Genomic DNA, 139,850 nt, shown 5'->3' on the forward strand with positions numbered 1-139,850 from the left:
GGAATATTTATTATTGGTAGAGACCCCCTGTTACTATTTGGCCAGGTTCCCGTATCTCATAATACGACACACCTCCTGGTTTCATCACATATAGATCATCACTTTTGTTGCGTAGTGGCGTGGATGTTGATGGTTGTACTGGAGCCCAAATAGTTTTTGGGAGGTCCACTATCATCTCTAATCACAATTCAATGAAAAAAACCCTATTATCTTTTGTCAGGCAAACAGAATTTCGAAGATGAGTTTTTCTTCTTCAATATCTTCCTTCGGTTTATGGGGTGCCAACTTCCTTTCTCGTATATTTTTCTCTTAGCTTTTAAACTTTTGGAATTGGCAACTTAGATAATTTCGAAGTTTCGCCGGGTGACAAGACCGGCAGCAGTTTACTTAAAATTAAGTCAGGACAGCAAAGATTCGTCCGTATGATGTTCATTTGGTTGAGGTGCTGACTATTTTTTTGAGGTTAAAGTCTATCTTAGTAAATAACAAGCTTTTATTTAAATACCGAATATTACTGGCAAAACGTTAAATTTTAAAAATAATGTCCATTTCATAATTTTTAGTTGAATATTCACAAAGCTAAATAACTTTTCGCTAGACGTCGGGTTTTAAGATATATATCTAAGTATATTGACCACTTCAATAGATCCTCCAGCGACTACTTTTAAAGATCAATTAGCTCCTTTTTAATGTACTATGTAGACGGTTTAGTCTTAGTCCGTAGTTAAGTTTTTGCAGGTACGGGTCTACCAACCTACGGCGTTAAGTCGCAAGTGGTCGTGGTGGTAGCATTGGAGGTTGCTCTGCGCGCTGAAAGGGTAAGGAATGTTATTAGTAGCGATTTATAATTTTTTTACGCGAAATACGTTTATTTCTACCTACAAGTTGCCTTGCAATATAAAAAATAACGTTTTAAATTTAACACATTTTTTGTTAATAGTATAGTAAAACAATATACGCTTCACTTATAATCATCATAATCGTCTTTATGTAATGATGGCTTAATGCAAACCTATCCGTGACATAAGCTAAGTAAATTGTTAGATTTCTTTTCAAATTAGCGTTTCATTTAAAAATTGTAGTATGCAAAAGGGGCCCGATGAAAAGTTACTTGTAGATATTAATAAAGATAAATCAAGCCTTATAACCGCATCAGGATACGGTGTAAAGGGGAGCGGTGGTTACATATAGTACTAGGAGTTAAATGAGAGTTAAGCCTAATTTTATTGAAGCTACAAATTTTTATGAAGATATTAATTCTATACTCCTTAGGCCCTAATATGCGAAGATTAACGGCGCGGTCCCTCATAGCTTTGTTTATCAAGAAGACCCCTGCTTCACTTGCGTTTACCGCGATGATTAAGGACATTTAAAAAAAAGGGAGTTGTAATACAGGAGTATTAAAAGAAAATTGCAGACTTAAGCAAAACCAATGGCACGGCAAAATGTAAAACCTTATATTGACTCTTACTTAGGAAGTGAGTAAGAAGAGAAAAACTTATACAAACTTAATAATAAAAAAAAAGGTGCTATCCAGGCAAGTTGAGGAAATTGATACCTACTTAAAATTTTTTATGTTTAATAGAGATGTGAAGACCTCTTAATTCATTTTTTAAATAAATATAAAAGCCTCAATTCTGCACATTACTTCTAGTTAATGTCTAGCTAATTATATTATTAATAAATAATACGCGGGGCACTACTTACTTACGACTTAAAAAGTTAACTCGCCATTTTCCTTTTGCCTCAATAATTAAAGTTAGGGGTTCTAATAGTGTAACAAAAAAAATATAGTAAAAGAGAGTGTTAGGGTTAGAATTAGGGTTTAGGAAATATATGAAAAAAATGAAAATTTCAAATAAATCTTTGAGTATAACGTGAACCAGAGGGCGCTCAACATCATTCCCTTTCGGGTGGGTATCCTTCAGCAGTGGTTATCCTCTGTTATACTCGAAAGAGTCTGAATGTTTTTTTGGTGATTAAATCTTTCAACCTAACCAATTAAAAGTCACTGTTTTTGATACTTTTTATAAGGAACTAAGTGTCAACAAGTTTTACTAAGATTTATGGTCAAAAAACAAACCTTTTAAGGTAGCAGACTTTTTGTAAGGTAATATTATTCTGGATTATGATATCCTTTCTAACTCTTTTACTCAAAGAATATAACGTAGAACTCTCTTTTTAACTCCGCTCGGACATAAACGGACTTAAAAATAACAGCACTTTTATCAGAGACGTTGGTACTCTTGAGATCATTGTAATTATCTGAGGAGGTATTTTTTAAGCTTTCTAAAACAGCTTTAACGGTGCGGGTCATTAAAAGTTTAGATACTTACTAAAATAACCTCTTTTCAGAAATCTGTCATAGGGATTCTCTTTGAGATCCCAGAAACCCTCGTTGCGTACACAGGTCCTTAAACCTATAGGATTTTTCCGTAATAAGTCATTTAAATGTACTAGAAGGAGGAGCACTGTTGCAGACTGTGTGAAGATATAAACAAAGTATTTTCGTGCACCCCCCAGACCATTTTATTGATTTCCTTTTTTAAAATCAATTTTAAAAAGAGATTAGAATTGTCTTTGTTTATGCCAAAGTCCAGGTAGTTCAAAGCATCATGTTTCGCAAACTCCATCAATTGAATGTTAATGTTATTTCCCATATGGGCAGGGTGTCGGCCACCTCTCTTTATAAAATTTGCTATGGGGTGTAAATTTATGAAATTCACCATTTTCAAAGCTAAATAAAGTGTGGCTAGAACTGGAGAACCTAATTACCCATAAGTACCCCGTTTAATTGTTAATATACTATATCATTAAAGGTAAAAAAAAATATTATATCATTTTAAAGATAGTGATATATTATGGGAAAAGAAGAGATTTATGTTCGACACGAATTTCAATACTCTATCGTATACCATAAATCTCTAATTAGTATGCTTGTGTATAAAGCTACTGTCTGGGGAACAAATCAAATTATATCGATCTCATCAAGAACAAGACTATCCAGCATAGGTTTCAGGCTTTCTGAATCTTTTATAAAGGAACGAACAGACTTTGTTAGAGCCTAAAGTTTAAAGTGTAACCATTTGGCAAGACCAGCATTGGGATTGTTACCCTATGCCTCAAAGTCTGAGAGCAGGAGACGTTCTTTCTTGACCTTGTTTATATATTTTTAAATAGCATAAAATAGCTCAGTGATATTTCAAGTCGTATTAAGGAGGACTTGAGAGAACTTATGGGCATACTGATCATAAGCATAAAACTTCATAAGCATTAGATGATAGACACGCTTAACTTTTGACTTTGAGTAGCCCAGTAACGATTTGCCTTTACCCCTTTTGTAACTAAATGGAAGATTTAAATGGTTTAAGACCAATGCGTATACTTTTCCTTAATATCATAACTGCATGGTCTTGAATATTGTCTGTAATTAAGAATTCAGGGTACTGGTCTTTTTGATATCTTTAATTACAATTGGTGATAAATAACTTTTTAACTCTTTTTCTTTAAAATATATTTTTCATAGGATAATTTTTATGAGTATTTTTTTACTATTATAACGTTATTCTAAAATTAATTTTTTGAGGTTTCTTTTATATTTTTTTTTGGGAAATTTTAAATTTTTAAATCGTTAAATATTATTTTATATTTTTCATATTAGTATAATTTAAAAATTATTTAGTTATTAAATTAAATTTATATATAATTCTATTTTCTTTTGATTTTTGGTATTTGAATTTTTAAATAAATTTTCTAGGAAGCTTTAGATATAAATATGTAATTATAAATTTCAAAGTAAATTGAATTACAGCTAATTAATTACTATAGTTATATAAAATAAATCAAATCTAAATTTATTGATAATATATATTTTTTTACTATAAAGTAGAAAAAGAAACTTTTATTATTTTGATATTTTTATTGAAAAAAATTATTTAGTAATTTTTTTTATTTTTTTCTTAACTCTTAACTTTTTATTAAATTTTTAATAAAAATATAAATATATATATATATAATCTTTTTAAAACTAATATTTTCTGGTACTCGATCAAAAAAAAAACACCGGACTTACGAGCTCAGATTGTAGTGTTATTTCTTTTTTTATGTGTTAAAAATGTATAATAAGTGAATTGTATAAGTATACTAAATATTATTTAACACTAAGAAATTAAATATTTTATTTATTAAACTATCCCGTATATACTGCTACACACAACATAGACCTAGTCCGTACACAGCCAGTAAGCTAAAGCAACAGACGGAGAGAAAAGAGAAGGCCATCAAAAACTTATTCTTCCATGTGACTTTTATATATCTATCCTAACCCTTAACCCTTACTTTCTGTAGTTACACATGTGCCAAAGCAGTCTCACCTTTATATACTAATATATATCAACTTTTATTTATAAATTTTGACTCTTCCGTAATTTATATTGAATTCTTCAAGTTATTATGTTTTAAAAATTTATTAAATTCTATATATATATATATATATATATATTTATATCATGTTACCTTCGCTTTCCTTTACGATAAATAAAACAAAGTTCTAGGCGCCCAATGTGTGCTGGGCGATAACGTGCACCTTGCAGTGATGTTAAACTCTCTAGCTTGGAAAGTTAAAGAGATAAAAGATTAATAACTCAAATTATCAATTTTTAACTTCTGATATATTAAGAACTTTACTGCAGCCTTGACAAAAATAAACTACCGTTTTTATCAGGTAATAACCTACAATTCTTCCACATCTGCGGAGACTATCGCTTGAAAAGCTTATTAAATCGCACCCTGATAGCTCCCTTTTAGATTTTAGTCATAGTTAAAAAATTAGTTGAATTTTATTAAAAATGACCTGTGCAGGCATAAATAGGTCAATATTTAGTTAGCAATAGTTTTTAAACTTAGGATTTCTCATGAGTTTCATTAAAGGAAAGTTTAAAAACATAAAATATGGGACATGAAAAATTGTGAGCTATACTGAGGCTCAAGCAATTATTACGAAACGAAATCAATAGCCTTCGTTTAGTACAAAGCAGTCAAAGTGTACTCACAAAACGACGAAGTATATCGTTAATTCTTGACAACCTGGAGGGAAGAGCTTTGGGAGAAAATGTGCGAAAATTAGTAGAATCATCCAAGGAAACATGATTGCGAACAATGAATAAGGTAAAACAGTTATAATCCGCTAAAAATACTTTACCTATACTCATAGTTTTTTAAAATTTTTAATGTTATGATAACGATATAGGAGTTCTGTGGTTTTTCTTAGTTTAAGATGTTACATTTAAGTTTAAGTTTAAAAATTTTGGTAAAAAGTTACTTTTTTTTTTACTCACATTTTAAAGGGTTTTTTTTCATATAATTTATTCTCCCACTGCTTAGATTTTACTTAAATAATTACCACTCGGTCAAACGACCATTTCTCTTTTTTTACTAATAACGATTAATACCAGCTACTTTTACAATCATCTAATCTCGGCATTTGAGCATTCTTTTTTACAGATAATAGAAATTTTTAATAGAATTCTAAGTTTGTAGTAAGTTAAGTATATGCACTTTTTCTAATTTATATTGATCTAATCATCAATTTATATTATATGTTCATAAAGAGATTTAAAACGAAAACCAACTAACTCTTATAGGATAAGAATACTTTTAATGTCTCAAGCATTTGATTTGGATGTAAGCGTACATGAATGCTTGTTTTTCTCTTAGTCTTAACTATTCACTTTAACTTTTGACTTTTTTTAAGACAAATCTCTTATTCATTCTTGTATAGCATCAGCAGAGGATGGCTCAGTTGCCAACTAAGCGCTATGTGTGATTTATAAAGCCTTTATATTTAAATTTATTCTTTATTAATATGAATATATGCTAGATGTTGTATACCTGGAAGAAAGTCAACCTACTCTTATTGAAATAATAAAGTTCCCACCCTAAGAAAATTTATATTTTTTGTAAGTAACCTTATTAGGACAATTGGTTAAATCTTAAAAGGATCCGTTTATTTCTTAGAATCCCCCTTTTATGAAATTGTATCAGCTTTATGAGGTTCCCGTCAAATATTAGTAACCTCTGCACTATTGAGTGGTGTTTAAATATAGATTTTTGCACACCATTAATTAACCAAATAATTTCGTTAATGAATATAAAAATAAAAATCGGTCTTAGAAAAGAAAATTAAAATAGGTTCTCTATAACTCAGTACTAATTAAAGATTAGAACAAGTTGAATGTTTCTTTAAAAGTAGTCATTCACGTCATCGGGCTTTGATGAACTTTGCTAATTTGGTCAGAATGCTTTTCTTATACTCATTAAAAAAAAAAAAATAGTTATATATTGATATTAACTCTTAAACTTTAACTTTTGCGTATTACATAAAACAAGTAACAAGTAAATAATATTTGGCTGTTAGGAAAGAGGTTCTATAATAATTTTATGCGAGAAAATTTTTTTTTAAAAGAGGGTCCAAGTTTATTTTAGAATCATTATACTTAGAAGTATCGACTTATAGGTGTTTAAATTTTAGCTTTGTTAAATATATTATAAACATACTTAATTTATTTTTACCTTATTTTATAGAAAAACTATTTCACTAATCTATATGGTACCTTATGCCAGCATTACAGTCACTACAAGTGTTCAAAAAAAAGAAGTTCTACACAGAAAGCAGTTTTACATAATTTTTAATACAATTAATTTTAAAAAAAATTTAATAAAGATGCACCAGAAAAAAGTTTTTGAGATTAGACAGTTTTGATCTGGGTTATATAAGGGTCTTGTTTCTACTTATCTACCCAAACAAATTTTACTATAAAGGTACAATAATAGAGTGTAAATATACTAACACCGAAGCGATGAAAGTATTTAGGCCTGTTGCTGAGGCTATTTTCCGACTAAAAAATCTATAAATTTTTTAGATGGTTGAATGTCAATCGTTAAAGGCCACAAAAAAGATTAAAAAAAAATTTATATAATATTAGACTTTAAAAAGCTTAACGAATACAAAATTTTCATAACTCGAAACTATTGTATTTTGATAGTTAAGAGTTAAACTAAAGTAGTTAAGTGAAAATTGGAGCAATGCTTCATTAAAAAATCTTTTTTTAATTAAGTTCGAGCCCGATGAATTATTAGACAGAAAAAATAATAATCTTGAGCAACCCAGCAATCCGAGCTTTCACTGCATTTTTCTAAATTATCCGAAAGAGATCCCTCAGGTCTACTTTTAACAGACAATGTAAGCAACTAATATGGAAACGAAATAGCACTCTTTGTGTTATGTCAGGCGCTTACATGCACGGAGCATCGATTTAACTGGTTAAAAACGATGAGAACGAGATGTAATATATGTTTGTTTAAAACTCCCTATCTTCTCGCGTAGTGTTTAAACTATAGCGCCCTATAAAAGGTAGCGAAGAATAACAAGAACCGTAGATATACAGCTTTATTGCGTTGCTCGCCAGATATACAAACAAACGCACTGAATCGACTATTACTCAAAAATGCACCCTCGTGGCACCTTTAACACGCAAGAAAAAGCTCCGTGCCTAATCTCTCCAGCTATTTATACCCTTAAATTAAGGCACATGCTAGGATTAACCATGAACATTCAAAAACATTCTACTAACATACATTAATAGAATAAGGAAAAGATTAATTTTTGTGTTTTTGAGAATCGTTAAAATTGGTTTCAACATTAAACAGGTCTCTAATATATTTGTCGAGTTCGTTAAGACCTTGGATCTTTCAAACATCAATTTTTTTTTTCCTGTCATTTCTGTGGACAACACGCAACTTTTCAAGGTATTAAATATTACTAATAAAACTTAGGTCCTTTTTTTAAAATATTATTTGTAAATAAATTAATTAGTTTATTTACAAAAAAAAAATTTCCAAGTAAAGATGGGTGAGAAATTAATTCTTGAAAGCAGTTGGTATAACAACCTTCCGTGGGACTCGGCGAACTTTTTGCAATGTATTTTTTATAAATTAGAGTCTTATTTTTTCTTTTTCAAGCTCATCACAATCTTTAATAATGAAATTAGCGCAATCTTTAAGGTTCTTTTACGGTTAAATATTCATTTTTACATTTTACTTTAAAAGTTTTTTTTACAACTACACGCGGATGTCGCTTTGGAATAATTTGATATTATTATAAAATTAAATTAATAATAGCAATATCTATTAATACTTTAAAATACGTTCACAAACAGAGTTTTGCGAAAAACTTTGGGATTCTACGTGATCCTTAACATAAACTTTAGAAAATGCAAGTTATTTACTCATACAACAATTTATAAAAAGTATTATTTAAACTTTTTTAAGTTGAATATATGAACATTTATATTTGTATAGAGGAGGGCTAATTGTTATATATATGATGAAGTGGCCCCAGCACGACATTCTTTTGTATTTACATGTGGCCTGTGCACCTCGACTTATAACCTCAGCTTTACGTTAAATTTTTAACCTATTGATATAGCGCTTTATTTAATATATATTTATATATTTAAAAACTCAAACTTCTTAAAACTAATTACTGACTATTTATAACATAAACTTTGCTATCATGGAGTCGCCACTCTGCAGCCACTGCTAGTTCGCGAGAAAATATTACTAAACTGTTGGCTGAGAATGTTAATCTTAAAAAAGAACTAGAGACTCCAAACACAAAATTGGCTCGCATGGAGAAAGCAAGTTGCGACAAAGTAATGTCTAAAAGACGTAAGGAATTTTTTGGGCCAACCATTATAAAAAATGAAAATAATAACAATCATTATGTACCCCCCAACTTCTTGAAAAACCTTGCTTTTATAAAAAGGAGGTTATCGAAGACAGTGTTATGGTAGAGACCACATTAGACTTAATAGATAGTAGTATTAACCATACCAACAGCACTAATTATACAAATAATAAAAGCTGTAACTACAGTAAAAAAAAGAGTTTAAAAATTACAATAACAGTAGTGCTGAGTATAGTAACTTTACTAATAGTAAAGATAGCAAATGCATAACTATTAATTCTAATAATAACAGACCTAATCATATCTTTAACATCTTTTCTAAGGACAAATTAAGTGCTAGAGATAACTATGCTAGTCGTGGTAATAATACCAATAATAATAGTAATACTACTAATAGTGATTAATAATACAAAAACTAAGAATGAAAACAGTATTAATTACAATAACATTTATAATAGTAACTCCCCTGTGAGCAATTAGCCTATAATTAATAGAATCCCTCCGATTATTATTCGTAACAAACTAGCTTGGGAATTTGTTAAACAACCAATTATCGACAACAAACTAAACTGGACCCGCATATTCCTTACGTCGTTTCTAAAATCAGATAATAGCCGTTTGTATCCCTTACTATGCAGGAAAAGCGAACTGTATATAAAAAACTAGTTTCTGTTATACAAATTGGTTATGCGCCCGTTGATGGTTCATGTCTTTATGGCCTGAGCCTACTCCTCAAGCAGACATCTATATCGACTACGAATACTACAAAAAGCGCCTTCTGAGAATGCTAGTGACGTCTCTTAGGTTTGTGCGCAACAATCAACTACATAGAGAGTGTCACCTCGAGCCTACTTAAGAATATCTTTATAATATTTCCCGGAACTGGTTTATTAGAGCCAGTATTCACCACAATGTACTAATTAGGCAGGCACTTGATTACTTCTCTCGTTGGTACACCAACTATCCGCGGCCAAAACATTTCCTAGATTTATTAGAGGAATATGGATGATTATAGTTTATTTTATTAACCTATTAATTTATGTTAAAAAAAATATATATTTTTTTAATATAAAGGTATTAAAACTTAACCATTTTATTATATAATATTGTTATTACGTCTTCTTTGGTAATGTAGCTAAAGCGCATCCGTTCTTTTCGTTGATGGCGCAATGTAGCGTTAGGGAAGTTGTGGCTTCCGCACCCTCAAGTAGTAGAGGGAAAGTATATTAAGCAGCGATTGATTATAAATCACACCTGTAGCAAGCTAGTGCCATAAATAAATAAATAAACGACATTTTTTTTTCTTTATTTGGTGGTTTTGGTTCCCCAGGAGTCTTTAAATTTATTAAAAAATTAATTCCATGTTGAATCTATAATAACTCTATATTATAATATTTTACTGTCTATAATACACCATTATATAACTAATAGTTTATAAATATACCATTGTCAAAGAACTAATACCGGTGAAGTCAGCAATTTGATTAATTACTACTTGGATGCACTTAATATAATAATTTGTAAAAAACTGTATTAAAAGTTAAAGATGAATTGAAAAAGAAGTTATTGGAAACCAACAAAGATTTTAATCGGAAATTAAGAGTTGTAGTTTAACGATTATAAATGGGCTTATGAATTATTAATAACTTAGAATCTAATCTTAAAGTAGAAATTAAACGAAGTAGTTATAATAACAAAAGATATTGTCCACAAAGACACCCATGCAGTTATAAAAGTTCGAATGAAGTTTCCTTTGTAAATTATTTAAATTTGCAAAAAATTAAAGAAGACTTTATCATTGAAGGCTTATGAAACCAAAGGAACTATATTTTTGGAGATTCCATGGCAGATGGTAGTTATATTAGTTATAATAATGCCCTGGAGTATTTTTTATCAATAGTTGATAAAAAGCTAAATTACCTCGTATTTGGAGGAAATAAGTACTCCACACTTGGAACGGCACAGGTCTCAGTTTTCATTAACGGGATAAGGAATAATGTGTGCCTAAACTTGGTTAGACATTAGCCTCCCCATGGAATCGACTTATTGTTAAGGAGAGTATTTACGAAAATTTTAGTTATAAATTGGTAAAATGCTATACAAAGAAAACTAAATTGTAAGGAAAAAGTTTTTAAGGATATAACTGAAGTAAAAAGGAAGTCAGAAGATATCGAGAAAAATAACGAATATAAGACAGATATATACAAAAAATTAAATTTCAAAGAACAGAGATGAATGTTATCTACAGGATTTTGACGGCACAGAACGAGTCACTAGTAGGATTACAGTGAAGGACTTGGGATCACGATTAAGTGGTTTAACAAGAAAAGAATATAGGGTGGATGGTGAGAAATTTAGCTAAGCGTATTTTTAAAGTAAACTGGAAATCCAGAAGAGAGGTCGATCACGAGATTGAAGCCTATAAAAGTGGAATTAAAAGAAGGTAACAACTCGGTTTGGGATACTTAAGTGATTAAAGATAAGCTAAAGCTCAAAGTGCTTCAAAGATATTGTTAAACTTCTGAAAATAGGGTTGCTAAAACTAGCACATGATTAAGGAAAAATGGACTAATGGGCAAGTGGTAGCAGCGAAACTTGAACTAAAGTATGCCTCTGAGCAAGATCTAAATCGCGGAGAGGAGGCCTTTATGAGATCTGTGATGACTTAAGGGACCTGCGTTTAAACGCTAAACGGTCCCATTGAAAAATTGATAATATGAAGGCTAGAATAGAAAATTTTTTACTACGTTAAATAATGCTGAAGACTTCTACGTTAGAGAACTTCACAAAGAGAATAAAATATATTTTGCTTTTACTATGCCTGATGAATGCAGAGTACAGTTTTGCCTTTTGGTTATGTAAACGCTTTGTTTGAAATTAAAAAAAGAATGGATATTGTTACTGTCAGTTTGAAGAATACGTATGTTTATGTAGATGATTGCGTGTTTGTAGTGAAACTAAATTCCATCACTATAAAGCGTTATATAACCTGCTTTTAAACATAAACGAAAAGTATAATGTTAAACTGTAAAAAAAAAAATTATTTAGTAAAATCATCCGTTAAGTGGCTAGGAAAGGTGATTAGTAAAGAAGGATTTTTCGTCGCATGAACATAACCTAAGGCACAAAGGAGACAGGTGTTTTACTAGTTACAGGTAACCTCAAATCCTTCTCACTGTCTTAACGGTTTTCAGAACGTAGAAAACATAATATTATATATGAGATTAGATTGAAGTGTGTCAAATATAGATTTGGATAAAATAATTAAGCACAAAAACGGGGAGGCATAGCTAGGTTTATGACTGGTAGGTATCATGAGGATCTTCACCTCTTCCATTTGCAGTTTTCAGCGTTTTTTCTCCGCGCTTGGGCCAAGTATCGGAAGCATAAGCTCGACATTACTCTGTAGATCTCGTTCCTTCGGAAGAGTCATAGTTCTCCTTAAGGAGAATATGCACCTATGGGGCCCCTCTAAATGTAAAAGGGGTATATTAAAAGATTTTAAGTGTCTTTAATTACTAACCGTAGTATGCCGGTGTTAATAAAAAAAGAAGAAGAAAACTTGGCATTTCTTTGTTTTCTTTTACTATCAATTTTTATTGTATATATATATATCTAACTTGTCACTTATCGTTACGTCATCAGCACCACGACCATGAAGTATTTAATTCAAACGAAAAAGTCACCTTAAACTTAAAAAAATTGGCTGAAACAACTTAAATTATGGCTGAACTAACACAAATACAAGATTTATTTTTACATAAACCAACAAATAAAGAAGAGATATCGCCTTGAAAAAATTATTAAACTCGCTTTGGGGTTGCAAATTAATTATTTAATTGAAACGGTAGTTCAAGTAATATTTAGAAAACGCTCTCCGCTAACTTTTACAAATAATATTAAACAAGTTTGTGCCACACCTCGGAACTAGGCAAATAATATACAAATTTAAGGTGATTCCATTACCCAGCAAACTGATATTCTTAAAAAAATTAGCTGTCAGTTAATATATTAAGGAGATGGTTCTACTATAAATTTTAGTAAGAGTAAGGTTACACTATGTAAAGCTCATTCAATAAAAAGGAAGTAGCCAAGAGAAAAAGATTATACGAACTCTCTAATATCATTTTTCCAGATTTAAGGCAACTCCAAAAGAGGATGCAACCTGTTGGGTGCGATTTATCTGTTATATGGGCGGTGTACCCCCCCACCTTTATGACGGTTGAGTTGTTTAAAACCTTATATTGCTCACAGAACTAGGATTCCTCGGAGGTTTAAGGGCGAGCCCTTTTTTTTGGAACGCTCTTTTGATCCCAGAATCCTTTTAGACTTGTCTCCCAGGCAAGCTCAAAGGTTCAGGAGAATATCTATTTTTTTTTATGACTACCTTAACCCTGAAAACACCATAAAATTCTCTTCCTCTGGAATCGACCCCTTGCTCTCAAAGAGCGTTGTACTCTTAAGCTGTCGAAATTACCGCAACTCATAAAAAGACGCCCTTTATAAGAGTACACAGGCTCGTCAAGATTTACAATGGTATTGTATTTAACACCTAAATATTAATAAAAATTAAAGAACAAATTTCTATGCAAACATACTAGCTATAAGTTCATAAATTGAACTGGTGTATATATAAAACCATACTTCCATAAATCTGAAGTTTGTCAGGAATGTAAGTTAACAAAAAGTTGTCCCACCAAAAAATTAGAACACGTTACACTAAAAACGCTGCTCAGTTGCTCTATTAAATTTAGTAGAATTCGTGAGAGCATTGTAAGGACGCAACCCATCAAAGACCTAAAAAGAAAGGCACGCTGGTGGGAATCGAACTCAAGACCTTCCGTTTGCACGTCTATGCCCTTAACCGCTGACCTTCGATGGCAACTCTCAACCTCGGTATGATGGATTTACATATTTAACCTTTAAAGATATAGTACAATTGGTTCCAACGTTTTATATTTAATACAATTATGTGGGAATAGTAACGGGCGTGAAATAGGAGCGTTTTAGCTGCAATCTTTGTTAAATAATTACTTCTTTCTCATGGTATGAGAGAAGCACTAAATAAGTATACAATGAACAGGAATCTTAGATGGGGTGCAGTGGCTGCTTTTGATCTCAACTCGATGTATTGCTTAAAAATACTAGAGTTTAGAGGGAAAATTAAGTCCACCTTTTTAATATCTGTCACTTTGTTTTATGTAAGAATATAATTTGAAAGATAAGAATTTAAGGAGCAAATAATTTTTACCAGCTTGATTAGCCGCTGTATGGCGTATAATGTTTTTACAAAAAGCTAAAAATTATAAACATTTTTCTAAAATTATTTTTAATTATTTGTCACAATATTTCTGTTTTAATTCTTGAACGGGAGGTTAATATTATTTATACTTTACTTTTGTAGGAAAACAAATGAAATTTCCTTCTATGATTGCCCAATATTAATTTTGTTTTCATAAAAATTTTTCTTGTTTATTGATTTTATCAGGTATGTGTTTAATAACTTTGCTTCTAAATGTTTTGTGTGTTCTATAGCCGATGTATTAAGTTATCTTCAAAAGATATTTTTCTTTATTTTCCAGATGTAAAGATGGTGATGTATTCTTATTTTGTATAATTGTGTTTAAAGTGTAAATATTGTTTTTTTCTCATGTTAGAGGAGCATTTAAAAGTAAGTAATATACCGCGGTGTGTTCCTAAATAGTATGAATTATTCAGCTATTACTGGTGCGATGCGCACCCACTGCCATACTACTAAAACAAATGGCTAGTTATGTAACCAACTGACCGTAACTGCAACAGAGAAGCCGACTTTTTTTGGTTACTTCGTCCTTGGGGTTAAGGTACAAAGCCTACTAGTATTACCCTCTCAAAAGGATGGCATATCCTTCTCGGTGGTCCAGGGGTAGCAGTGACATTTGTCCCGGCTCTTGCTTTTTGGTTTAGGGGTAGAAAATCTTTAAAAACACCAAGAAAGGTGCCCCGAGCATAGACCCGAGGTTTTTTGGAGATAACAAATAGTATTGCTGCGAACAGGCATTTCTCGGCTTCAGCAATATGGTAACTTAACTGTGAAAGTTGTACCAAATAATAAAAATAAGTTTTCAAGTCATAAGGGCCAATAAAAATGCGTAAAGTGTAACATGTAACTGCATGATTCATTTTAACACGGAGTGCGTACCTTCACCTCAGCCCCAGATTTCAAATTTTAATAGTTCTTTTCAGGCTTATATGTATTTCGGTTTTATTGGCAATTGTTATTAATTTTCGTCTGTTAAAGAAAGCCGGAAATAGCGTAGGATCATCAAGAATAATGAGACTTGCACCACAATCAATGATAACTTGACTTTTATTCACTCTATGAGGCCCATCCAAACATTAGAAAATCATAAAGGACAAGATGACAGTTTCATCTAACCTGGCGCTAGTACATTATCGGTCTTTTTTTTTTCTGGCAAGAATCGCAGAGTCGGCCATCCGTGAGAGCGTGTCAAGTGGTAATACCAAGTTATTTTTTTTATTTGTACTCAAACCCTCCAGTATACACAAGTTTATTTTAAAAAAAAAAAAAAAAGAAGGGTTACACTTCTATTTCTTTAGTGAAAGTGAAAAATTTGGCTAAAATAAGTTTTGGAACTGGTTAATTTTTTATTTAGGCAGGTAAAAGTTTATAAGGTATACTATGTAAAATTTATTGTTTCGAGTCGAATGCAAAGACTTACATAAATTTCGAAAAGTGAATTTTAGGAGTAATAAGTAAAACTAAAAACTTTTTTTGACTTTCTTAAAGTTAACTAATTGATAAATCAATTGTGTAATACCTTTAAGGCTAAGTTAAAATTTTTAAATGAAGTATCAAAAAAGCTTATTTAAGTATAATAAAATTGTTTACTTAAAGTTCTTTTGAGGCCGAAGGCAAAGCCTGAAGGTTAAAAGTTTTTTTACTCACTACTTATAAATTATTTTTTTTATCGCACAATACTGTTTTGTATTTACGTTAGAAAATTATTAGTATGTTAATTTCGTTTAAATAGTCTACTAGGCACAATTTTTTATACAATTACTAAACTTTTTATTATTTAGATTGTTAATATTATTATTATACAGATGTAAGAATCATTAAAGTTTATAAACTTTAAGGCTCTTACCTTTATTGGACTTGAGATTCCCGTTGAAACTTCCGATGCATCCAGTTTGAAGCATTTATATAACTTTCGCTTTGACCCAAGGTATTTTTTTATTATTATCAATTTATTAATAATTACTATTAAAACTTTAAGTTTTGGTGAAAATGACTTGATTTTCTATTATAATTACACTGTTAGAAACTTCCAAGAAACATTGGGTATTAATTCTTGTCTTATTAATTTTTATTACTATTATTATTACTTTTAGACTACTATTGAGAGAGTGCTTTGCTTTTCTGAAAATTTTTTAGTTGAACGGGATTCCATCTACTTATAATATTATACCTATAAAGTTTACTATCAAAAACTTTTCTTTGTTGTGATGCCAAAAAAACCTTTGCCTCTATTTTTATAATGAAGTTAGTAAAAAATATTCATTGGAACTTGCATTTTATTTTTGATATGATTGGTCAATAATGCAACAGTTAACCTGTAGAACTAGAATAAACTATTTAACTGTACAAGTAACAATCCGTACATATCTATCTCAAGGCTTAACCCAATTGGTTAGACATTAACAATTTACAATTATTACTAAATATATATATATTTTTATTTTTATTCATCTAATTTTTAACCAATGACTTTACTGTCACCGAAAATTAACAAATTCACGTAAACATATATATTTTATCCATTTTTATAAGCAACTAACATATTATAGTACACACAAAAATATAAACTATAAAGATTTATCATACATTTGTTTGCTTGAACTGTTTTTTTGCAAATTTTTATTGGTAAATAAATATTTTTTATGTTAACATTAATTCACGCTTTTAAGAATTATTAATATACAGTTTTTATTGGATTTTAATTGGTTATAAACGTTTGATAAACTACTTAATTGTTTGTCAATTTAATTTTAAATAATTTTTATTGGTTGTTATAAGCTAATTAAATTTTTATCACTAGACTATTATCGGTATTAGCTCTCCTCCAATCGCTGCTCAGTACCAAGCAAGGTAGTCTGTTTTTCTTGCGGATGTTTTGTTGTCCTTTGCATAGTTATGCTTCTTGCGCTCAGCATGAACTATACTATTTCACAATTTTCACAAATATTTATATGTTTATCTTACTTTCATACGAATTTATAATTTACATAATTATAAAACTCTTCTAAAACATGTCTTGCAGCGTTTTACTTTTTTAAAAAGTATATATTATTATAACTTAATATTTGTATATTTATTAGAATATGTTATTTTTATGTTTTTGTATTTCATTATTTTCTAAAACTAATATTTTTAAAATTTTATAAGTTCTTTATATATATAGCTATAGCTAATAATTTTCTATTCTTCATAATTATTGTATATCATTGTTTGTAAGAACTTTTATTATTTATATAATAAAGATGTTAATACTATAATATATTGTAGTTATTTTTTATGGTTTATATACTTTTATTATATTTCCTCTCTAATATTTACCTGTACATTATTATTTTTATATAATATTATCAATATGAATTCTTTAATATAAATTTTTTAATTTTATTAAAGTTTCGACAATTTTTTATATATAAATTTATAATTTTATTATCTAAATATAATAATATTTTTTTATTATTTTTATCTAATATTTATAATTATTATTATATTACGTAAATAAATCTCTTATTATATATTTCTATTTATATGTAACCAATACAACAAAACAATTATATTTATTCTGCTTATAATAATTATTCCTTGCGCTTTTGTTATTTAAACGCTATTGATAAAATAAATCAACACATTTATGCAATACTATTTATTTCTGTATTGCCTCCTATTAATTATATGTAAATTATTATCAGTATTTTCTTATACTTTTATTAAGTTTATAATTTTTTTTGTTTTAAATATAAACTTATTTGAATAATAATATTTTCTCTTTAGCCACAATATATTATTTACAATAAAGTTATATATATTTATTGTTTTCATATATTTTTTCAAAAACATTATAGCAATTATTATTTTACTTTACTTTTTTTTAATTTTATATTGTTTATAAATTACTATATATATATATATTTATATTATATTGTTTACTTTAGCGCTTCTTTTGTTAAGTTCAATAAAAAATAAAGTTTATGACCAGAAGTTATAATAATTGTAGAAAAGCTCATTCCTTTAATTTTTATAGAAGTCTGGAAAGGAAATATCGAGTATCGTTGTTTATCGAATTTAGATATTATTATTATTATTATTATTATTATTATTATTATTATTATTATTATTATTATTATTATTATTATTATTATTATTATTATTATTATTATTATTATTATTATTATTATTATATCTTTTCGCTGTTATTATTACTATATAACGGAATTGTATGAAACTTTCCAATTTCTTTTATTTTAAAACTTTTATAAAACTTATTTCTCTTTTTTTCTATTATTTTAGTGATATATCTATTTTTACTGGTATACTTTTTATTATATTAAAAGTTCTTTGATCGTCAGGCCGATAGAACTCATGGAATCCAGAATCAATATGGAATGATAAAATTCGTCAAAAAGTATTATTATAATTATTATTATTATTACTACTATTATTATATAATAAAGGTTAAAACACTTTATTAACTTCGAAAGAAGAGATTTATAGAAGTCCTACATCGAAGGGATAACAGCTCTACTTGGAGCCCCCCGTAAACCTTCAGAAGTTTATTGGAGTAACGTACATAATTGGCCAATAAAAATAAAATAAAACGCATTATGAAAGACAGTACAGACGAGCTAGTGTTTAGTGGCGTATACATCCGTCTTCGTTCCTCTGAGAGTTTTTAATTGGTTCTTGGAAATTTTTCTGGAACTATGAGGCCAAACGTATCTGTTTAACTTTTTAAAAATAGTATATTAATATTATAGGCACTTTTTACAATTAAGAAAGCCAATCAAATCAATCTCCAATCGTTGAGTCAAGGAATTACTAAAGAGTTGTTACTCTGTCGAGCAGCCTATTGGATGCCATAGGGACCCTGGGGCATATCAGCCGCCTCGTTGGCGCTACTGGATAGTAAGGCTCCTTATCAAGAAAGGTAATTTTCATTGGTCACTACTATGCATTTCGTTTGTCCATTGGATACTGTTGACTTTGCTTCCTTCTCTGTTGCCTTAATAAAAGAAACAATTTAGTTTATCTATTATCATTATCAAAGAGAAGTAAACACAAACATTATTGTTATATTCTTTACTACTCAACGTTTTTTCTAGCATTTTTCTGTTTTTTTTATAATACTTTATTAAAAATTTATCAATAAATATTATTTTGTGGTAACTTTTTTCACCACAAAATTTATTGGCTTATCTTTGAGAACTCTGGTTTATTGGCCAATAGGAATGTCATTTAATACTGAGCCAACTTTCCAGAACCAGCCTTGTGTTGACAACATGACGGAAGTCACTACTATTTATCTCCTCGCTGCGCACAGGCATGCAGTCCGATATCGATTTTTTCTATATACTTAGAATAACAATAAATAATAATACTACAAGCAAATAACGAACCGGCAACAAAAACTTTATACAATATAGCGCTTAGAAACAACATTACTAAACCGCTTGGAGTATATTTAAGAGCTTAAGAATATGATATATATTTCATGTAATACTCTTATATGTATTATTTATTACTTTTCTTTATTACTAATTTTTAATGAGTAAGTAAATCAAATCTATAATAGCGTGAAGCAGGCATTCTTAACCTATGTTTTATTTTTATCGCTATTATCTTTATAATAGAAACATGACACCCATTGAATACTATATATTATATAATAATATTAAGTATTATAATTCGTTTCTCTATTTTTAAGGCTTCGAAAGAAAACTTTATTCTATTTCTACTCAACGTGTTAAATATGAGCCTCGTGTCCTCCTCAAGTAAAGTGCTTATTGTTAACACAATTAAAGAATTGCTCAAGGATGGTTCGTATATATATACGTTATGGTAATAATTATTTAAAAAATACGTATTTTTAATAATAATAAAGATTAATAATACTCAAAACATAGAATAATTCTTACTACAAATATTGTGAAGATAACTTGATTCTAAAAAATAATGAACGTAATAATGATTAATAATTTACTTATAATGACGTATTCATCACAACTTTGTTGCAAAAACTTTTGGGGAGCTTGAAAAAATCGTGTAACCGAAGCTTATTTGGGCCCAAAGTAAAGATCAGCTGCACGATTTATTTATTAGCAACCTCAAAGAACCGCTGACTTTTATTTTTCATTGGTTATTAATTTTTCTTTTTCAGCGCTGCCTGATTGGCCCCTCCCTTTCTTTCTTATTAATATCACTGGACTTTTTTATGTTAAAACCTATTTCTACTATATAAAAGAATTGCTTATTATAATTTTTTTAAAATATTTTGCGGGTGTACAGATTCATATATATATAATATGTATTATGCACTATTTATAAGATCTCTATTAGACGGAAACAATCATGATAGTCAATATTTAATGGACTTCACTACAATCACCTCTTCATGGAGACTTCCGCCGTTAGACCTCCAATAGCTTGCTTTAATTACACCGCTGTTCTATTGATAAACTCATTTATAATATAATAGTAAAACTATTATTACACTTATATATCTAAAAGTATAGAATATATTTGTTTAATATTAATTACCTTAAAGAAACAATAAAGAGAACTATATAAAAAAACTTAATAAAATTAAGCGACGAGCATATTTCGAGCAAAAACCTCCAGACGTACTTAGCAGCTAGAAGCCGAAGTACTTATGTAACTTAGCTGTTTCCTCAACATGTTAATAGTGATAATATTGACTTTCGCATCTCTTCCTAGGCAACACGAAGGACCACTTTAGAAGGCAACGTTAGTATATCTCGCGCAAGAAGATAAAGTAAAATGGGTCAAATAGATTCACCAGGAGAGGCCTGCCCCCGATTGATCCAGTTTCGATACCAGACCGGTCTATGCATTCTGATACAAGTAAGATAAAACCTGCTTCAAGAGCCTATCCGCTGCGCTATTTTACCATTTTTAAGAGCATGTTTTTCAACACGCGTCAATTCTACGACTCTCCGAAGCAAAGTGCTAGCCTCAACTTCTTGACACCAAGCAGGGCAACCATAATCAGAATAGAAGGTTCATCCATGAATGGAGTATTAGTCCAGGGCGAATAGCTAAAGTTTACTAAATTTGTTCAACTTAAGTCACGAAAGCCATCTATACTAGAGGATTACTAAACATCACAAGATGTTGTAGAGTTTACACCGACACATAAGACCCATTTTCGGATGGCACCCCCAAGTCTACCATGGTTGTTCTCAATTACCGGTAGACTAAAGGAATAACAAGCGCGGCAGGCTCGTCTAGAATGGGTCCGATATTGTTCGGACGCTGTACGGCTTGCACCTAGGGACAAAAAGCAAACCTCGCTTGCAGTAGTACTGCGAATAAAGTTTCTGCAGTAAAATTAAAACAAATTTACAATTATTATAATAAAAGTAAGCTGTAAAACTTCAATAAAAGTAAACATTTTAATAAAAGAAACAATTCTGTTCAGTAAACTTTGGTAAATTCGACAGCATAACTCTAATTTAGTATTACAAGTATTCAGTCATTTAAAAGGTATTTAGTTAGCTTTATATTTTCCAAAACAGTGTAAAGTAGCTATAAATCATCGCACAGCCTTCTGTTCTTGTAAAGTCAAATTATTAGCTAAGCGGCCAAGTGCGCTCTTTAATAAACACCAACAAGTTCTCCAACCACATACACATATACATAAGTAAACAAGGAATCACTAAAATTATTATATAAAGGTAAATCAATCGAGAGCATAGTTAACTAATTTTTTCAAAGAAAAGCAATCTTTAACATTAGCAGGAGATAATTTTCACAAAATATTATAAACAAATATACCGCTTACCCACTTTAACATGTCTTTTATAGAAACTAAAATAAATATGTTTATTAAAATAAATACAAAATTAAATCTAAACTTAAAGGGAAATGAATTTAAATATTTATTTTGCGATAAGAAAACCCACTCCCGTTCTTCTGTTCTCTCTTTTCGGTGCAATGATTGGATCCCTCCAGGCTACTACTAGCTATCTTAATTTATATTAATATGCTACCTTTGGTGGCTTGTATAACTAGCTAATTATTATACGAACTTAAAAAATTCATATACTTATGCGTTCCACAAATACTATATATCTTGTTAATATGTACCTAGTCAACAGAAAAAATCTTAAATAAATCATACACCCAATAAATGTATTGCACACTGCAAATACTGTCTTACTATACTATGAGAATGTGTTGGGTTCTTATACAAAGTTATGTAAAACTATTAAAACACAAGTATGAGCAAAGCAAACTTTATTTTTTTTGTGCCTTGTTAATTTTAAACTCCGCTTCGCGTACTTCTTACTAATTAACTATAGCGCCTAAATTAAATAATAAAGAGAAGGGTAGAACTAAAATCTTATATTAATCTGCTTCGCCCCACACCCGCCAGATTTTAATCCCTCGAGTGAGTACGTTGTTTTAAGGTTAGTTAGAAAACATGTAGTTAGAGACTTTCAGTTACCATATATACCTTTATATTAGACTTAGTAAATAGCTGAATTTAAATCTGCCTTTTTCTTTCGTGTAGTTACAAAGGTGATTTTGCTATCTTTTAGCAGTGAACAGAATGCACACAGATGAAAACCTCCTTCCCCATCATTAGTTTTTGGCACTAGCCGACAAGCTTCTCTGTTTTTGTAAATATTTTCATATGATAATTTTTGGGTTTTATAAATTTTTTATTTTAATCCTTTAATAAATATATTTCCTGCCCTTTTCAGGTGTAGGACCACTTGTTGGCGTGGTGAGAAGTGTAACTCTGTAAAGAGCAGAGCAATCCTCGTGACCACGATGTTATATCTACTCCGAAACCTTTCGTTACCTCGACTCTCTCTCACGCTTTCGTGAGGACAAAATCTTGCCTATAATCCTCCAAATCACTTTTAAATGCTACAACTATGTATTAAGAGCGACAACCCCCTTAGCTACCTTTAGCTGCTTGCAATGGTTTTTAATTTACACAAGCATTATCAAGAAGTGTGAATACAGTTGCCCTTTTGCCTAGCTTCAATTTGCAGATGACTTAAAAAGATAACAACGATGCATAGGCTTCTAATTATAATATATTTAACAAAGTTGTATACGTAATTTGTCAACAGAAAAGATGAGTTGTCACCGTGAATCAGTGGTTAGAGCATTGTCGCGCAATCTCAAGTCACAGTTCGATTTTTTCGTTGCCAACTCACCTTTATTTGGTTTGGTAGTTACGTGTACAACTCTTCCCTATATACAAAATTCGCCAGTTGCAAGAAAGTCGCGCATTATAGCAACCTTTAGCTCCCTTCTTATAGCCGTGAAGGGCTTAAAATCTGTCTCGAGGGGTTTTATATTACAGACGCATCGTAATTTTGTGTATGTTTACATAATAACCAATTTTACGAAAATTTTACTTCTAACCAATACAGAAGTATTGTAAGATTTCATATGATAAAGCTCAATACACATCAGAAGTTAGCTTTTATTTCATTATATGGCCATTTCTCTATTTTTGCTAGTAACTATCACTACCAGCAACCTTAAAAACTATCTTATCCCGGCATTTGAGGGCATTCTTTGTAACAAGTTAGAGAGCTTATCAGAAGTGAAAGTAATATGTAAAATAAGTGAATGCGCTTTTTAAAGTAATATTGGTTTTATTGCCATCAGATTCATGATAATTATTTACAATTCTATATAAAACGAGAACCAACTTGCTCTCGCTGAAAAGTTATATTTAACTGACCTAAGCATTAGACTTGGAAGTAAGCATACTTTTTATTTAAGTTATGTTTTAGTAAAATTGAAGGGTAGTATCATATATTTGAATGTTTATCTTTTCTCTATGCCTTGAGTTTTCATTTAACTTATTACACTTTTCAAATAAGATCTTTTATAGGATGGCTCAATTGCCGAACTAAGCGCTTCAGGTTATTTTTAAAACTTTTATATAAAAATTTATTTTATTATGGATAACCGCAAGTATGTAGTATACGAAATAAACCTTAGAAGAAAACCAACCTATTACTATTAGTCAATAATGTTCCCACCCATAAACTTTTAAATTTTTATAAGTTTGCTCTAAGTAGAGCAACTGATTAGATGTTTTTCAAAGGCAACCATTTATTTTTTAACTTTCGTCTTTCATATTTGGGAGAATTAAGTAATAACATTATTTATTCGATAGAAGACGATTCATTCTCTAAGTTAAAGCGTTTATTACACTATTTATTGTTATATTAATGATAAAAAGCAATAGTTATAAATGATACCAGAAAGACACTTTCAATAACAAATTTTTACATGTCTTAGGTACGACCTTCATTAAGTACCCCAGCAATTTTTACCCCGAATCGTTGGAGCGCAAAGGAATCGGACCTTACTAGAATCTCAAGCGAACCATCGGTTTTACTACCAAATTTAAGTGAGCCGTTCGATCCATTCGACTTTCATATATACCACTGACCAAATAATAAAGATAGGTCACTCTAATAGGAAAATAAAAGGATTGATAAATTAATATAAACATATGAAAGTGTAGAAATAAAGACTGTATTAAGAATATAGCCAAAAAAAAATCTAGTTTTGACTTTAAATTGTACTAGTGGTTGATTACTTATAATAAAATGTATAAAAGTCGGATTGAAAGTCTAATCTTACTATATCGTTATTAAAAATCGGGAAACCTTACGCAATAACTTAGTATACACAATATTTAAGACACAATTTAAAACACAAAACACAAACAGAAAACAAAAAAAAAACGTGTATAATACATTAAGTATGAAGTACCCAACCGTAAAACGCACACACAAAAGACTAAATTTTCACAGGAAAATGGTCCGCGGTTAATCCAATCAGAAACCCGAGAAATAACCAATAAAAATACAAGAAAAGAGAAATTTAATTTGACCTACCTTATCAATTGGATACGGACTACAAAAGTAAAACAAAGTGAGTAAATGAACAAAACATTTCCCAAGTTCCCCATTTGCAGTAAAACCCACTAAGTAATTCTATTCGCTCCTAATATACACAATACATTAAAGTTTAGCCCCCCTTGCGTAAATTTAATAAAAACCAAAGCTTGCAATTTAATTTAAAAACTCCGTAAGGTAATTGGGAAAGTACGTATGTAAAACTATTCACTAATCTCGTAAAACTTACTATTTTAGAGATAACCACATGCATTAAAAAGAATCTGTATAATTAAGAGTTTACATATACAAAAAGTCGATCTAAATTTGTTATGTATCAAAAAATTTGAGAAAATAATATTTTTATTAAAAGGCTTTCTTGGCTTTATCAACACTTATATCACCTGCGCCGTGACTCACTATGAAAAGCAGCCCACCTTTTTATATTGAAGTAATAAAACGTGGATAAATTTAAAACAAAAATAAAGTTATAAAAATGAGTTACAATTAAAGTTAAGTACTATTTAAAAGTTTATTTAGACTTTTTCTGCCCCCAATATTTTTTACTTTAAACTGATAATTTAAAGCTCTTTCTGTTTATCTTATATCAAAGACAAACATATAAACCTTTAATAAAAACCCAACTAAAAAAATGCACAGGTGTTCTAATAGATCAAAAATTTCACTCTCAAATTTAAGGTTGCATTTTGGATAACAAAATATAAAAGAATATTTTTTTATTACAGTTCAGCTTCGTAGTTTATAAGATATCACAAAAACTCCAACCATTTTATAAAATAAAGACGTCCTTTATTTGTTGGGAAATATATATTATTGCTTTTGAACAAAAAAAAATTGGCTCCAACGCTAACTTTACATAAAATAGATAATACTGAACGCTTAAAAAAAAATTAGGTTCGCCAAGCTATTGTTCCACTAACAATAATTTTGCCGTACTATACGCAGTTAAGTAAACTGGTTAACTCTCCTTACACTGAATGGTATGAATTTACCGTCTTAAATTTACAAGGTAACTTTTTAACATGAGGGAGTTTTATAATAATAATTTTCGCTTAATGTCATAATTGCCTAATAATACTAGTTTTTTAAGAATTGACACACTCCTACTACATCAGTGAGAAATTAATTTATAGGCTTCTAGTTTAATATTTTGTTAGGGAGCTAAGATAAAGTGCAAATATTGCTTAAGACTACCAATTTTAAAATAATTTCCAAATGCTAACGCATTTTTTAGATATAAAAAGGATTTGAACTGAAACTCGAGTTATAATATAGGAGTAGTTGAAATATAAAAAAACTAAGTCAGCAGGTTTTTAAAAGTTATAAAAGTCTATGGGTTATTCTAAGCAGATCCGTCAGCAGGTTAAGTTTTTACCCAACGTCAAAAATAGTAATTCTCCTTTGAATAAATCTTAAACGTTTTTACTGCAAATAATATTTATAAAGAAAGCTTAAAATTGCTATAATACTGTTTACACGCTTGTCCTAACAATACTAAAACTTGGAAAAGTAAGTAGAAAACAAAAAAAATTACCAATAACCGATAATGTAAGGAAGAAATCGTAACGCACATAATCAGACATCCACTCCTTAAAGAATATAAAAAGCTTAATATCAAGACAATAGGCGCAAAGAGCTTAAAAACGTACAGGAACAGACCAGAAATTATTCATGCTTACATTTTCAATCGATAAAATCAAAACCTTTAAAAGCCTAATAAAAAAGTCTATTCGATAAATGAATTTTATAAATAAACCAAAATAAAAGCCGAAAGTTTTGCAGAGATACCAGCGGCTACAGAGAGTATTAACGCAAAGTTAATAGTAGTGAGGAACCATTTAAAGTAACTCATATTAGAATGCAATAATGTAAAAAATATAAAAATAGTCATAATCCTCCCAACGAGAAGCATAAGGCTTTTAGGCTTATCCTATACAACCTCAATTAAAATCTCATCTAAAATTTAAAAATAGAAATCAATACGAATCCCATGTCAGGAAGACCGGCGAATTCGTCTTTATTACTTGTAGTTACACGAGCGTCTACTAAAAGAAGAATCAGACAACCACATAGCGCAGCGCTTTTCCCAAAAAACCTCCAGCTATACAAAGGGCTGTACATAATACACTTTGAACAAAAAAATGAAGCGTTAAAAATGTAAGAAATATAAAATAAAGCTAAATAAACATATTTTACCTGTAAAAAGATTACAACAAACAAAGAAGAAATAGCGAATAAACGTTTTTTTTTTATTAAGATCAATAAAACTGCTCCCATCTGGACAATGAGGTTGAAAACGATGTAAAAGGTACTAAACCATCCATAGAAGCGTCTTGCGAAAAAGTAATACTTAACAGCATGAGTAAAGAATAAGCTTATAAAAAAGGAAATATAGAGAATAAGTTACACCTGCGCTGAGAAGTATATATACATCCTTAAGCTATCTTCAATAAAAGTTGAGAGCAAACAAATCTTCGCAATGGTGGGAATAAAAACTTTTATCCTCCGGTAATAGTATTCAACTAACTTATAAGTAAAAGATTGTAATCCCATACAGAAGTCACTCATTATTTAAAAATTATTAACCTCTTCTGCATCATCAAGAGTTCTCTGGGTAGAAGTTAACATTTTAAAGGACATAATTTAAGTAAAAAGAAAGGCGGGTAATCCTTTATGGTATACAAAGTTGATAATTATAAGGGAAATATTATACACGAGGCAGATAATATATCTCTTTCTGGTGCCTGGAGATAGGAGAACTTGCTTTCTTTTCACTATTCTATTAAAATATATACTTAAAAAACACACATAATTACAAAATTAATTTTTTTGTCCTTTTTTTTGGTATTTTAAGGGTGTTAAAAGAGTTAAAAGCATATGTCACATATAAAAGTTCTTACGCAATAGATCTAAAATATTAACTACTTTTTACATATTAAATGCAACAGCAATTGTACCTCTATTCTCACAATTAATACAACAAGCCTTCAAAATATATATTTTGAAATTTATTTTTGAGAATCTAAATATTTCTACGCACCAGATAAGTGGTGAAAGTAGACCCTAAAGCATTGCATTATAAAAATATAATTCGTGTGTGTGCACGTACTAATGATCAATTATTTATAGTGATAGTAAATTAAAGAAATTATTTCATCTTTATTGCAAAAGTATCTGAAGGTAACGATTAATGTAAAAAAATAAAAAATAATAGCCTTTAAGAATATAATATGTAGTGTTAATAAATATTGTATATAGGACTTAATTTTTTTATTGTATTTAGTAAGGCTTAAGCTTTATTACCTTAATAAAAGTTTGAATTTTTAAAGTAAAATAATTTTTAAAATTTTTTAGCTAGCAAATTGGTTCGTAATCCTAACTGAGCGTGAAGGCCCCGTTAAATGCAGGACAAGTTAAAAAAAATAATTTCTACATTGCTGTTGGTTTTAATGGAAATCTTTATATTGACTTAACCATATAAATAATTAAAATTTTGTATAAAAAATAATTTTTTTTTTTCAGGAAAGTATAAGTTATGGTTAATAAAGAGTCATTTAAAAGATTTATTAAGTTAATATACTTGGCAATTAAATTGAATTTTGTATAAATCTAATACAACAAATATACCCCTGATAGCGCATTACAGCTCGTAACATGGTTTAGGCAGCGCAAAAGTAACAGAATAGGAGTAAAATTGGGAATTTTAAATGTTGACGAATTTGATTCTGAAGTCAAAATATTAGGATAATTAGGTTTCATAATATTTTATTCAAAAAGTACATTTTTTAATAAGATCATTTAAATTCCGGGCTAAAAATATAACTATAACATATTCTTTTTTAGAATATTCCTAAACCTTTTATTTTTATGTGTAAAGTTTTATCCTTTTGTTACGATCAGAAATTAGACTTTTCAAGGCTTATATTTGGCGGTGGTGTAGCTAACAATTATTAAATTAGGCGTTTATACTATTGACACTAAAGAAGCACAAGAATTCCCTGCTTTAATTTAAAAATTCTCAAACTAGTATTATTATGAGATTCCCTGAGTAATACTGATAGATCATCCAATTTTATTTGCTAATAATTTTTTAGTAACTGTCTTTACTTATTAGTTCCGTTTCTCTATAGGTATTCGTGATATATGAATTTCTTCTATCCCGTTGAATATTCAGGTTTATACTTAAAAGATTTAAAAAAACAGTTAAAAGTCAATTTTTTGTTATTTATTAGTGCTAAACTTATCCAGTAGTTAAACAATGTATGTTTGTAATTTTGTATGAAGTAAATGGTTCGTTATCCACCAAAAACTAATATAAATAATATTAAATCACTTTGAAACTTTTCTTCTCTAAGCATTTCACCAAAAATTAATTATAATTAGAAGGTCTCTACTTTTATACAAAAAGATTCGTACATTCATTTATTATTACTAAAAAAGCTAGACAGTTACTTGGGAACGATATATTCTAAATTACATTATTCATTCCTGAATAGCGGTTTAACTTTTTAATATCGTGTCTTTGCACAAGCACAGCAAGCACATGCCTTCTATGGCGTTCTACTTTTACTGGTCATTTGTTACTTTCTCTATCGACAATTAATATATATATTAGCTGCTTAATTGTATATGACTTTTCCTAGTGTCTGGTCGAGCCAAGAAAGCTCTAATCCAGTCTCTTTACAACCATCCGAATTTTCCAAAAGTTGAGCGCCTTGTAGGGAATCACTGATGTACCAATAAGCGTTTAGAGATTTGAGTTCTCAGAGAGGAAGGGATCGAGCGCTTTTCGGTAGCTATATCCCTCGCTGCTATGAGGCATTAAGGTTTTCGCTTTCCGCTAAAGTTTTTTATTATTAATCGCACAATAATTTTCGTTTGCAATTAAGCACAGCTTGCTGCGGGGCGGCCCTTATTCTGCACTTTTCTCCATTATAATGCAGCCTTTTAAATGAGAGTTAGTGCTTATAAAAACTACAAATATCATCTTCACACATCAAGGCTGCGTTGGAATAATATACTCTCTTGCGTTGATTTTGAAGGCTGTAAGCCTCGAGAACTTTTACATTATAGACAGTAAGTAATATAATTATAAAATAAGGTATATGACAATATAAGTAAGTAAAGTACTAGAAAGCACTGTATATTAATTTATTTGTTAAAGACAACTTATCCGCAGCAAAAAACTGTACGAACTAAAGAAGAGAGAAAAGGAACTGCAAAAGGTGCGCGAACCAAATTTATATAACTACATGTAAACTAGTCTTGAAGGTACCCCTCATATTATAAACAAACAAAAAGAAGCTGTTATACTATCTAGACAAAAAAAAATTAATCGACCATCTTGTAAATGAGTTTTTTAAAGAAACATTCCACTACATAACAAATTTTTAAAAGTTTTTGAAGACGTTATTAAAAAGTTTAACATCGAAAAAACGACAGTCAAGAAATTTTTAGACAGAAACATTAATTTTGATTTTAAAAACTTAAAAAAAATTTTAAAGCAGATTAAGAACTGAATTTAGCAACTTATAATTTATAAAAAAACTACGAATAAACTTTTTAATTTTTAAACTGAGAAATCATCAACCAATTGTAGCATTGTGACAGGTGTTTCCTTGTCCTTTAATGGTACAACAGTGATGTGCCATTGATTATGAAATTTAGGTTATTTTATTTAGTGACGTTCTTTTACTGGGTTATGACACTATTTTAGCCTAATTTATGGCCACTTTTGTTATTAACGCCTTCAAAAACCCGTTATATGAGATTGGAATCTTTTCCTTTCTCGTTGCTTACGCATGTTCCTGCAGGTTGTCTACACCTTTTCTTACACTTTTGATTCAAAATTTTTTTGCGGAAATATGCTTAGGCAACCTTCATGAATACTTTGAGAGCCGCCAGGTACGCGTTATTTTTTGTGAGGCTTTAAAGAAACGTACTTGTCAACAGCGAGAGGTTGGGCTATTAATGGTAGTCTTTGGCATCTTCGAGTGCCTTAGACTGTTGGCTTAAATCTTGTGAGCCTTCGTATTTCTGACGTGCATTCTTTAGCAATGTAACCATTGCTTTGTGCCGCCAGGCTATTATCGTAAAGCTACCTAAAAAGATAACTCCTATATATAAAATTTTGCATTTCTGCTACAAGTTCTTCACCGAGCTGCAAGGAGATGTCATGTACTGACTGACTAGTTAATCGGTTATGGGCATGATGTTGATCCTCAGGGTGAGTCACCATCCTAGTTTAGATTGAAGGTCAACTCTAGTATTATGATCTGAGTTGCTGGTTAACTACCCTCTGTTATTCTTGTCATCTTTGACTCTAGCTGAAACACTAGTAGTAGGCTATTGATCCTTAACTTTTAACTTTAACTTAAATTCAAAGGAATTATTACCAAACAAGGATCGTGATTATGCATGTCGTACTTTGGCTAAGTAGTATAAAGTTTAGCTTTTGGCTAGAAGAGTTCTAAATTTGGCTTTTACGCACGGCTGGAACAGCTGCTCTTAAAGGTAAAAACTCGAACAGATGGCAGGCCTTTGGGAGAGGCTATATTCCCTTTTATCAGTAAAAGTTCCGTTACCCTGCTGATGTTAATTTGCCTTGATCATACAAGATTCTAGTAGAGTTGTTTGTTTGAGACTTACGCTGCTAAAAGATCTTATGGTGCAACTGAACTAAAATTTGGATAATTAACCTTGTTTTAGTGACTTGCTGCTATCGATCTACTCCTATACTGCCTGTCTTTTGTTTCTTGCGCTTTTCTACTTGAGGCCGACAGACCCTGTGCTTTTGTGGAAGCATTGGCTAAGTTTATAGCATATAATAACTTAACAGAGGCAATAGTTGCGTACGAAAGCTATGGTTACCCTCTGTGCTATAAAAAGTAGTATGTAAACAGCACTCTGTGTCTAATCTATCACTATTGGAGCTGAGTAAAAGTCCTCGCTTTATGCTTTACCAGTTAGTTGTGGTTAATGAAAGATGCCTGCTTTTCACTTAGCATACAAAAAGATATACAGTGTTATTATGCCATTATATTATCGTTGTATTTGTATATTGGATACAGCTATTCTTTGGTTGACCAATATTGGCTCATGTTAACAGTGCTGTCCTTCAGAATATAGTGGAGTAGTAGTATAGTAGTATGGTAATAATACTATATGAAGAGTACTATTTACTAGAATACAATTATATTTGTGTGTCGGGCTTCCATCACTTAAAAACTAAAGTATTAAGATCTATAACGTTCAAAAAGTTTATTTATAATTTGGGTGTTTTGCTGTAATATAATATAATATACAATTAATTTTTTTAAAACTTTAAAAATCAATATTAAATGCTTCTCCTACTTTTAAGAAATTTCTAGGGTGTCGTTCTTTGATGTTGAACTCTCTTATATTATCTGAAACTGACACTCCCCTTAAAAATACGGTCACCTTATATTCATTTAAATGGACTTTAAGCTATTTATGGAAACTCATTAGAATGATTGCTGACGTACTCTATTTTGTGCCACGCACAGCTGCTGAGGGACTTCTAAATATATTTTAGAAAACATATTTTTAAAGTTTGCCTAACGCTGGCTATATAATAAAAAAAGATAGAAGAGCAAGAATGAAAACTAAATATTAGTTAACGGATGTATCATAAACTAGAAGCCAAGCAACAGAAAGTAGTTGCTTTACAAACAGCAGTAGCTGATTATTTTACTTATGCAATTGTTGCAAAATCTACTAAGCATTATAGAAAAAAAAAGGAAAACTAATGAAAGAGCGATTAAATATCAGAGATTACTCTATTTAGTTACAACCATTTTTGTATCATAAATTTTCTTTGGTAATTTGAAACGAAATATTGTTTTATATATTTTTATAACTTTTAAAAAAGAAGTTTAAATTATTCTATATACGTACCTTCGACCCAAAAGTTGATTGCATAGAAAAGAAAATGGCGCTGGTTTAATCTCGTTCAGACTAATTTAAATTAGTTGATTTTTGTTAAAACAATTGTTAGTTGAAATTCTGCTTTTTAGTTGGCCACTTTAGGATATTGACAAATTTGCAACGTAAATTTGTATGGCGTAAAGAATTATTTTACACTTTATTTTCAAAATATCTTAATGCTAGTGTATTAGATGGTTCTTCTGTAATTGTGTTAAAAGTTTGAATATTTTTCGTATTCTTGCGTTAAGAAGGGCTTAGTATATCTTTAATGTCAGTATTTTTAGGATATAAACTTGTAGTTTCTTGCCCGGCGATGGCCACCTTATTTTTAGGCATACCGAATTTTAATGATTAATTGCACCACAATTTAACTTTACACCAACAAGCTTACTTGCAGAAAAGAGATACAAACAGTGTCTTGTTAAATTCTCTAATACAAAGGAAGCCCCTGGTTGTAATGGGATAATCAGCTTTCTGTTTAAAAAACCTACTTAAGTCAGCACTTCAGTATTTAGAAGTTTTGGTTAACAATATTTCTCCGATTTTAGCATTAATCTGAGGCAGTAAAATGGTATAGTCTGTATAACGAATTTACGCAAATCTTTACCTAACACTAAATATTTTTCTTTATTATCCTGATTATGTGGAGTGAAAAGATCGCTGAGTCGCTAATACTAAAGAAGCTACAAAACTTTGTAAATAAGAGCCATTTTATTCCCATGTTTTAGTTCAATTTTATATTAAAAAAAAAAGTCTTCTGTTAGACAAAAAGCTTTTAAATTTTGTGGAAGACACTAATAAGATTTTTAACAACAAAAAAAATTAACAGACCTTGTGTTCTTAAGTGTTGAAAGAAAAAAATTTAACGGGTCTGAAAAGACAAAATGGCTTATTGGAGACTAATATTATATGTAAACAATTATACACAAAATAATTTAAATTTAAGCACGTTTGCCTTAATGAATGCAACTTGTTATTGCCTATTCTGTTGTTAGAGTTATTACATTCCACAGTAATAGTCGCACTTGGGAAAAATATAAAACCAGGAAAAGAGATTTTCTTATTAGTAAGCCATTTCGGCTATATTTAGGTTTTTTAAAAATTTTTTACTCTAATTTTATTTTTATTGCAATAAATAATAAAGTTATTTAGTACATTAACGTAGTAAGCAGCTTTGTTTATTTAATATTTATCTGATGTAAATTTTATTATTAAGTTTTATTAAAGGTAAAAGCCTTAATTTCGTTACTTTCCACCTATTTTTATATTCGTTTCTTACAGTAATATAATTTAGGTTAAGTACGCTAGTGATTATTAATAACAATAAATAATCCTATATATATCTAAAGAAGTAAACTTCTATAGTAGGTTAGCAAAGTACTTACAGGAAGTATAGGGAAAGTATTAATTTTTAAAAAATATATATAAAGAAAGTTGAGATATTTGACATCCAGAGTATTAAAATACTAGGCCTCTTTTGTACGAATTATATGGCGTACATAGTGGATGAGTGTTCTTTGTCAAGAAGTATTTTTTTTATTAAACTGTTTAATTTCGTTTTTGTTGGCGTTGAAAGTATTAATAATAAGTCGTTTCTTGCTTATTAATGTTCAACTTTATAAAGAAACTATTTTATAAAGTATAGAAAATCGATTTTACAGCTCTTTATGTGATAAACTTAGCGAAAATACTTTCGTTGCTATTAATATCTAAACGTGCTTTGCTTTAATATGTACAAGAAAACTGATAGGATCTGTAGCACTTACTTTGAAATTAATAAAATGTATAATTTTTTTTAATGAAAAGTTTACATAACTTTTACCTGAAATCTTAAAAAATTAGTTGTTTTGTATAGAAGATATTTTTTAATAATATTAGTATTAATTTATTAAAAATAAATTTGATCAAAAACTTAGTTAATAAGCCTTCTTCATATATACGGTGAAGCAAATTTAATTAGTATTGCGGGCACTAGAATTTTATTATACAAAAAGAAGAAAAAGTATTAAAGTTATTCCAACAAATTTAAAAGAACCTTTTAGTCTAGGAATAAAAATACTTGTTACGCTTTAAAACTCGAATAAATTTTCCATGGTTAAATCATTATTACAAATTAGAATTTATAGTACCTTAGTAAATAATACCATTTGGCCGCTAGACCTAATTTTGACGTTTAACTTTGTTGAAGTGAAACCCATTTTTTTTATGTAATAGCTTTTGTAAAATCAAAGAGCGCCAAAAGTTTTCTAGAAATGGGTAGCGGAAGTTAAACATTCTCCTTTATACTTTAATATTTTTTAAGTTTTTATCAAAATATGGTCTTTTGTAACGAATTACTTATGACATTTTTCTCTTTAAACTAATTTTATCTTTAAAGTTTAAGTGATACTATTTTTTTAAATAAGTCCTGCAAGAAGCGCTACTATATTTATAAATTCGTTACTAAACCGGGGTTTTTTTTACGGTTTAATTCAAATGCTTGCTCTTTATACTACTAAAGGTTAATCAAAAAAAATATATAAGTACAATTAATAAAAATTTATTAAAGTTTAAAGCTGTATATATAGAATTCATCGAAGTGTTCACTCTCATCCTGGGTATAATTAAATCTTAGTGATTAATAGCAAGAAGTAAAGTGGGGGAGCGGTGTTCTATTCGGCGATATAAAAACTTATTATAATTTTATTGTCAATTTATTGCTATAATCTTGACAAATGCAGCATCGTAGAAGCTAATATAATATTAAATTTTTTTTTACCGAAGGTATCAGTGGAGTTTATTTAAGCTCCTGGGTTTAAATAAATCCCATCCTACGTTGAGGCCGTCACTCCTCCCAATTAAACTTATCACGTTTACTATTATAAACTATAAGCATCCCTAACTTTACTTCAGTTTTTAAATCTTTTTAATTAGATAATTTAGTCAATAAACAACTTATTACTAAGCTTTCTAAATTTCTATAGTTGTTGAATTTAATATTAAATAAACCAATATTTATAACCTCTTCGACCCAAACTAATTTTTCACTTAACTTATTTCGTTTTTTAGGGCTTTCCTTATAAATAATTTCACCTACTCGTAGGGTTTTTGCTTTTTTTACTTCTTACTCTACGCCAACCTCATCCTTTTCTCGTGCCACGTGAATATAGTATATGCTAGGTAACAATACTCTTCTATACAATGCAATTACTATACTAGCACCCCAGCACATCCTACACCACTAGGAATAAGTACTATACTATGGTCAATTTCATACAACTTTAGCCAACTTTCTTCCACTTTAGCTGAACTTAAGCCAATCAATACAGCACATATTGCTAGAGTCTAGCACAATACTAGAATAGCAGGCAGTATTGGCACTGCATACTACTGTTTACTTTTTACGAAAGTACCAACACTCATGATAAAAGTAGCACGTAACCTTTTAATTTTTCAACAGCAGACACCGCAATTAGTGCAAAAGATATTGTTAGCGTACGACAAATGCTAGTGATCCACTTAGTTTTTTTACCAACGTCGTTCTGTATGGAGTTTAAGTTCGTTACTTAGCCGAACCTATGCCACAAATTTCCAGAATACCTCAGAATCTTTTACCAGTTTTAAAAGCTTACCTTACGATACGCAGGCCTTGCCTACAGCTGTCCTTGGTTAATGTACAACCCATCTTGTTCTTCCCCTCGCAGGGCAACCATAATGAAAATCTTTGGTAGATCTTCTATGAATAAACTTTACACTTTAGAGCGAATCGCTTTAGTTTACTATGTCTTTTCAACTAAAAAGTCACAAAAGTCTTGGATCCTGGAGGTTTACTAAAAACCACCAGATTATTTTCAGTTTACACTACACGTTGACCGAGGGATGGCTATCTGACCCGTACACTGAAGATATGTTCGAATTTGGATGCCATTATCAGAGAGTACAAAGTGAGTCCAAGAGCAAATTGTAACAATAGGATCTATCTTTTTTTTAGGCTACTTCACAAAATTGTCCAGGGGATCTTATCATGAACCCTTGCTTCAGTCAAGAGAGTACATTAGTGGACGAAAGCGCCAAGATAGTACTAAAGGTCGAGTTAGATGCTTCCACTAAAAGCAACCTCTGGCAGTCACCTGGTAAGTTACAACGAGTACTAAACAGGACTTAGTCACTGCGGTCAAAGTCCACTAAAGGTTTTATTAGATTATATTTTATTATATTTAATTCAACTATATTATATTTTCTTTGATTTTTATTTCTTTGATTTGATTTCGTTGATTTTATCCACCTAATTTATTCTTTATAATGTTTATTTATTTGCTAGAATGCAAATTATTTTATCTTCCTTTTTCATAAAAATATGTACTAATGTCGACTAGAATTGAACTAGTTTGAGTGCCTTTCCTCCAACATTTGACGTACTAACCTTCCTGCTCCCGCCAAAAAGTCAAAAGAGAGATAAAACAGGTAGGTGCCTACAAGAAGCTGCGCAAACGAGACGGTAGGTTATCATTTCTAATAACGAGTGATTCACAGCTCTTTATAATGTGTTCTTGACTAGTAGAAAATCAAATACATGCATCGTGTTTTAAAGAGTATGTAATTCAAGTATTATTTCATTTATTTGTTTTATTGAATTGTTACTTTAATTTAAATCAACCAGCGAGGGTTTATATATGGGACAAGCTTAGGGCGCCCTCCAGAAAACGCTGAAGTGATCATGGTACTATCCAAGACCAATCTCTGAATAGTCAAGAACGTAGATTACAGTAAGCTTCAAAAAAACTGAGGAGAGCTCTAAAGAGCGCTATAATTAATTCAAGGCTACAGAGGTAATCCAGCAAGCTGTTATTTATTTACTTTTAAATTTTCTTCCTGCAATATAGCATAACCTTCAAGCTTCAGGTTCAGTTTATTTACTTAGTCAATTGGCGGAGCTTATAGTGTTAAAAGGTTTTCTCAGGGTTTTGAGTTATTTTGGTAAACTTTTTATAAATTTAAAAGCTTTTACTAACTCTCTAGCAAGACTTGTTAATTGTTCAGGAGCTTGGAATCTTTCTCTGAATTCTTGCGTAAGGTTTTTTATAAAGTTCTAGGCTAGGGTTAAAGTAATTCTTCTAATCGCGTTTAATGATCGGTCTTTTTGTTAACTATTTTATGATTGTTTTTTTGATACTAGAACAGGAGGATATGAATTGGTGAGGCCGAAGTAAGAGTAAATAAGTGGTAAAGTAGGTCAATGTTTTTGTACCTCGAATCCTGGTTGGATTATTAAAGAGTAATCCTAGCGGACACTTACTGACGAGTTTACATAAATTATTTAAAGAAACCCCTGTATCGACTACTTCTTTGTCATATTTTTTTAGTGGTAAATGATACTTTATTACGTCATAAGGGCTACGAATGTTAGGTAAATTAGACAAGTAAAATATTCCCGTAATAAGCTACATTAAGATAACTATCATATAAGAACCAATCAGAATAAGGACCAGATTCTAGCTTTAGTCAACCAACATTATACTAACTTATTTAAGTATCCAGCAGAGTTTTTCCAGTTCGTTTTTTTTTTTTCTTCAATTATTTTACCGATTTTCTCATAATTTTTTGATTCTTGACTTAAATCAGACGTGAATAGCTATTTTTATATTCTAGAAGCACCTACATGTTACTAACTTTAAATAAGTTTATAACTTTGTAATATGCATAAGTGCATTAAACTATAACGGGTAGCCATTAAATATCTTTTTCATAAAACACTTTAGCGGTAGCTATTATTAAAGCTTGTTATTGCACGCTCACAGAAGAGGGAAAGGTGGTTAAGGTTTCTTATAGGAAAACCGGACTGCCTAAAAAGAAAATTAAATAAAAGAAGTCCCTCATATATATGTTTTCTTGGGCAGATAATACTTCCTTTAAAAATTAACTAGGGTCATTAGATCCATTGTGGCTAGGGACATAATACCACTCATTCATGGTGCGCCGCTAAGCTAAAACGCCCCGCGCCATAGTAGAGTCATATGCCAACTCACTGAAATCAATGTTAGAACCCGTCGAAATGAACATTCCCTCAAGCCTGTGTTTGCCATAGTGTACTGCTACCTTTAAAAACACTTACGTAACAAAGTTAAGCTTACCACCAGTAGGTAATTTAAAATTATTACCAATTCCTTAGTACAAAGACAGCTTCAATTCACGACGGTATTTCTAATTTAATGCTTTAAAACTTAACTTTACGGGCTATTTCTCTGATTAAAAAAATAATTAAACAAATACTTAACCGTGCCTACTTCCCCAAACGGTGGAAATTAGCAGAAGTAAATTTTTTTCTTAAAACTAGACCCCCTAGCCCTTGTTTTAAAAAATTATTACCCAATGGGCTTGTTATCCTTTCTAGGTTACAAGAATTTCTGGATAACATGTCGTCTTACCCAATTTCTCCTTTGGATTTCGAAAGGAAAGTAACAGGTGTTGTCTTTTTGGATAACGGAAAGGCTTTGGCACGATGAGCTAGTCTTCAAAATGATTACCGCCGGCTTTCCTTACTTAACTGCGGTGGTAAGCTCAAACCTAACAGATAGAGCCTTTAATGCTAAAGCTCGAGAAAGTCCTCTATTAGACAATTAAAGATGGGTGTCCCATATACTCCCTAATATCCCCTTTCCTTTATTCCATCTACATGTCCGATAGACCCCACGCTGGTGACACAGTCTTATACAATGGTTCAAAATCTGCCTGACTGGTGTTTAAAAACGTACAATTTTATTTGATAGTACTTGAGGCATTGTTTCCAACACGGAGGTTAAAAATTAACGCGTCAAAAAGTAGCTTTGTAATTATATAAAAAAGAAGGTTACTTCCCAACCTCTAGTCTCCTATTAAACTAACTGTCATTCCTCGAAGTAGGAAGATTAAATATCTCGGGGTTAGCTTAACGACGGAGCTGAACTTTACATCTTCCCTACGTCGTTTCTGAAACCAGACAAGCTATAGCCTTTTTATATCCCTTACAATGCAGGAAAAGCAAATTTTATCAAGAAAACTATCATTTGTTATATAAACCGGTCATAGGCCCATGTCTATGTCTCCTGCCTGGTTCTGTCCCTAAGCAAACATATTCATCGGCTACATATACTACATAATCGCGTTCTGAGAGGGATGGTGCACGCCCCTTGGTTTGTGCGCAAATCCAACTAAATAGAGCGTGTAAACTCAAGTCTATTCAATAATATCCTTAAAAAATTTCCAGTAATTACCTTAACATATTTAATAGGCTCTTGATTATGACTCTCGGGATAACACAAGTACTCGCAACGAAAACATTTCATAGATCTATTAGATATAAAGATATTAAAACTTTATTATTCTTTTACATGTAATATTATTATTACTTTTCTATTACTTCTTTATTGATATGCGCTACTTAGTTGGGATGATAAAGCGCATCGGTACTTCGTTGTTGACGCAATGATGGGATTGGCTTCCACACCCTCAATAGTAGAGTAAAGGGCGTTGAGCGTAATTAATTATATATCACGCCTCTAGCAAGCTAATACTATAAATGAATAGATATCGTTACTTTAGTTTATACCCTAAGTATTTTTTATTCTTATTGCTCATTTACGAGCTTAGCTGTCCTGAAATAGACTTAAAGAAGCTTTTTTTAGTACTCTTTTTTTATATCTTTTTACTTTTAAAAAAAGACGAAGTATTAAAGTATAGAATTTAGTTAAATTTTTATGTATTTATAGGCAAAAGTTTATCATATAATTTTCGTATAAAGAAAAAAATTAAGAATAAAACTTATATTAATGATTGTAAGTTTTAATTTTTAAATTTTATCAACTAAAGGCTTTCAATGCGTTGTTTTGTAGCACCAAAGATTAGTTTAAAGAGAAATTTGCCTTCTCAAAAAAGATCAAGTTCTAGAGCAAAGTAATAATTTAATCTTACTAAATTTATGGACAACTATATATAATAACATAACAGCTACTAAATTTCTTCTTTAATTTAAATTTTTTTAACTGTCTTCCCTGTATAACAAATTAAATTTTTATAACATTTTTCACAGTAAACTATGGATGCTGTACACAACTTTAGAAACAAATCGTAATTTTAAAAATTACACTCGTTAGTGTGCAAAATTTTTTATTATATGAAATATTTTGTAAGGCAAAATATTGCACTACACTTTAATAGGTGTAACAAAGTAGTCAAGCCAATCATTTCTTACGTTCAAGCCGAAGAGTGGAAAATTTAAAATTTATAAATCTTAAATCGAATAAAAAGTTATTATAGAAAATAATAAGAAATTATACTCTAACCTTTTTCCTGGGCGGCGATGTCCGAAATCCAAAAGCGCATAATTTTCAAATAAATATTATTTAACTATAACTTTAATAATATATATATGTAAAGGCTTACGCTTATTTTTAATTTCTAAATTCAAAATATTTACCTTTAAAAATTATATATGATTAAAAAGATCGTAAATGTTTAGGTAAGTAATAGATTACTTCATCTGAACTGGTTTCTTTAAATTGGCTTGAGCATTCACTTTTTGGGCGACTTAAATTGTCACTGGATTGAGTATAAGAAAAAACTTCCTTATTCATATTTTCTGAGGATATAATAACGTCTAGCCCTAGCCGACTTTTTAACTTGCCCATAGATTTCTCCATTTTTTTTAGAGCAACTCTTTGATATTTTTAAAAAAATTATTTAATTTTAATATGCTTCTAACAGACCTATGACTTTCAGACTGAAGCTTCGTTTCCATTAGTTTACCATCGAGTTCTTCTAAAGTTTTCTTATGCTTCTTATGCTTTATTTCAAGAAGCTTTGGGTACAAAACTAAACAGTTATTATATTAAAATCATATAGAAACATGCTTATAGTTTCCCTACATAACATTATACGCTGAGCTGCTATCTCTTTTTTAGTTTTATGGTAGACTAGGAGTTTCTCCTTTAACTTAGTAGTTAGCCTTAAATTGGTTTCCATGACCTTTTTATATCAAGTTTTTTAGGTAATTTTTTTAATCAATTTACAAGGAGCACTACTTTTTTAGCGTAATTGTGGTTAACGTCAAGAACATTTTGCAGTTCCTCACATTGATGTTTAGTTAATATGTATTTTCTATGTAAAAGAACAAGCTCAGTTTCGGTTGTTTCGTTCTTTTCATGTCCAAGGAGATCCATTGTCACTTATAACGGAAATTATAGATAACATAGAGAGCCTTTTACTCCACTACTCTGCTAAAACCGTTAATACACTTCACCAGAAGGCGGTGGGAGTTGCGAAGGGTACACCCTAGGAGGTATTTCTATAAAGATATATTTCTTTTAAATATCTAAATGTTTATTAAAAATATTCTACGTATCTAAAAAAAACAATATATTAAAGAAAAGTGAGCTATGTTTATTAACATTATTGTATTTAAAGGGTAGGAAAAGCTTAATTTTATATGATTCTTTAAACGTTAAACAGAACAGAAACCAAAATTTAATTAAAATATCTCAAAGTTAAACTAAAGTTGTATGAAAAGGCTCAACGTAGACCAGAAGCTGAAGTTTGAATAATAAAAAATCACTATATATTTTATTTATTATTGTCATAATTGTGTGCCGGCTACCCAGATGTAAACATCTAAAAACAAAGGAAATGGAATGGTGTAATTTATAGAGAAGGCGGAAATAATAACAGAAGTAAACTTAATTTGTGTTATGGGGTTTCTGTTCTCATAGCCTATATTTATACTTTACAAAAATGTTTAAACAAGGAGTAAATGTAGTAACAGGTACTTTTTGCTCCTTCTCCGGATAAGAGATTTCAATATGGAGCTACAGAAAATCACTAATTTTAAAAAGCAAGCTTCTATTCTTTTAAAAAAATTTAAACTTTCTCCTTTTAGTTCTCTTTTATATTCAAGCTGAGCGGTTTATTATGATACTTTCATCTTCTTTAGTTTTATTTAAACTTGAAGAAGAAATCTATTGATTTTCCAAGTAAAATAATACGGCTTATTCTAACACTATGAAGCTCCATTAGTGGGTAACACAATCAAAGTTTAAACTTAATTTATTTGTAGATGGTATAAAATACTATTTTCTAGTTTATAAAAATTATGTGTGGGGAGGTGGAAGGTTATTGGTTTGGTTAATACTAGTTGAAACTTAAAACTTTACTAAATAACTTAATTTCTTTTAAATAAGTACCCTTCTTTTAACGAAATGTTAAATTTATCATTAATCAAATATAAGGCTTTCTTACCTTTCGACTGTATAATACAGCGCTTTACACGAATGTTTACTTTAAGCAAAGATAAAACGCTTTTTAAAAAAACAGATTATTTTCTGATAGAAAAATAATTTAATACTGTTTAAGTACTGCAAACAGAGATGTATAAAACAATTTAAAAATATTAGATATACTTTATATTTTAATTAGCTACAGGCACAGATAATTAAATAGTTTAAGTTTCTTAATACAGACATTAACGCAAGAAAGTAAGGGATCTTTTATAGTCCTTGTGAGAGTTAATATAAACCATATTACTTTATTACAAGATTACAACTTAGAAATTATTATAAATTTCCGTAATTAAAGCAGTGCTTTATCATTAAAACCTTTTAGTAGATTAGTAAATAAGTTAGTTTTTAAAAGGGCGATAGTCAGCAAATGGCATGGTAAAGATATTAAATAGATCAAAATCACTTTGCGAACAAAAAAAATAAAGAATTTAACGATTTTATAGACTGCCGAAACTAATACATACAATATTCTGATGGAACACTTAAATTATTTTTGTAAACAAAAGACGCCCCAAAATAAGATTTAACAGTACCACTATGGTATAGAAATGACTCATACTTATAAATTCGGATCATAAAGGATTATTACTAAGTCTGACAAGAAAGGGTTTGGAAATTGTTTGAAAGAGAAACGCCTAATAGAGGAAGCCTATAAACATTCTTTTAGTTTAACTTTACGTTTTATTCTAAACAAATAATTAAGAATTTTTTAAATTAGTTAGTTGGCCTTCTTATTGCGAGCCGATTAAGTGTGTATTAAGTCAAATAATTAAATTTTAACAGCTGTGGTTAAGAAGTAAATTTCAAGCAAAACTCAGTTGTTTGTCCCTTGCCGGAAAAGAGTAGGTTAGAGAAACTCAATATTAAAATAAAAGCAAACACTTTAAATACCGAACTAATCAGTTTTTGTAACATTAAGAAATTTTTTTCAATAAACCTGATTTAGAAAAAAAAACTCACGCATATTATTAGTATACTTAGAATTTCTTTTTAAAGTTTGTCTATAAGTCTACTTCGTCATTGTGTTAATTTTTTTTAATGTTTTTTGCGATTTTTAGATAACTGCTTGCAATAGGAGAAACCCCCTAGGATGTGCAAAGAGCGTTAAAGATGTAATGATTCTACCATAGCAACAAACTAGTTTAAAGGGGAAACGCTTTAAAAATTTTGTTAGATTAGACGAGGTCATTGCTGATTGCTTTTATCCGTTTGCAAATGACTTTTGGGGCCTAAGTTTTAGAGTCCTCTAATTTAATCCAATTTATCAATTTGTAAAAGATAATTAAAAGGTTATGAAAACTGTTTTTTGATAACAGAATTTTGTTATGAATATGAGTGAATAAAGGAAATGAGTAAGAACTTCAAAGTTCAGAAAGACAATATATTAAGCTGAATTACTATAGGCACACTTTTTTTTAAACATTTATAAAAATTAAAAATATATTCTGATTTTATAAATTGTAGAGAAAAGCAAATTTTTGGTAAAAACATTGTTGCTGACGAAATTGTCAAATATATGCGCAAGTCTAAAGAGTTGTACGGTAGCTTTATAAGTTAGGTTTTACTTTAAAAATTCAAAATTAATATGGTAACAAACAAAAGTTCTGCAGCAAGTGAGAGATGATAGTAGTTGAAAATTCAAACCATTTTGTAAATAAAGTAAAAGAAAATTTTTAACCTTGCAACAAACTTTATAACCAAATGACTAGCGCTTTGACGCTTTTAGACTGCAGAAAACCACGAAATTTAGTGGCATGAAAACTTCTATATAGTTTTATTCAAAATTTAATTACTTCCCTTTATATCATTATAAAAAAGTAACAAATAAACTTCGTAATATAACTTTTTAAAATATAAACTTTTGCCATAGTTGCGCAAAATTTATCGTTAATGAAAGTACATATAAAGTTACGTTTTCTTTTAAGGTGTTTTCGTATAATAGCCAGTGAACTAACACGACCAGAATTTAATATAGTCCCGAGAAGGTAGATTTTTGTAAAAGACAGATTTTTAACTGTCACTTTTAGCTTAGGAATAGCGAAGCTCTAAATAATTCCTCTCTAACAAAGCCTTAACCTTTAAATACGAAATCTAAAAATACAATTCCTTTATGTTTTAAAAATAGAGCCCTTATAAGCTATTGTTCAGGCCTAATATATTTTATAATATTATCAGGTTACAGCATTCCCCCTTAAGTTTTTTTGTACGGGACTCAAAAATAATTTCTGTTGTAGCTTATTCTCTTTTCTGCTCGCCTTAACTGGAACAGAATTCTTATCTCTTTATTATAAGAAATCTAGAGCTTTTTATTTACCTTATGCTTAAAGTTTTACAGGATGAAAAACTTTATTGATTAGAAATCTTTGAAGATTCAATGAATTTCAAAGCGGAATTAGCACTGTCCCACAAATTTATGTTAACAGGTATTTTTTTTTGTTAAATAAATAAAAGAAAAGAACGTGTATACGTATTTAAGTGAGATGACTGCTCAAGTTTAAGTATACTCGTCATAGTCATGTTTTCGCGCCCTGGTCAGTCGAATATTTACTTTGTACTTTAAAATGATATAACAACTCGTAAGCTAAAGTAAATAGAAGGGAGTGGGAAAAAAATAAGTTTTCTTCTATTCACCTTAAAATACAATTATAACTTTATATTTTTATAGTTTTCTTTGCATTCGAAATACGTCAGCCATCTCTACTAGTTTACTTAACTAATAGCTCAACGATAGAGCTCTAGCCTTTTAAGTTAGAGATAGAAGCTTGATTTCTCTTTAGTTTAGAGTTCTACTTTAGCAGGATGAACTAATTAGCAATTCTAAAATTGTAGTTAGTTTGATTCTACTTAAATTGAACAAGTTCTTAACCGTATATGACTATTTAACATGCTATGTCTTCTAACAATACAAAAACTTTATCAAAGTCGAAAGCACAATAACTATAATTTGTAAGGATACCTTAAGCTAATTATCATAAAGGTGTCGAACTGTAGCATATTGTAAAAGGAAGCAGGCTAAAATTAGTCATCTGTCTCGATATAAATATTTATTTGAACAAAGTTTAGATAACTGGTTATAGCTCTCTTTATATGTAAAATTTAAGATGCTTAATTATTGTATATTACAGCTCTGTTTTTAATAAACGAAATAGTTCAATAAAGTTGCATATATTATTATAGTTACGTGCACTAAATCAGAACGTTTACGAAACAATGTCTACCAAATGGTTAAAATAGTGTATAGACCCAGTCATTTTAATTACTTAAATGGGTTATTTACTTGATTTATTGATTAGGTTTAGCCACTTTAATTAGTATACAAGGATTCCAAAATGCCCAAAAGAATATTTAGGCCGAGTAAAATTGTAGGCATTTTTAATGTTTTAATTTTTTAAGCACATTATGCTTTTAGTATTAGAATTGGTTGCCAAATAAGTTAGTCGTTATAGGCCTTACAACTAGCTTTGGAGCGGGTTACTCTGAAAAATATATAGAAGTGGGGATACACTTTTAAAAATTATTATATCTAACTAATACGTCGTACAGATCACTTGGGTTGCTTAGGTTATTTTTAACTTTGCTAAGACCTTGTGCTTTAGAGAAAAGGGAAGTCGAGCACCACTTAACTTTGGTTACAAATTATTATTCAGTTTAAAAAACGGTAAGCCTTAAAAAATTACTTTTTCCCCTTCACCATCTGTAATTTGTTTTATTTATGCTTAAATTATAAAATTTTGCGAATAACTTTAAGACTCTTTTTTAACATTGCAGAAGGGTTCACAAAAAATTTTTATTTGCTGTCTTCTACTGTTTCTTTTTAAATATATAAACCTTCTTTAGGGAAGTACAAATATTTACAATAAAATTTATTCACGAAATATATCAATATCGAGCTTGTGTAGATGCGAAATACTTAACTTAATTATAAACTCTTCATTGGTAAACATTCCTACAATAACTTTCGGGCTAGGAAGCAAAACTTTTTTGGTTCATTAAAGCCATAGCAAAAACGCTAGTAAGCTTTACAACTCATTTTAGCTCATCTTTAGCAATTAATAAACAAGAAGTAGTTTACATTTTACAAGTACTTTAGTAATTCCGTCTAACAGATTATCACGTAAATTCAGGGATAAAATTGTTTATTAGTGCAATTAAACAAATAAACATTACTAACATAAGTTCTTCACAAATCGCAGCTTTAATTGGTAAACCCTCAGAAACTAAGAGAGATAAATGTACCAGCAAGTCATAAAGAAAATTATAAAACGCTGATAAAATAGTTTATGGCCTAGCAAGTACAGCAAGCACTTATAACAATAATTAGTGATTTACAAGCGTAAAGTTCCCATTTTCTCACTGTGAAAGCTTTAGTACTTAAACATTTTTTCAAAGCCGACTAAAGAGCTTACTGCACTTTACTTTTAATTATCTACATTTATTATAAACTAAATATGATTACTTTGAATAAATACAACTAAAATAATTATTTATAACAAGAGCGCAGATGAAAGCGGAAGGCCAATTTTATCAGTGAATCTTGAACAGTGTAAAAATTAATTGGTTGGTTGTATTCCCGTATATTTGCATTATTATAAGCGCTTTTCCTCAATAACAAAAACGACGCATAATGCGGTATAAATAAATTAGTAATCGGACCTGTTTGAGTCCACTACAATTTATAAGGTGTAATTTTCAAAATGTCGCATTAATAAAATTAATAGTAAGTAGCCTTGAGTATGTTTACCAAAAACGTACACTTTTAGTTTAAATTATTGAAAAAAAAATATAGTACGAGAACAAAAAAAACTTAAAGAATGCTAGGACTTTAATAATATTGTTTGACAACTATTTTAACCTGTTTATTCTCTAAAAAATATTACTAATAACTAAAAATTTTGATTAATACTTTTACGTCAGATGCTATATAACTTTAAAAATAAAATTATCGGCAAACCTCGTAATAGCAGTCTTTATGACGTAAGTCACAAAAAAATTTTTTATTAATAGTTTAGATTAATTTTATTTTTTGTAATAATACCCTGTGTAAGTTTGCGTTTCATGTTTTCACAAAGTTTATGAATGGCTTTATTGCTAAGTTATTATATCTTTTAATAACCTTTGTCTACTAAAAAGCTAACTATGAAGAAGCACGAAACTTAAGCTGTAAGTTAATTAGTGGTGTGCATTTTTAAATCTAACAAGTTAGCAATTATATATTGCGAATCAAAATTTTAAGTTAAGAAAATACCAATTATCAGCGGTATAAATGTTCTACTGATAAAGCCTTACACAAATTATGTTAACGTGCACAAAAGCGTAATATGTTTAAAAAATACTGTTGATATATCTTTATTAACAAGTTTCAATTGTCATGTTTTAAAATAAATTGAGTTATAAAAATTAACTGTGAATGCCTCAAAAGAAGTGATATTGGCGCAGTTAAAGTTTTAATAGTTTTTGCCCTCATACTAAATATTTCACTGGAAGTCATACAGTCATCTAAATCACAATCTCCAGCTCCACAAGAAGGTTTGAGTAAACTACAAAGTACGTTTGTGGTATTCTAAGAAACCTTACTTTACAAAAGTTGCTAACCCCATTTTTGTAAAACTTACTCAGCTAAAGAATTTTTGGAAACTATTTAATAAAATTATAATGGTTTTGTAAAAAATTAATTAAATTTTATTTAAAACCTCTTTAAGTGGTTTACATTATTTTAAAAAAATGTAATTTACTATTTGGTTTCTTTTTTAACGCTAGTGTTGGCTATTGTTTCCTTAGTCTTCACTTATAGAAACGATGCAATAAGAATATTTGTTTATTCTAAAAGAAAGCGTTCTAGGTACTTTAAAAATTTTTAGAGAGTGGTTCCCTATATCACAAAAATCTTCAACATCTAAACGATATAAATACTCTGTTTCAACGAGATAAGATATATTACTTTGAGACTCTACTTAGCGATAGCGTGCGTTACTTTTATGCAAAGCGTCAGTTATTATTTATTAGTCCAATAACGTTGTGGGCTAGGGCCTCTTTAGTTTTTTTGAAACGGAAATACCAGCTTTATGGTTTGCGGTTAACGATTTGAAAAACTCCTAGATTATGAGTGGAGAGTATAATAATAGCTATAATCCCGACTATGGATACCCCTTTATTTTTCGTCGTGAGGCTCCCAGGCCGAGAATGCCGCAGCTTCTCCCCCTTTTAAATAAAGGTGATGTTCGCGATTCCTGTTGTTGCAAACTTAATACTTCCACCGTTCTAGTTCCTAAAAAAAAGAGACACAGAAGAACTTTTCTAGAACTTAAAAGGGATTTTGTTTGTTCTGAATGCGATCGAAGGTATGCTTCAGAGCATTCACTTCTTCAACACATGAAAATTAAACATACCCAGGCTAATAAGGAGCAAGAAAAAATTCGTGAAACTCGTGAACAGCCATCGGTTAAGACTCCTCCGCTTCGTGAGAAGCCCGAAGTTTCTACCTATGTTTACACTCAAAATGAAGTAGGGAAACTGGGTGAGGGACCTCTGTCAACCGCACAAAACTGCATAAATTCAGAACCTAATGAGTCTGAATACCGTTCGATTTACACATACCATAACAACTATCCTGTTACTCACTCTCGAAGTTTGAGTAAGGACTTCATGGAACATCGTTATAGCCCCTTTTACCCGAAATATTCGGGAGTCAGCGCGACACCCGTTAATGTAAGTTTTAATTTCCTTTCTTACTTTAATTCTTTCTTATATTTTACAATAATAATTCAGAAAATTTGCACAACCAGGAAACACTAGCCAACCTGCTTGCCTTGGAAGAGGGAAGGAGACGCGAGATATCAAGCTACTACGCAACACCTAGAGGGCCTACACCTTCCATCTATAAAAATTTTTTGTCTCAACCTCAATCTTCACATTTTGCACAACATCGGCACTTAGCAATCCCTCGTCTTCCTGGAGTTAATATTCAACCAAATACTTATAGTCTCCCGTATACTTTTTCTCCTCATCATTTTCCTTCTTTTGAAGGAGGAAGTCTTATTGCTGCTTTAGACCTTGTTTCTGATACTAAAGTACCCGAAAAAAAGTTAATTTCCTCTTCCTGTTTTCCTTATGAACTTTATCCTTCATCGATTGATTCTAATGGTTTTGCTGGTGTTTTAATCAATAGAAGAAGACCATCTTTAAATATGCACCCCTCTAACCAAGTACCTGTGGTGGGTAATAAAGTAGAGCCAAATCCTGGTTACTCCTTTAGAAATACTGGCGTAATTAGTGACTCTATTTTTGACATTTACCTCAAAGATCGAGTTTTTTTAAAAAGTGATGACGATAGCACCTTTTCCAATAGAATCGTTAACGACGTGAATATTAAAAGTGATGGCGGAAATGTTAATATATGCAAAGATTACCATAATACCATTAATGCTGGGTTTAACACTGTAAAAAACGAGACTAGTGGTAATATAATTAGTAATTGTAAGAAAGTTAATTATAACAAGGGCGTCAACAACGACTTAAACTGCTCTCCCCATTTATCAAGAAATATAGATTTGAATTGTGAAATAAGTGATAAGGATGGTCAATTGACCGTGAAAGCTGCTCCGCTTGTTACTGCCGATGTAGTGAGCTCCGCCGTGCCTTCCTTTCAAAAAGATTTATACGAAATGCTACCTTCTAACTTGCCAGTTTTGGGACTTCATCAAGATTCAGTTACAATAGGGGATAGTGAAGGCTCTGAAGGATTAGCAAAGGCTTCAGAAAAAGAAGCAGGAAAAGAAAAAAATGAAATTTGCGACTATTTGACAGATGAATTTTTAGATAAGCTTATCGGAGATCTCTCTAACGATCTCTTGCAGGTGGATTTGGAAGGGAATACTTGTCAGGAACAGTCTACAATTAAACGTCACACGACTGATAGAAGTGATGATTTTCTTGCTAGTGGTTTCTCAGAACCGAAGTCCTTGTTAAGTTCGGGCTCTTTGGAGGGTATCGTAAAGTCCTTTTTTTAGTATCCTTTGTTAAAAAAGTGAGACGAAGAAAAAGATCTTAATTAAAACATCGCTTGTTTTTTTTATTCAACTTTTTGACTTCTAGCTTTTGACTTCATTTTCATTATATTTAAGTTTAACTAGCACATTGGAGTTGTATACCTTTTACAACTTCTAGCTGTTGCATTGGAAATAAAATTATTGCTGGCTAGCTTAGGAGTTATAATCAAATGGTCAAGAGATATGTGCGAGGTAAGAATTGTAAGGGGAGAGATAAGGATGACTCTAGCTTCGAAAGGCGATTTATGATAGCTTGATTCATTAAAATATATAGAAACTTTAAAAGAAAGATTAATTAAGCCGTCCAGGAAAATAATTTCAATCTTGATTAACGAAAGTTGTTTTATTAATAACATCAGTTGTTTAGCTATTAGAATGTTAGGTGATATTTATTTTATAGAAGACACTCGGAAGTTCTTATTAGATATCTACGTTGACTAAATTATTTAAAATTATTTTTCGCAATAAGAATTGAAGTTTTCCTTAACCTTTATATACACTTCGCTGCTAACATATGCTTAATTTTAGCCAAGTACTCAATTGTAGGTTTCTTTATACATACAAAAAACTTTAATATAGAAAACACTCTTAACAAATAGAAGCGCAACTATACTGAAATAGCAAACACCGAAGTGCTCTGGTTAATTAGTAAGCCCACTACCTTTACTCGTTTCTCAATCAAGTAAATCTTTATTTAGTTGGTTATATTAAAGCTGAATAAATTTGTAAATAGATGAAGGTTTTTTGTTTGCAACTTTATTTTTGTAACATCCTTGCATCGCTAAGAACTAGTATTATTTTCGTGTGTATCAACAGCCTTCCTTTTGAGCATTTCCTCCATATTTTGAAAAGTCTCAAGCCCAACCTCCTCATATTTTTCTTTTACTTGTTCTACACGTTTAACCTTAAACATGAAAAAAAAAAAAAATTTTTTTTTGGAGAGAACACTAATCAATTTACCTCAGGAACATAAAAAGTAAACATATTTTCAATGCCATCCTTTAAGGTAACGGTTGAAGACGGACAATCCCCGCAAGCGCCCTAAAAAAGTTCGAATAGTTATAAAAATGTTTTACATAAAAAATATAAAGGCTCGAGCTTCCTAACTCAAAAGAAGTCCCAGTCAAAGCAAATATATTGATAAATAAATTACTTTATGACAAATTTTATGAGTGGATTATGCGCTGAGCAAAAAAAGAGAAATGAACTTTATTTTTAACTACTAATCTTTAAGTATAAAGTTAAAGCTTATGGGCAAAAATTTTCTAAGTTTTTAAAAAAATAGTAACAATAGTTATTAGACAAAAACGCGACACTACTTTTTACTTAAGAGCAGTTGTATAGTAAAAGTATTTTCGCAAAACATCCGTTAAGATAGTTAATTTATTAAATTTTCAAATATTTAAGTGAATAAGCATTTAGAAAAATTATAAAACAAAACAGAAACTTTAAAATAAGTTCTAAAAGATTAAATTATATAAAATTAAACAAAGGCAGAATAAAATAAACTTTAAAAACAAATTTTTAATTTCTGCCTAAAAAAATTTCAAATTAATATTTTTACAATAATACAAATACTTTCATATTTTAGTAAAAACATTTCATATATTATTTGCTTTTTTTAATTGAGTAGAAAGATAACTAAAAGACCTAACTATTTGCAGCATAGTAAATTTAAAAATAAAACCTGCAAACGTTTAATCAAAATTAAACAGAGTTCATAACTCGAACCATAATTAATTTTTTAATATTCTGAAATTCTTTAAATATCGAAAAAAATGTTTAATTATTCCTGCCTTTTTCAAGGATAAAACGCGTTTTTAACACTTAACGATATTATGCGGATATGTTATCCATTATTAAATTAAAGGAACTATAAAATATGTATAAATATTTTAATATGAAAACTAAAAATTACTCAAAAATATAGAGGAGCCCCCAATTTTGTATGTTATACTGTTAACGAAAGAAGCAAGAAACGAAGTCGAAACTTTTTGAAAAAAAAAAATTGAGCTCAATTTAAAAATTTTTTAAATATTTTGTTAAAATAACTTTTTAATATATATGGTTATTCTATTAAACACTACTAAAAGCGGTCACTAAAGCTAATGAACGTAAATTTTTAATAAAGTTTTAGTAACTTTCTATAAACTTTGCCGATCTTTTTATTAACACCAAAAAAAAGTTTTAATCAGTCTTGGAAAATTTTTCCCTATAACCCTCGAACAATTATTAAATTGAATGGCTGCTTGTGGTATACAAGTTTCCTTAACAAAATGATGAAAGTAAATTTCAAAATAAGCTTTTAAAAAAAAGGGTACGGAAATTTTTTTTTTTATGTACAGCACATAAAAGTAATAGCTTCCAAATATTGTTAATTTTTAATTGAAAGTATCACTGTTCTACGTTTTACGTATTATATAATTAAGTAATCTATTAGGTTTTCATATTCATATATATTAATATTTGACAGGTAATTCCTTTACTTAAATAATTTTTTTTCAATCAATGCTTTTCATACAGAAATTTTAAGTAAAATAATATTATTGTGGTCTTTACTTCTGTGTGAATCCAAGTAAAATTGTTTTTTGCCTCAAATATAAAATCCTAAAAGCGTTTTCGTGATCAAGTAACTTTTTGAAAAAAAGGGGGATTTTGTCTCTATACTCCACCAACTCTAATACATTTTTTTTAAGCTTGAAGTATATTTTTTATTAAATCACTTTAAAAAGTTGTTGATGTCCCCCGAAATAAAGGAATACTATTGTTAATAATAACCTTAACAGCATAAATTGGATGATGTATATAAAAAGTAAAACATTCTTATTCTAATAACGTCTTTAGTTAAATTAAATAAATTCTACCACATAATTTTTTTACTTCTGTGGAAATCAGAAATCTGAGGGCGCCACTCCAAACTTTCTTTAATAATATGAGCAGATTTAAAAATAATAATAATACTTTATATGTAAGCGTGAAGGATTTATTATACCCTAACCAAACTTTCAGCTAAGGAATTTTATTGATTAGCAAAAAGGTGAACTTTAATAAATTCTTAGTATGTCTTGCGAAGTCATTAAAGACCAATAGTCTTATATATATTAGCAAAAATTTAAATTGTTCGAAATAAAAATATTTATAGAATTGACTTCAGAATTCTTATCTTAATAACAATTATAAAATTTATAAATAACTGACTGATGGTTAAAATAAAAACCACAACTACTTTTTATTAGAAATTACAAAAAGTTTTATTTTCAAAATGAAAATAACTTTTTTTAATAGTTGATGGTTAAAATATAATAAACACAACAAACTACTTATTATAATAAAAGTAAATAATGAAAGTAAAAACAAGAGACCTAAAGAAAAATACTAAATAAAAGTTTTAAATAATAAAGTTCTATCCTATCTATACTCTAGAACAAAAATTGTTGGTAAGAGGTACGTTGCTCAAAAAATTAAAATATGTCAACAACAATATTAGTGTATGCTTAAGGAAGGGTAAAAAGTTTACTTTTCCATAAAAATATTCAAGAAATGTAATGAATATAACGAATAATAAAAATTGCTACAAAAAAAATGTCTTTAAAATTTTAAAATTTAACATCAGTTAAACTTGCTTACTCCAATGTTATTTTTCTTTTTAGTCGCTGTATAGTATACTCGCGTTGTATTCGTATTAATCGCAATATAAATTAATAATATATTGCAATTATTTATCATAGAATTATAGTAGACATAAAATATACTGTAATTTTAAAAGATAATTTACTATAATAATAAAGCTGTACCTATTTTTAGCATCCTTTGATAACTTAACAATTAATAAATATAAAGTAAAAATATGAAATTATTTTTTTAAATAAATTTTTAAGAAAAAGAATGAGCAGACTTTATAATAAATTTGAAAGAACGGTCGCTATTATTAACTAATGATTAACGTTATTTACCTCAAGCTTTAAATACAAAACTCCTTTTTTAAAATCCACAAAAGTAACATCTCCGCCATCTTCCTGAAGAAATGGACGAATTTTGTGATCCAAAATTTCTTTTATTAGTAAAACTATAAAATCCTTTAGTAACTGGAAATAAACTACTATAAAATTTAAATTCAAACTAACTCGTTTCATTATCCAACTGATCAACAGGCGTTTCTTCATTTGGTAGTGAACCTACGAAGACGGATATTCCGGAAGAATAGAACTCTTTAATAGTGTCTTCAATTTTCTATATAAACAGTTATAAAGATTTGACAAGAAAAAATAACGTCATAACTTTCTCTAAAAGATTCCACTTATACTCTTCAAATTTAGAAACGGTAATCCAGTTTTTGCCGTATAAAATACTCTTCACGCCTGAAATTTTTAAAGATTAAACCAAAAAGTTTTTAAACTTTAATTAATAGGTAACCTTTTATCTCTAATAAAGATTTAGCCAGCGGCGACGTTTTAGCATCTTCTACAGTGTTAAAAATTACAGTTCCTGAATTTATAATATCTTTTCCAGGAAAAAACTTAATAGAATTTGGATTGGGAGTAATTTCACGTGTAATTGAAATGAATCTTTGTGCTAAAAAAAAAAAGTTAAATATTCTATAAACGAATGTCCTAACTAAATAAGACCAAAAACTTGATAATGGTTAAAATCGAAAGAGCCAAATCTTAAAGTATAACGTTTATTAAACTGATTACGAACTACACGTTCCACTCTTAGAAAGGATAAAAAATTCATGACTAAGTTTGTAAATTAGCAGTAGTTGGGCGGGCCCGAGGATAAAGAAGAAGAAAAAATATTAAGTGAATTTAATTGTTCAAGAAAGTTTAAAGCCAGTTGTTTACAAAAGAGAAAATAAAAGTCGAAGGAAAATTCAAGAACTTGAAAAAATTGTTTTCAAGCCGGGTTTATGAAAATACCGAGGCGCCCCGCCAAGGCCTAAAAGGTCTGGCAAAAGTGTTCTACCTTCTCTCTCTTATTAATTCCATAAGGGAACTCAGCAACTTATTGCAGACTTACTGTGGATGTAATACTTCTCTACATAGAAATTTTTTTTTTGATGTTGTTTAATTTCGCAATAAAACTGTTTTTCAAGATTAACTTTCTTGTTTCAAACAATTTGTATAATTTAAGAAACAACTCATATACACGAAATAAAAATATTAATATATTTATATATTTATGGTATTTAGCATTTAAAAGAAAAGAAAAATTGTCTTGTGTGCATTTGTATTTCACTAATACTTCTTAACGAAAATAATATTAAAAAGAAACAATTCACTGCTAACAGTTCTAATTTTTAATTGAAACTGAAAATAACTTTTTTGCGTTTATTTTTTATTTATTATATTATTATATAAAATAATAATTGTATAGAGCATACTAGTAATTTTATACTTCCTTTATGATATAATAAGTAGCATAACTTTGTTGAGTATATTAAATTAGTATAGCAGATTTATCTTGTTATCGAGTAAGTAAATTCCAAAATACTTTGTCATAAACAATATAATGAAGCATAGATTCAAATTAAATTTAAAAAATATTTTTTTATGCTTACAATTTTTTGATTTGTTAAAGCAACTCGTATATATATTTTACTTTAATTTTTTAAATGTTGGATTTGCCTGCAATTACTAACATTTCGTATTTTAATTTTTCTATTATCTTTTATTACTGCTACTAACAAGCCAAAAGAATACCTTTTATAATATAAAATAAAAAAAAAGATTATTTTATAAATGTTTATTAAAGTTTATAATTCAAAGTAGAAAAGAATAAAAATCCTAAGAAGAGCATCTTTAAAGGCGTTTTTTTCTGAGCTGCTCAAGTGCTAAAGCAGAAGTCCAGTGCTCCGTCTAAACAATATACGATAATTTTAAAAAAATAATCTTAATTTTTATATAAAAAATTTAATTGTAAAGTAAAATTCAAAGCGACTCAATATTCAAATAATAAAATATAAAATCTTTTAGAAGCCAAAAATTTTAGTGTCAAAATTTAAATTAAAATTTAATAAAACTTTAACGTCATAAGAAAAGTACATATATCGTTTGTTTAGTAAAACATAGTTATAATATTTTTTTAAAATTAAAGTAAACTTTAAAAAACAGTATAAACGTAGATGAGATGACTTTCAATATATTTTATTAATTATGTTCATTTCTTTTAAAATTTTTTTATAATAATTATGTTGAATTTTAACTATATAAGAAGTTTAATTAGTAAATTTAATAATTTTGTCATTTCCTAAAGTTTTTAAAAATTATGAATGTTATAGTTCATATTTAAAGTGAATATTAATATATTTTTATATAAAGTTTATTTTTTTAATCTTAACTAAAAGTTTTAAAAAAAATAAAAAAATTTAAAACTTCGTAAAGTTGTATTAAAAATCTCTTTTAAAAAATTAAAATTAATTTAATAAAAATATTTAAATTGTTTAAGTAAATAATTTAATGGCTTTTGTTATTAAGAAAAGTCTTTATTTATTTGTATTAAAAGTTATATAATAAATTTAAATTTTAAAAAGAAAAATTAGTTATTAAAATTAGTTGTTGTTTAAGTAAATTGGGAGAATTTTGTTATTGCACAAATAAAATCGTAAAGTTGTATAATTTTTTTATAATAAAATAAAGAGCTCAACTAAAAAATTCATTTAGTGTAAACGTAAACTAAATTACTTTCGTTATTAAAATTAAAATTTGGTAAAGTCCTTAAATAAATTAAATAGTGTCAAGTTCTAAATTATTGTAAAAGTAAAATAGATGACTTTCGTTACTTAATATATAATAATCTTCGTAAAATTGAACTAATAATTATTTTAATAAAACCAAATTTTAATTAATAAATGAAAAATGTTAAAAATTAAAAAAGAATAATTTAAATTTTAGGCAAAACTATAATTGGTGTCCATTGTCAAACGATGATTGACTTATAAACAACAAATAAGAAGAGTTACACTAATAAAGTAATATTGATCGGCTACATATTATTTTACTTAATAACGCGTTTACTCTCAAATTACTCTGATTTGGATCGGGTAAACCCTTATTGGACTCATTAGCGCTTTTTAAAATACGTGAATTTCATCCACGTGCTTTAAAGTATGTATTATATACGCGTTAATATATTTTTCAATCATAATATAAAGTGATAAAATATCTTATCTATATAATTTAATAGGAAAAGGAGTTTTTGAGTGTAAATTTATTAAAGCAATACTCGTTTTGTATAGCTTTTACTATAACATTTTAAAAAAAGTCCAATATTTGTATGCTTGTATTTTCACTAATGGATAAAAAATTTTTAAAATAAATTCAAAATATTACTAAATACCTTCAGCTCGCTGGCGCCATCGCTCAAGCACATATATCTCGCTACGCATAAAACCTTATCAAGATCGTTTGAAGTAAACTCAACGCCCATTTGTCGCATAGTAGCAAAGTCACGTGATATGATCTGATTTACCAATCATAATTTTTTTTAAAGTTTTATAAGAGAGCTTATTGGGAAAAGTATAATTCAGTATAACTTAAAAAAGATGATGGCTAAGCAATACAAACTGCATAGTTATGGGCAGCTACTAATTTACGGGTACCTGATGAATTACATGCGCTATTTAGCAAAAAGCGCCAAGAACAATAAAAAGAGAGGCAAAACATTTTACATTAAACTAAGATTTCGGTAGCTTTAATAATAATTAAGTTCCGCATAATTGGTGGCAACAGTATGGTAGGTAAAGACTGCTTTGAATTTCCAAATTTTCAGAAAAGGCAAAAAGATTAACCAAAATATTATAATTGGTTGGTTAATCTAAAAAAGAGACAATCGGGCAGGCAAAAATACCATCTTCGTTTAAATTAACCAAATAAATAATATTCAGCGCAATTAATGGGTTGCAATTATAATGAAATGCGTCTACTAACCAAACAAAAAAACTGCCACGAGCAAAAATCATAATGTGCCCGTAAAATATAAAAGAAATCAAAAAACGCGAAATGAGCAATTTAAAAATACAGAAATATACATATGGAATAACCTCATTCAATTGGCTGCTGATAGAAAAGTTTGAGTGGGACATCGAAGCCAAATAGACCCTCGCGCAGTGAAGTTGTTCTTCAGATAAACTCTTTAAGTTGATAATCAATAATAATAATCATAACAATTATAAAAATAAGAAATAATAATTAGAATAATAACTTTTACTGGGCGCACAGCAGGTGGACGGACTTTACAAACTGGCACGATATAGTCGCACTAAAATTAATATATTAATATATAAAAACTTTGTAAAAAATAATTAATAGCTGTAATTACTAAATCGGCTGGTTATTCATTGCTTATCAATACTTTTCCAATATTATTAGAGATTAATAAAAAAAACATAAGCAGCAATAATAATTACCAATAATAAAAATAAATAAAGAGGAAGAAAAAGTTTACATACTTTTAAAATGGATTTCCCTTCAGAACAAACAATGAACCTTAAGTCGGTATTAAAAGGCTAAATAAGTACAAAATTAAAAATAAAAAGAACCAAAAAACATAAAAAGTAAGCGTATCATAATAAGCAAGAACGCGTGATCAAAGAAAACCTTTTCATAATAAGGAAACTTGTAGTTCAAAAGTTGTTGCTTTACTGCTTTCTGCAAGCACAATAAATTTTCGCAGCCTTTTAATGTTATTATTATTATTGTTATTGTTATTATTATTATTATTACTATTATTATAAATTTGCCTAGATTATTAAGTTTTCCGTTTTCCAAAAGCGTTTCGTTTATAATAACAGTAGTATTCGGAGAAAGTTGCAAGCCACTTTTTAAAAGTTCCAAGCTTTCTTCATCTTTAAAAATATAAAAAAAAATTAATATGAAAGACATACAAAATATACATAAAAAATTATCCCAAGTAAAACTACAAAGAAAATTTTTTTTAATATTCAAGAGTAAAATTAAAGAGGTTATGTTATAAAAAAGTTTAACAATAGTAATAACGAAAACATATCTCTCGTTATTATTTTCTTAATATATAATAATAACGATTGTAGTAAAAATACTATTATGTTAACTTATTCAAAGTAAATATTTAGGGTTTACATTATAATATATAATTATATTATATATATTATATATTTTTATATTAAATATTATTAACTTTAGTTTTCTAGACTTGATATATTTTTATAATAAAAAAAAATAAATATTCTTTCTATACATATTTATATTATTTTTATATATATTTATTTAGTTTTTAACAATATTTCGTAAAGTTAACTTTTATTGTATTTATATAAATGTATATTCTATGATATTTTTTTAAATTTTTTATTTAATATTATAGATTTACGATATTTTTATATTTTTTTTACTTTTTTCATATATATTTTTATATAAACTTCCATATTTTTTAAAACTGTAGTTACCTATATTCATTATATTGATATGAATTTATATAAATAATATATTTTTATATATTCTTTATTATTTTATTTTTATTAATATTTTTATATATTTTATAAAGTTTTTTTTATATATATAAATAATAAAAGCGCCTTGAAAAGGCTGAAGTCGTTCGCTGTTAAGATATTCCACAGATAAAGGAAGCTTGAAAAGTTTTGGAAGAAAATATTCTAGTGTTTCCTGAAGAACTTCCACTAAACAGAAATAAATAATAATAAAAATATTTAATAAAAAAAAGTTAATATATAATAAATTTATATACAAAAAATGGTAAAATAAAATAATTTATTAAAAAAGTTAAAAAGTTTACTAATAAAAAGTAAAGTAAACAAAAAAAAGAAAAGTTTTTTTTTGTATATAATAAATTTATTAAGAAAAAAAAATTTATACATTAAAGAAAAAACCAAAGAGAAGTAAATAATGTAATAAGGAAAAAGAATAATAAGGGAAAGGCCAATAAAAAGTAAGTAAAAGTTAATAATATTAAGAAGTAAAACAAAAAAATAATGAAATAATATAAAAAAATTTAAAAAATATCAATAAAAGTAAAAAAAGGCGATAAATAAGAAAACAATAAAATAATAATAATATGATAAAAAAAATTATTAATAAAAAGTAAGAAAAGTTATTACGTAAATAATAATAATAAGTAAATAATACGATTGAAAAGAAAAAAAGGCACCCGTTTTGGAGTCGATATTAATAAAGTTAAGTGAAAAGTTTCCTACTAAAGCAGGTTCTCTGCAATGTCTTGAAAAATGAAAGTAAATAATAATAATAAAAATAAGAATAGATATTTAGAAAAAATAGTTAATAATAATATATTAATAATAATTGATAACAAGAATGATAATATATAAAAAATAGCAATAATAACAGAATGTATATATATAAATAATAATAATTAATATTCGTAAATAATAGATAATTCGAGTATATAAATTATATTTAATAATAATAAAATAATAAATAAATATATAGTTAGCAGTAATAATAACAATGGATAAGTAAATAATAAAAATAATAAATTTAAATAAGTTGTGATAATTAGTAATAAATAAATATATTAAAAATATATAAAGTAACAATAAATAATAAGAATAGTAATGGAGATAACTATATAAATAATAAATAAATTAATAAAAAATAATAAAATATGGAAAATAGTAACAACAAGAAATAAGATATAATAATAGTTATTGAACAAATAATAATAAATATATAAATAATAATACTAAAAATAAAAAAGTAGTAATAATAATAATAATAATAAAACCTTGTTTCTAAATAAATATTTACAAATATATGACAAAACTTATTTATTGATGTATAAAAAAATATTTTTCTATATAAAAGTTGAATAAAATAATAATAACTATAAATTATTTTTAGAAAACATATTTATATTTATTATAATAATAAATAATAAAAGTACTAATAATAAAACTTTATTAAAAAAAACCAAACGCATAAATATATTTATAATATAAACAAAATAATAATAACTTTTATATTTATATTTATATTAAAAGATTAATAAAACTTTCTTTATATATGGAATAATTATAAATAATATAATAATTATAAAAGTTTTTTAAAAAAAAGGTTTAAATATATATTTAAAATATTAAAATAATAATAAGTAAAATGCACAAATACATTTATAACATTTATATAAATATATAAAACTTTATTTAAATAAATAACTTAAAAAATATATATAAAAATAATAAAAATATAGTAAAAAGTTTTTCTATTACTTAAAAATTAACAAATAAATAATAATTATAAAAAATTAATAGTATTATACACTTGGGAAGTAAAAAAATAAAATTGGTAGTACTTTATATTTCCTTATAAATATTATTATGGCAGTAAAATATACAATTATAAACAAAACTTTTCTTTTTATTTTAAATCAAAATAATAAAACTTTATTTCTTAAAAAAAGTTCAAAAATATATATAAATATAAAAAATTCTATTAATTACTTTTAATAATAACAAGTAAATAATATAAAAATAATGACAAAAAACTTTTTTTATTATTACTTATGAAAAAAAATTATTATTATAAAATTTCATGATAATCAATATAACAAAGCTTTATTACATATAAAAGAATGTTTATTGCTAACTATACAAATTTATTTTTATTATAATAATTATTGTTACAACTATTATTATACTTAATATAATTCATTATTATTTTTAATATAACTATTATTTATTTTTGTTTTAATACAATTATAATTATAAAAGTTTTACATTCTCGATAAATTATTTAGTAACAAAAAGGTAGCAGCCTCTTTGTCTCCTCCTAAAGCTTCCGAAAAGTGTTCTAATAAAAGATCCCTATAATGAGTAACGTTTTCCTCCACTTTACTTAAAACTAATAAATAATAAACAGTCAATAAATAATGTAATAATAAAAAAGTATATAAAAAAAGTTCGTAATAATATAAAAAGTACTGAAAATAACTAAATAAGAATCAAGATATAAAAAATATAATAATAAGTAATAGGAATATTAGTTGGAGAATGATGAATAATAATAGTAATAAACAATAAAAAAAATAATATTAATGTACCTATAATCGTAATTTAAAAAAATTTATAAAAAATAAATAATAACTAATAAAATAATAATAAAATCAAATATTATATTTATTAATAATTAAAATAAAAGTCTATAAATAATCGTAATAATAAGTATTATATAATACATATATAATTAATAATAATTAAATAATATCAAGTAAACAAATAATAATAATAAACATATGATCATTATAAATAATAAATAAATAAAATGTAAAAATGCGGAGACCAAAAAAAAATTGAAAGAGCGTTAAATAATAACAAATAATGGTTCAGAATTTGTCAAAGAATTTCCTTTTAAGGGTTCAGTAAAATTATGAATCTTCAAAATGCGACTCCAAAAATATAAAAGATTCAGTTTTTAATGAAAAATAATAAAATTTATTATATAAAAATATCATAAAAACTCAAAAACTATAGAAAAACGTAAAAAATAGGAAAGAAAATGAGTGAAAATATAACTTTCATTATAAAAATATTAAAACAAAAAATATTTATATATAAAATAATAGTCAATAGAAAAAGGATAGAAAATAAATATAACTATTTTCAATTATAATACTGTTTAGTGCTATTTCTAATTTTTAATTATAAATTCTATTTTTCTAATAAATATTTATATAAAAAGTGTAAAATATTAAAAAAACGTTTAGAAAACTTATATTTATATTTAAAAAATATATACTAATAAATATAGCAAAAAAAATAAAATATACATTAAATAAATAGATAACTACTATTTAAAAATAAATATAAAGTATATAAAAACTATAAAATAATAAATACGTTAAAAAAATAAATACCACAATTATATAAAAGTATAAATTTTTATAGTAAATATGAGAATAAATAATAATAGTAGTAAAAGTATAAAAAAGCTATTAAACCTTTTTATAAAAATAAATAAATTATATAAAAAATAACAAAAAAATATAAGAGAAGTCTAAAAATATATAAATATAAATATTATGTCTGTAAAAAATAAATAAAATATAAAGATAAATATAGAAGAGTTTTATTATAGACAAAAAAAAATAAATAATTATAACTATAAAAGTAACATAAAAACAATGAATATTTAGTAAATGTGTATATAATAATAATATATAAGCGTGGAATCATAAATAATATATATAACTTTGAATATAGAAAAGTAACTTTAAATAAATATAAATATAAAAAGTAAAAATTTATAGAAGAATATTTAAATAAATATATATATAATAAATATACAACTTTAGATGTAAAAATTTAAAAATAAAAATATTTATATAGACAGAAGTTAAATTTATATATAAAATATATAAATAAAATAAAAAAGTTTAAGTATATATAATATATATATCACTTTACATAAAGTGATAATTAAATATAAAAATTAGTTAAAAATATAACTTCCTATATATATAAATAGATAAAAAAATTTAAATATGTTTAATATGTATATTGATATAACTTTAAATATCGAGAAATATAAATATTTAAAGAATTAAAAAGGTTAGATATATATATAAATATAACTTTACTTATAATTAAATATACGAATTTAGATTATATGTAGAGAAGGTATACAAAAATTTTAATATAAGTAATAATGTATATATAATAAGTAAAATTACATAAAATTTATCAATAGAAATAAAATATATTATTAAATACTAAAAGTTCTTTGAAGCTGCGATAAGTCCGCCAAAACAAGCGCAGTGGAATCAGCCGGATACGCAGCGATGCAATGAAGCACCGGAAGCGCACGTGCGTCGTCCGTTTCATATAAAACTCCGTAAAACTCAAAAGTTCCACATAAAAAAAAGTCGCTATACACTTCGTTGTATGTTTTTATAAGACATTCTATTATAAAAATAATCATAAGTATATATATATAATAATTATGTTTAAATATGATAAATATAATAATAATAAGTAAAAAAAGATATTACCTACAGAAACATAATAACATATAATTAAAAAGTATTTATGAATAAAAAAATAACAAATAAAAGGGATAACTACAAATAAACTTTTTATTATATGATAAATAAATAATGCAAGTAAATATAAAAGAGGTAATAATAAGATAATGATAAGTAAAAAATTATATATTTGTTATAATAATAAAAAAATTAGATTAAAATTCTTTATTTTATAAAATAGTTCAAGTAAATGTTTTTTTTAATCAGTTTGAATAAAAAAAAATTGATAATATACAAAAAATAATAATTAAAATAATACAAGTAATATATATATATTATAATAATAAAATATGAAGGGAAAATATATATAAAGAGTGATTATAATCATATAATATTCAAGGAATATTAAAATAATAATAAGTAAAAAATATATTATAAATATTAAAATAGTAGTATAAATAAACAAAGTAAATATATAAAGGGGATTATAATATGATATAATACTTAGTAAAATAATATATAAAAAACAATAATTGTAAGTTTAATATATATACGAATAAGGAATAAAGTAGTATAAATAAATATTTAATCAAATAATAATTATAAGGAAATGAAAATATATAATAATATAAAAAATAAAGTAATAAGGGAAATATAATATCAATAAATTAAAATAATAATTATAAGTAAAAGAATTCTTTATATTAATAAAGTAAATATATATAAAGTGATTATAATATTAATATAATAAGTTAAAAAAATTATAGTATAATAATATAAAAATATATACAATAGAAATATAGAGAAATAATAAGGAATAAATAACTGTATACTATAATAATAACATTAATAATATTAAATAAATTATAATAAATGATAATACATAATAAAAAACGGAGTAAAGAAAATAGTAACAAAGATATAAACACATGAAAAGTATACAATAATATTAATAATATATTATAATATACAAAAAATTATATATAAATATGATAAATCAGAATATTATGTTACTCATAATTTTCTAATAACAATAATAAATATAAATATATATATAAATATAAAGATATCATGAAAATATAATAAAGATGTAAGGTTCATATAATAAAAATAAAATAATAACATTTATTTTTAAAATAATATTAACTCAAATAAAATATATAAGGATAAAAATTTTTTAAATATATAAAAAGTATAATAGTAACAATAGAAATAATATAAACAAAAAAAAAATTCTTCTGAACTAAAATATATAATAATAAAAAGTTTTACAATATATAAAGAAGTATAGTAAATATAAATTTCCATAAAATTTAGGAATATTATTATATTAAAATTCTAAAAATATATAAAACCTGTGCAATAGTCTTGTTTCTCTTCGAAACTATTAACCTAAAAGTAGTAAAAATTTTATTAGACTATACTGTTGTGTTTGTCCTTACACGTGGTATTACTTAGACCCTCGTGATCGATAAAGGTGATAAAACAAGATGCCCCTTTGAAGGTGGAACAGCGACCCACACGCCCACCCTGGGAACCAAATTATAAAGGCTGTTCCTTACCCTTAAGAGAGGCTTATATACATTTACAAAACAATATTATCTAATTTCGAACACACACGTGCCTTTACCTGGTACCTGCCGTTTATAACCCGTAACCAAAACCCACCCTAACTGCACAAGTTACAAAAAAAACTTTTACTATTACTCTATAAATCTCCGTTAAAAAAATAATTAACTTGACTGCAAATAGTTAATAAATTATCAATATTCAAAAATAATCTCCTCCATAATAAAAAAAATTCAAAATTCCGAATAAAAGTATTAATAACCTATTATCCCGCCGAAATTCTTAACAAATATTAAAATTTTTGTAAAAATTTAATATAAAATAATTTTATTTAAAATTAATTATAAAAAAATAAAAAAATAACTTAAACACTTTTAAGTTATATAAATAAACTTAATACATATAAAAGGTATAAATAATAATTTTAAAATAACCAAAAAAAAGTTATTATAATAATTTGTAAGTAAAAAAAAATTATAAATAATATTCTTTAATTACCCCCAAAAACTATTTACAAGAAACTGTTAAAAAAATCTATAAAACTTAACCCCGCGAACCCAAGTGGAAATAGAATCTTCAAATTTACAAAAGTAAACAGATCGACAAGCTAATCGTTGATGAGAAAAGTTAATAGTTTCAAGATTCACGTCCTAATTTAAAATTATTAAAAAAAATTAAAGGCAAAAAAAATTGAAAATATAGTTTATAGTAAAAAGATAAAAAAAATTGGTCTTCTAGTTAACATAAATTTAACTTCTTTATAGAATCAAAAATATTTTCTACAACTTTTTTATTGTAAACTTAAAAACAATCATTAATAAAAATTAAAAAACTAAATTTTATAAATAAAATAAAATTTTTAAAAAGTATATTCAGCCTGCAAGGATTTGATCTCCCGAAAAATTAAAGTATTCTTCTTCTAAGTAATAATAAAATCCAATAAAATTTTATTATGTCTTATAACTATTAATGGTATATATATACTTGCAAATTAGTGCGCGAGCAAGAATACTCAAATTCGGGAAAATAGTAATCAGGATCTCGCATATCATAAATCATTCCTGTATACTTCACTAGTTTACCAATATATCTTTCTCGCTTAGAATTTGTTATTCTGTTTAGAACAGGGACCTCCGTGCAAGGTTAATAAAATAATAGTTAAAATAGAACAAAATTATTAATAAAAGTAATAAAAACTTTTAGGCGAATGTTAATATCCGAAAGTAAACTTTCATAGCTATCAAGGGTAGATCGGATAACATCTTGTCCAGTACCTAATTTTTATTTTGTTTTTGAGCAAGCTATAAAAAAATTGTATGTACTTAACTAAACAAGTAGTCTACTATATTAATAGGGTTATCAAGCCAGTATTCGGTAAATATTTCTGAAAAATCTGAAAAACTCATCGAACGGATATAGAAATTTGTAAATATAAAAAATAGTTTTTTTATTTCATATCATGTAGCATTAGGTTTAATCGCCCGAGGGCGTATTACATAAGCGAGTTGACAATTTTTTGTTCGGTATTGTATTTACTCGCCCTTGGTTTGAAGTGGCAAAGCACTTAAGAGAATTTAATCTCGTCAAAATAAACTAACAGCTTCTTTTAGTCAATCGACTTTCTTATATTATACTTTTTTTTTAAACCTATATTATTTTAGTTCTTCAAACTATCTCCCTGGGGATCAACAACAAAATTATAAACGAAGGAAAGAGCACGTGCCCTAGAAATTGGAAGCGAACTGTAATAGAATTTATGAGGGCGAGGTTCAGTGCGCGACCATCAAAGACCGAAAAAGAGAGTCACGTCGATGGAAAGCGGACCCACGTACCTTGAGTTTGCGGTCAATGCACTTAACCGCTGAGCTACGACGACAACTCCCTACCCGGTTTAATGATTTTACGTATTTAACCTTTTAAGTTGCTTTTTAAAAGGGCAGAAAACTATTATTACCAAATTATAAGGGTTCGTCCTGGATGATTAAACGAAATTTCTAATACTGATTTCTAATATTGATTTTTTTTTATTCTTTGGTAACTATAAAGTTTTGTAATATTATTAATTTTTCTTCAATTTATAATCAATTTTTTTTTGTTTCCTGTTTGTAAGGAAGTAGAGTTCATGAGTTGGCGTTTCATACTTTGCCATTATGCACGTCGTAATAAAATATATTTACGATAACTCTGAAGCAGTTGATCTATGGAAGCCGTAATCTTATCGTGTCATCAAAGAACAGCGCTTCTCAGTGCTGTAGTGCTTCTTGATAAAAGTATCTTAGTGTTCGTTGTATTGATAGAAACCCTCCATCAGCGGCAAGAATTTAGAAATCCGTCCAGCTAGACTGCAAATGCTTGCGAAGAAGGGCGGGTAGCATTAACGACGAGTACATTAGTGTATCCTCTGCATTTAGAGAAGACTTGGGTGTACGAGGGAAGAGAACCTCACGAATGGTTAGATTAAGGTTAAGGGTTTTAAAAAAAAAAGCGATGCTTTTGTTTATAGCAAACACTTTGGGGGTAGAGGGCTAAAGCGTGTAACTTCAAAGAGCAAGCCCACACGGTCAATGTAACTATATTTGTACGTGAACAGCGTTGAATGACCCTTCCTAACAGTTCACACAGCTATGTAATGATGACGACATAAAAACATTATTAACTGACCGAGTTAAGTCGACAACATTCAATCTTTTTATATGACAATTCGCTTAACATGGTAATACCATTTGCTGGGAGTCAAACGCGCCTCGAAATCTGCCAACACAATGCAGTCTACACGTTGGCGAAAAGTCCGAAAATAATAAACATCCGCGAAGTTAGTTTTAAACAACCGGTAACTGGTGTGGACATCAGGGAACGAAAAGAAACAAGATAAAGAGTAAAGCGCTCTTTATTTCATTAAATGCAGTGTGTGTTATGACCTTAAAGGAAGTTACTGTAATGAAGATTGAAGGGCGTTGTGCAACCAAATATAAGTGTAAATAATTAGTAAAATTATTTTTATTTAGATATATGGTTAGGTCCGGTATGGAACCAAAAGTGGAAGAACACGAACAATAACAAGGATAAATATAAGAATAAGGATAAAACTACAAGAGCATGAAAGTCAAAGGACGACAACCTGCCTGAGGAAGAGTAAACGAAACTCAAGTTTTCCTGCTGATCAATTTTATATATACATGTGAGTAATGTAAAAAATAATTAAACCGACTAATCATAAAGAAGGGTGTTAAAATTTATATAAAAAAGGTATATATAAAAAAAGTATGTTAAAGTAAACTAGTTTATTGGCCGGTTTCTGTCTGTATTTATACTTTTGCAAAAGGCCGAATTATGCTTCGAATGTATACAGTAAAATTAATTGGATCAGATAAAATTTTACTTTGTTTAGTTTGTATTCAATTTTTTGTGTTGAACTTTTAATTTCTGTTTGCATTTTTATTGGTTGCTTTTCAGGTTTCTGATTCATTTAATCACGGAGCTTTTCCTGTGAAATTTAGGTTAGTGTTTCGTGTTTTTAATTTTCCGTATGTTTAAGGTCGTGTACTTTATACTTAATGTATTACACAATATTTTTTTTTTAATATGTTTATTTTGTTTTTCTATTTGTGTTTTGTGTTTTCCGTATATTGTGTTTTTGTATCGAGTATCAAATTGTCTTAGGTGTTGTGTATACTGTATTATTGGGTTAAAGGGATTAGAATTCGAAGGGTCTAGCACCGAGAAAAGTAACTCAAATGTTTTATCTGCTGTTTATTTCGCAGTAGTGTTAGCTTATGTAAGTCGGCAACAATATTATAAACCTCGAGAAACTTTGTAAGCAGGCCATGAGTAACAAGAGTTAAAATAAATGAAAACTCAATACATTTATCATTAACACTTATTCAATTCCCAAATTAACAATGATATATGAACTAGATATTTTAAATTATTTAATGATACATTAAACTTAAAAAAAAGGCAATTTACAATCCCATTTTCAGATATAACTTAATATAAGTAAAAAATTAGATGTATATGGGTATACCACCAAATTTGGAGATAGAAAAGTAATTTTTAAAGGGAATAAAACCCCTGTTGCCCATGGCTTATAAAAAAAGGGAATATATTAACAGGGTAAATACATAAAGCAACCATACCGGGATCGAGGGTTGTCGTCCTAACTCAGAAGTTATGAGCATTGACGCGCGTACTCAAAGACGTGGGCGCGATTCCTACCGACGCGACGCTCTTTTTCGGTCTGTGATGGTCGCTTATATAACCTTACCCTCATAAATTCTAATATCTATAAACTAAACATGATTCACAAATTTAATACATTGCTATAAAATACTTTGCAATCTAAAGTGGGTAGCTAAACTCCTGAAGAACACTTCAAATATGAGCGCATAAGTTATAAGTATTTGAAAATAACGATACGTAACGTAAAACCTTTTACTACTAATATTTGTGATATATGCATAAAATGAAAATTTAAAAAGGAAGTAAATCTATTAATCCAAATGTATCTCGGGAATGCAAAATGGTATCCCCGCTTTGCGGGATTGAAAATAAAGTTGTAAAATTATTTTATTAATCAATTTTTGCAGAAATCCAAAACAATTTAAGCCCCTTCATTTGTGTTTCAAATGATTTTTCCCCTTATCACGTGCTTATGCCTCATGACTCCAAGATGTTCTGTTCAGTATCATCGGTCACGTGTTTTTTAGTAATAGCCTACCATGCGAAATGAACTCGCACCCCTTTTAATTTTCGACTTAAAATTAAGCTTGTAGCCCATATTCGTATACTTTGTTTCTTTTTTTTTTTTTTTTTTTATTATGAGTGAAAAAAAAGAAGGTAGATACCTCGAATTAAGGGGTTTCGGGTTTGGTGTTCCCCTGGAATTTTTTTCCATAAGTAGGGATAAAAAATCAGCATAGTGCAAAGGATATTTAGGAGTTATAAACTTGAGTGCTAGATCGACAAAAGGATTACATGCTCACTTTGAAAACCGTTCATAAGATCGATTTAAAATTTACAAAGGAATTAGCATTTTCCAGTAGTATTAAAAAGGGGTCTAATCTGGAAATAAATCCGGATGCAGATTTTTATGAGTCGACATGATTCGTTCAACCAAAAAAAAAGAATTGGAGGATTGTTTTCCATCGTATAAAAACGAAAGAACTGAGATAATGATACCGCGAATGGCGGCATTAGATGGGTTTCCAATTAAATCTTATATTGCTTCGGCGGATTTAAGAATAAGTTATCCGTTAAATCGGGGCGGAGTTTACTGGGTTCATACCATACTTTTAGAACTATAGTAATGAAATAGGGAAATTCCGTTCAAAATGCAATGTATGAGGAATTCTTGCATCACCAGAATCATAAGTAGTTTTTTCTTTGTTTTTTATTTAAATTGTATTTATAACATCTTTTTTATCGTAGATTTTCACTAACTTTGGACAAAAAGAAATTGACGCTACTTAAATGTTCTGTGCTCTTTAAAAAATTCAGGTTATATTTACAACTTAGGGCTGCTCGTGTTAAAGGAAAAATGCCTGCCGAGAATATCATTGAAATTCAATTTATTATTCGAAAAAGATATAGTAGTCGTTTGTAATGATGGTTGCTAGTGTAATGCTAAGAAAGGGGAAACTGCGCAATGCAGAGCTAGGTGTTGTTGAGTTAAAAATTTAACAGTCGTTTAAAAATTTACTTTGCTTTAATAAATGATTTTGTCTCTTTCTGTAGAACAGCAGCTGTGTTACCTTGATGACCTTCAGTTAGCGGTCTTCAAAGTTCTTTCCAAAAAAAATAGGAAACGATAAAGTGGAAGAAGTTATTGTAACTGGGGCTGAAAGCGAAAAGAAGGATTCTTCCTCGGGTGAATCGGCGACGAAGCATTCATCGAAGTTGAAATGAAGAAGTTTTTTTTAACGAAATTACTAGATTATGAAGAAATAACAAAGGCCGAAAAGTTTGTAAAGTCGATCAGAAATTCATTAAAAATGGGATTTATTTGCAAAATAACGGGAAACGTTGTGTTAGAAGCATATAACAGAAAACACATTTATAATGTAAATACTTTATCTCTAGCTTTAACTTCATTTTACAACAAAAATAAAGCACATCCATAGAGTCAAACAAAAAACTCTTTTCTATTAGATGTTCAGGGCCAAAGCTTACTGCTAATGGTCCATCTTTAATTATATATGCCTGTTGTTACACAAAAGAACATAATGAGCGCGAGCAGTCGAAAAAAAATTATGAACATTCAATTACCATATGTAAAATCTGCTAATTGAAGAAAAAAGTCAGTAATCGATCAAACTACTGCTAATACTCGGGATCTACGCGCTCTATTTTTATGACGAAAGTCTACTTATATAGAACACGAAAAAAGGTACCAATACCAAAAATTTGTTTTTCCTCTTATAACTTCAAAATTCAAAAGCTCATATATAAAATACTACCAACTACCAGTCTAGCTATAAGTGTACGTACATATAAACTGTTTTAAACTAAAACTAATCCGCGAAGAGTACAAAATGTTAATAAATAGTAAAATAATAAAGAATAACAAGGACTTAAGTTATGTGCGCCTAAACAGAAAACTGAGACAGTTGGTCTACAACCACAAACTTGGACGAAGGTTACAATTACACTATCCTCGGCACAGATCCTTTATCTAAAATTTTTTTATAAAATTTAACAAAAATAACTATATTATAAGAGAACTTAAATAAGAGGTTAAAGAACAATAATACCTAAATAAAAATTTACGCAAACCGCAATTAATTTTTAAAATATGGAATAAGTATGTGAGTTTTTTAACGAAAGACCTATTACTTAGCGTAGTTCCCAAAGCTATACCACAATACGCGCTGAAGAAAGAAGCACTTGAACTTTTAGCAACCTAAATTCGTAGCGTACTAAAACATTATTAACTACCACCTAAACTTTGGCGTGAACTTTATGCGTGACGCCGTGGTTATAATAAAAAATCTTCCAAAATAAGTTATATGGATTAAATATAAAAATTGTCATACCAATCACTAGGTTGCAAAGTCAATGTACACATTAAAAATTACAAAGGAAAATCGGAGGAAAAAAAATACTTGAAGGTATATTACTTTATAAATCTGAACTCTCCGACGACGACGATTACATAGTACTAAACAGTCATACAAAACAGATAATAAATTAAGGGGCTTAGCCTACTCTTATCTTTCTCTACCATCCGAACACACTTGAAGTTTTAAATAAGATTACTACCCAATATTTATATACCCGAACGAGCACAATATTAAAACTTACAAAAATAGACTATTCAAGGAAACATGCAAACCAACACTTACTTGGTCACGTCCCCTCAACTCTACATAAAGAGGAAAAGAAAAACTGTTAACATTATAATATCGATATAATACCTTTACAAAGCTGAGGAACACCAAGAGACAATACAATAAATAATACACAACCTGATTCAATAAAACATAGTCCAAATTATTATAGAAACCGACCACAACAGAAAATCATTACATTAAGTTAGAAGAGCATTTCGCTTTTAATATAACGGCACAAAGAATCTACAAAGTTTTAGAAAGGTAATTGTAACTGTAATTTAATTGACTCGAAAGTAAGCCGACCGTATAATGAAGAATCCCAACAGTGAAGAACAGTGGAATTAGTTAAAAAAATTGCGGAAAACTACAAAAAAAAAATTTTTTACACAAAAGATGAGAGAAGAATGCAAAGACTCAGAGAGATGCGATGGCCGTATGCATTTATAGCCTTCTCAAGCTTCAAATTTAATTTAGCACAAAAAAAAGATGGCGTTTACTGACAAGGGAAACTCTAGAAGCGTCTTGCTGTACTAACAAACTGATAGATTACGGGCACAGACAAGCAAGTCAATAACTAAGAAACACTTCTTAACAATCTACTGCTATTTTCTTAGTGAACATAACGCTGTAGCTGTTAAAAGCAACAGCTTACATCGAATAATATAAGTAATGAGCAATATAAGGTTCTAAAGTATATTTTAAAAAAAAGTAATATAATTGAAGAGTTAGTTTCACGATTTTTCTCGGGAGAAAGCAAACAAGCTGATAACATGGTTGGCAGTTAATGATATAAATTATAGCAGCTGCTAATACTTAACGGAAATTTATTCAAATAGAAAAATGAAGCTAAAACAGCTGTTAAAAGTTTATAAGATAGAGAAATGCGTAGATAAAGTGTTAGATAGCCGTGATACCTGTCAATCTTTAATGCATATAGCACACTTAGAGGGATGAAAACATAAACAAACTAAAGTGGTCATGAGAAGGCAATGGGATAAAAGATATTTAGAGTTGGCGACTACGTTTACATCGATGTTTCGAAAAGTAAGCGATAAGGCGAGAATTGGAGAAGGTCTGCTAAAATAATAAAGCTTAACAAAGCTGTATACATAATTTATCGATCAAAAAGTAAAATGTGAGTTGCCCCCGTAGCTCAGAGGTTGGAGCATTGTCGCGCCATATCAAGTCGTGGGCCCGATACCGTCGGTGTCGACTGGTATTTTTCTGGTTTGGTGGTTACGTGTACAACTTTTCTATAAACAAAATTTTTACAGTTAAAAACACACTCGCCTAGAGTCAAAGACGGGAAGACCTTAAGAAGATAAGGGTATAGCAAAGCTGTATACGTAATTTATCGATTGACAATGCTCTCATTACTGAGCTTCGGTGACAACTCACATTTTCGGGCGATAAATTACGTATACAGCTTTCTAAGAGCTGAACAAATTTCAGATTCCCCGTGTGGAATTCGCAGGAAAGAAACCGAAATGACAATATAACAAGTATAGCAGTTCGTAGTTACGGAATTTGATATTTTTAAAGTTGCGTCGGTTAAGTTATTCATTAACGAGGTTGATATAATTGCTAGCATGAAAAGGATTATGAAAGACTTGTTTTTAGAATAAAAGGAAAAATATAGTTAAGGGGAGTAGTGGCCGCTATGAACGGAGCTCCACACACACAAGAAGGAAATTTTAATTCCGACCCCTTTAAGATGAACTCGATTTATTACGATAATAAGAGCATTTGGAAGATAAGAAAACACGTTTGGACCAAATAAGTTTAGCATATTACTGCCCGAGAGCAAGCTTTTTCAAAATCAGTGGTGGCAAAAATTTTGCAGGTCTAGTTTTACATGTATTTCCTCGATTCATAAACATAACGCCAATAAACACCAATCAGTGTAGTCAGTATCGTCTTCGGTTTTAAAAAAATAATTGTGTTAAGCAGGCGAAAAACCAAGCGGAGAACGGGGCGGTAAAAATACAGGGCATATGTTCTAATGTTAGGTGAGTTATATTTAATCCACAAAACTTATAAATAGGTGGCTTTAAAAAACTTAAAAAAAAAAAGCAGGAAAACTTGAAGCTCGTTTGTAGTAAGAAGAGAGGCTCGACTATTTACGCGGTGGTCAAATAAATGATGGACAACTACTAGCGCAGTGAGTGCTGTGGATGGGCGTAGCTAGTGCGGAGCCTCCAGGCTTTCATAAATTTCTACGGGGATGTGCCCACTTTAGCTCGCTTGCCTCTAGGTATGAACATCAGTTTTTCTTAAATTTATTATTATTATTTTATGCATGCGAAGTACTTATAGCTACTTATTTTAGTATGCAAAAAAATTGTTTGAGTCATTGCCTAAAACAATTATCATATAGAGAAGAAGAATTATCTAAAGGTTTTTTAAACATATTATACCTTTATTTGGGTAATAAGTTATATGTCTAGGTGAATCGAAATGTTTGGAGCGTTGCGTTAAAAAATTTATTAAAACTTCCGAAATTTCAAGGAATTTATTACTAAATCAGAGAGATTAACACTTAATAAATATTATTTTTTTTAAACCTTTTAGTACAAAAACTAGTTTTTACTATATTTTTATTAGATATTTACTTATTTATACTATACTATTTTATTAATTTTTCACTTCTAAATGATTTCTTATTAAATTCTTAAAATAATAAGTTAGTAATCAACTTTAAAGGGGCCCGCTCAGCTAAAGTGCTGAGTTTAGCCCTACTTTTATAAATACTTTCATCTAATAATTCTATGTGCTATATTTCTGGCTTCTCCCTTAATATAATTTTACGGCTTACCTAAATAATTTTTTTGTATTCTTTTCTATACACCTTTCTCAAGAGTTCACAGGTATTACTTTGAAGTAGGGCTTTAGAGTAGTACGAAGGTTGCGGATAACTTTTAGTAAATTTTTTGTCATAGCTTTCTTTAAGGGTGGTATAGTGACAGAGTACGCAAACTTTTTTGAACTTTTAATTTATATAATTTTAAATAAAGAGTCTTCAAAGTAAATTTTTTATGAAAGATAACTTTGTTCGTACTATAATAATGTTAATTTTTAAGACGTTTATTGCCTGGGCTAGAAGTTGTGCCAGGCTCTTTTACCCTGTTACCGCCCTCTTTTTTTTTTGGGTTCTAATTGTCATCGAAACACAGTTTGGTTTTCCCACTACTCAGATTCAGTAAAAGCTGAAAAAACCGTATTCAGCTTTTCTTACAATAAGGTATTTTTTGGGGCAGAGTCAATACTTAATCACTACTAAATATTCCAAAGTTTTAGTGACAGGAATCTAAACTTATTATCTTCCCGCTGCTTCAAGTCTTCCACGATTTTCAAAAGGCCTTCACGCTCTGCCTTTTTAACGTAATAGTACACGCATTTTTTTTAGTTTATAAACTATTAATACAAACCAATTAATACCATAAATAACATTTATAATAACTATATATTTACCCAAGGTAGAATAAATGTATAAATATTTAGTAATTAGGTTGTCCCTTTACACTACAACACGTTCCGCGTAGGAAACCAAAGGCAAAAAATGTTATTATCCTACGAGGTGTGCTATCTCTGTTTATAACCACGGGCTTGCTAAACTAATAGACTCATACGGCTACTCCTGCGGGCCAGTCGCGTCTCTTTCTCTTCCTGAATGTAATTAATAGCTCTTCTTTCTTTTAAAGATAATTGTCCCGATTTAAAAAGTTGGGAACAAATACTTTGTTTCCTACCCTGCCAAGGGTTTGACATTTATGAAATTAGTTTTCATGATACACTTCGTCCTTGTTGAAATGACCCGCTATGCAGCACACAGAATAGACCATTACTGGAGTACGTTGGGAACACAAGCTTCCTCAAAAGTTTTGTCAAGTCATTTTATTGTTTGAGGCAACATAACTTAAGATCCAGCCAGGTTAAAAAAAAAGACCCAAGATTGTTCTCGAACATTATCGTATTTATATTATATATATCTGTACATTATTATTAATAAAGCCAACTAGCTCGGTTTTTGCATTGCTTTTTTATCATTGTTAGATTTTGAAGACCCCAGCCTAGGGCTGCAAAGGTCATAGAGTAAAAATATCAATTGCTTTGATCAATAGGGTTAAAGCTGTATGGAGTTACAAGTTATATTTACAGTCTTCACCCTCCTAGCTTACTACATACTTGCTATTCCCTGACACCTAAAGTGTGCTCGGGCCATCCCAATCTTCAGTATTTGATTTTAGACATTTATTTGTAGTTATATACACGTTGTCCCTTCTCAACATTCGTCTTTCTGTTATAAGAAGACTTTATTTTTTCTTTAACTGTTGCTGTTTAACCCTTATAATACTTTCTGAGGTAGTAATTTCAGGATTTATCCCTACTATTTTCAAATCGTTTATAGTGGAGCCGTCTAACTCCGTTTTACATATCGAGTCTATTTTCATCAGGTTCTTACAGCTGACCTAGGCCCTCCGAACATTATTTAAGGGGCTCTCACCCCCAAAACATTTATTAAGAAGTAGATATAATCCTCTAACAACTCAGTCCATTTTGAATCCTTTCTATATAGGCTCCTTTAATTAACCCTTTACTAAATTCTGAATGGTTTTTAGCGCCATTCCGTTCGCTTAGTGGTGGTTGGTGGTTATAATAATACACAGGTATTACATTTCTCCAAGAATTTTGTTGAAATCTTGCTCGTGAAGGTCACTCCTTAGACCATTTACTATAATATGACGGTTTCTTCCTCAAGAAATTCTTTTCCGTTTTCACCATCTCAGTATTTATCCTTTTTAAAAGCCTAGGCCTAAAAGTACTTTGAGTAACGATTTATAACTAAAGTACGGTTTCTTACCCATCCTTTGTTTTGGGCATTATAACATCTACCGCAAATTGTCCAACGGTGTCCCGGGGAGTTTTCTAAGGTTTAACTTTCCTCTGGGTTTGTACCTATTTTTATATTTTATACATACAACGCTTTCTTGCGCCACTCTGTCGATAAGGCCAGTTATTGTATGTAGAATTTTCATAAAATCGATCTTTATAAAGCTGACTTGAAGTATTAAATTACAGTATCACTACTAGGTATGTATCTTAACTCCCATTTTAATTGTTACACGTCCTCTCCCCTAACAATTTCACTATCAGACTCGTTTTTATATAATCCTAAGGGACCTTTGTAAATAGTTTCTGACCAGAAAACAGCCAAAGCTTCTCTATCTATGCTATATCGTTTTTGGGCTTCTTTAAGTTTTGCGCTCACAAATGCGACATAATATGCCAGAGCAACTCTCTTCTTCAACTTCGCTTGCACGAGTTGTAATATGAAGGGGCAAGTAGTAAGTACAAACTCCACTCATAAATTCCCCTTTACAAGCTGGAAAAAATCTTGCTTAAGATAACCTCCTGTTCCCTCACTCAAACTATTTACCGTTTTTTGACATACTACTTAAAGGCTCAATTATAATCAATTCAATGGGAAAGCAGGCTCTCCAGTAGTTCAAAGATTGTAAGAAACTTGTTAATTCTTCTTTGTTTTCTTTTTTTTTTATCTTTTTCTTTTCTCAAACGTATGCGTAGTTTCTTGGCAAACCACCTTACATTACTTTTGACAAAGTTACATTTTCTACTCAAAAAATTGGACCATATACCTCATCTTTCTACTAAAGCTAACAAATCTTTATAGTGACCCTCTTCATCTCTACTGCTGGTTAGACAATCGTTTGCAAACACAAAAGTTTCCCTATTCCAGAAATCACTTCGTCCATACCCTTTTGGTATTTAAAAAGTGCATCTACGTAATAGCATGGTATTACAGTCTATTGGAACCTCCTTCCATTTGGCAAGTTAACAGCGAAGTATTTTCGAGAAGTTTTGTGAAATTCTCGTTGATAAATCCCTTTGCAAAGTCAAGAGTAGTAAAAATTTTATACCTTCTCGCCTTAAAGTTTATAAATCTTTCTTTGAAAACACCATACCTTTTTACGTTGCAATGCTTATTAAGTTTTGTTAAGCTTCACTCAACCATATGAACTTTTCGGGCCCCTTCTCAATCTTTCTCTTAGTTGCCGTCTTTAATTCAGGTTTTACCACCACAGCCAAGCAATGTTTCTAATCATATTATAAGGAAGGTTCAGGTAGACTTACTATAAGAAGCTGTTCGCATTCTTTAATGAAGGCTTTTCTCTTGAATCTATCTTTTGTATTACACTTGCGCCATACAAGAGTAACTTCTATGGGTTTAAGTTCATGGTACTTTTTTATGTTGTTCTCATCGTAGTCTATAGATTCTTGGTACCAAACTTCGAACCATAGATTTCGTTACCTTATTACAAATCAAACGTAAAATTTTTCTCTATATATCTGATGAATTCTTTAATGCCGTTTCCACCTCGTTTTTTTCCTAGATTTTCGGTTCTTTTTCTATTCGGTCAAATATAAGGGTATTTACATATACTCTTCCTTCTCGTTATCTGAAAAATCTACAAGTTTCTTCTCGAGCTTTTTCGAGTTACCTGTTACTCGTAGCTAACTCAGATCTTCTTCTCTAAGTATCATATAGAAGCCATCTGGTAGTTTATGATTTACAACATAAACTTTTATTTTCTCTAAACTATAATTAAGGTCCAAACACCGACGAAAATTCATTCAGTGCCTCAATAACCTTTGGAAGGTATACATTTATAACACGGCTAGATCCGGCACGTCCATTGTGGCCGTCTTCCTCGCCCTAGAACCTCTCAACCGCATTTCTCAGCTTAAGCCTCAAGGATGTAGCCGTTCCGATGCAATCCAGCTGTTCCACGCAGAATGTTTACAGTGAAGATCACCGGCTAGAAGGGTTGGGGAGTCACTAAAGGAGCGTCAATATCGAACAACATAAATGGTTGGCTGAGTGGTTGACAGATTGCAATCCAGTCATGGGTCCCTCTCTAGCCAGGTTGAGAGTAATTCCAACTACCTCGATTACCTGCAGAGCTGGCAATGCTATTTAATTTTGTTAGATATTTCGTTTGATCAGGATAGCTACTCCTCCCCACTGGCGCACGACCGAGCCTGGGGATTTCGTCGCAAAGTTTCAAATATTAGATGGTACATTTGGGGAGAGCTATATCTCGCAGACGGCACAGACATCTATTCTTTCACCTTGCATTTTTTCTTCTTGGTGCTCTCTGCGTTCCAAAAAAGTGATCGTATGTCATTAAGAGTTTAAAATTATAAAGCTATTGCAAACAAATTATAAGCTTTTCGCAGTCTTGGGCAGGGTCGAGAAATTTATCGTCATAATAGTTAAAAGTTGTCATAAAGTCGGTTGCTGTTGCTGTACTATCTGTTTGAGTAGCTAAGTCTGCATTATCAATGTTAAATCTTTTGCAGGGGGTGCTTGGTGCGGTCTCGCTCTCTGGTGGAAAGCACAGGGCACAGTTGGGGTGATGGTAGAATTCGGAGTGGAATCGGATGTCGTGGTCGCGTACTGGTCGACTGATAAAGGCCTCTGCGGGTAACCTTTGCAGTTTCGAGAAGTTGGCGGCGCGAACCTCGCCGTAATTCGCACATCTAGCAGACGAGTACCATGTTTTGGGTGACACTCCGCGGTCAAATGACCCACACCGAGGTACCGCAGCGTAAAAGCTTGCAGCGGGACCAAGCATCTGGCAACGATGGTACTGGCCATTGCGATTGCTTTTTCGAAGTTCTTTACTTTAATTTAATGATGAAAAATAGTTTTCAGTTTTAATAGCTTTTGTCTTTCGGTTCTGGGTATGTGCACCAGCACTATTGGTAACGTACGCTTCCTTTAACTATTAACAGCGTCCACCGTTTGCATCCGAGCCGGTCGGAGTCATGTGGTGCTTTGTGTGCGCAGGCCCCCCTCGAGGATGGAAATGTCGAGTTCACTTTTAATTCCACAGGCATCAAATTTAGTGACTTGTCTTCTATTTGTTGATAAGTTAAGTTTGTAGTTCTTGAAAGAGACTTCCCTGAGTCTTTAATACCTTTCAAGTTGTCGTTACCCTCATTAGAGCTAGTATTATATTTATTGTGATTATACTCATTGCTATTATTTCTACTATTAATATTTCTATTTTTACTACTTTATATATTATTTTACTATTACTGTTGTTGCTAACAGTTATATTATTAATGACGCTATTATGGGAACTATTAGTAATAAGATTAAAGCTACTACTACTATCATTATTAATATTATCTATTCACCGTGGTTGGACTCGTCTTTTGTAATCTTTAAAGTCTCGCTATCATAAAGTATCACTCCGAAAACATTTGCTTGATCTAGAATTTGTAAGGCCAAATATACATTATCATAATTAGCTATTTTATCAAAAAGTTCCTTTCACCTTTTAGGCTTATTTTTATCCTAAGTGGTTTTCAGTAACTTCAGGAAGGGTGTAAGTGGGTAATTCCAAAGTTTCCACACATCTTTTAAAAATTACTGTCGCAACTTCTATTCTCAAAGTGAGCTATTTTCGTTCTCAAGGCCTCTAGCTTTTTCTTAGCTCGTTAATCCTGGTTATTAATTCATAATATTTGCTAATTAGTAGCCTGCAGAGTGGGGCTCATAGCAGCAGAGTTTATACAGAAGTCGTTAATATATGCATCATAAAGGTAAGTAGTTAAAGTTAATATTATTATATAATACTATGTAAACAGATATAATATATAGTGTAAATCTTAATTAAAAGGCCGAGGAGCACAGAGCCACATCCAAAAAAGGCACGTATACTGCTCAAGCAAAAAACAATTTCACACTTAGCTAATAAGCGCATTTTTAAATATATACATTGAGCCACGGCAAGTTCGAGTTGGATAAAGTTCTATGTTTAGAGCTATATCTAAAGGGTAAAAGTACTACTATCACAAAGTTATAATCCTATCACATAATTTAGTAAGAAAGTTTATCCCACTGGCATACTACAGTCGTTGCTAATAAATTGGCCTTGCAGAGATGCCTGTAAGTGCCATGAGTAACTTATGCCGATATTATGAAGTTCCTTTGAGCATTGATTATAAAATTTTGTAGAGAGTGTACTTTCACTGGCTTTGTAGATAAAATTTAAAAGATTATTAGTAAAACTCCATCATTTCTACAGTAGTTAAAAATATTTTATAATATCTGTAATTTACTCTATGGTTATTTAACTATTACTATTGATTATAGATATTGATTTACTACCACTAGTAATTATTTATTAGTTATTACTCTTTTGTTTACCATTTTTTTAAAAGTTATAGTTAAATTATTATTTAACATAGTAAAAAGTTCTTCCGGGCCTTCCATACATGAGAAGCTGGGAAGAATATTTATTTTTTGGCTGGGTTGCATATTCACAATTTTTTAAAGTAATATTACTTAACTTACAAAGGTTTGGAGGGGGTTGGGCCTATTTTTTAAAATGATGAGGGTACATGTTAAAAATATACATGTCAAAAAATTAGTGCACCCAAAAAAAAATCACGAGGGTAAAAGGGAGGAAAAATAAGTAGTAGTGAGCAAGTTTTATTAGGCTGTACTTCGTGTGTATTTAGATTCCTTTAAAATAAATTAGATGGGTATAGTTAAATTTAACAGAAAATAATAGTGTGATGGTTCCTCACTAGTTAGATTTCACCGACACTATTCTCTATTACGCCTTTAACATTTTTTAAATAAACTCGCCCTCATAAGAGTTGATAAAGGAATGGTAGCTCGCTTATCAGAATTTTCAGTCTATATAAATTCACCTAAATATAATCTAAGCTTATGATAGGCAAATGTTCTGACCGCTTGTATTTAGCGTACCAATAGAGGTAGTACATTTGTACATCGCTCAGAATTATTAAAAAATTTGCTGTTATACCTCGACTTATCATTAGAGTTATTGTAGGTTTTAACTGACCTCTAAGTAGCTGGCTCTTACTTAAAAGCAACAAAAGATTAAAATTTATTGCTAAATTTAATTTTAGCAATTTTTTTTTTTGAAACAACGAACAAACAACAAAGAAGTGAGAGGACCTCTCACAATAAAAGTTAATTTGCTATCTGAAGAGTATGCAGTATATATATATTTATTTAAAAAATAAATGTGCCGTCGTAATAATTTGGTTAATTTCTTATGTATGTAATTTCTTATTTCATCGAGAACTTATAAAAGGTTAAAAAGATTATTTTTATAGTACTTAAAATTTGAATAATTGTTTATAAATTGCATAATGAAATATTACAGCGGAAAAAAAATATATTCAAAAAATAAAGACCACTCGGCACCTAAGTCCATTATAAACTCCATGTTAAGGGTGTAAGAAAACCGTTTTCTAGTAAAATCACGCGTTTAGTACCTGTTTACTTAGCAGACAATTTCATAAAGAAATTAACTAAAAACTAGAAATGTAGTAACATAAAAATATACTTCTACAGAGAAGGCTGTCGCATGCCTTGTTAGAATTAACTTTTCTTTTTTTTTTAATAAAAGTTGAAATAATATCATATCACAAATGTATAGGTTTACATATCACGTGGAACCAAATACTAACGGAAAGATTTTTAGTAAGATACAAAGTAGCGGTAAGGTCTTAACCGAGAGCGTAATTAATTAGCTGAAAAAGACCGCGATGTAGTAAGCCAGTCTTATAAATAAAAAAGTGACTCGCTCGCTGTCTGCTTGTGTTTGTTCGACTTGTATTTTGTTCGATTTTGATCTCCAGTTTATAATTTAATTGGTCCATATTGTAGCTAATAGTAAATGTTATAGGTTCCGATCTACAGCGCTAAAACGTAAGGGGTTTTGATCTATAAAGTGATTATTTTATTATTTAGTTGTTTAGAAGTAATTAGGAATTACAAAGTTAGTAGAAAATATTTATTTTAGTAAGGCTTTATATTAACAAAAAAAAGCTTTTATTACTGATAGTCAAATAAATTTAAACAAAGTAATATAATTTGTAAATTGAAGGAACTTATATAATAAATGAAATCCAATTAAAAATAATTGTTGACTATTTAAATTAACTACTTACGAGATACTAATTATTATTTATAATTGTAAAAGAAATTATACATTATGCGGAACGAAAAAAATTGATAAAAAGGTTAATTTAATTAATAAACTTACTAAGGGGCAAACAAATTTTAAAAGTTCCTAACATTTTTTCATAGTGATATAAAACTTTAACTTGAAAAATCTAGTCCAAGTAACTATACTTGAACCGTTAACTACCCAAGACTTCAAAATTACAAGTTGCTTCTCTAAACTAATAGAAAACATTGCTGGTAAATTCTTTTCTACTCTAATAGCTTTACCCTTACCCTCTAAAGGTTTCGGCATTTAAACTAGCTTGTACTCTACTTCTTTATTATCTCTTTCTTAAAATACTATATTAAAAAATCCTGACAGTGAACTAGAAATAATGTGCGTATAAAAGTTGTAGTCTATTAATTCTTTAATAAGAAAAAACGAAAATTTTGCTCACTACCTTTATCAGATATCCACCAATTTAAAAAGTGATGCCTACCTAAAAGAAACAAGAAATCAACCACTAAGGTGTGATGTCCTAACGACCTGGTACGACATTGGCAACAAAGAAATTCGCAATATCTTAAATTTAATTATAAATTACTCTAAATTACAAAATTTTACTAAAGAGGAACTTTAATTCGGACATACCCTATTCTTTAATGTACTTTAGCTTATTTGAGGAGCCTTAAAGTTTTAGATTAAATGCAGTTATACGGTCTCTTTTGTTTTGTTATTTCTAATTTGCCCTTCAGCTTTAGTCCTTTCGTATATAACATAGCGCCTCTTAACTAAAGAGCGAAAAAAGCCTAGGTAGAACTAATATTAATTGTTAAGTTGCTTTGCATTACACACGAGAAATCTTTGTTTCGGACAAGTAAGTCCGGATACTTTATGCATGTATTTGCATTTTAACTTCCGGCATACATTCCTTTGAAGTCCCTACGTTTGAGTTAATTGGCCTTTATAATCTTGTTAAAAATTATTTTAAACTTTTCATTGCATTTTTAAAAAGATTGCATTATAAATACCTTGTACGTACGGGTGTTAGCTTGTTGAATAGAGAGAAAAGGTCAACTGAAATTCTTAATTTAGCTTCTTGGCTAACTTAATCCCAAGATTTACCTTAGATGTACAACCATTGGAACTACTTTAAAAGGCAACGATTATATCGATGCTTGCCGAAACTTTGCTGAGCTTAAAAAGATCACAGAAATGTAACCTTACAAGGACTGGGAAACAAGAATTCGCCAAATTAAAAACATTTTCGGCCTTTTCAAAGCCATAAATTTACCAGAAGATCTTTTTTTTTTAATTTTTAAGAAAAATAATAGCTAGTGCATGAAATTCTCTAGGATTTGGATCGATTATTTATAGCAGAAAGCTTTCAAGATTAACCTAGAAAACTATGGAAGCTGTAGGCCTGGAAGTACTTTAAATAATAAATTTTTTTTAAAAAAAATTAATTATAAAGAGAAAGCTATATACAACTTTTTTCGTGGCAGAAAAGTAATAACGATGAATACATCTGGTCGCTGTAACATGGCCCAACCTTTAATAAATTGTATAAAAACTTAAGGAAATTTAATTATCTTTTCCTGACCTCTTTATCCTCTTGATTACCAAAATGCATATACATCTTGGGTATATGTTATTTATATATTAAAAAATTAAAGGAAAACTAGAAAATGTATATTCAGTTGACCTCAGGTTATGAAGCTATTAACGGCGATTAAATCTTCACCAAATTGTGATGATATTAACTTTTACTTTGTTGTATTAGTCGTTAAGATGAGTGTAAATTCTCAAGATGATCCTTCCTGAATAAAAAATTATATGAAGTGGAAAAAAAAAAAATTTCTGCTTAAACTTCACTAAATGTATTAAAAAAAAATTTGATACGGAAATAATAGCTAGAGTATTTGTATTGCGAAGTCACAAAGTTGCTAAAGTTTTTTTTTTTCCTAGAAATTACTTCATGTCTTATTGTTTTTTTTACTTGAAGGAAATAGTAAATAACTTAAGAGTTGAATTATATCCATTGTAAAGAGGGCCTAAAGAAACAACCTTGAAAATAAATGTATTTACACGTATATAGAGACATTTTCGGTATTGTTTTTAAAGTGTTGGGTGAATACCTACAATAATGTACAGAATGATAACATAAGTAAAAACATAAAATTATAATATGTTATCATATTAGACAAATCTTTATATTTTAGAGCATGCCCTAAAGATGTTGGAGCCCACCTTTATAAGTAGGCCTCTCAACTTTTTAAGTATATGACTGTCTTAAATGATATATATCAACTTATAAGCCAAGTCGTGAACCGTAGTTTATTTGGATAAGAAAAGCATAATTATCAAAAAAAAATCAAAATAGAAAATAACAGAAGGCTAGATTCATTTTCCTATTACTTTTACATAATAATTTTTAAATTATAAAATTGCTTTCTCTCATAATTAAAATAAACTTAAGTTACGAAACTGTCGGTTTTCATATTTTATTTTAAAGAAACAGTATTGCGCTCTAATCCTCTTAGCGTTGACATCAAATATTAATTTTGGACAAGGTAAATGAGTTGCCGCAGCCCCGATAAAATTATTTAGTTGGCTTAATAGAGAGGGAAAGTGATGAGTATTTGTTCTGTTGCGTAGCAGATTTCATAGGTCTCTTTGATATACCTTTACAAAGTCTATCAACCAGTTCTACTTGCCAAATGTTATCAAACGCTTTTTGGCGTCGTACGACGGCCCCTGTTTTTTTTGTGGTATCAAATTATTAGTCTGTCTAACAACACATTGGATTAATAAGTCGTGGAATATTTTTTAAACTTAGTGAGGTGCTTAGGGTTTATCACTTCTCCCATCTCATTAAGACTTTATGACTTACTGAAAAACATTTTAAGGCATAAAGAGTGAACCCTTTGGAGAATACCTTATTTACTGCCTTCATACTTCTTTTGAAAAATTCATTGTTAAAGCGCCAGTTTTTATTTGATATTAGAGAATTTTTAATAACTGTAAAATATTGTTTAAAGTATGAAGTAACTGAGGTGTTAGAAAGTGTAAGAAGCGCTATGGCGCGTGACTAATTACGTAATTAAAGTTAATCCCTATATATAACGAAGTAGCGGCGTTGTAGCGTTAAACGTTATGTTTCTTTCATTAGCTGCCTTTTAAAACTAAATATTCAATTTTCGGAAATACGTTATAGGTTATTTTACAGTGACGACTAAGAAGTTTTCAGGAATCATATCTTGCTGAACCGATAAAATTAAAAATATATTTTTTTTCATAGTGTGACTAAAAGAAATTTTTTTTAGTACGATTATATTTAAAATTTTTTGGGTGTTTTGAGGAAAAGTATTGGCGGGTTTTAATGGATCACCCGCTGACAGTTTATTATTTGATCTTCTTTGCCATGGCATATAATTAAAGCCTTCAGCAGTTTTAGCAGATTTGATATCAATAAGTAGGAAAGTCAAGTGGTCCTAAAAAGGTATCTGCCCGAAGGGGGCCTTAATATTTTTAAAATAATATATCATATATAGAACAGCAGTGCGCATCGATATCATAATTATCTTTTAAAGAGTTTCTTTTTAAGAAAAAAATTAATGATTTTTCTAAACCTTTAAATAGCAACAATGACGTTTAAAACGCAAATAATTTAATTAAAGTGCACTGTGCGGTGCTAGCATGTTCGGCGTATAGCAAGTTTATGATTAAGAATATACCTTTTCCTGGTTTTTGATCGTGTCGTAAAAGAAAACACCTGATTTACAAGTTCTCAATAGAAAGTGATAGTGTACACATTAGCTTTAAGCTTGGGTTAGAGCAATCTCATACATATTAAAAATAATTCTACCCCCAACCCATATTATGTATGAAGAGTCTATCGCGTGGTCGGCGATAGCATGCGCCGTCCCAGACTTCGTAATTTACATTCACTGCCGGTATTTGATTAGTGTACTGCCTCGCAATATAGTTTTCGTGCGCTTTTTCGTGATAAAAAGGCCCTCACTCTTTTCCGCATTAATAGTACTTTTCAACTAACCGGTTAGCAAGCGTCAGTAGGTAGTACTGCGGATGCTGGCGCAACAAAGAGGATGACTTTGACGAGGAGAAGATAACCATGTCATCCGCATAAAAGGCAATCAACGCGTAGGGGTCGTCAGGCTGTGGGACTCCGCGCACCTAAAGTGCAAAGAGTAGGGGTGATAAAAGAAATCCTTGTGATGCTCCGGTGGTTGAGCGCGCATCGCCCGCACTTATATCCAAGGCGCAGCCCTCAAGGAAAGATGTAATCACGTTAAAAAGAACAGTGGGAAGAGCTACGGCGAACAGTTGGTGAAAGAAACCCTTGTACCAAAGTCGGTTGAAGATAGTGCTCGTTGCCTTCTCAACATTGAATGCATCGATTTTCCACTCTGACGGGGAAAGGAGTTTTTGAGTCGTCAAGTTCCTTGTCGAAATCCAAACAGGAGCTCTGACAAGGAGCCTCAGTACCTTTGCCATCGGCTGATAATAGGCTGATAGGCCTGTATTTGCTTAGCGTAAATGCTGGTCGTGGTGTCTTTGGGAGCATTATAATAGTTGACGTCTTCCAGCGCAATGAAGATGAGGCAGCATAGACCTCCTACTGCAACCATTAGTAATTGCTTTAACATCACGTTGGCGATAACGTCGAGGTCATGTTTCTTTCATCTCGGTAAAGCATCAGTAATCTCAATGTTCGAGTATGATTCTCGACTTTATCTGTTCCTCGACCTCGGCGGGAAGTTGGACCCCAAAGCACTTCATTAGCAGCTATACAAGCAGGTGGCGCATACTGGGTAGCACGGTGGGCAACAAAAAGTGTCCCTCTGTCAGCATTATTTTCAGCTACAAAGTCACCGTCTCCATAGTAGTTAATGGTAAACGCGCTGAGTTTTTGTATTACCTAATAAACTTTTAGAAAAAAAACGCGACGTTACGGTTGTGTTCCGTATATTACTCAAATTTGTCTCCTACATGGTGCGCCAATAGCTTTTTACTTAACGCCCTGATTAGTCCATTAAGTGTTAATTCATCTTTGGGGCGTTCTGACACCGTAGCTACTCGAATAAGGCGTCCTCGCTCGCAGGTAAGGGCCTTCAATCCATCAGGAAAGCGGTTAAGTCAAAAATCAACTTTACGTGCTGTAGTGGCGGTGAGTTGACCTTTATTTAATGGAATTTAATGTACATATGTTATCAATAAAAATAAAATCTAGTAAAAAATTTTTCAAGACAAAATTGTTTACGCTAGTAAAGCTTACTTTTACTGGATGTAATTTTTTTATATAAAATATATTTAAATTTCCGAAATAGTATTAATCGGTAAGATTAACTTTCTTGGATATGAAGATTAATTTATAAAAAAAATTTATATGGAATTAATGCGTTAATATTTATTAATTTTATCTTGAATATGGCTTGATACAACACTACCACCGACGTTATTGCTTAATCTAAATTTGGTAAAAATGTTAAAAAATTTAAACAGATGAACTTTAAAAATATGAGGATCAATTAAACCTAAGTTTTTGTGGTTATGTGCTATTTCTAAAAACTCATTATAAATATTATAGCAGTTCATTTTAAAGTTATTATGATAAGTATTAAGTGTAAACTTAATAAATATAAAGATATGGTTCTATCTTTGTATAACATTAAAGTCTGCTTTTATTGTGAGAAGATCGAGAAGACTAGGCAGTTCATCAACTTCACTTTGAGCGAATTAAGCGGACTTAATAAATGTTCATATGTATGGCATTTTCTCATGATCATTACCGTGCTATTGTCCAGTGTATGTCTCGTATTAGGTAAACTACATTCACAACTTTACAGCTTTCAGTCGCTCTCTTGCCTTTTGTTTTATCTTTTTAGAATCTTCCTGGAACTTAATCAAATGGAGTTTAAGAAATAACAATTTTTTTTTAAAAGCCGAGATTTTTTTTTTCTCCATATTTGTTGTGGATTATTTCGGTCGTTTTATGACCTCAAGTCAACCATTAATTTTTTTTTTCGATCTATATAATTTATCTGATTTCCTCTCGTTCGTACCTTTTATTATTTCCTTCAAATATAAGAGAGCTGGGGAGCTCGGTCCTAAAGGTAAACAAAGCTTTTATTTTAATTAAAAAGGGCTTGCTTCCCTGTGAAGATCTACTTTAATATATTATTTACTACTGCTATATTAGAACTGAGATATGTAAACTTATTACGACTTTTGCGGCTTTTTGACCTCTTTAAATATGCAAAGCATTCCAACATACTTCGGATTCTTTTAAAGTCCCTAAAAATTGCTTTAAAAGGTATATCTATCACTTATCTTTTTAGTGCGATCCCTGATCCTATACTCACCCAAGATCCCCTCATTAACATAACGTAGGTGTTTTGTTTTTACTGATATTTATAGCAATATACACGGTGTTTTTCTCTACACTTATTTATTATGCTGAGACGGTCTCCTGCACTAGAGGTTTTCAAATGCTAATAAATATTAAGTGATCGTGAGTTACGCGAATACAGACCCTATTACTGGCCTTTACATCCACTCTGAAGGGAAGCTAAAAGGTCAACCTACCGACTTTCAAGATATTCCAGCTTCGCTTTGGTGGTGCATCGTTACGCTTACAACGGTAGGATACGGTACTCGCCCTTTAAAAAGTTAATATACTCTGCCTTGATAACTGTTGTTAAACACTTCTGTAAAACAGGGGATCTCACGCCTAGAACGACTCTAGGAAAGATAATAGCTTCCATCACCATGGTCACAGCGTTGGTAGCCGTTGCCCTACCCGTGACCATCCTTTCTGCAGGTATTTGTTTCCTATGAAATAGCGGTCAATTTTCCTTCTAAAACTTGCTTAGTCTTTTCGCAGGAGTCTGAAGAATATTTGGAGGTACGCACTCGAAAGTTACTTTCAGAGGCGTCTGGAGATCTACTGTTCTCAAACGTTTGTCTGAGCCCTCAGTTAAAAAGGGCAAAAGGTAGAATCGTTCTTTTGAAATGCTCCCGCTATTATATTACTTCATATCAGTTATGTTCAATAGAAAAGCAGAAAAAACTAGTGAGGGCGGCTTAAGTTGTATACTGTCGCCAGAAAGCTCCTTGAATATAAGAGAAGAGTTCTTTTCTTGCTACACCAAGGCCAATAGAGAGTAGAATATACAATTTTTAGATTGAACTCGAAGATTAATGCCTTAGAGAGGGAATTAGAATTTTTAAGAAAGCTCAAGTTCGTATTGGAAACTGAAGTCTTATGAATCTTATAAATAAAAAAAGGGAGTTTCACCGTACTTCAAAGCTGTTTTATGTTATAAAATAGCGCTTATAGACCTTTATTATAATAAAACCGAGTGACGGGCTTATCTAAAATTTTTAAGCCTTGAAATTCTTTTTCAAGTTTTCTAGCCTCAATAGAGCCCTCCTTTTATATGAAAAGTAGGTAAAACCTCAGGATGCCTTACAACTTTAGGCTATCGAAACCTGCGGAAACAAAGCTATTGCAAACGGAAGACCCACGAGAAACGATACTGCGCACACTATATTCTGCACGGGGATCTATTGCCAACACCATCCTCAACAAGACATTTGAGAGAAGGGACAGCAACAGTAGACCTGCCAGTGGGGGCGCCGCTTCAGCACTCCTTTTTCTAAGGCCAGCATAACGACAGGAGGGACCAACAGAGTTGGCAGGCACAAGGCGACTCTCGTAAGCGCAGTGGCCCAGAGCCCCTCCGCAGCAGCAACTCGGGAATTCCCGTAAAGCTATATGATCTCAACCAGTAAACTGTTTTGTTATACGCTGCACATCCAGCGAAGCACCTTTCCACTTTCATCGTAGAGGTCGATCCCCGTCTTCAGTTCAGCTTTTCTCTTTTAAAAAATTAATAGAAAATTTTTACCTTCACTACACAAATATACCATGAGAACGAGGTTACAGACAGCAGCAACAGAAACAGCAGGAAACGGGATGAACCTGCTTAGCACATTCTAAAATAAAACTATATCATATTTATGGCTTTAGTATTTGCATATAAGCAACTATTCTGTTAAAGAGTTATAGGGAGAAGGCTATAAAATTGTTAGAAACTTTAAGTGACGAAAATCACGCGTCATACTCGTATTTTTAAACTTACTTTCGTTTTTGCTGAGAATTTCAACCGCTTTACTGTTTCGCCTAGGCCAACTACTATACTCACAGAACTAATAAGGGCGCCTGTAAGGGGGTGGCTTAGATAAGAGCTTAAAACTATTGTACTCGAAGTACTTCAATTGCCATAATAATACAATCTAAGCTTTTAACAATACAACAGCTGGTATCTAGAAGACGGACACTTTAGAGTATTATATACATTAAATGTAGGCCATAAAACTATTTTTTCAACCTAAGTAGCCCTGAAGAACCGTGGCCATGGACGTCTCTTGAGATGCGTTACGATTAGAGTAGTTAATAGCCGCGTTATGAGTCTGATTGAGAGCTTGCCAAAAAATACGCTTTAATAAGGATTGCCCTGGAATAAGCATTCCTGCAAAAAAAGTAAATAATTAAATAATTTAATTTTATATTATAATGATTATTATTAATATAATAACGAATTTACCACAAGTAATGGGAGCGTTAAATAACGCGTAACCGCACATCCTGAAAGCTGGGAAGATTATTTGGTTGGTGTCAGGATGAACGTTAGCAGCTCTTATTTTCTTTGCAGCAAGGAGAATCTCTTTACTTTAAAACGTCAAAATAGATTTTATTAAATAGAGTTAAAGTTATTAGTTATTACGAAACGTCTGAACGCTCAGGATTCAAAGCAAGATCAACAGCTTCCTTAGTTGATATACCAAAAAATACTTTAGGAAGAAGGCAACGAGGATCCGAAATATCAAACATCTACTATTTAAGTATAAAACTACAAAGTTTAAATAACAAAACCAGACCAAGGACCTTCCGTAACCGATCAACAAATGTTTGATCAAGAAGACGCGATGAACCATCACCCATTTCTGTAAGTGAAACTCTAACTCGGAACTGGTTTAAAAGGTCTTAAAGCGACAAAACTTTTAAAAATGTATACAGAGGACCCCGTAAACCACAGTATTGGTTACAAAGTAAATTTAATTAATTCGATCTAAATTATTTTTAAATGCACACCAATACTTAAGAATAGCTTGCCATAAAGAGAATACTTTTTAAAAATAAAGAAACGATCTTATCATTCTGCTTGGGTAAGAAAGTAATTACAGCTTGCATTTTCAGGTAATAATGGTTTTATTAAAAGACCATTAACAGCTATACATATAAGTTTGAGCTAAAGAACCGAAACAATAATTTAATGTTTACTTAGCAATTTGCACAACGTTAGAATAGAATTTTTAATATAAAGTTGTAACTTTAAAGTTACAAAGTTGTGGGGTAAAAACTTTTAAGAAAAGTAATATATGTATATACTTACGAAATAAAGAAACCTTGAATTTAAATTGTTAAGTTTTTAAAGCATTAATCTTATAACTACCTCCATTTTCGTCTGTTGGCAACAATAAAATAATTTTATTACGCTTCTAGATATTAGACGAAACCACCCTTACATAGCGACGCCTTTATGCATTTATTGGAGACAATTAATGTTGTGGTTAACTTTTATTTTGACTTCTTCTAATGCTCGGTAAGTCGAGCGCAGACTACTTAGTACTTGATTATAGTTATATAATTTTTAATGTATACTCTGACATAGTTTCATATAAATTTCCCTCTCTAGTATCTATTCAATTTGTTTCTTTTTTCTCATGAACGTGTAACCTGCACTTTTTTCTTCACAAATACATTTTAGTTGCCTCCTAAATTATTTACTTTGGTGGTTAGACCACTAGGATGCTGAAGCTACTTTTAATATTTGTTCAAATTTAAATTTATAAAATCCAAAAAGATATGTTTCAAATGAGCATTTAACTTCAGTTAAGAAGTTAGACTTGTGTACTCAGTAAAACCCAGATCTTATGTAATGCACTTACGCCGCTAGATCGGTGTACTAATTATAATGTTTTTTTAAAGCGCTTTAGTTCTATAATATTGTTAGGATACACTCTTAATATATAGCATATTTACTAACTAGAATTTTGGGTCCCATGAAATAAAATCTTTAGGAGTTTTAATTAGTAATTGAACTTTAAAATTTTTTGCCAGTTTTAGATTTGACACAAGGTCCAAAGTTAGAGTTGGATAATATTCACCAATAGGGAAATGTTATATCTTTAACTTTTTTCGAAAACCGTAATTTATCAGACAAACTCTTTAAATTATTGCCACCAATGAGTATCAGGGATTAACCTACAGAGGATGTTTGGACAATGAAAGTTCACGGGGGGCTAATAAGTTACCATATATAGGAGTGGAGTAGGAATTAGGAAGTTTACCTGAAACCCATATGCATATGTCTATAATACGCACTCCAAGACAGCTTTAATTTTTAAAAAAGAGAGCGAGGCAATCTAATAATACCTGTTTTCCTTTTTTTCCTGTTACTTTTATACAGCGCTATAAATTAAATGTAAGTTCTACGAGATAGGAGACGTCGAATTGATACAGGAAAATCGTCAAACCTAGCATGGTAAATTAATAAAATGTAATTTTTTCGAAATTTTCTTCTGAGGTATAAGAAAAAATAATCTTATAAATAGTTAAATTCTGTTAAGAGCGAGCTATTAGATGCAACTATTATTAATCGTATTTTATGAATTTTTTTATGACATTTATATTATTTCAAGATATAAAAAATTCGCATAATGGGTTCCTTAGGACAGCTATTATGATTCCTTTAAGAGAGTGTGCTAGTGGACACTTAAGTTTTAACTCTGCGTGTGATGAGGAAGGGAAATAGGGTAAGCGGTAAGGATTCATTTAAAAATCGGCTAGTACCGAAATAAGTTAAAATATATATATAAACTTGATCCATAACACAGAAAAAGCAAGTCAGGTTTTTAATAAAAGCGAAAAGCTCTACACTGCCGACACTGTTAATCTTCAATGGTATTTAATTTTCAGTGTTGCCCTCAGTCGAAACGTCTTAGGGTCATTATATTTTAAGCTCTAACGCCTTTCGAACGTGAATTAAGTGGTGACTAAGGTCAAGGCAGCGACCCAAACGCGAAAGTAAGATTTCGTTATGAATATTAATGTAAGCTGTTTGTGCTGGGTATTCGACACCTCTCATAACCTACGCTTTGCTGCCTAGGCTATCGCTGTTAGCGTCCTCGATTAAAGAGCGACAAAATAAAATGAAACACTAAACCGCGAACTACAAGTTGAGCTACTTCCATATTCATTTAAGCAGTGGTCGACCTTAAGGAGAGAATTAGCTGGACACGCTGATGACCTAGTAACAGTGAACTTACGCACTCTTAGCGTGATGATTGGAGGCTAAGAACATATTTTATTTGTATTAAAATTACCGTTATTGGCTACTTACACATTTTTCCCAAGGGAATTTGAAGTTTTAGCAAATTACGAAATCAAATGGCAGTTTAAATCAAGTGCGCGAAAAGCAATTTGAAGAGGGACGAGTGGAGGTAAATTAGTGTCAACCCTTATCAACGATAACCAGAACAAAGGTTTTACGTAGACACACTTGAGTGGGATATCTACCACATGAAGGATACAAGTACATAGTAATGGGAACTAATGCACGTTTCAAACATACAATTATTACTTTTACTAAAAAATTATAAAAAATAAAAAAACCATGTTAAATCAATAATCACAACTACATCAAAAAACGTAAGACATAATAGGAACAATAAAACGACATTATACGAAGGAATAAGTAGATAAAGGAGTAATTTTATCTGAGAAATTTAAAAACAGGATAAATGAAGATAGAAATTTATTAGTTCCGTACTTAAGGGTACAGTTCATGTTTGTTCAGTGAAAGAAGACTAAAACCATTTCATCCATGATACAATGCATACTTAAGCAAGCTAAATTATAGTCAGAACACTGTAGTGAGGCTGTATGTGACTAGGTATTTAGTAGTAAAAAAGCTCTCAAGATGCTATAACCGTTTAACACCAAACATAAAATAGGATTTTACTTGATAAAATTTATAACTCAAAAACCACTGGACGGCAAAGTTTCAGTATATAAGTACAGTAAGTCTAATGGGCGAGGTTCGAAGATATACTTTTATTTAAATCTCTCGACTCCTTTGTTGATGAGTAATTTTACAATACATATAAACCGAATAATCCTAGGCACATCACATGCTATATTATGTATTTCCATATAACACTGCATTCCAGATTTAACATAACTAATACTTCACTGCACGGAGAAATCAAGTAATTTTGTGCTATAACACAGACCAATTGACGTTAATTTAAACACCTACAACAAAAACAAATAATATGTATACACCTTAAAGGAATAAAACAAAAAGAATTGACACAATAATGAACGGACAATGAAAATGGATAAGAATTATATGAATCAAAACTTTTATCGTATTAAAAACAAAAATAATTACTTCAACGAGCGATTCGCGTAGGGGACTTAAAAACTTTTATTCCAACTACAAAAGGTTTGGTACTATTTTAATAATTAGTTGTCATCTCTGATTAAAGTAATATGTACGTAACAATATTATAAGTTAACTTAAAAAAGTATTATGATAAAGGTATTTTATGATTACAATAATATTTTATAATAGGAATCTGAATACTAAATTAATGGTTGAACACAATAAATAAACATTTTTAATAAGAAAAATAGAAAACCTTGCTAATCATAGTATATAAAAAATTAAAATAAATTGCTTTGTAATCTTTATATTTAGTTTGATATATAATTTTTATGGCTAATATAACAAACTTTTAAAACAGTTTTTTTAGCGTGATACAATATTTGTAAAATATCATTGAAATTGTCAAACTTATTAAAAAACAAAGGTTAAATCAAGAAAATAAACTTATTTTATAATAAATATTTAGAATAAAGATTGTAAGTAATTATATTATTATTATGTTGTCAAAAATTAAGTGATTAAGCTTTCAATTTTTTTTAAGAAGTTTCGCAAAATGGTTTCCCGAAAATTTTTTAGTTGATCTGAAAAAATTGGGGAATGATGGATAGTATTAGTGCTGTAATTTGGGAAATACTTTTAAGTTCATAAAAAAATTTACTTTTTACGATTAACTAAAAAAAAGTTACACAAAAAAATTGTTTACGAATTTTTAAGTGGTTTGATATGCCTGCACATATTTAGTAAGTTAACTATACTTTTTTAATTAATAATAATTAAAGATTATGTTCGATGCTCGCTAAAAGAATTCTTTTTCTTTTCAGAAAATAATTTCTTTACGTTAAGTAAGCTCTTCTATCTAGCACTTTCACTTTGGACTTTATATATTAAGTTTAGCTCAAAATAATTACCTTAATTTTATTTGTCATAAAGTAGTCATAAATTCAGCACAAGCCCACTTCTTTAACCAAAAGGAACTTCTGCAATAAGTAATAATAACAAATCTCGTGTGTTTTCTGAAATTAAACCTTTTTTTTTACTCAGAAAATAGCTTTTTTCACTACGAAAAGCCCTTTTTACACAAAAAATGGGATAGTTGATAAGTTGTCCCTTACTTTATATTTAAACAAGTAGAGTTATCTTTTTACCAATGTTTAATTTTTGTTAACTTTTTTTAAAAGATGGGAGAAATAATTTTTTTGCCTGCGAAAAACTAATACCAGAGGATTTTTAAAACATCATAGTATAAAATATCTGGTCACAAAGAGGCCCCTTTAGTCTAAAACTAGGTGCAAATCTATAATTACAATTAAATAAGTGATTAAATGAGTAAATAGTATATATTTTTTTAACTTTATATCGAAAGAAAAATTTATTTTTTATAATTTCGTAATGCATAGTTATTAAAAACTGTTGGTAGAAAACCTTTTACGTAATTATACCTCAAGTAAAAAAATGTGTTTGTTACGAACACGTATTAAATTAATTACTAGACATCCGTTCCGTTTCCACGGACGCCATGTTTGTGCAACAAACTTTGAGCAATTCCTCAGAGACAGTTTTTGAAAGGAAACGAGATTACATTATTCAAATCTTACTAAAAGGTATCTCAGCTTAGTGCCCGATTAAATGGAAAGTAGTAATAAACTATCAAAACCCCCAATATTTAAATACAATTTAAGTTATAACAATAACAAGTATGCTAAATTACAGTCTAGAGTTTTACCTATATTTATAACACTAAAAACGTATACTTGAGCAGATTATTATGTAAAACTTACTTTTGCCACGACTCTCATATAATTACGGTCTTAGTTTTAATAGTAAATGAAATAAATACAAATACAGTATATCACTAAACAAAAATATTGGTTCTAATGGGCGAGCACGTTAAAGATTGAAAGAAAGCTAAACATTTCTAAGAGCAAGATGGCTTGCACTTCTAAGAATAGCAAAATTTTAAGCTAATCAGTATGAAGCATGCTTTTAAAAATAATCGAATCGCCGTTCCCTTGGCTAAACTGTGAATCAACTGGTAATATCCCTTCGAGTTGCTAGTAAACTGTATTTGGCGCACAGACTTATGTTCGGTGGTGGTGGAGGTTTTGGTACTACTCCTATTTTTAGTGCTTCATCTTATAATACTTGTAAATTTTCTTTGGTTTAATTTCTTCTTTCGTTTTATTGGTATTATAAATATATTATCTGGACATACCGCTAATTTCCTATCGTTTCCTTAATAGCAAATGCTAACTCTTTTACTGGAAATAATCTTAACCAAGGAAAAGGAGGTTTTTTTATAGAGATATTCCACATATATATTTTTTTAAGTGGCTAGGAGGTAGCCGTTTAACACTGTCGACAATTTTTTTAATAATTAGTGTTTGGGAGTGCTACTCCTTTTACTTCAGGAACTGGTAATTTTCAGGGTTCAGGGCTTAACACTGTTTCTACAGGAATTTTTGGTTTTTTTACTTATCTAACTTTGAGTTACTGGGAGTCAGTTACTTGCATTTCTTATATAGGCGGAGGAAGTGGAAGCGGGGCTTCTTCCAATTTTACTCAAACACAAAATTTATATGGTTTGAGCTGCTTTTTTAAAGTAATAGTAAATTTATTATGGTACATTTAGGAGGCACTACCGGGCAGTTTAGCACTGCCCAAAGTCATAACTTTGGGGGCGGTTTTAATAGCGGTAACTCTAGTATGAGTGGTAGTCAAGGTATTTTTTATAATTTAAGGGAGTTTTATTACTTTTAATATATTTATATAAACAGATACTTGACTTAAAATTATTAATTTTTAAAACAGAAAATTCTTTATAAACTTATCTTCATTATAGTAAACGTATGAAAAAAGTATAAAAATAATTAGTGCTTTATACATATAAATAGAAAAAAAATTTAATAAATTATAAATCAAAAGAATTCCCTGTCTGTTTTATGATTTTAAATTTTATTAAATAATTAATTTTGTTATTCTTTATTATATTACTTATACTTTTTTACTTTGATGTTGACTTTCAAAAATTTTATTTAACCATTATATATCCTAAAGGAAAAAAATATATAAATATATATCATTATATTATACTATTATTTATTATATTAATTATTATATTGATAAACTAAATATTATATTGAATTGATTTACAATAGTAGTTGTACGTTTAAACGTTAGTTACGTATAGGTACTACTACGTTTGCTCCCTCTGCCTCCGGTGGTTTGTTCGGTTCATCTTTTGGGGTAAATTCTAGTGCAGGTTTTAAGTTATCTCCTTTTAAATAGTTATTTTTAATGACGGCTTTGTACTATTCTAGCTGGGAGCACCCACGTTTCGGCCTCTCCTTTCAGTGGCAACAAAAATGGTTTTAGTAGCAACTTTGGAGGTTGTGGCTCTTATTTGTTTATCAACTTCCAAACTTGCATACTTGCGTATCAGGTTTTTCTGGTGGTTCTCAAGATACTTTTAATAAGTCTTTTCTTTCGACGCCTGTGAGCTCCAGCGTAGGAAGTTCTGGATTTATCGCAGGCCCTACTAGTGCACACACTTTTGGCGGTACCGGACTTTTTGGAAGCAACGCAGGAACTTCTTCTCAAGGTGATAAGTGTCCTCTGCCTCATACCAAAAGTTTAGCTAATTATAATAAGGTGTCGGGAGCCTCATGGGTAGCGCCTTCAAAAGTAGCTTTGGCGGCGGTCCCACAAACACAGTGCCCTCTGCTTTTGGTGCAACGCCTGCAGGAGGCATTTATTAATATGTAATGTCTGGTCGCATCTACTTATATTGCGCTACAGGGACAGCTAATACACCCTACCAAGCAACTTTCGAGCAAGAACTCGATTCGCAAAAAAAAATGGTGCGGCAACAAATCGAGTCGATCTGTGCTATGAATTGTTATGGCGATAAATCTTACGAGGTCGAAGTATTGTCTTTGCTTCTTCGGATAAACCAATAGCTGCGTTGCCCTTTTCCTAGGAATTGAGATACGAAGACGCCAATGCGGGACGCAAGCCCTCTTTGACGACAGGCGCAGGTGGCCTCACTTATGGATAGATATCCGTGTTAGTCATAGACGTCGCTATTTAAAAAGGCTTTATGACTTCTGGGGCTCAGCTTTCGGCAAGTGCGCCGTCGCCTTTCGGGCCCTCCAACACTGCTGGCCGTTGTGAGTTTTTAAGGGTCATCTTTGGGCCGTCTTTAATGTTAATTAACCTATTTAATAGTTGGTGCTTTTGGTGGCAGTCCAGCGAGTCATACTCAGACTAACGTGCCAAGCTTTTCTCAGAGCGCCGTTACGAATTTTGGTGGCCGCAACTTCTGTACATACTTACTTTCGTGCTTTATATCATCATTATTTTACAAGGAGCGAGTAACCCTACCGGCGCTTTTGGCAGCAGTGGCGGTATTTTTGGAGGCGCTTCTGGTAACCAACCCGTGACTTCTGGCTTCACTACAAGCCAACAGCCCCCCGGCCTTCCTTCCGCAGCACCTTTTGGGGGCAACCAGTTTGGTCAGAATAAAGGTAAGCTCTCCACTCGAGAGCCTCTAGGTTTGCGCTAATCAAGCTTTGCAGAAGCCACTTCGCAGCCCAGCGTGTTTGGAGGAAGTGCTTTCGGGGCTCAGAGTAAATTCTTCTGTTTTTACTTCTTACTCATGTGCACGTGGAAATTGACTACTTTTCTAGATCCACCTGCAACCGCAAGCGCCTTTCAACAAGCTCCCGGGGGGTTCGGCTTTGAGCCTAACAAGTCCAGTTTTACTGCATTTGGCGGCTCCACTGGCGGGACGGGTGTGCTCCTCTTATTACCCCATTCTCTTATATTTTACCAAGTCTTCTCTTTATACAGCCGAAAGCGGCTTTGGTTTTAATGTAAGCACCAGTAATCAACTGGGAACTGGTTTTGGTCAGCAGCAGTCTACAGGCTTTCCGAAGTTTGGTGCTAGTAATACAACTATTCCCGGCCAGTGTACGATATTAGTTTTATACTGTTATAAGAAGAATCCATTGACTTGAATCTGGCTAGCAACCTCAATTAGCGCGTTGGGCAGCGGGTCATCCACGTCTTTCGGCGTGACTCCATCTACTGGTTTTTTTGGCGGAAGCAGTTCCACAGCGTCCGGCAACGCTTTTGGGCAGCAGCAGACACCCCAGTCTTTTTCTACGCATACCCCATACCAGCAGCCTTTCTTTGCCCCTCCAACTCCTGCGCAGCCACCACCCTCGTTGGCACTAGTCGGGCTACAGTCGCCATATTCTCTTCCTATAGCCACTGACTTGAAGAAAAGTTTGAACCACATTCCCGTTATTGACCGCGTGAAAGTTGCCCGCGAAAAGGCTGTTTTGGGTAGCTCTATTTTTACAACTACTGGTATGTCTTGCATTTCCCTGTTGCTCTGCTTCGTGGGTTTATATATACCAGCTAAGCCAGCGAGCAGTGTGTTGGGCGGGAACCACTTATCACCATCTGCATATGCGCCGATCCTTTCTGATGTCCACAGGCCTCTCCCCAAGATTGCTTTAGGCGTATGTATCATCGTGTATCGCTCAACTGTCTGCAGGCTCCATTTCTGTTTAGTCTCCTGGCAGCCCCGCAGGCGGGTTTGGCGACGAGGAACCGCCAGAACGCACTTCCGCTAAGCTTTCTGTTAAAGTTTTACGCCTTGTGGGGGGCGGCCTTCCTCCTCCCTTAAGTGCAACTCCTACGCCGGGTTCACCCATTGCGGACGAGAAGGCTAGAGTCGCCAGCGGTGCTATGTGCGAAGGGGGCGGAGAAACTACTGGCTTGTTGTTACTGCATTGTTCGTACCGTTACTTGTCTTTTTATTCACGCTTCCTGTTGATATTCAGAGAGGAGCAGCCCTTCTTTCCTGCATCATCTTCATCTTCTGATTTCCCAGCTACATTTGATTCTGGGGAGAAACCGCAAGCGAATGTCAAACTTTTGCATCCGGAATACCGCTGTTGTACGTTTCTATGGTTGCTTTGACTTCGTCGGTGTGAAAGTTTGCCATCCAGCTCCGAGCATTGAAGATATTAATAAGATGACTACCGAGCAGCAGAAAAGCATAGAAAACTTCAAAATATGGAGGTTTTCAATAGCACTGTACCCTGCTATAGTTTTTAATTAATTGATGCTGAAGAATCCAAACTAAAGACGATCTGATTGACACGAGCCCCATTGTTGCCTCCGTTGAATGGCCCGGTATGCCTCGTGCGCATCTGCTCCACCGCTTCGCCAGCCAATCTCCTCAATAGGGCTCAGCGACGTCTCTGGGTTGGATCTTGACGCAGTTGTGCATATTGAGGACAGACACGTGACCGTCTACCCTGAAGAAGCTTGCAAACCATCGGTCGGAGAGAAACTGAACAAGCGTGCCCGCATCTCCATTTACAAGTAAATATTGGCTGCTCCCTAACGCTAGCAAGCTCTGACCAGTAGTCTGGCACTCTAGCTGTTTCCCTAAAGATCGCACAGACCCAGAACAGCTTAGGAAACACGAAGCGAAGCTGCAGCGATCCGCCGAAGGGATGAAGTTTATTTCCTACGACCGCAACACTGGCGAGTGGAAGTTTGAGGTTTTGATTGTGACCGGCCCTTCCGTTTCTGCCAATGAACTTTCTTTTTGCCGTCAGGTGGATCACTTTACTAGATACGGCCTCGACAACTTATATTCTGACGAAGAGACGGAAGACATTGGTTGTGACCGCCCGCACCACGTGGTGTTAGCTCAGAACTCACTAGTAAAACCTCCTTATAAACGGCAAACAAGAGACAACTTTTCTCACGTGCTTGGCCTCGACCCACGGCGGATCCGCTTTCTTCAACGATTTCTTTTTTGCAAAACTTGCGAATCGCAATTGATGAACTTCTTCCCCTTTTCGCAATCACCACCGCCTTCTATATATAAAATGAAATATGAGCATTCTCTGCTCCCTGTCGAGCCATCGGGAGCTGGGACGGAGGAAAAGGAAACCTCGTGGATGCCCTGTTACGTAGCTCCAGAGCAGCAACAACTTTTGCAAGTACCGCCACCATTCGCCAATAGTCAATTTTATCGTCGAGGTTGTTTCTTAGCATTATCTTCTCTTTTCTGCGTTAGCGGCGTTTTTCCCATTGGCAGATTTGGGGCGGTCCTACCGCAGTGCATTCCGGTTGGTAGACGGAGTTGCCCTCTTTATCGATTCAAGGCGAGGTGGTGGTGTAGTAAAGGCATTTGCTCTTGTGGGGACCCTAAGGACAAAGTGTTCCCCAAAGTTAAAGTCGGCCATATTAGCAATGAATGGATCTCAAGCTTTCTAATGATAATTATTTTAATAGACTTATCCCTCGCAAGTTTTTTGAAAGGGAGTCGCTTTATAAAACCGAGAAGTGTTTGAGCGCTCAGAAGCTATTGAGCGCACCTTTAGGACGTCCCTCCGAAGCTCTTTTCTCGTACGTCGCCATTTTACTTTTGTAACGAGCACTTATAGAGGCCTTTGGCGCAGGTGGCGCTTGAGGAGCGATATTTCGGAAACCTCAGAGGACACCTTCCAGCAAGCAGCCACTAATCTCTGCCTGGAACTTGCTAGCCTGGAGGAGTCTGGTAGATTATCTACTTTTTCTTCCTCTCTCGTCTCTCTCATAGTCACAAGCCGAGGGCTCATATAGTACGCATATGTGGAAGCTTGTGGCAGGTCTTGGCATTTATAAAAGTAATGCTTCGGAATTTTACTTGCATTTATGGCTATGAAAAAGGTCTTTGGCGCAATGAAGGATGCAACGGACTTGATAATGCGGAGGAAGGCAGACGTCTTTTCCGCTTTCTCATAGATTGGTGTACTTTCGGATTGTGGTAAGTATTTCGGTTTATTTATTATTTTAAACAGGCTTAAACTTGCCAATGAGCATGAAGTCGACCTTAAAACTGCCTCTCTTGATGCCCGCCAGCGAGACCAGTATAGAGATCTGTTGATTACTCTCTTGTCTGGCGCGTGTTTTTACTTTCTCCCTCATAAACTATTGCTTGACTTGTTACCGTTGTAGGAGGACAGACAAATAAGGCCGTGGCAACTGCCCGCTCGAATGGCGACGGACGCCTCGCCATTCTTCTCACACAGGCGGGTGGCTCGAAGGCTTTTCGCTCTCTGCTCCGTCAGCAGGCAAGTGTCTGTAGTAAGCAGTTTTCCTTGGTTAAAGAGAGTGCTCTTCCCTGCAGGTGTCATTGTTTAGAGATCGAGAGTTAAAGGGCTGTATCAGCAGCGAGTACTTGGATCTATACAGCCTCTTAACTGGAGACTTGAGTAAAATTCGACGGACTCCGGATAGTGAGCTTGAACTTTTTAGCTAACTTAACTTTTACATTTACAGATGGCGTGGAGCACCACATGCACTGGAAACAAGCGTTCATGATGTACCTACTTTACCATTGCGTTCCAGGTCTACTTTCCTATTATTCTGTTGGTTACGTAAACATGTGACCTCCTGTAGGGTCTACGGTGGACGCCGCGTTAGACGCTTATATTTATTCGTGGGCTCTTTCGCCTAACCGTCCGGTGGCTCCATGCTTTGACGTCTCTTTGGACCACTATAAGAGGCCTTTGGACACTTGCTTCTACCTCATATTATTAAAAAGTCTCTACTTTGCTGTATTCTTTCGATGATCACTTTATCACGCCTTCACTGTAGCTAAAAAATTTGGGGCCTTTCACTTGAAGCGCCTTTTTTCCCCGCTGAGTTACGCGCAGGCCTTGATTGATGTGGAGTTGCTGGGTCCTCACCGACCAGCATGGCAACTTTTCTCCGTCCTAAAGGTTTCCTTTCTGCCCTTTTTTGAGCGGGTTCCATGGCTTAAACGTTTTACACTTCAGCCCATCTTAAGCAACCACACTACAAACTTCGAAGGCGTGGAAGAGCTTCTGACTGGCAACTTTGCCGGTGAGTTGGAATACTGCGGTCTCTGGCTTTGGGCAGTTTTTGCATTGTTTCACTTGGAACAGATGAAGTAATTGTTTATATAGTTTTCTTGATTTTGGTTGATGGTGGCTCCTTGCGTTTCGCAGTGTGCAAGCTTGTGTGCGGGAACTACTGACCCGCCATGCCCACGAGCTAAATGACACCCGCATAGAATGGCTTGGAAATATCGGTGTGCCTCTGTCATGGATACACGAAGCAAAGGTTCAAAAACTATTAATAGTGTTAGTAGAGACGGAGCCTACACCTGTATGATAGGCCTCACACGCTTTGTGGTACGGCCACTACACTGAAGCATGCCTGTCGTTCGGGCAGCTCGATAGGGATAACCTCCTTCGCGCGTCGCTCCCTGCCGTGCTGGCTAATTATGTGCTGCCATTCCACCTCTGCCGATATTTCACTGGTTTAGCTCTTGTCGTGTTTTTTAGGCACTTCGCTATTTACTGATAGGGTCCGAGAAGAACATATAGACCCCTCCGCTGCCGTAGCACTGGATGCACTCATAGCGGAAACTGATGACGACCTTTTGAGCGCATACAGGGCGGTATTTAGCGGAGATCTGCACGGCTGTGACATTGCTATGCGGAGATGGAGCCGGCGTGGTAGTACAAAGCTTAGCCATGCAGGAAGGTTTCTTAAGGACATACTTAATCGCTATTGGACCCTCTGGTTTACTTGTTCTTTATTGCTGCGCAGATTCGCACTGGAGTTGATTGCTGAACGACTTATGCTCGATTTGGAAGACGATAATTGCGGAGTATTATTGATCATGCTTAACTCGCTTTGTGAAGACTAACACCCCCTATTGCCTGCAGAGAACATGTGGACTACTAGTGAAGAACCGTATTAGGCTGTTGGATAGACTACTTTGCAACTATGCTGATACATTCGAAATACAACAATAAATGTGCTACGTTAACGCAAGTCGCTTTTTATAGGAGTTAAACTCCTCCCATACACATTGTAATTTAAAACTTTATACTTACCAAACTTTTCCAATGCCCGAGCGAAGTGCAGCTCAAAACTGACAAACTTCCCGAAATCGCCTGCACCACAAAGGAATAATGCATCCTAAGACTTATGAAAGCGGTCACGCGGACCTCTTAACAGCGTTATCCACAAGGTCACTTGCAGAGGACGGGCCAGCGACTTGTCGTCGCCACGAAGAATTTGAAATAATGCAATAAAGATGGGAAAGTCTGAAGGCGGCAGCCCCTTCGGCTCGCTGGGAAAGTCGGAGAGTCTTTTCTTCTTTCTACGGGCTCTCCTACTCCACGTGCAGGTGCGGGCCTCCACTTTTCGAGCATTAGTGTACTACACGAGTGCTATAAGATGGAATACCCTTAAAAAGCTGCAGCAGGGCGCTCTCCAAATTATATTTCAGTTCATATTCTTTAAATATAGAGCGCACGTCGTCCAATAATTCTTCCTTGTGTCCTGAACATCATTTTAAGAGGCGAAGGCGCCTTCCTAAGGGCTCGATTGTACCGCTCGCAACACTAAGCAAGAGCTGGGTGGTCTTCAAGACTTCTTTATTCTCTTCGCTGGTACTCTTAAAGCGCTTAGCCGGCAGCGCAGTTGGAGCTGTTTGCATTCGCTCCTCGTCAATATAGATGGCATAAAATGACCACGCCACAGCCTATTAAGTGTCGTGCCAGATAATCAAAGTTTAAAAAACAAGTGGATACCCATCGTGTGGTTTTTCCTTGGGTAAACTGGGTCCATTTTATGGTGGTTACCTACTGGGATAACAAATTAAGGCAGAGAAAATACGCAGATTGAAAGTCGACTTCTCTCAGTCCTTTTAGTCGTTTTACAATGCTTAGGAAGCTGCGCTTCTTGCCGACTAGCGACGTGTACCAACTGTAAAGTGTTGAATTTAATTCTTGTTATCGATCACTAAGAAAAGTAGGAACATAATTGTTTTCTTTAAGGTCAAACTATCCTGTAATAGCTTTTCTATAAATTCAAGTTCGCCGCCTAAAAAAAAAAGTTTGCGATAAAAAGGGCCTTATAGGAACTTCCAACCTCGAGTCACGGCTTCATGTTCTTTTCCCGGGTTGTCCTTTGCATGGTTGTGAATAGTAAGGTTGTAAAATAGAAACAAAAGAAGCAATGACAGAGAGCGGCTTTGTTTGGCGCAGATGCGTCGATTCCTGCTCTTCTTTGCTGTTAAAAAAAGGCGGATTGCACACACAAAAGTGATATCTACGTTTAAAATAAAGTGGCCGTTTAACAAAGAGGGATAAATAAATAAACCAAGAGCTCCCACTGAATTTAATAAAAAAAAACCTGTTCGCCTGGTCGACGAGTTTTAATAAGGGAGGATCGTCTTCATCTACAAGAACTAGTGAGATGCGGTTTTCAAGCTTGTTTGCCGTGACGTTTTTTAAAGCAAGCTGGAGAACCTCGAATTAAAACTTACTAAAGGCCAACAGACAATAAAAACTTTTACCTTTGCGCACCTGTCACTGGCTCGAAAATGCCAGCCAAAGAGTTTACTTCCTAATAACGGATATATACAGGAAGCGCCCGTGCCTCTGTATATGGGGGGCACAAATGGCAAGAAACATTCAGTAAACTAATTAAGTAAAGGTGCTAACACATCAAGGCCTATAATTGATTTTTTGGCATCAAAGTACTCTGCCACTTGTAACAATAACTCATGCACCCAAAGTATATACTTATATCTAGAAGTAACCTATTTTAAGTTATCTGAGTTAGTAATAAAGTGAAATTTTTATGTTTACCGTAGGAATTAAGTAGCCATCAGGAATTTCTAAGTTTATTTCAAACTGATCTTTAAGAAGAGCATATGTCAGCTGTCTGTAATAAAACATCGAAAAACGTGTGCCAATAATAATGTACACAAAAATAGCTAAACAAGTTCAGGGAATATGAAAAAGTTTATAGGATATATATAAGTATAAGGACAAGAAACGGACCGTACGGAATTATTGTCTTTAAAATTTAAAGTCGCTTTTTTTCCTTTATAAATTAAGCTAATATTAAATTTAAAAAAACTTAAAATTTAAAACGATAAAGGATATTTATATATTAGTGGTGCTTTGTAAATCTTAACGTAAGTTTATTAAAGTAATAATTTTTTTGGTCGAATGGAGAACCATTTAGCAAAATCGGGGTATTTGCTTGCCAATAAAACAAAATTGGGTTTTTCCATTCTAATTATGACATACGCTGTAAAATTTAATGGTAGCTTCACAGTATATAATAACCAAAAGTGGCCACATAAGCCATGTTTGGTATTTAAGTCTCGTGCTATAAATGGTTTAAAATTAGGCCCCGTTTGTTTGGTTAAACCCAAAATACTTTTCCACTAAATCATATTATATGTAACCAGCTGAAAAAAGATTATAGTTCCACCATATTACTATTAAATTTTTTAAAATAAACAAACTCTAAAAGTTCTAAATTAAAATGTTATTATTAAACACATCATAATTAACTGGAAGCAGTATTAGCCACTTGAATTAAATTAGCAATGTATATAGTAAAGCTAGCACGTCCACACCGGAGGGGATTTAATTTTTTCTGTTCTTTGTTTCCTGCGTGAAATGTGTCGTGGTATAGAGGGGCAGCCCCAATTACCATGTAATTTATTTATAATTTGTTTAATAAATTTATTTATACATTTATTCCTACCTTGGGCGTACATATATCTAGGTTTTTATAGCCACTGTCCTCGATAGTAGCCAATTTAGGAAAAAAGTATGACCAATAAATCTTAAATTAATACCGCATAATTACTCCAGTTGATAATAAACACATTATAAATAGAATTAGCAGGTTTTATCGAACTATTTTGCAACTACTTCCAACAAGGCCGAGAGGAACTAGACATACAGTTCACAAAAAAAAGATACTACCTAACCTTCATTTCGTTTAGTCATAAATTTTTAAGGAAATGCGTGGAATTGATAACCACATGCACCCCTGCTAGGCAGCCATAAATTAAAAAATCCCCCTACCCCTCTACACCAAAGCTATCTGTTGGATGCTGTAATTTTTTTGAAAAATAAACCTAATTAATCCACATATACAAACATTGAAGATTTAGTTGTATCACTAAAGACCTATATGTTTCATATCCCGAAGTTGTAATTTATAATTACATTAAAATAAAATAGTATAATGCTAAAAGTAACCTAACAAAATAAATTTATTTCTATTGTCTTCCTTATCAAGTTTTTTTAACTATTTCCATCTTTGACAATTGGCGTTTATTAAAAAGTAGCGAAGGCTAATATAAACAATTACCGCCACCGAAGAAGCGCGATCAAACGACACGCTGCATGTGGGCTGTGGGCTTGATAAACCATCATCAAAAATCGTAAGCTTACAATGAAGTTGATCAGCTCTTTTCCTAACCTTAAATTTGACTATGTGACTCTTTTTTCCCTCTTAAGGTGGCCTTCCACTTAAAGTTTTGTGGGAACTCTTACAGACTAAGAGCCCAATGCTCTAATGATTTACTATTGAGGTCGGCTCCTTGAATGGGCTTCCCCTTCTTTCTTTTTTATTTTAAACCCCCAATATGATGCTTTTTCGCTGATTGGTAAAAAGAGTCGTCCACTTTTTGGCGTGGTGGGAAAGCTAAGAACTTGATTTCGATTGCTCGAAATTCGAGTCACCTTTCGCATTCCCCTCCCCCTTCCCAAGGAAAAAATTGGTTAGTACTAAGTGTGATGTTTAAGTATAAATCTTGCATTAATTAAAACGAAATTAAGTTAATAATTTAAGATCATTTAATAAGGTAAGGGAGTGGTGACCTGATACTTTAATAATAAAATTCCTACCTCCTTAGGGCCGCCGTTCACTTTTGAACCGGAGGGAAAATCTTAAACAGGCTATATATAGTTTTTGGTTTACTTGTATATTTTTAATTTACTCAGTAGCCAAAGCTGCCTAGCTCAATGGTACTGGAGCAACTGCAAAGTCACGGAATTCAACAAGAAGACCATAAAAAAAGAAATGAGGGCTGATTTATTTATATTAAAATTTTTTGTATTTATATTCTTCCTATTAGTCTAGAATAATTTTGAGTTACTGAGGGTTTAGCATGTTCGGGACACGTTATAACCTTTCATAATGTTCCAAAGTCATTTAAAAAGAGCTTGTGAAGCGTATTAACCTTAACAGGCCAAATTCTGGGGCTTAAAATAGATTGATTTTACATTCACAGGTAACTAAATTTATCACTTTTTTCATGTTTTGTGGATTGCTGCCTAATCCCTAAGAACATGGTACTCAAACTTATCAGAGATTGTTTTAGAGACCGAGCCTGTCGTTTAGGGTCGATTTCCATAGACCTACTCTTGCAAATTGAACCTAGTCGACAAAAGGTAAACATAGTAACCAGTAACTGTAAAAATTTAAGCTGTAGCATGAAACAAATTGATCAATATCGGGGAGGCCTGGCTCACAGTGGTGCTGGCCTGTGTCTCCAGGCGGCCTAGCGTCTTGTGCCTAAGACTGCCTCTCCCGGTTGTGGTTTTCAGCGGTCCCCACCACACTAGGCCGAATAGCTGGAGTCCGGGCAGATATGCTTCCGCTTTTCCAGTCCTTCGGGACAGTCTTTATAGCTCTCTAGAGAGTCTACACTGGCGGACACTTGCCTCCAACCCCTGCAGAAGAAGGGAACAAGATTAACCGGTTGAAGGTCTTAGTAAGAAGATCGATGGTAGTATGCCAGTACTAAAAAAAAAGTCAAGTTGATGAACACTCTAGTGAGTTATAATTCGACCCCGCGCATACACAAATGTTTAACTTCCTTGTGTGAAGGTTAGTCCAGTATATAATTATTTTACTTTTTTATTACTCCTTGATAAGGCGCTATAATTTAATATAAAACGTATTTGAAAAAAACAAAACCAAATAAAGTAGTTTCGTTTAGTAAAAAATAATTATAAATTTTCTGCAGCAGGTGGGTTTGTCAGAAGAAATAGACATTTACAGCAAGTTTTATTTAAGGAGAAATAGAAATATCTTGGATCACAACCCTCATGTATAATGGACTTAAAGTTGAATTTTCAAAAACGGTAAAGGAAGGTGAATGCTTTATAAAGTTCTTGAACGCCACAATTGAAGATGCATTAAGTCGCAGATATATTTTACTTAAGGTTCTTAATTTACAATTTTGCCTATAATATTTTGCCTTTTTCTAGGACAATTTCTCTTCTCTCTGTTTTTTTTTAAAATTCCTTAGTTCTGGCTTTATATTTTACCTCAATATATACATAGTTTTGTGTTCCAGTAGCATATTTAATCAACAAAATATAATTTTATAGATTGGTCATTTGCCCTAAAAACTCTAATAAATTATTTTTGTAATTTAGAGGTTTTATTCCTTGATAATATATATTTTTTATTTCGTATTTTAATAATATTCTTAACTTATATTATATCTTCCCAAGAAACTGTTTACTTTTTTTTCGAACAACTTTATGTCTTTATTGATGTTTCCAAAAGTGTAATTTAAAGTATACTTTTTTTTTCGTAAAACCTTTTTTTTTTTTTACTTTTATTCAGTTGAAAGGGTGTTTATCAAGTCTACACGGATTGTATTTTAAACAGTTAACCTCACTAGAAAATGAAAATCCTGTAAAGGCCAATGCAAAACGTTATTTTAACTTTTTAACTATGCAAATAATTTAGCGGGAAATACTAAACAACCAAATAACAGGAAAAAATAAGACGGCAAGAGAAAAAGATGAAACTTCCGTAAAATCTTTTTCGTTTAAAGATCTAAATTTGCAAAAGCAGGTTATTGACAATACTACTAGGAGTAGTAGCAATAATAGCTATAAAAGTGAAGAGTTGGTGGTGGTGTTGAACATTATAGATTGGTTTTGTCTTCGTAAAAGCTGTTCTTGCGTCGTTAACAATTATGAGGGTGCAGCGTCGTCTACTGTTGTTGAAATAGCGGATCTTTCTGCCTTCTACAGGTTCTCAGTGGCGAAGGAAGTCATCCTCTCTCCTATTCTCTCAAACGAGACAAATCTTTTGTTAATGCAGTCGCCAGTTACCTCCCAGTATCGCTACAACCCTGGTACACTCCCGCCTCCTGGCCATGTAGTTGCTCAGTTGATGTTTAAAATAGTGCGAAAAGGTAAAGTTATATATTCTTTATAGCATCGCTGGTTACTGGTTCACGCGGTTGCAGGCTCTTTGATCTCTTTACGCTTACTGGACGGCAGTCTATTGTTGTTGGCGATCACCGAAATCTTTTTTTCTGGTCCAAGCCGTCTCAAAAGTACAAAGGATGACTTTTTTGCGGTTTCGAGCGAGTGTTCAGTTGTAGTGACGGTGCTTTACGTACTTATTGAAAGTATTTTCTAAGAGTGTGGCTGGTTTGACCTATTTTACTGTTGAGCTGCAGAGAGAAACACCGGAAACTCTTGTATCTTTGCGCCATTATTCCACCTTATTTCTTCCGGATCTTAAGTTATTCGGAGCCCTTCTAGCCTCCAATATTGCGACTGGAATCTTAATTAGTGGATCTTCGAAAATTGGTAAATTCTGAAATTTTTTTTTGAAGTCGTTAATTTTTTTTTAAAAAAAAGCAGACAAAAGCACGCTAATCCGCAATTTTTGCTGTACCAGCGGCAAAAATTTCTTAGAGATCGATTTTAGCACGCTCATTTCCACTGAGGTCAGCTTATCTCTATGCATTTTGTTGTACATATTTTTCTACATAATAGTGTGTAAATATACTTTTAGGAATTTTTTTGCGCAAGCGAAAAGTACAAACTTTCTTTTGCACTAAAGGGGTTCTATAAACGAGCCTCTATTAGAGTAAAAACCATATATAGTGCTTTTTTTTTCGTTGACGTGCTTTGCAGAGGCCATGTGTCATATTATTTGATGATCTCGAGAGTCTTTTCCCCAGAAAGTAAAATTTATTACATTAATGCGTCGTTTCTTTGCCCACCCCTCCTTTTAGTGTGGATGATGAGGACTTGCTGCAGTTGCGTTACACTTTCGTCACTCTTTTCTCGAACCCTCACGAAGTACTATTGTTTCTTAAACGATTGTCACCATCTTCCATATTTCCTAGGAGATCAGCATCATTGGAATCACCAGCAATGAGAGCCACGTGCATCCTTCTGTCCTCCCCGCGTTCATAGATAAGGTGAGATCCATCTTTCCTGCGTGGCGACTCGCTTTGCTTATTCGCTCCTTTTTTTAGGTAAGTATAAAGGAAATTTCACAATGTCAGCGCATAGCTTTACTCGAGGAAAAACTCACCAGCTTTCGCCTCGGTGAACCTTTTTTCCTTTGTGGTTTTGTTATAACTTTACTGAGGACTACGCCTAGAAGGTGTTGATAAAGAAGACCTCGCCGAAGTGTGCCAAGGGTTGGAAGCAGTTGATCTTTTTCTCTTCTTCCGAAGCCTAATCGACTGTGATGGTTCGACTCCTGTCACTCTTGATGACTACCGTGCGTTATCGAAGAAAATCCGTCTAAGAAGGAGTGGGAAGGACAAAGCCCGTCTTATGCCCAACCACTCTGCTTCTATGAAAAGATCTTTATATATAATAGATGGTGGACCACGTGTCCTTCGACAGTATTTGCGGTCTTTCACACGTTAAAGAAAGCTTAAGACGCACTGTTCTTTCTTTTTTCAAGTTATTTTTATTTTTATTTTTATTTTCATTAACCATCCTATTAAAAGTGTTGTTCTTTTAGGCACAGAGATCTCTTTGGACAAACCAAGTTTACTTTGAACAACGGATTATTACTATACGGCCCTCCCGTTCGTGCTTGCTGTGCTGTACGCTGTACGCTGGCTATCTTGGATTTAATGATACCGTTAGGGGACCGGGAAGACCATGATTGCCAAGGCTTTGGCTTACGAGGCGAGTGCACAGTTCCTCTCCTTCAACATACCTGAACTCATCTACTCAGAGGCTTCTTCTATAACTTGCTATATTGAACTCAATTTGTTCAACAGCTCGTTCAGATCGGAGAATCAGAAAAGAGAATCTCTACCATTTATGCAAGAGCTCGATCAATGGCGCCCTGTGTCTTATTTTTTGATGAGGTTATTACTTTTTATAGACTGAGTTTGATTATAATCGATACATATATTTCTTAGTCTGATGGAAGCACTTCTCCCTGTTAAGCTAATCTATATTCTGGTCAGATGCAAGCAGTATTTGGCCATCGCGATGTTTCCACCACCTTTGAAAGGACAGTACTTTCTCAACTGCTATACGAGCTTGATAGCTCCTCTCCGCTCTCTGGAGTATTTTTATTGGGTGCCCGTTGTCTTTGCGTCTGCTCTAGTCGCCCTCGTCCCTGTTAACTATACCACACAGCGGCTACTAACGCGCCATGGTCAGTTGATCCCAGTCTTTTGCGTCCTGGACGGCTCGACGAGGCCATCTTTGTTTCTCCGCCCGACCTCGACACTCGCGGTATCCGTACTTGCGCGGCTAAAACCCAACCCTTCAAGAGAGACAAGTTACTCTTAGAGGAGCTCATAAGGCGACTACTTGCGGGCCGCCCCGTTTCTAGTTTGGTGGACACAAAGTTGGTTGCGGCCAAGACCCCTCTTTTTACTGGTTGACTATCTTGTTTATCATAATAATGAAATCTTTAAATATGTTTTTTTTGGAGGGGCCGACCTAAAACATTTATTACAGGTAGCAATCGTGCACTCAATGAAAAGAATTTTGCAGAACTCGGTAGCCTTATATTTTTCTTTTGCTTTATAACAGCTTTATCTCTAGAATGCTTTAGTAGCAGTGATTTGCCTGCTTGTATATATAATGCAGGCGTAAAAAATATTTTATAATTTATATTTACTGTGTGCTTCACAATTCATTACTACGTTTAACATTAATTTCTTAGCCTGATAGAGAGGAGATATGCAAGGAAGACTTGGAAGCTGCCATGGAAAGCTGTCGTCCTTCCATAACGGAAAGAATGATGGAGGAATATTCGAAGTGGAAACTTTTATCTTAGTAGCCTCCGCTTTAGTTTTGTTTTATGAAATACATATAATAAACCTTTGAAACGCATCGTCTCTGCAAGTATTTAAGTCTAGTTTACTTAAAGTACACTTTTTACAACGGGATTGAAAAGGGGTTTTATCGTAAACATTTACGCTCCATCCGAAGTTTTTCGAAGCCTGTAAAATTAGTGTTTCGCTTTTGCATAATAAAAAATTGAACTACAATATTGCTTTAAAAGTTTGGAAGGTAGATATGTAAGCGAATTCAATTACACCATTATGGGGTTTCCTTTTAAGTTATAAATTACTTACTTTCAAAGTTTTTAGGGAGAAATACGTGTTATAGAGAAAAGATTGTTCGAAAATGGGGCTTTACACAATTTGAGTCTAAAATTGAGTATTACGCAAATAGCAGTAGGCTTTAATTTTTAATAAGTGCCTTCAGAATCTTATTATCTAATAGTAATTAAAATAAGAGAACCTACGCTTATAAGGGGCAGACAATAAGAAAATAATAACAGTTTATTAATAAGTTGAATAAACCCCAATCCCTTAATTTGTCTTCAAAGATTACAAGTTCTATTCTGTGTTATCGAGAAACCAAAACCGAGAATAGTGTTTGGTTTAAATTAAATTCTCACCAGCTGTACTTAAGTGTGGCATACCTTAGTGGATGGTCGAGCTTCCAAACAGGTGATAACAATGACTATTCAAAAAGTAATGATTAGTTGCAATAAATATAAGAAAAAGGGTTCATATGGTCAATATTCCCTCAGTTTTTACGGTAATATCGTTGTTTGTTTTTAAACAAATTGTATAGCAGACTCGCTATGACTTTGAACTAAATGTACTTTCTAAATTATGTTTAGCATTTACTTTTTCAACTCTTCCTAATGTCAACCAACCTTTCGTAGGTTTTATTTTATAGTTGTTACAAAATACTCAATACTTTCACTTTAAAAAAAGACGACTTACAATCTTTAACGCTTGACCAATCACAAGTATACATCATTGCAACCACAGCGCCCCTATTTTTACTAGTTCTGCAACACAAACTAAGTTTGCACCGTGCTTCACCGTTCGGACTCAAGCTGTCTATGTCAAAAGTATTTTTTAACTTAAAACATAAATTTCCATTGTTTACTAATGGGGCTAATAGACACCGGTTATATTTTAGACAAAAACACATAAGGCAGGGCTATGAAAGACGCTTCGTTTAAATTTTAAATGAAAGAAGGGAGGACCGCTTTTGAAGTTCTGCAAGCCTTGCTTTGCATTTTTATAAAGTTTTACTAAAGCTTTCACTTTAGTTCCCCTTTTCATTCCTGTGCCTTTTGTAGTATAAAATTAATATTCTATATTAAAAAGAGAAGCAAGGGCGCGTCTAGCCCTTGAGATGAGACCCGAGTTGTGAACGAAAAAAAAAGATAGTAAAAAGTGGTAGTCCTGACTTTTATTATGACTGTACCTTAAGCTTGGGTGCTCACTGTACTGCCATGGCTCCCCTTAGTAGATGGCAAAAGTTTAATTGTGCTTACCAATGGTGCTTGTGGTTTGAATTGGTGCTTTTTGGTAAGAAAATTCTTTTAAGTTAGCCAAGTAACGGTTACATTTTTGTTACTTTTATAAATATGAAGATAAACAAGCTCTATTAAAGAGTAGATCTTTTTAAATTGGTAGGATCCTGGAATTATAAGTTTCAATTTTTAAATCTCTAAATCTTTTGCTTAAAAAATATTTTAAAACCTTATTTTTTTTAATCTCGAATGGGTCGTAAACGGATATAAAAATATCTACTTCAACCAGAAACGTTAGATTCCTCAAAATTTTTGTGATTGTTCAGAGTGGTGTTCTTTGGTTTTTAAAATAATTATAGTGTAAATCATTTAAGGTTTTAAATACCTATTAAGATAACCTCTTCAGGAAATTATCCTATTTTTATGTAAAAATCAAAAAATCCACTTGTTGGGTACACAGCAGTAAGAGTCCTATATATATACTAAAAAGATTTGCACTTTCTTTTTCACGGCCCTTGCTCATTTTTTATATAAGGTCTAAGTAGAAAATAAGATAGCATTTTCATAAGTTCAGCAATTTGGTACGATGCATCTTATGTTCAGTAAAGTTCAATATTGGGCATTAGAGTTATTGTTCCAATTGGGTAGCGTATCGTCCGTATATCTTATGAATTAATATATACGGTGCAAACTTAAGCAATTTACAAATTAAAAAGTAAGCTAATAAAGTGTAATTAGAACTGACGTAGTATTTTAGTAGGAGGTTCATGTCCAACAGGACTTACATTTAAATACCCTATTTCCGTACGAAAGCCAGTAACACAAAGGCTCAAATTATTGAGTAATTATTCAACCTCCGCATGCCGACTTTTACGCTTTACCTTTTGGAAGTCCGAAACTTCGCTCGCGTAATCCTTACGTTTTAACTATAGCGCCCAAACCGTAAGTAGCAAAGGGAACTGCAGAACTAGAACCCATCTAGTAAACCACTCCGCACTACACCCGACAGATTACAATTCCTCGAGCGAGTACGTTGTTACAAGGTTTTATGCGCGGCTCCCAGGCGCGCATATTATTAATATTTTTATAACTAGTACAATTAGCTCTTGCACTTTAAATAACGCTATCTTTAAATTAAACTTATCATCGGGTGCACAGTAATTTGTAACTCCTCATTAGAGCTCATTTAACTGAAAAAGCACATAGTTAACTATATAAAAAGGTTGAATATATACCTCCATTTATGTAGGGTTTGTATTTAAGTAGTCTGGTGAGTTTTGGTCTTTTTCCATTATCTTATGAAAAGGAAACTTTTCAGACTTATGTTGTTCCTTTGTCATAATTGCTGGTCCTTGATTTTTCTCCGTATTAAAGAACTTGAGGTGTCTAAATTTTTTAATAATTTTTTTTGATTATATTTAATAATTGAATAAGTCGAAAGCTGGCCTCCTTTATAATATAGTAATCAAACAGTAATTCTATACGAATAAAGAGGGTTTTTGTTATAACTTATGATAACTCTCCTTCACAGCCTATTTTTGTTTCCAAATTAAATTTTGATCTGATCTGCCTATAAAAGTAGATGAAAATTCACAATTTTTAAAAAAAAAAATTAGACACATTTAGGGTTGAGACAAAATCCTTTTTTCATTTGGAGACGGGTAAGACCTTGTAGTTATTAGGTTATAAAAAATTAGATTGCTATTGTTCCTCCAAAAAAATTGATAGATAAGTTTTTTATTATAATTAGTTTAAATCTCTTTACTCTCATTAATTTTAATCGAAGAATTAAGATTAATTAGTAAATGGTGATGTTGGTCTTGATGCGGAGAAGTCCTTCATAGATGTTTAATATTTAAGTGTTCTACCAAAAATTTATTAAAGGCCCTGCCATGAAATATTTTATGGTTCTTTCAGAAGTTCTTTACTTCAAGAAGCTATTAGGTTAAGAGGATACAAGTTATTAAAGTGGGTCTTTGATAATTGCTGCGAGGTAAACGTTGGTAATTATTCTGGATAAGACTTTTTAAGATTTACCCATTTACCCAAACTGTTATATTCTAATCAAAGTAAAGATAATAATGTTCTATCGAGATAAAAGGCGCGAAAGTAACAGCAATAAGAGTAATAAAAATTTCAAAGACGATAAAAACAGTAAAGTAACCAAAATTTATAATAATAATCAGAAAATATGAAAAAAGCAATTATATTAAATTAAAACTATAAGAAAAAATGGGAAACAACTGAGAGTTAAGCAGAAAAGTCAAGAACAAAAGTAACAAAGAGCTTTACTATAAAGAATTGTAACAAAACCTAAAATCCCCCCACCAAGGGGGGAGGCTAGCTATAAACTCGTTCGTGCAACAATATTGCTCATGCCTGCCGAATTACTAATTAGGTACAAGGTGCCAGACCCTTTGGGAAAATAACAATTATAGACCCCTTTTTGTGATAACTTTTTGTAATCGTAAGCTTTACATAATTAATGGGAGCATAAATGTCTTTCTATACTCAATCCTTATCTCTTGTCGAGAAAGTGTTCTAAAGTTGTTTTTTCCAAAAATTTTATTGTATTTTAAGACTCAATTTAGACTATTTTTCGTTTTATAAAATTTAGAACAGTTTCTTTATTAATTAAAATCCCTCCAAATTTACTGACGTAGTAGACTGCTTTAGAGCGAAACGACTTTATATTCGACGTCAGTTCCCAGTGTTCTTTCTAACTATCTAGTAGTTTTTATATCGTAGTCTTTAGTAACTTTAAACATTGTTTTTAATCGCCAATAAATAAAGTATCGTCGTATATTATAATAAAGGCATCTCTTAATTCAACGTCTTTTAATTCAGAGTGGATTATACAGTTGTTGTAAGTTACGCTATGTCAGTATTATAGGTGTCTTGAATCAATAGCAAGATAGTTTTGAATCTTTTTGTCCATTATTGGCTATATTAAGTTTAACTATGAAAGCTAATGAATATTTCATTAAGGATATGACTTGTGGGTGTTTCCGTGTAATAATGCTGTACACTATCGTGCAAAATTGTTTCAATGTTTTGCATTTTTCCATTTAACATAAAAAAACTTTTCAATAAAGTAATGGATTACTTTAAAATTTATACACCATAACTTTTATGTCCTAGCTACATTTTGTTAATTCTTGATCTTAAATTGGTTTAATATTCGAAAAGATATGAGCTTGTAAAATGAAAGATTATAGCAACAACTTTGCACGTAGAAAAAATTGTTTAATAAACCAGGTTTTAATAATTAGTATAGCTTCCTTATGCCATAATCACTGCTTGTAGCCTCTTTGGCATACTGGAATCGGATTGTAGCATTGATCCGGTGTTATATTTGTCCATTCTGATTGTACACATGTCCAAAGCTCGTTAAAGTTAGCAGGAGCCGAGTCGTAGGAGGTCAGTCTAGCACATGGGACGACTGTAATTGGAGCCATGATCGCCCCGATAATGCATTGTGACATGAGACATTATCCTGCTGAAAACCCATTTCACCAAGACCAAGGCCATACCAATCGCATGTTCTGGGTAGGTTAGTCTTAATAATCTATAAATACGTACTTGTGGTGATGCTCCCTGTCACTTTTCCATATCCGACCCCCTTAGTTGTTACACAGGAACCATATCATAACCGATCCTCTCCCATGTTTATAAGTTTGTATCTCCTGATCAAGTATTCGATATCGCCGAATCGCCTCCAACGCCACCTAAAACCATTTGAACCATATGGAAAGATCTTGATCTCGTCCCAAAAAATTACTTTTTCCTAGTCAAAATGGACCAATTTTCGTACTTCTTTACAAACTCAAATCTTAGTTGCTAGTGGCGCTCTGTCAAAGTGTTTAATTAACTTTTTTTTCGTATGGAGACCAGCAGAATGCAATGCTCTCGATACAGTCGTCCTGAAACTGGTGCATTTAATGTTGTTTTTATGATTTTTAAAGCTATCTGCGCAGATTTAAATGCACCCAATGTCACTTGTCGTATAACTCGAGCTACATCCCTGTTTTTCAAGATCTTTGAGGCCCAGGTTCATTGCAAGGGCAATTTGAACCATATTAAGCTTGATCCGAAATAATATGGCCTTCTGATATCATATCCACGAGCGATCTCAGTATAAGGCTTGCCTTGATCTAAAAGACATTTTACATCATTTTCTTTATCGATTGAAACGGATTATTAAATTAAGGTCTTTTAATAAGCTATCCTTTATAGTTACTCAGAAGCTTTAAATAACCCTCTACGGCGGAGTGATCATGAAAATTTCGTAGAAAGACTCAAACAATTTTGCAAGAAGGGGGTCACATGCATAATCGTCTCAATCGATACTTGAACTTCAAAAAGCGATAAAAACAAGTAAGAAAGCAATTCCTCTATACAAACTACATTAAATAGATCTCAGTTTATACTTATATATAAGGGGCCAATATAACTAATTAATTAAAGCCTTATAGAATTTTAACGAAAAAATTTAACACATAAACAATTTTTAACGATAGTGTATATATATCTTGTTTTAACTTTAATGCTGTGACTTGGGGAAGTGCACTGACGAAGAGCACTCCAACCCGTCCGATCTGAGAAGCCAAATCTTTTGAACATCGTTTAGTCTGCGGTGGGGGACCGGGAGGCTAACCACTTTGCACTTCCCCCCTATAAAATCGGTGCATTCATGGTACTCCTCCTAGCCCTGGGGATGTACGGGCGCCTACTTGCGCCCGAATCAAGACGTGGTCTGCGCTCGGCTTGCCGAGCATCCGCAAGAATCATTAATAAAAAAAAGTTGTGACGTAAGCCTTAGCTTACGAAGTATTTTAGCCAGGCACAGAAGAGTACAGTTAAAATTGTTTAAAACCTGGATAAAACAGTTGATATGAGCATGTACACAATTTATCGAAGAGCTGTTAACGCTTTTCTATTGCACGACGGCATTCGTTTATAACGGTTATAAAAAAAAAACTTTAGACAGAAATTATATATATAAAACTGGTTTCCTGTCTTTATATCACGTTGAATGTGTTTGTCTTTATTAAATGAATAAAACTTTTTATTTATAACTGTCAATATTATAATATTTACATATTTGAAATAAATAATTAATATAATGTTTAGAGTTATAAAAATCAAAAATCTCTAATTAAAAAAAATTTATAGAAAGATTTGTACATAAAAAAGTTTAAAAAAAATGTTAAAATTTCATGTATTTTAATTATTTTATTATTTTTTCTTGCGGTCAACATTCCTGTTGGCCCACTTTTAATGCAGTTTAAGTATAACTAATATGCTGTGTAAGCTCCTCTTCCATTCAAGAAATATTCCACAAAGGTATTTTAACCGTCTTTCTTACTAATAATGTGGATTATATTTATAAATAATTATCTGAAAAAAGTAAACAACTTAATAGGTTTTTAATATGGTTCACTGTTAGTTGAGACTATTTTGCCAGTAAAAACGTTTAATGGTGATATACAAGAAGCAACAAAGCCCATGAACGCAGGCAGTAAGTATAAATGTTCACGCAAGAGCGATTGATCATGTTATGGCTGAACAACTACGGTCGCCAGATTACAATAAACAGTACTCCAACACATCTAAAATAAAAAGGCGATAATATTTATAATTATATTAGAAGCCTAATAAAAAGTGGTACCCTAAAATAGAGAAAGGTAAGCCATAAATGGAATAAACAGAAACGTACCTAGAGACAAGACTCAAGACAATAATACGGAAAGACAACCAGATGATCCCTTGATAATCAATATAAATAATATTACTAGAGATAAGTAAATAAATTTTTTTCTTCTAAAATAGTTATGATGATAAAGATATTTTATTATATAAGTTACACATAAAATTATAAAATAAATTTATGTATCATTTGTATTAGATCTGCAGAATTCTTCTGGGCTTTTTCTTTTTTTAATTCCAATTTCACAGAATTAATAAGTTTAGTTATTAATGTTATATAAAAAGCATAACTCAAAAAATATTTATTTTATATAAACTAGGTTATAAAAGTTGATAGGTTAAACAACACAGGAATATAATTTTATAAATTATACAAAGAAAGTGATTTTATAAAAGTTGTCTCAGTATTCTTAGCGTGTAACGAAAATAAAACATTCAAATAAATTACGATTTCCTAGTATAATTAAAATAGTCGTCAAAGTAGAATAAAATGCATAGAAAATATAACGACGGTGTAAAATTAACCTTATTATTGTTAAATATTACATTTAAAATACAAAGAAATTGGGCAAGCAATTTTAGAAATAGGAAAAAGCTGTAAGGTCCAACTACTTTATTATTATTTTCTTATGCTTTTTCTATATAATTATAACTGTATATATTTTTTATACCATTATTATTTACTTCTTTTTAAACTAAAACAGCTAAGGAAAAGCAAACTAAGCAACTACTGAGAAAGAACTAAACTATTAATAGCTATATTATAATATTTTCGTTAGACAAATATAGTTAATTAATAACAATCACAAAGGCAAAGTAAAAGAAAACAAAATAAAAATAAATTAAAAACAATACCTCTAAAGGTTTAAGGTTCCTTAAATCTTTAGAGGTAAAGACTATTGAATATTTTTAAGAAGAAAGAAGAGAATTAAAATCAAACAAAAAAGCGATGAAAGGGAGCTAAATTTAATGACCTAATATTTGTACAATTCAAGCTTAAAAAAGATTAAAAGGGCTGTTATACTTGCATATGTTTTTAACAATAGTATAAACAGAATACTATAAAAAAGCTGCGCATTGAAAAATTAACGTATATAAAGAGCTGTAAATGTAAAAAATAAGTAGTAGCTACATAGAAATTGCACCAATATTAACATAAATGGATTCTATAAAAATATATAAACATGCGAACTGGGCATTTCTAAAATAAATTTTTCATAAGTAAAATAAGACAATTTAGAAGGCTTTTATAATTCATAGTTAATAAATTCAGTTATAGATATGCATATTGGATATCCTTTGCTCAAATATTTCTTGATAAGAGTAATAAAAATAAAGTATTTTACAAATAAAATTGCACATTTATAATAAATGTACGAATATATTAAGAATTTAAAGATGCACATGCCTTTAAAATTCGGGGCTAATAACTATATATTGACTAAAGGAAGAGAAGTACTGTAGTAAAGAAAAGTGGCAAAAGTGGCATAAGCTTAATAATTAATTTTAAAAAAAATATGTAAAATGCAAATATGCTTTGTTTACAAAACTATTAAAATAAATTGTGTTAAGTAAATTTAAAATAATTAAAGTAGGAGCTTTTAAAAAAAATAAGCTATAAATAGGATAAAAATTCCTTGTGGTGCAACAAATTAATGTATAAATATAATAACAAGCAAAGAAAATAATGAAATAAAGTGCAGCTCGACAGGTAAATAAGGTGTTAAATATATAACCGTAGTGCCTCTCTGCCAGAGGTATACCAAGACCCAGGAATACTAAGCTATTTCATTTACAATTAAAAAAAATCTTATGTTTTTTAAAAAAATAAAAAAATAAGAAATAAGGCTGTTCCAATAATTAAAAATATTTGAACAGTAGAAAGTGGAAGAGCAAAAAAAAAAAGTAACCTGAGAGCGAAAAGTTATGGTTGAAGGATATGGAACTTCAAGTAAATTAAGCTTTAATTTAAAAAATATTATTTTGAAAAAATTAAACCTGCTTAGAAGAAAAAGATAAAAATAGCCATAAGGCTGTGCCCACAAGTGCAACAAACCACATTATATTCAAAGAGAAAATAATGCCACTTAAAACTTTCATTAGACTAGACACCAATAGAAAAAGCTTTAAAACAATACCGCACGCTTTGAAATAAATATACACAAAATGTAAATACTTAGCTTTTTTTTTAAACATGGCATTAGCTTGTTAAAATATAAATGGTTAAAAATAAAAATTTAAATTTTTATATGTTATTATTTATGTATTAATATTGATAATTAAAAAACACGATTTTATAGTTAATAATGGAACAGAATTTTAAATTATATCGCCTTACTGTTAAAGTTTAAGAGAATCAAAACTGATCGCTCATCAGCACGCGATTTAGGAATTAACGCTTATTTAGTAAACGTAACAATGATCGAATTACCATTTAATTTTGACAACGTTTAGCTCACGTGGAAATAACAATAGTGACTTGTATATCAATTATTACATCGACAGTATATACTAAACCGCACCATTTATATATAAACATAGCTATTTTTAATGGAGGGATTAAATTTTCTTTGCTCTCTGGTTTGTGTCGCCTCGTATATTACTTTTGTTCGGCTTTGGGGTCCCAATTAATAGGCCTAAATTGGTTCTTGTTTTAGCTATGATAATATGATAATTGTTTTAGATCCAATTATAAAACAGTACATAAATATACTGATCATCTATAGGCTGATCTTCCTAGTGATCGATTAAATAACCTAGTTAATAGATAATATTGTAAATAAAGATTTTATTTTTCAGTATTTTCTTGATATTATTTAATTAACAATAACGAATTGGAGTTGTAGTAACTTCAAAAATTAAATTTGGAATTCATTGAGGTGCGAAGAATGCAAGAACTACGCATCTTAAAAGTTCCATTTTAAGTTTGAAAAACCGCATGGATAGTTTTTAATAAAGCAAATACAATACTGTGCTAATTAGCTTGTCATTTTTTTTTTCGTAAGGTATTAAATACTCAAAACTCAATGCATCGCTGGGTAGATGATAAATTTGCGATTGCTGGTGACGCCACAAGCTGTTTTAGTTAATGCTATTACAACACTGCAGAATGTATGTGTAGAGGTCGGCTAAAGATTGACCTTTTTTTTTTGCGCATCGTTTTGCGCATCGCTCAACAAATTAACTACCATTAATAAACCCCATCGCCACTTAATAACGGCGTGATAATGGTGACTGAAAGTGTCTCTGTGCTCGTTTAACTATATCTAGCAATTAAGGCTTGAAGTTTTGTTGTTAACCTCTGCCACCCGAGCTTCGCGAGAAGACAAAACTAATAAAGAGCGTTACGAAAATTCGATTGATATTCATCTTTTTAGTTTGTATATTAAATTTTTTTATGTCGATCTTATAGACTTAAAGCTACAGGAACTGTTATAAACGATAAATTAATAGAGTACATAACCATATTACAAAAAAATATAATGTAGAGTTAGTTAAAGGTTAAAAGCACTGAATATTACATTTGATAGCATTGGGCCGGCCGTCGCTGATACCCGCCATCTACAAAACATTGACAAAAAATATGTAAAAAGGAAAGAGCACTGCGGCATAGTATTTTTCAATAAAATAAAAAATGACGTGTGCGTTCAGGACTCTATGTCCTGGGCACCTGTTAGTGGTTTTTGTGATTTTCCACCACATTATAGAGAAAATGGTCTCTGTTGACCTCAGCTTCTCGAAAAAGTTTAATAATGCTGAAACAAATTAATATATTATAAACCTATGATATTTTGTTTAATTTTATCAAATAAATAATGTTAAAACTATAAACAAAGATTGAACTTTTTATTGGTTTAATTTTAGAATCTTTTTTTATTTATTCATTCTTTTTAAGGTGTATATGGAAAAATGGCTAGCGATGTGGAAACAACCGATTTTCTTCTTTTTACGTCAAGGCTCACGAGTTTGTCCTTCCTTTTTCCTTTATTTCCTAGCCGTTTTCTCTCCATGTTTATTTCGTTTAATTTTTACTCTCTATCACCAAGTCTAAATTTTTTCTTATACATTATTGAAGTTTTATAATAGTACCCCCTTTTCTAATTTTCTTTCAACTTTTTTTACCTGCTAGATAATCGACATTCTTTTAAGCCTTTCTGCACTTGTACTTAACTGATAATTGAATTTTTTGGTTAAACTTTTAAAGAAAACCCTGCAAAGAAAGTTCTACTGCTTGGAACGCTTAAATTCTCTGGGAGCCCTAAAAATTTCGCAATAATCCAACAGTTGACAGACTTGTTTTACGTGTAGATGGCATACACAACTCATTCTATTATGACATAATCTTAAGAGTTATATTCACATAAAAATATCGTATGATTGCGAATCCCCAAAACTCCCACATTTCTCATAAATTCGAAAATAATTTTGCTGATATGTTTACTAAGTCACTTACGAGGCAGAAAACACGATATATCGTTCAGTCCAATATTAAAAAAAAACTAGTGAATTATGTAAAATACGAAACTATATTATTGACATTGTAACAAATTATTCTATCTTAAACTAATAATACTATGTCCAAAATGAAACAATTGATGTAATATTTATAACATTAACTGAGAGAGGGCTTGGCTATTAAAAAAACAGATTTTTTTCTGTTATATTTGTTTTCGTAATAGTTAAATCTCCTAACTTTACTTGGTCTTGTTACCTAATAAAGGACGGCCACTTGTGCTCCAACTGCTTGCTCAAGAACCCCAAACGTCCTCATATTACAAGGAATAGTGCGTTTGTGTATTTTTCTTTTTTGTACTTGTTACACTGAAGCAAAGTTGGCGAGCCGATTCTAAGGTTTACATAAATATTACTTTAAAGTTTCAGCCTACAGAAGTAAAGTGAGTTCACTAGAATGTATAAAGACAACTTGACCTAAAAGGACTTAGCCTGGAGGGAAGGGAAAATTTTTCATCTTGGTGTTTTTCTTGACAAGAAGTAGAAGTCTACTATCTTAATCCCCTCAAAATAACGTGGAAAACTTCCAATTTAACTTTTCAGTCCGCTTGAAATTCTTTGGGGTCGTATTTTAAAAAAAAGTTTAAATACTTCTGCAAACCTAAGAAAAATACAGTCCTTATGCTTTTCTGTATTAAAACTGCCCTTATAAGGTGAAATATTAAGAATTTTTGTTAAGAACTTATACAAAAACTTTGCCCTACTTAACTCTTTACTTCATAGAGGAAGTTTATTTGTGAGCAAGTAATTATATGGGATAACTTTGTCTAAAGCGGAGTTAGAAATTTTACGACCTTCCAGAGTCTTGTCTTCTGCCAAAAATAAGGAAACTTTGGAATTAATTTAGGGCTGTTGAAACTTCGCCAACACTTAAACCAAGTTTCTCAATGCATAATTCTAGTGTTTATATATATAGGCTCTAATAGTTGGTCTAGTTCGGCCTTTATAAAATAGTTTTGGTTAAAATTTTTGGCAAAAGCGCTAACACGCAGTTTCAGCCAATGTCAGATAGTAAGAAATTGCCTTGAATAATATAATTTCGTTTAATTTCATCGTTTTAACGGTACGCGTCAAAAAACAAAAAACTATTGTAACGGAGTAGCTATTTTTTCTCGCTACTCCTTAAATTATTAATCATGGGCTTACAATTGTTAAACTAGGCATGGCTTCGAAATATAATTTATGTGAAAATAGAATAAAAAATTAGCAACGCCGCTTATAAACATTGCCAGGTTACGTGGGACTCTACAGAGGTGGAAGTACTAAATCACTTAGGTATTTATCCAGTCTTTTTCAGTTTAACATGGCTAGGTTCATAAATATGAATTTAAAGAGTTTTTATAAAAAGTCCCTTTGCAGCTTATACCCTTTAGAAAAGGGGGCCCCGAATTTATGCGCTGGGCCAGCTGATTCTTTATTATAATATTTTTAGTATTTCCTCCAGACTGTAAAACAGATACTAGGTTTTTAAGTTCTCAAGACTTCTATGGTAATTACTCCAGTAGTCCAATAAGAATTTAAAAGTCATAAATAAAAACCTTCGTTTTTTCGGTGGTGATGACAAAGTTGAGTAGCTTGAGAGAGGTGAATAACTTGGCGACACCGTCTTCCAGTTCTACTGTCGACGTAGACACAGTAAATTTGACCTGAGTCTGGGTCAAGTGGTGTGTGCCTCTGCAAAAAAGTTAGTAATAAATTTTTTTAAGCACCCCCCCCCCTTCCCCGCAAAAAAAAGGTTTGATAAATTAAAGCAAAAAAACTAAGTAAACTCTGCAATAGGGACTCCGTAAGACAGCAAAGCTTCGACAGAATTTCGCTTTACAACTTTTTGAATTTTTCGAAGATTTTTCAAGCTTTATTATGGCTCATATTACTCAAATAAACCAATAAAAAAAAAAGCCCAAAATATACAGGTTTTGTTTTATGAGCCTTTTTATAGTGCTTAGGAAAAGTTTCTATATGTTCGTCCTAAAGGAAAAAATACTAAATTTTATCTTAATATAGAAGCCCTAAGCTAAATACCTCAATTCCTTTAAAGAAGAGGGACACTTCGTCACTTGAACTTTCCTCTTCTAAACCTTCACACTCATCTTTAGGTCATATATCATATAGTAAACAAAACGTAGAAAAGAGTAGATAAGCTAAGGCGATGTCAAAACTTTAAGATAAAAATGTCTTTTCCAGGTAAAGTAGAATACGAAGAAAAATGCCCCACCAGTCGAAGAAAGTGATATTAAACCCTTTTGCAATATATCCTCAAGAGCTTTTCTGCGTAACCAAAGTCATCATAAGAAATTAAATTTAGCTAAAAATAAATATACTCCTTTAAATATAGTAGTTTTTTAATTTTTTGTTGATATAAAACTAAATCTCGGCTTAGTGCAGCTTGCTCCTACATTGTTTTTTAGAAAAAGTAGATTCTTCATTTTATAATCAAAAAGAGGTAAACGATATATATTAAAGATACATAGAGAAGAGCCTTCAATTTTCTTTGGTATAAAAGATACAAAGTAGACTCCGCAAACGCCGCCTTAGTTGAATCACACGGCTCTAACTCCATCTTACCGAGATGTGAAGTGCAGGGGGACTGAGTAGAAACTGACAGGTTAATTATGGATTAGTGGGAATCTAGCAAAGTTTGGGACTCGTCGTGGCTCTTGTGTTAGAGCATTGACATGCATACTCAAGGTCGGTGGGGGTACGTTTTAACTTAACCTTACTAATATACTCTAGCAACACAGTAAAGAGAAGCCCTGCAGGACAACTAACGTCGCAAATTTTTTTGAGGTATTGATTGAGGAGTTTGTAAATTTATTTATACTTTATAATTATATCGTTACCTGATTTTGTAACTTATATAAACTGTTATCGCTTAACTCCTTAGCAAGTAAAGCAAAAATGGTGAAGAAAACTTTATTGGAAATTTTGTAAACGGTAAATAATTTGCATAACCACAAAGTAACTGCTATGTAATAGAGTTTTTTGCTATAGCAACTAAGGTCACACGAGGCAAGGCATTAAAAAAGCATCCTTGGTCGTATGAGATCGACGTATCAACTATGAAAAGCAAGCAGCAACTTTTATCTGTAAACGGCAATGCAAGTGATGATTACTTTAATATTTATGAGAGAACTTAAGTAATTCATTTATGTAAGATTAGCTACGGCTTCCCGTTAACTAAAGAGCGGAGGAAAACAGGTTAGACACGCTCAGCGTTAAACAGCAATGATAAGAAAACTCAAGGTGGGTTTAATTTTCTCTTCCTTCGGTTTTTTATAGTTTCATATATCTAACCTCGCCTTCATAAATTCTAATACGTGTTCAGCACGCGCTCTGACATGGGCTAATCATTAGAACCACGGATTGAAGGATACTCTAATAGAGGCCACTGAAGATCGGTCAGGTTAAATTCGTGTTAAATTCATCATACCGGGATTGACCGAGTTATCGCTGTGGCCCACACAATCCACGCGCAAACAGTACTCTATTTTTATGTCTTTGACAGTGCGTATTTGTAATAGAGTGAGCCTGGTCGTATTCCATATAATATTACCCCGCGTCGTTTCTAATACCTACAGTATATCCATTTGAATCCTTATTATGTAAAGTTATAGGTCTTTAGAGAAAAATTCTTTGCAAATTAACATTTTATTATGTAAAATGTAATTCAGGACATTAAGTGTATGTGTCATGACTTAAATTAAACAACTTACTTTTGACTTTTATTATATATAACTTATCGACGTGCTTATATTAGCGTTTAGGACCAAAATGTTGTTTATAATCTCTAGTATGGTAGGCTATCTCCGATGCGTTCTGATAGGAAACACATTGTGGAAATAAACTTACCGCAAGACAATCGTATGCCGGTGCCGACTTATATCCCTATTTATAGAGGTAACAGAATACAGTAAATATGATAACCTTAATGTTAAATTTTTGCGTATACATATTTTTTTCTTAAAGATTGCCGAGTCACAAACGGAGATGGCCAACAACAATAGTCGAACCTATTTTTTATTATAAATAACCTTAACTATAATTTGGATAAAAGCTAATTTTGAAGCCAAAACTTACAAGTTTACATCTCTTTCATCTAAGGTTACTTGATTGTAAACATCAATAAGGCATGGGAAAAAAGTAAGAAGTAAACAAATGGGTATATTGGTGAAACACCCGAAAAAAGGTGTTTTAAAGCCTGGGGACAGAAAATCTGTTTTAATTTTTTTTAGTAATATTTAATGTTAGCTTAACAAAGAATTTTTTTTACTTGGGCGGTCACTTGTTTCAGTCATTGAATATTTGAAAAATTATTGAAGCTGATTTTTAGAAAAGTCAAATAAGGTCATTTAGAAGTAAAAATAAGTAAAAACTTAAAAGACAATACCAAATAGTTAACAAACAAAAGTATCTTATTCAATTAGCCAATTTTCAGTTAACTAAAATCCTTTTTAAGTAGTTCTATTATTAAATTGTTCAATTTTTATAAATAATATTTTATTGGCTGAGACTACCGGTATTTTACTTCTTTTAATTATACTTAAAAATTGTAACACAACTATTTTTACTTAATGTTTTTCCCCTAACCTAATTTCATCCGGATACAAGCTACTTAGAACAGTTACAATGCTTATGTACGCCACCTTATATTTCCTTTAAATAAATTTTCTAATTTTTGTCTCCCCCAACCAAAGCTTGCAGTCATAGGTATGAGCAAGTTACTTCTTAGAAGTATGTCGTAAACAAGAATCGGAGTAGATTTTTGGGGTTATCCCTATAGCGAATGAGCTGTAAGGTCTAAAACCCTTATACAATTTTCAATAACTACCAGTTCTATTATGTTTGTATTATAGAAAGCTTTTTCATTGTCTAACCAGTGGCCTTATAATGGCAGGGGAATAATATGACCACGACGTAGACGCGTAGGTCACCTATGGTCTGGTAGCGGTAAGATTAAGTTGAAGCTTGTCGTGTGTAGTTACAGTAGTTTGAGCTCTAATTTAGCCTTTTTGGTGACATGTTCAATATGATTGCGCCAAGAGAGCCTGTTGTCAATGATGACGCCAATGATAGTTTATGTTAGAGTGCAAGGGGACTGGCTTTTTGTGCGTTAGTTTAGTACCCTGGAGGTTGCTTATTCTCTGGCTACGCGACAATACTTCCCTAAATAGAGTAAATTACATAAAACAAATATGTCACCTACGATATTGTAGTTTTATATTGTATATTAACTTTTTTTTTAAGTTCTGTTAAAACCTTCAAATGTATTTAGAAAAGAAAGAAAAATGACCAATTATACAGTATTACGGTCACTAATTTTAAAGAAAGACTGTGGTTTTTACGGCAAAAGCTTGCATTTCTAGATTTTCAGTAAATATTTTAACCTTTATACAAAAATTTCAGCAACCAATCCAAATTTAGTTTTTAAGCGGTTTGTGTTTATCAGTATTTGGTTTTTACCTTATATAGTCGAATCGGTGTCCACAAATATGACGACTCCTGAATATTTAAAGGATTTGAGTTGGGTAAATTAAAGAAGAAATCTCCTAAATGTCCCTGAATAAAAAGTTATTTTATATAAGGTGCCGTCCGTTTGAGACTTTTTAGAGTCTTAACTTTTACCATATGAGCTACGAAAAAATATTATATTCACTGCTTTTTTTCTTCCTCTTTGGTGGCAAAATACACCTCATACCTTAAAAATTTTAAATGTTATTATTTAAGGTTTAAGTATTAGGACTTGATACCCTTAACAGGTGAGAGATCTGTCTCCATAAGGTGGGCCTCCACTTTAAGGCAGGGTGGTATATCCAACAGTTTGTCCGTAGATCGACACAAGGCATGGAAGGGTTATATTTATTAAACCTAATGAAAAAGCTGTATAGGTATAGGTTACTGACGAGTTATAGAAGAAATTCATTATACCTGACTGCAAATTGTCGTTGTAGCGCAGGTGCCCGATCATCGCCTCGAAAATTCAAGGCTGTGGACCCGATTTCAACCGATGTAACTCTCTTTTTTGGTTTTTAATGGGTTGCATAGCCAACCTCGCCCTCTTTACTACCCCCAGGGGCATGGGTTACCATCATTTCATTATTAAACGTGCTACCACGCTAATGAGTGAACGCCTACTTAAGGGGTTGGGGAATACATAGATGTGGCTAAATAGTGCTCAAAACGGGCGACTCGGCTCCCGTCGCTGTAGCTCAGGTGTCTTTTTTCTTAACAGTCACTGAATTAAAAGATCGCCTGGTTTAAACAATAAGGTTGTTATTATAACACTTTAGCTGTTACAGGTTTTTAATAAGATTTTAAACCTCTTTTCAAAGGTTAACATGCCCCTTTTAAACAAACTTCGGCCATCTTCTATACCATATACATACCTTTCACCTTTCTTTCCACCTTTTTGGTATACTATATTAAAAGAATTAATATACATAATTTGATGGTCCATACAAGTTTTCTACATAAGGACACAAAGTATATTAACAATTTAGTCTATAAAGCTCCGCGTTACGCTTTCAAATCTAGCTTTCCATTGCAAAATAGAACTACAAAAAAGGTATATACTTACTAAACGGAATAATATTTAATAATAATATTTTTACTATCTGCAAGGTTAAAACTTCTTTAGAATTATCTTTCCTGCGCTTTTTGTCTCAAAACAAATTAGAAGTTGATAAATACTCAAAAAAGTTATTTCTGTTTATATAATCTTTACAAAGCCATTTGTTTTTGCAATATTAGCACCAGTGGAGTAACTACTATTCTTTAACTTATATAATTTGAGAACATGTAGTATATCTGTACTTCATATTTTTTATTTTGATTATACGCTTTCACAATTTCAGAGTTGAGGTACTTTTGCCGTTTAGTAATTCCAGAAATTCTTTAAACAAAAATTTCTATAGCCGAAGTTTAGAGAGCCATGGTATACTTTTGATACGTATGAATTCGTTTAGATTTAGCAACTTTCTTTGAATTAGGTAGTAGGTATCGCCTTTTGTCCTTTTTTAAATATTACAACATAGAGGAAGCTTCCCTCCTGCAAAAAGTGGTAAAATTGCAGGTCCTTTTTCCTGTTAACTTTTATTATGTGTGTTTAACAATCAGGTCAAGAATTTTTATGTACTTTAATAATTTGTAGCGGTATTATTAGGAAGATGAGAAAATGTGATTAATTATACTTGTGTTTTAAAAGTTTTGAAATTAACAAAGCTTAATTATGGCCGACTATACGTGGTATGGTTCAGAGATTCCAGACCTTGCCCTAAAAATTAAATGCGCAAAATTATTTATGCTGTTAGTTACATTTTTTCAGCTCTCAGTAGATTGAGAAAATATTTTTATCAAAATATCTATTTAAACGTTATAGTTATATTCAACTGACTCACGTTATCTTAAGAAATTTTGCATGTTGTTTAGGTCTAAATTAAGATTAGTGATAAAAGTTTCTTACTAAAGAGGGCGTTAAATCTTCAGAATTTGGGTTATGGCGATTCCTCGCCATCAGCCCTCACTGTGAAGGTTTGTTCAAAGATGATTCACCTTAAGATCGTAGCAGAAGTAGTCATTCTGGAAAATATAAACTTTTTAAAGTAATACGAGGTGATCGCCGTTTGAAGGTCAAGGAAACTACATAACCTAACAGCCTCTTAAAAACTACGGTTATCAGAGTTTTTTACGATCCTTTAGATATGACAAAGGTAAGTGCAAGAGGGTGCCGAAATGTTTCATACCACTTCAAAAACAATAACTTGTGGCTTGCTGCCGTGGCTTTTTGGAGCTTTGCTACGATACCGAGAGAGAAGTATGTAATCCCACAGTTACCAGCGACAAAACCATGGTTCTTCCTATGATCTTTGGTCGATGGAGTGGCGTCGTCGGGGTAACCACCACCCTGAAAAGCATCAAAATACTGACCACATTCTTTTGGGAATTCTAGGGCTTTTTGAAGAGGTGTTTACTGATAGCAACACTGCTGAAACGGGTTAACTCCCAAAGAAAAACGATGTGGAATGCTGAGTCGAGGTGTGAGGCTTCTGCACGGCATTCCTCCGGTTCATACCGCTGCAGTTCGTGAGTTTGGCGTTACTGAACTGAAACATCTGCCTTACAGTTCAGATCTGACCGAACTTATGGGAGAGGAGATTTAACGAAGATATTAAAGTAAAACAGGTCCATTATGCGCAATATGAAGACAACATTTCAGACTATATTTTGGGGAGAGGGGGGTTAGAAAAGTTTCTTTACCGATCTAATAAGTATGTTGAAAAGCAATGTTTTATAAATAAGTAATCAAAAATTATGTGTGTAAAGTCGTTTCTAACTTTATTAAGCTGGGGTTCTATGAACCGTACCACGTAAGAGGCTTTAAAGCATTGTATAGGGAACATTCATAGTAATAGAAGTCCTTTCCTTAAGTTTCTGTCAGTGGATATTTTAAGTAGAGCTAAATATTGGTTGATAAAAAAAATAAATAGGTTTTTTTGAGCTAACAGTCTTGCCTGCTTTTCACTAATACTGTTGTTGATTCTTGGTTGTGTCCCACTGTTGCTATCTTTAGAAACTCTTGCAATCTCTTTTTGGCATTTTAGGAACTGCTATTTTTTCTCCGGAAGGTGGTTGACTGTTGAAGCGGCTATCCTTTATTTTTACAAACTTTATTTTTAATATATAATGTTAGGATTGAACGCGCAGTTTTTGGTTCACAGTAAAAGTTTACATATATTTGAACGCTGTATACGCGAATTTGACGATGATCTAAGAGATGTTCAGTTTAACTTCCAGGATCAAGTAACTAACTTTTTTTCTATCTCTTAATAATTACTTTCTAAGATTTTTGAGATCACATATGCTTTAAGGTGTATGAGTTTATGAAAGCCACAAAACCTTTTAGGTAACTCTGCCTCATTCGGACGAGGAGAACATCAGTCAGCTCCCGCGAGGGCTGCTTAAAGAAATGAACTCACCGTTTTTGAAGTTGAAAGTATTCTCACGTGACCAAGTTTTATGTTATTTTTATCGCGGGTGTGTTTTAATTATTATAATGCTTAGCTGGTCCGCGACGGGCTCGACAGGAAGCTTAGCGACCGCGTGTTGTCCTCCTCTGGGGTATTGGGGGTCCATCTTTCCCCGGCGCAGTGGTAAATTTTTTGTCTTCTTCTGCGTTTTCTTTATGGTTGCCTCTACTTTGCAGGCACAATTTGTTGAAGTCCGGGAGCCCGCTAGTTTTGGACTGTAGAAACTTTTACGAGAGCAATGCTGGGTGTTTTATAAATGCCGTTCCCCTACAAGTCATTTTATTGTAAACCGTTTAACTTTTTTATTTCGTTTAATATTAATTGGTAGACCTCCTTTTTTTCCCAGTCGTGGCCTAAACTCGACTTGATTCTTCAGCACGTACCAAAAAATCAAGTTATTATGACCTATTGCACAGGTCATAAGAGAAGTCTCCGTTAGCCGACATCGTTCTCTTTACTAATTTTGTTTTAGGTGGCATTCGCTGCGTTAAGGTCGACGCCTACTTGCAAGCGAAGGGCTATCGCAACACGTACATGCTTCATCATGGTTAGTGCTTGCTTTTGTGGTTGTCTCTTTAATAAAATAAAATCTTGTTTTTTATCTCTCCAAGGCATCCATGGTTATAAAAGCTTCTTAAGGGAAGAATACTTTAAAAAGAACAAGACGGAGAGTTTGTTTTCCGGCGAACTTTGGGTGTTTGATCGAAGAACAACTATAATGTTAACGAATTTTAGTCATTAAGGAAAGATAAAGAGAACTTAAGAGTGCTTACATAATTCAGGCTCTCGGTGTGTTATTAATACTATATTTGGTAGCAAGTCAAAAACTAATAAATAAAGTGAACAGCTTAATAGTCACGCGCAGTGGAAACTTTCAAAGATTTTATTTTGATGCACTTAAGTCATCTGGCTTCGTAAGCGACACGTACTGGTAGATCTCTTAGCTTATTACGGATAGTTTTTTAGTTGAAGAAATATTTTAGATGGCACAAGATAAATTTAGACTATATAAATAGTATTTAAATTTACTTTCCATTAACTATGAAAAATGTAAAATAGTTATTACCTTAAAAACTTGCTGGTTATATTTCGTTAACAAGCCTTTATTCAATCACAATTATTTAAAAAACTTAGTTTATTAGTTTACGCTCAGCAATAATTGCTTAGACTTGCCGTCACAAGGTAAAGGGACCGTGTATTTAATTTGAGTGCAGTGTGCTTTGAAAGCGACTTGGCTAAGGGATCAAAATTCACCACAAAATTCACGACATATATTTTGTAATTTCTGGTATGGTATAGTATTATTGCGGTTGTAAATAACAAAAACTGCATTTAAAACTGAGTTACTATGTCAACCCTATAGTTTGTTGATTAACGCTTAAACGACAGTCCATGTTATAGTGCGTACTTAACCTCACATAGTTGTTAACTAAAACCTCTAAAAATATTTTACTACAGTTGATTGTTTGTCCTAAAATTTTTTGTGTAAAATAATCACTAAAGCCACAAAGTTACGTTCAAGATTAACTCTAACGGTCGCTTTGCTAAACCAACCTTTTATAAAAATAAAAATAATTTTTTAATTAGAGTTTAAGTTGGATATGAGGAAACCAGTTGTGAGATAAAGCAAAACGTTTAACACCAACAGTTCTCCTAAGCAGCCAACAAGAAGGGCTGTGCGTTCGTGTCCCGCTTAAACTGACTTTCCGCCAAAAACATGTAATAAATTAAATTGGTAGTTTTTATTTAGTAATGTGTATAATGGCTGCGCATGAAATTTCGTGGTGGGCTTATTCTGCACTAGCCCTCTGCGTCTTACTAGTTTAGAACTTGTATTATGTTTAAATCATATATAAAGTAGATATAGTTATAGTTAATTATTTTATGTAAAAAGAAGACCTACTCGATGGCTTAATGTTTAGAAAAAATTAAGAATGCTGGCTGCTAAAAATTTTGTTGTAACCGTGCGAGTCCGCCCATTGAATGACTTTGAAATTAAGACTGGGTTCAAAAATAATGTTTTTTTTAATTTCTATTAAGTATTTGTTATATAAAACTTCCTTCTAGTAGTTTAGATTTGCTGCTATTAATACTCTGCTAGCTCATTTTTTGTTTCTATCATACACAGCAGGCCACCTGTGGTCAAGTTGCTGGATTCGCACGTAATCTGCTTTGATCCGCAGCCCGACGAAAAACCTGTTTCTGCCCGTAGGAAAGGTGTAAAGCCAACTATTATGCGAAGATCTCGAGATCTTAAGTATGCCTTTGACCGTGTCTTTAATGAAAATTCTTCTCAGCTTGAAGTACGGTTAAAAAACATTTTTCCTATGTTTATATAAATACGGCTATCTCCTTTGAAAATATAGGTCTTCGAAAGTACTTTAAAACCTTTTATAAACTCAGTTCTTGAAGGTATTAAAGTTTTTTATTCGATTCTAGAACTTTGGGGTTTTAAGGTCCTTATTATTTAAGCCATTATAATTCCAGATAATAA

General features: G+C 31.3%; 11 protein-coding genes and 9 long non-coding RNA genes across 35 annotated transcripts in view; 11 read left to right on the plus strand and 9 right to left on the minus strand.

Annotated features, from left to right (window-relative positions):
* Positions 1-5,608: 5,608 nt before the first annotated feature.
* LOC135146255 (uncharacterized) lies at positions 5,609-5,936 on the plus strand. Its single transcript, XR_010283756.1, has 3 exons — positions 5,609-5,682; positions 5,780-5,818; positions 5,879-5,936. It is a non-coding gene; the product is annotated as an uncharacterized LOC135146255 (long non-coding RNA).
* Positions 5,937-18,391: 12,455 nt separating this feature from the next.
* On the plus strand, positions 18,392-19,009 carry LOC135146280 (uncharacterized). 2 transcript variants are annotated; one of them, XR_010283771.1, is made up of 3 exons: positions 18,392-18,447; positions 18,497-18,757; positions 18,818-19,009. It is a non-coding gene; the product is annotated as an uncharacterized LOC135146280 (long non-coding RNA). The 2 variants fall into 2 exon arrangements; XR_010283770.1 differs by having other exon boundaries at positions 18,394-18,447; positions 18,524-18,757.
* Positions 19,010-24,941: 5,932 nt separating this feature from the next.
* Positions 24,942-27,616, minus strand: LOC135146278 (surfeit locus protein 4 homolog). The gene is made up of 9 exons (XM_064078440.1): positions 27,548-27,616; positions 27,371-27,487; positions 27,158-27,310; positions 26,945-27,088; positions 26,718-26,891; positions 26,611-26,664; positions 26,496-26,550; positions 25,345-25,377; positions 24,942-25,049 (listed from the first exon to the last, which is right to left on the minus strand). Exons 1-9 carry the CDS (start codon positions 27,599-27,601, stop codon positions 25,030-25,032), a joined length of 804 nt encoding a protein of 267 aa, XP_063934510.1. The 5' UTR covers positions 27,602-27,616; the 3' UTR covers positions 24,942-25,029.
* Positions 27,617-41,498: 13,882 nt separating this feature from the next.
* On the minus strand, positions 41,499-42,056 carry LOC135146258 (uncharacterized). Its single transcript, XR_010283759.1, has 4 exons — positions 41,944-42,056; positions 41,788-41,887; positions 41,629-41,734; positions 41,499-41,578 (listed from the first exon to the last, which is right to left on the minus strand). It is a non-coding gene; the product is annotated as an uncharacterized LOC135146258 (long non-coding RNA).
* A 7,312-nt stretch (positions 42,057-49,368) lies between these two features.
* Positions 49,369-51,245, plus strand: LOC135146267 (uncharacterized). 3 transcript variants are annotated; one of them, XM_064078429.1, is made up of 3 exons: positions 49,369-49,532; positions 49,585-49,899; positions 49,977-51,245. In XM_064078429.1, exons 1-3 carry the CDS (start codon positions 49,521-49,523, stop codon positions 51,198-51,200), a joined length of 1,551 nt encoding a protein of 516 aa, XP_063934499.1. In that variant the 5' UTR covers positions 49,369-49,520; the 3' UTR covers positions 51,201-51,245. The 3 variants fall into 3 exon arrangements, 2 of the variants coding, with proteins under 2 accessions (XP_063934499.1, XP_063934498.1); XR_010283766.1 differs by having other exon boundaries at positions 49,369-49,899; positions 49,960-51,245; XM_064078428.1 differs by having other exon boundaries at positions 49,369-49,899.
* A 760-nt stretch (positions 51,246-52,005) lies between these two features.
* Positions 52,006-56,879, minus strand: LOC135146270 (NFU1 iron-sulfur cluster scaffold homolog, mitochondrial-like). The gene is made up of 7 exons (XM_064078433.1): positions 56,864-56,879; positions 55,653-55,811; positions 55,518-55,597; positions 55,364-55,469; positions 55,193-55,305; positions 52,200-52,280; positions 52,006-52,143 (listed from the first exon to the last, which is right to left on the minus strand). Exons 1-7 carry the CDS (start codon positions 56,877-56,879, stop codon positions 52,021-52,023), a joined length of 678 nt encoding a protein of 225 aa, XP_063934503.1. The 3' UTR covers positions 52,006-52,020.
* A 158-nt stretch (positions 56,880-57,037) lies between these two features.
* Positions 57,038-67,591, minus strand: LOC135146271 (uncharacterized). The gene is made up of 14 exons (XM_064078434.1): positions 67,586-67,591; positions 67,325-67,426; positions 66,563-66,599; positions 64,957-65,145; positions 62,965-63,088; positions 61,380-61,447; positions 60,790-60,891; positions 59,977-60,081; positions 59,834-59,910; positions 59,686-59,742; positions 59,439-59,495; positions 59,278-59,367; positions 58,575-58,697; positions 57,038-57,094 (listed from the first exon to the last, which is right to left on the minus strand). The coding sequence occupies exons 1-14, from the start codon at positions 67,589-67,591 to the stop codon at positions 57,038-57,040; spliced, it is 1,194 nt and encodes a 397-aa protein (XP_063934504.1).
* A 58-nt stretch (positions 67,592-67,649) lies between these two features.
* On the minus strand, positions 67,650-68,173 carry LOC135146257 (uncharacterized). The gene is made up of 4 exons (XR_010283758.1): positions 68,104-68,173; positions 67,974-68,050; positions 67,761-67,907; positions 67,650-67,695 (listed from the first exon to the last, which is right to left on the minus strand). It is a non-coding gene; the product is annotated as an uncharacterized LOC135146257 (long non-coding RNA).
* Positions 68,174-76,276: 8,103 nt separating this feature from the next.
* Positions 76,277-76,633, plus strand: LOC135146256 (uncharacterized). Its single transcript, XR_010283757.1, has 3 exons — positions 76,277-76,358; positions 76,434-76,501; positions 76,552-76,633. It is a non-coding gene; the product is annotated as an uncharacterized LOC135146256 (long non-coding RNA).
* A 2,507-nt stretch (positions 76,634-79,140) lies between these two features.
* LOC135146279 (uncharacterized) lies at positions 79,141-80,066 on the plus strand. Its single transcript, XR_010283769.1, has 3 exons — positions 79,141-79,195; positions 79,282-79,619; positions 79,691-80,066. It is a non-coding gene; the product is annotated as an uncharacterized LOC135146279 (long non-coding RNA).
* A 544-nt stretch (positions 80,067-80,610) lies between these two features.
* LOC135146277 (uncharacterized) lies at positions 80,611-81,250 on the plus strand. The gene is made up of 3 exons (XR_010283768.1): positions 80,611-80,682; positions 80,735-80,783; positions 80,845-81,250. It is a non-coding gene; the product is annotated as an uncharacterized LOC135146277 (long non-coding RNA).
* Positions 81,251-90,750: 9,500 nt separating this feature from the next.
* LOC135146261 (uncharacterized) lies at positions 90,751-92,482 on the plus strand. 3 transcript variants are annotated; one of them, XR_010283763.1, is made up of 6 exons: positions 90,751-90,967; positions 91,032-91,796; positions 91,865-91,966; positions 92,019-92,138; positions 92,189-92,276; positions 92,330-92,482. It is a non-coding gene; the product is annotated as an uncharacterized LOC135146261 (long non-coding RNA). The 3 variants fall into 3 exon arrangements; XR_010283762.1 differs by having other exon boundaries at positions 91,032-91,259; positions 91,346-91,796; positions 92,189-92,482; XR_010283761.1 differs by having other exon boundaries at positions 92,189-92,482.
* LOC135146260 (sideroflexin-5-like) lies at positions 92,414-95,675 on the minus strand. 4 transcript variants are annotated; one of them, XM_064078416.1, is made up of 11 exons: positions 95,648-95,675; positions 94,097-94,169; positions 93,936-94,042; positions 93,756-93,880; positions 93,540-93,680; positions 93,291-93,370; positions 93,076-93,144; positions 92,977-93,027; positions 92,770-92,919; positions 92,638-92,712; positions 92,414-92,578 (listed from the first exon to the last, which is right to left on the minus strand). In XM_064078416.1, exons 2-11 carry the CDS (start codon positions 94,151-94,153, stop codon positions 92,480-92,482), a joined length of 954 nt encoding a protein of 317 aa, XP_063934486.1. In that variant the 5' UTR covers positions 94,154-94,169; positions 95,648-95,675; the 3' UTR covers positions 92,414-92,479. The 4 variants fall into 4 exon arrangements, with proteins under 4 accessions (XP_063934486.1, XP_063934488.1, XP_063934487.1 ...); XM_064078418.1 differs by lacking the exon at positions 95,648-95,675 and having other exon boundaries at positions 93,936-93,979; positions 94,090-94,182; XM_064078417.1 differs by lacking the exon at positions 95,648-95,675 and having other exon boundaries at positions 93,936-94,045; positions 94,097-94,144.
* Positions 95,676-99,729: 4,054 nt separating this feature from the next.
* Positions 99,730-107,521, plus strand: LOC135146269 (uncharacterized). Its single transcript, XM_064078432.1, has 43 exons — positions 99,730-99,808; positions 99,905-99,952; positions 100,043-100,126; positions 100,187-100,243; positions 100,294-100,383; positions 100,852-100,923; positions 100,982-101,050; positions 101,104-101,262; positions 101,313-101,408; positions 101,460-101,581; positions 101,641-101,698; positions 101,756-101,830; positions 101,889-101,969; positions 102,029-102,187; positions 102,239-102,289; positions 102,350-102,454; positions 102,513-102,632; positions 102,690-103,034; positions 103,086-103,189; positions 103,242-103,453; positions 103,514-103,629; positions 103,682-103,754; positions 103,807-103,868; positions 103,922-104,060; positions 104,119-104,242; positions 104,300-104,729; positions 104,788-104,920; positions 104,985-105,098; positions 105,152-105,249; positions 105,299-105,340; positions 105,402-105,480; positions 105,533-105,633; positions 105,690-105,805; positions 105,862-105,946; positions 106,014-106,082; positions 106,134-106,277; positions 106,332-106,456; positions 106,514-106,647; positions 106,706-106,820; positions 106,875-107,019; positions 107,078-107,246; positions 107,313-107,373; positions 107,432-107,521. Exons 1-43 carry the CDS (start codon positions 99,745-99,747, stop codon positions 107,519-107,521), a joined length of 4,935 nt encoding a protein of 1,644 aa, XP_063934502.1. The 5' UTR covers positions 99,730-99,744.
* A 10-nt stretch (positions 107,522-107,531) lies between these two features.
* Positions 107,532-109,223, minus strand: LOC135146272 (RNA N6-adenosine-methyltransferase mettl16-like). Its single transcript, XM_064078435.1, has 12 exons — positions 109,220-109,223; positions 109,072-109,154; positions 108,909-109,015; positions 108,737-108,824; positions 108,645-108,681; positions 108,533-108,596; positions 108,407-108,479; positions 108,305-108,355; positions 108,105-108,255; positions 107,958-108,053; positions 107,717-107,911; positions 107,532-107,662 (listed from the first exon to the last, which is right to left on the minus strand). The coding sequence occupies exons 1-12, from the start codon at positions 109,221-109,223 to the stop codon at positions 107,532-107,534; spliced, it is 1,080 nt and encodes a 359-aa protein (XP_063934505.1).
* Positions 109,224-112,335: 3,112 nt separating this feature from the next.
* On the plus strand, positions 112,336-116,664 carry LOC135146264 (uncharacterized). 4 transcript variants are annotated; one of them, XM_064078425.1, is made up of 22 exons: positions 112,336-112,418; positions 112,558-112,756; positions 113,166-113,237; positions 113,292-113,745; positions 113,800-113,942; positions 114,016-114,148; positions 114,200-114,288; positions 114,357-114,431; positions 114,479-114,528; positions 114,580-114,646; positions 114,694-114,768; positions 114,826-114,898; positions 114,954-115,123; positions 115,179-115,264; positions 115,326-115,392; positions 115,454-115,546; positions 115,600-115,680; positions 115,783-115,903; positions 115,958-116,056; positions 116,114-116,203; positions 116,259-116,326; positions 116,493-116,664. In XM_064078425.1, exons 2-22 carry the CDS (start codon positions 112,640-112,642, stop codon positions 116,604-116,606), a joined length of 2,337 nt encoding a protein of 778 aa, XP_063934495.1. In that variant the 5' UTR covers positions 112,336-112,418; positions 112,558-112,639; the 3' UTR covers positions 116,607-116,664. The 4 variants fall into 4 exon arrangements, with proteins under 4 accessions (XP_063934495.1, XP_063934494.1, XP_063934496.1 ...); XM_064078424.1 differs by having other exon boundaries at positions 114,357-114,528; positions 114,702-114,768; positions 115,783-115,897; XM_064078426.1 differs by lacking the exons at positions 116,259-116,326; positions 116,493-116,664 and having other exon boundaries at positions 114,357-114,528; positions 114,702-114,768; positions 115,454-115,680; positions 115,735-115,897; positions 116,114-116,198.
* Positions 116,665-123,423: 6,759 nt separating this feature from the next.
* LOC135146281 (uncharacterized) lies at positions 123,424-123,907 on the minus strand. The gene is made up of 3 exons (XR_010283772.1): positions 123,832-123,907; positions 123,531-123,724; positions 123,424-123,479 (listed from the first exon to the last, which is right to left on the minus strand). It is a non-coding gene; the product is annotated as an uncharacterized LOC135146281 (long non-coding RNA).
* Positions 123,908-129,688: 5,781 nt separating this feature from the next.
* Positions 129,689-130,950, minus strand: LOC135146274 (uncharacterized). Of its 2 annotated transcripts, none has more exons than XM_064078439.1 (8): positions 130,801-130,950; positions 130,655-130,725; positions 130,549-130,601; positions 130,356-130,423; positions 130,245-130,301; positions 130,103-130,186; positions 129,872-130,007; positions 129,689-129,814 (listed from the first exon to the last, which is right to left on the minus strand). In XM_064078439.1, the coding sequence occupies exons 1-8, from the start codon at positions 130,891-130,893 to the stop codon at positions 129,801-129,803; spliced, it is 576 nt and encodes a 191-aa protein (XP_063934509.1). In that variant the 5' UTR covers positions 130,894-130,950; the 3' UTR covers positions 129,689-129,800. The 2 variants fall into 2 exon arrangements, with proteins under 2 accessions (XP_063934509.1, XP_063934508.1); XM_064078438.1 differs by having other exon boundaries at positions 129,689-129,817.
* A 3,828-nt stretch (positions 130,951-134,778) lies between these two features.
* LOC135146273 (tRNA uridine(34) hydroxylase-like) lies at positions 134,779-138,133 on the plus strand. The gene is made up of 12 exons (XM_064078437.1): positions 134,779-134,895; positions 134,952-135,028; positions 135,185-135,264; positions 135,320-135,402; positions 136,900-136,954; positions 137,020-137,129; positions 137,233-137,340; positions 137,391-137,479; positions 137,533-137,629; positions 137,685-137,772; positions 137,829-137,903; positions 137,968-138,133. Exons 1-12 carry the CDS (start codon positions 134,779-134,781, stop codon positions 138,096-138,098), a joined length of 1,110 nt encoding a protein of 369 aa, XP_063934507.1. The 3' UTR covers positions 138,099-138,133.
* A 1,069-nt stretch (positions 138,134-139,202) lies between these two features.
* LOC135146263 (kinesin-like protein KIF18A) overlaps positions 139,203-139,850 on the plus strand; it is a 3,533-nt gene continuing 2,885 nt past the window's right edge. For 3 of the 4 annotated variants that reach the window (XM_064078420.1, XM_064078421.1, XM_064078422.1), the window contains exons 1-3: positions 139,203-139,361; positions 139,485-139,659; positions 139,723-139,768. In XM_064078420.1, coding sequence (XP_063934490.1) covers positions 139,291-139,361; positions 139,485-139,659; positions 139,723-139,768 — 292 coding nt within the window. In that variant the 5' untranslated portion in view covers positions 139,203-139,290. The other variant, XM_064078423.1, reaches the window with a different exon arrangement.

This window comes from Zophobas morio, unplaced genomic scaffold (assembly GCF_036711695.1).
Source record: "Zophobas morio isolate AGI-343-1 ecotype UQ-CSIRO unplaced genomic scaffold, CSIRO_AGI_Zmor_V1 ptg000221l, whole genome shotgun sequence".
Taxonomy (NCBI): Eukaryota; Metazoa; Arthropoda; class Insecta; order Coleoptera; family Tenebrionidae; genus Zophobas; species Zophobas morio.

Excerpts from the sequence above, each read along its gene's own strand:
- LOC135146278 (XM_064078440.1), bottom strand. The coding sequence starts at position 27,601 with ATGTCCTTTAAAATGTTAACTTCTACCCAGAGAACTCTTGATGATGCA. Across the intron at positions 27,488-27,547 it reads CTCTTGATGATGCAGAAGAG|TTAGTTGAATACTATTACCG; the intron begins GTTAATAATTTT and ends TTTACTTATAAG. Across the intron at positions 25,378-26,495 it reads CCTTACATTATCGGTTATTG|GTGGGCTGCTTTTCATAGTG; the intron begins GTAATTTTTTTT and ends CAATATAAAAAG.
- LOC135146267 (XM_064078428.1), top strand. The coding sequence starts at position 49,375 with ATGCCGCAGCTTCTCCCCCTTTTAAATAAAGGTGATGTTCGCGATTCC. Across the intron at positions 49,900-49,976 it reads TCAGCGCGACACCCGTTAAT|GAAACACTAGCCAACCTGCT; the intron begins GTAAGTTTTAAT and ends TTGCACAACCAG.
- LOC135146270 (XM_064078433.1), bottom strand. Across the intron at positions 55,598-55,652 it reads ATCTTTATTAGAGATAAAAG|GCGTGAAGAGTATTTTATAC; the intron begins GTTACCTATTAA and ends TAAAAATTTCAG. Across the intron at positions 52,281-55,192 it reads TTTTGTATTTAAAGCTTGAG|GGCGCTTGCGGGGATTGTCC; the intron begins GTAAATAACGTT and ends GAACTTTTTTAG.
- LOC135146271 (XM_064078434.1), bottom strand. Across the intron at positions 59,911-59,976 it reads CGGAAAACTTAATAATCTAG|GCTGCGAAAATTTATTGTGC; the intron begins GCAAATTTATAA and ends TAACATTAAAAG. Across the intron at positions 58,698-59,277 it reads TCAGCAGCCAATTGAATGAG|ATCATATCACGTGACTTTGC; the intron begins GTTATTCCATAT and ends TTGGTAAATCAG.
- LOC135146260 (XM_064078416.1), bottom strand. The coding sequence starts at position 94,153 with ATGGGTGATGGTTCATCGCGTCTTCTTGATCAAACATTTGTTGATCGG. Across the intron at positions 93,371-93,539 it reads GGTTCTTCAGGGCTACTTAG|GCGCCCTTATTAGTTCTGTG; the intron begins GTTGAAAAAATA and ends ACCCCCTTACAG. Across the intron at positions 93,028-93,075 it reads TCTGTAACCTCGTTCTCATG|AGAAAAGCTGAACTGAAGAC; the intron begins GTATATTTGTGT and ends ATTTTTTAAAAG.
- LOC135146269 (XM_064078432.1), top strand. The coding sequence starts at position 99,745 with ATGTTCGGTGGTGGTGGAGGTTTTGGTACTACTCCTATTTTTAGTGCT. Across the intron at positions 102,633-102,689 it reads TACAACTATTCCCGGCCAGT|CAACCTCAATTAGCGCGTTG; the intron begins GTACGATATTAG and ends GAATCTGGCTAG. Across the intron at positions 103,630-103,681 it reads GCATCCGGAATACCGCTGTT|CTCCGAGCATTGAAGATATT; the intron begins GTACGTTTCTAT and ends TTTGCCATCCAG.
- LOC135146272 (XM_064078435.1), bottom strand. Across the intron at positions 108,825-108,908 it reads CTCGTCGACCAGGCGAACAG|ATATCACTTTTGTGTGTGCA; the intron begins GTTTTTTTTTAT and ends TTTTAAACGTAG. Across the intron at positions 108,356-108,406 it reads GACTAAAAGGACTGAGAGAA|GTAACCACCATAAAATGGAC; the intron begins GTCGACTTTCAA and ends TTATCCCAGTAG.
- LOC135146264 (XM_064078424.1), top strand. The coding sequence starts at position 112,640 with ATGTATAATGGACTTAAAGTTGAATTTTCAAAAACGGTAAAGGAAGGT. Across the intron at positions 113,943-114,015 it reads AGTGTTCAGTTGTAGTGACG|AGAGAAACACCGGAAACTCT; the intron begins GTGCTTTACGTA and ends GTTGAGCTGCAG. Across the intron at positions 116,204-116,258 it reads CAAGACCCCTCTTTTTACTG|GGGCCGACCTAAAACATTTA; the intron begins GTTGACTATCTT and ends TTTTTTTTGGAG.
- LOC135146274 (XM_064078438.1), bottom strand. The coding sequence starts at position 130,893 with ATGGAGTTAGAGCCGTGTGATTCAACTAAGGCGGCGTTTGCGGAGTCT. Across the intron at positions 130,726-130,800 it reads AATTGAAGGCTCTTCTCTAT|GAGCAAGCTGCACTAAGCCG; the intron begins GTATCTTTAATA and ends AAAACAATGTAG. Across the intron at positions 130,424-130,548 it reads AATATCACTTTCTTCGACTG|ATGAGTGTGAAGGTTTAGAA; the intron begins GTGGGGCATTTT and ends TATGACCTAAAG.
- LOC135146273 (XM_064078437.1), top strand. The coding sequence starts at position 134,779 with ATGGTCCATACAAGTTTTCTACATAAGGACACAAAGTATATTAACAAT. Across the intron at positions 137,130-137,232 it reads AGTTTAACTTCCAGGATCAA|GTAACTCTGCCTCATTCGGA; the intron begins GTAACTAACTTT and ends AAAACCTTTTAG. Across the intron at positions 137,630-137,684 it reads TAAATGCCGTTCCCCTACAA|ACCTCCTTTTTTTCCCAGTC; the intron begins GTCATTTTATTG and ends ATTAATTGGTAG.